This window comes from Pararge aegeria, chromosome 5 (genome assembly GCF_905163445.1).
Source record: "Pararge aegeria chromosome 5, ilParAegt1.1, whole genome shotgun sequence".
Lineage (NCBI taxonomy): Eukaryota > Metazoa > Arthropoda > Insecta > Lepidoptera > Nymphalidae > Pararge > Pararge aegeria.
The window spans coordinates 12,470,710-12,614,888 of NC_053184.1; the positions used below are offsets into that span (position 1 = coordinate 12,470,710).

Below are 144,179 nucleotides of genomic sequence, written 5' to 3' on the forward strand. Positions count from 1 at the left end.
CACTGATTTAATAAATATTGACTGAGCTACCATAGCTCAGGTAACTAGAGGTAATAACATCTCATTAAGTGAAATAAGCATACTTTGCAGCCTGAATCCCTTCCCATGTTGAGGCTAGTTTGATTAAAATCCTTTCCTTCTTGATACCATACTCAGCAAACATTGTAATAAACTTCAGGGCTTTAGCCATGCTAGCATCCTTGTCAAAGGATAACCTGAAAAATAAAAATCTGGACTATTATACATATTATTTATGCTATTGATTATGCAATAAATGAGGAAAGAGGTGCTAAAGAAAGTCTAATGAACTGGCTGAACATTTTGCAATTACAATGAATAATTAGTATTGCCTTAAATCATACCTTGCATCAACTTCAACCGATACCCTTCCAGGAATAATTTTGAGTATTTCACATCCAAACAGCACACTCAGCATGTCTAAAATTTCACCCAACTGTTCTTCTATTGTTCTGGAATAGCAAATACAAAATTTTAAAAAACCAAACCGAATACATAAATAAGATTTAAAAGGACATAAGTCTTTCTTGATATATAATAATGAATAAATCAAGGTAACTGAGACAACTCCATGACTAGCTCAGTAATTGATATATTCAATAAATAGTTGAGCTCCTACCACAGAATAGCGAGATGCTGCAAACCATCCATATTTGGCTGACATTCTGTCGACATTTACAAAGCAAGTTTCATCTACGTTTCTGATATGTACCGCTAAGGGTTGAATGTACACTCAAAGAAAATGAAATGCCTCAATGGTAGCATAATGAAGTCTACACTATTTAGAAAATATTTTGCTATATAAGAGCACTGGAGAGTTTGATAGATGTAACATTTAGAATACAAACCCTCCACATTCCTTTCCATATTTAATAGCTTTATCAAGTAAATGTTGGTACTGTTCCATACCAGCTGCAGATAAAATCAAACTTGGGTTGGTAGTAGCATCTGTTGGCTTGTAGGCTTTCATAGCTGGAAATATTAAAGAATATTAACTAATTAATAAGTACTCAGTACTCTCATTAATAGATATACTGTTACACTAAAGGAAATATGTTAACAAATTACTTTTAAAATGATATCAGGATTAATAACAGGTGGAATGTCTGTGTTAACCAGAGGTACACAACTGTGCCAAGGTTCATGAATAGTAATTATCTACAATAAATTATTAATTGTTAAAGGCAAATTAGTATTGTGTTCAAAACGCTATATTCAATAAAGACTGATGATTAAAAATAATGCAACTTTTTAATGAATCAAAATGTAACTTAACTAACCAAACATGTTCTTCAATCAGAGTAGAGCATGAATGAACTTAGCAAACCATTAAAGTTATATGTTTGACATTACACAGTTTAAGCTATCACATTGCAAAAAACAAAGTTGCTCAAGTTTTTCAAAGTAAATTCCTAAATCACTTGATTGACTTTGAAAAACTTTCAAAATAATATGGCAATATATAAGTTAATGAGTTACATTTGCACGCTTCCGAAACTAAATTAAGCTTAAGTAATTGCATGAATATATAAATACTAACTTTTCACTTCAATATTTCAAGATTAAGATAGAAAATAAATTCTAACCTTCAAAATCACCCGTATCAGCCACTACAATTGAAAATTGTTTCAGTTGATCTAAAGCACTCATTTTAGTACGCTTTGCTTGAGGTTCGCTGCTCATACTGCTAACAAAATCACGTTAACCTGAAAAGTAATGCAATGAAAAAATGATTACAGAAAGTGGTCGGCTTTTGAAGGTGACCTCATATAATCAAATCAACGTAATGCAAGCGTCATTTGTCATTCGTTCTTCGAGATAACCTTTGTTTCCTCCATTAATGGTTGACCACTGGTTATAATAAATGAAAACATAATAAGGAAAATGGATGTTTAAGCGAAGTGCAACATTAATCTTTATAGTTCTAGTATCTAGTTTATAAAATCTTCCTTTACCTGTAAACAACTGAAGTAACAATATTGATTGTAGTTGTAATAAGCACTTTTAAATAAAATATTTCAAAAACAAACACTGCATTACCTACAACGTAACCTTAATTAAAAGCAGTAAATAGGCACAGATTAAACTCAAACAAAATAATTGACTTTGCCATCAAGCTGTCATCTACATCGGACAATGAGTTTGACATATATCTCTTAGCTACTTGACACTGGCAAAGTACATTGTGCTGTTTTGGCACTACGAAAAGTATGGTGGGTAGAGGTAAGGAGGATCATCTGTATATATGAAAAAGTGTCACTGTTTGTGTAAAAACTCAATATACACATTCTGTGTATTACTGAGCATTGGCTCACTGGTGCACATCCAGCAGTTATCTTAAGGAATTTCAAAATGTCAAGTGTGTTCTTCAGAAGAACTGCAATTCATGGTGGGTCCTTAATTTTTGTACACAATAATATAACTTGTAAGGAGCGAAAAGGCATAGTTAGTCTTTCTGTTGAACGCACTGTAGAACTATCTTGTATGGAGCTGGAGCGATTTATAATAGTGTGTGTATATCGTCCCCCCTCAGGTGATTTTAGCCTTTTTGAGGATGTAATGGACGATGTGCTTAAGCGATTGTCTGTATCCACAAAAAAAGCAATAGTATGCGGGGATTTTAATGTTGATATTTTACTTAGTAATGCAACTACGACTAGGTTGCTAAACTTATTTAAATGTTTTAATTTAAATTATGCTTTTAGTGAACCTACTAGAATCACAGCAACCTCAGCATCATGTTTAGATAATATTTTTCTCAACTGTGATATCTTAGGTAAATCGATAATAACCAACTTAAGATCAGATCATTGTGGCCAACAAATTACTGTTTTGAATAATATAAACAAAGATGAACATATCGTCAAGTGTAGGCCGATAACTAAGAGCAAATTGACGCGATTCAAAGGTGAAATATCATCCAAAATTCCTGCCCTTGTCTTTAAGAACGGTCATCCTGACAGCATTTATGGTACGCTCTTTAATATTATAGAAAATGAATTTAACAAAATATTCAATTTCAAACATATAGATTTCAATAAAAAAATAAAGTTTAGCGATTGGGCAACTATTGGCATATACAAAAGTAGAGATAATTTGTATGAGCTCTATAGTGAAAAACAATATAACCATACTTCAGCTTTCCTACAACACGTAAAAATGTACTCTAAAACGTTTAAGAACGTTTGCTTTCATGCTAAGTCGCTATACTTTAAGGATCAAATCATAAAATCGGATAACAAAGTACAAACAACCTGGAAAATTGTTAATAATGAAACTGGGAAAGCTAAATCTCGCAACGTAAACTTTGAATTAATTATTAATGATAATAAAGTTACCGCTGACAGTGAGGTTGCAAGTACCTTTGAAAACTTTTTTCAGTGTTCCTATTTTGTTGACTGATTCACTTAATTCTTCACCTACTGCAGCTCAGAGTTTATTGAGGAACAACGTTAATGAGTGCAACGTTTTATTTAATTTTAAACATATATCTGCATATGATATAATAAAGAATTTTAAGTTGTTGAAACAGAAAAAAACCGGTGATTTATGGGGTATGTCTGTAATGGTAATATCTAACATTATAGACGTTATTGCCCCTTACTTAGCCATACCTTTTAATGAATGTGTTGATAGAGGTACTTTTCCAAATTTAATGAAACATAGTAAACTTATACCTCTATTTAAATCTGGCAATAAAAACGACATTAACAATTACAGACCCATTTCAATCTTACCAGCTCTTAGTAAGGTCTTTGAAAAAATTATATTAAATCAACTTTTGAATCACTTCAATGTAAATAACTTACTACATCCGGAGCAGTACGGTTTTACTAAAGGTCGTAGCACCACGGATGCAGGCGCTAAACTTTTAAAACATGTGTACGATGCCTGGGAACGTTCGCAGAATGCCATTGGTGTTTTTTGTGATCTATCCAAAGCATTCGATTGTGTTGATCATAAAACCTTGCTTCTTAAACTAGCCCATTATGGTATCAAAAACGTTGCACTAAATTTGGTTGCCTCTTATCTCAGTGACAGAACCCAAAGGGTTTGCATAAAAGACATTAAGTCGCAGGGGTCGGCTACGTCAATGGGTGTCCCACAGGGTTCAATCTTGGGTCCCTTTCTATTTTTGGTGTATATAAATGATCTACCACATCATGTCAGTGAAACCTGTGACATTGTACTGTTTGCTGATGATACATCTCTAATTTTTAAAACTGATAGAGGTAGAGACAACTCTGACGATGTAAGCCGTGCTATGTCGCATGTGTCGCACTGGTTTACTGTCAATAATTTACTTTTAAATGCAAAAAAAACTAAGTGTGTGGAATTTATTTTACCAAATGTAAAGAAAGTTAATAAAAATATAATAATAAATGGAGAATCACTAAAAATGGAAGATTCCACAGTTTTTCTGGGCATGACCTTGGATTGTAAGCTTCAGTGGGGTACCCATATAGATACACTAGCAGGTAAACTAAGCTCGGCTGCCTACGCCGTCAGGAAAATTAGACAGATTACTGACGTAGAAACAGCAAGACTTGTTTACTTCGCGTACTTTCATAGTGTGATGTCTTACGGGATCTTATTATGGGGCAAAGCTGCTGATATTGAAACTATATTCATATTGCAGAAAAGAGCTGTACGGTCAATATATAAACTTAAATCACGTGAATCCCTCCGTGAAAAATTTAAAGAAATTGGTATACTTACGGTAGCCTCACAATACATTTATAACAATATAGTATTTGTAAGACAACATATTAGTCTTTATAAACAAAAGTGGATATAAACAGTCGACTTACAAGAAATGGTCATAAATTAGTGACATCTGCATATCGTTTGCGAAAGGTGCAGAAGTCATTTGTGGGATTGAGTATACGCTTTTATAATATGATTCCTAAGGTAATTTTGGACCTACCAATGCATAAGTTTAAAGAATGTGTTAAAACACATTTATTACAGCGAGGTTATTATGCAATTGATGAGTTTCTTAATGACAAGGTTGCTTGGAAGCATCCGGCTCCGCTTTCATCTCTCACAAGATAGAAAAATGAATGTTAAAATATAAAATGTAAATTTTTGATGTTGGAAAAGAGCAACTGCTGAGTTTCTTGCCGGCTTCTTCTCGGTAGAATCTGCCTTCCGAACCGGTGGTAGAGTCACTACACACGGACAGACTTGACGTTTCAAAAGTGCTTGTATTAGGCCTACTTGAAATAAATGAATTTTGAATTTTGAATTTTTGAATTTTTTGAATTTTGTCGTCAAAATGTATTAAATTAGGATGGCGCCACATTTGCATCAAGGTAACTCTTAAAAGAAGCGCCAAACCAAATATTGTTAGAGTAGGCTTGAAAAATAAACAAGGAAGTAAGGTTATATTTACCACAATATTTTGTACAACGTAAGTTGTTGAAATTTATGGAGGGTAGAGGTAAGGAGAGTCATCTTATATGGGAGAAAAGTTGAAAAAGTGTCCAGTGTATGCGCTAAATAACAGTTCAAAAATCCTCCACAATGGCGCTGGTGGATGCACAGGGTATGGTATGAATGTAGCAATCGTAGATGAATTGAAGTATGCCGAGTTAAAAAATTTAATGTCATTATCGACTAAAGTAATTAATTATTGAGAATTTCAACAACTTACGTTGTACAAAATATTGTGGTAAATATAACCTTACTTCCTTGTATCTCCATACTTCCTTGTTTATTTTTCAAGCCTACTCTAACAACATTTATATTTGGCGCTTCTTTTAAGAGTTACCCTGATGCAAATGTGGCGCCATCCTAATTTAATACATTTTGACGACACTTTTTCATATACACAGATGACTCTCCTTACCTCTACCCTCCATATTGAAATTCTCAATAATTAACTACTTTAGTCGATAATGACATTAAATTTTTTAACTCGGCATACTTCAATTCATCTACGATTGCTACATTCATACCATACCCTGTGCATCCACCAGCGCCATTGTGGAGGATTTTTGAACTGTTATTTAGCGCATACAACTGGACACTTTTTCAACTTTTCTCCCATATAAGATGACTCTCCTTACCTCTACCCTCCATAACGAAAAGCCATAAATCAAAAGAAGAAGAAGAAGACATATATCTCTATACTCTTTTTCGGCCCTAAACTGCTACATAGACTTTATGATGTTCTTCCCTCCAAGATCCCTTGTCCTATAAGTGTTCAACATCTATTAATGCTTGTGTTTAGTCCGTAAGTTAAATTATTTTGTAGATAAATTAAACTAAACAATATAAAACTGTAAATACACTGAACTATTACATCATTTTATGCATATATATTTTATTTCCATGAGAAATAATAAAAAAAAATTGTTGTTTCATAATAACAATTACTAAAACGCAATTATGCTCTTGTTTTGCGAATCTAAAATAGGCTCAAAATAAACCAATTATCCTCCGTTATGATTTCTTCAAGCCGTGCAGGTATGACAAAAACCATTAACCCAAAGATGAAGAAGAGTTTAACAATTAATGTTGACAAGGTTGACAGATAACAGAAATAAATAAGTACATAGAAAATAGGTACTGTAGCTGAGATAGAAGAGAAAGAAATTATGTATTTATCTAATGTAAAGAATTAATGAAATATTACGTCCGTGGAAAAAGACACACCTTTAAGAAAGCTGTAAAATTAGATGATTGGTACAGCAGCGTATTTTGTAAAAGTTGCCATAGACCAGAAAAACTAGAGATTATTTATGAAATATAGTCTGTATTTCTAGAAAATTCGGGTCCATACAAGAATTAACACTCTGTGCAGCAGTGTACTGCAGAACCGCCGGCGTTAAGGTGCAATTTTTGCAATTGACTCACAGATTGACTGATTGATTGTCAGACTAGCAACGTGTTTTGTGTGATCCAAAAAAGGCGATATTTTAAAGGCTTATTCTCATAATTTAAACCAGTATGGCCGCGATGTCAGTTATAGGTATTGATTTCGGCAACGAATCTTGTTATGTTGCGGTGGCTAAAGCAGGTGGCATAGAGACAATAACTAACGATTACAGTCTACGGGGTACTCCGTAAGTATAATTTTTGGTCTACCTATGACATTTCCTCCTATCCTCTATGCTTAGAAGCCTTACAAAATGTATATTCTTCGATCTAATTTATTTTAATAACACTGACATACATTCACTTTTAAAGAACTTTTGAGAAAATTTCGATCTTTGTACTTCCAGCCATTTCAATCTTAACCCTACGCTGCTAATTCCAGCTAAGCCCAAATTTTATTCGGTTCTATTCATTCAATTTTTGTTTAGTCACTGTAAGATTATTTAATTCCGCGTATTACGAAATCCTGAAGAAATACAATAATGCGGCTGTTTTTATACAGTCAGTTTCTAGGTCAAATAATTATGTATTAAGTGTCGTACCATTGGAAATATTTTATTCATTTCATTAAAATTTCAGATCATGTGTGGCCTTTTCCCCAAAGAATCGAATATTGGGTGTAGCAGCGAAAAACCAGATGGTTACAAACATGAAGAATACTGTATTTGGTTTCAAGAGATTGTTAGGTAGAAAATTTTTAGATCCTCATGTACAGAAAGAGCTAAAACATTTTCCATTCAAGGTAGAACAAAGGCCTGATGGTGGTATTGGTATTAGAGTAAATTATCTTGGCGAAGACAATGTTTTTACTCCTGAACAGGTATGTATGACAAAACTTTAACTTATTTAAAAAATATGTATATATCCTTATTTTATTTTTATGGCTTTTTACTTAATTAACTGTATAGATCACTTTCATAATATCAAAGTATAATTAGATAACTTTTTATCATTGCATTAATTTTAGTTAAATGTAGCTTTATCTATTATTTACAGATTACAGCAATGCTGTTAACAAAACTGAAGGATAGTGCTACCATAGCATTACAAACTCAAGTTAATGACTGTGTGATATCAGTACCTAGTTATTTCACAAATGCAGAAAGGAATGCTCTTCTTGATGCTGCAGCTATTGCTGGTAAGAATCCTTTTTATAATTGTATGTTTTAGTTTATCTTTTGGTTTATATATGTTGTATATTAATTCTTATTCAAATACAATATTTTAGTTGTTTAATAATTAAAGGTTATGTGTTAACATCGTATTCATTTAGATGAGGTTTTAACAATTGTATGTTATTAAATAAATAATTTTCTTATTTAAAAATGAATTGCTATCATATTTTAGTTCTTAATTTTCTTTTTGAGAACTACATAAAATATGAAACTATTTTTGACAAAATGCATTTAACCTTGCCCTTTCTGCACCATATTGCATCATAAAGCTTGTATAACCTTGACCTTCATTCTATATTGGGTCTCTTCAGACAACAGTATAATGCCTGAGCAATTTACTATCTCCATTAAAAAAGGTCTGTACTTCCATATTCTAAAGTAGAAATTTGTATAGACACACTCCCTCATGCTTGCAATCCAGGCATGATTTTCAAATGCTAGTAAAGGCTCTGGCTTACTTGAAGATTATCCTGGTCTGTCTGAACTTACTCTAACAATGACTATTCTTTTCAAACCTATTTGAGTTGTGTGATTAAAAAATCTACGATTTATAGGACTCAATGTGCTGCGTCTAATGAATGAGACTACTGCAACTGCCTTGGCTTATGGTATTTATAAGCAAGATTTACCAGCTCCTGAAGAAAAGCCGAGAAATGTTGTATTTGTAGATTTTGGTCATAGCTCCCTTCAGGTGTGTTACTCTTAAATTTTTGTCTTATTAATTAGATTAACAGAAATAAAGAAAAATCAATGATAAGCACTGTTTAAGTAGGTATAGATGTATGCAGTGAAAATTCCCACCAATGGTGTATGATGTCAAAATAATAATACTTTTACCTGATGTGCCAGTTTATGCAAGGCTTTGCCTCATTCTCAATAAAAAAGTAACATATTACAAATAACTACAAAATAAAGCCTCTTCTTTCTCCAAAGAAATTTGCTCATTGATAAGTTAACTTTTTTGAAACTATAAATCTTTAATTTCTATATTTTTTAGGTGGCTGCTTGTGCATTTAATAAGGGAAAACTTAAGGTACTGGCTACATCAAGCGATCCATTCTGTGGTGGCAGGGACATAGATATGGCTCTTGCTGAATATTTCTGTCAAGATTTTATGACTAGACTCAAACTGGATGCAAGGAAAAATCAAAGGTACTGTGTAAAAGAGTTTGATTTGTTATCCAATACTTTTTAAGAATGACAGGAATGAAGTGTTTAAAGAATTTCTGTTGATTTAATGTTTTAATATGTTATATTGAAGAAAAAAAAAGCTGATTGCAAATTGCTAAGCATCAAGGATCACATTTATCAATTCCTATAAGAATATGCACATTCATAAACATACAGTTTTCTTATATGTATTCTAATTTAATGTGTGTTCATTGACAATTACAATTTATATTAAACTGCCAAAATTCTAGTGGGCATACAACAAAATTATAATTTTGTTAATAAATGAATGTTTAAATTAATATTTTAATATACCTAGTCTTGACCTTACTATTGTTCCAATAAATTTTTTTTTTTTAATTACATGGAATATTTATTATTGCAGTTAGCTTTTACTTTTAATGACTGAAATTATTATAGAGAGTTGCTCTCTCTATTCCAAGCAAAACAAGATCAGGAATAGATGACTGCTAGTTTTTAGCTCATGAAGTAAGAAAATTAACTTTTCATCCATGGACCAAGCTGGAGCTGAGTTGTAGTTACAGAACATAATGTTAATAAGAGCCTTAACCACCTTCTTAAGAATCTGACCTATCCATCCATTCCATATCTTTCACAAATACATAGCTGAGTCACTCTTTTATAGTTTACACCCCACTAGACAATTACCTTTACCAAACCATTGAAGTTCAATAATCCCCACACCATACACTTCTTTCTAAGACAGAAGCTTCTTTAGAGCTTTGAACATAAACATGATCTTTCATGCATGTTACTTCAAAATTTCTGGAACTTAATTTTACATACCACCTGAGAAGTGGGATTTATTTTACCACCATATTCATTATTATATTATTAGTTAACTGACGATCAGACAAGCTGCAAGTCATCTTTTTAAATACACTATTGGGGATTCTTCTAATTTCCATACATAAAATTTTTTGCTTATGGATTATTTCAGTCTTTCCTTCATTTCTTTGATTACCACTTTAGTAGGCATACTAAGTGAGTGGGCTGTTCTCTTTCTAACTGGTACACATATAAATATCATGGGGATGGAGAGTTATAAAAATTGTATCAATCAATACCAAAGGCAAACTATTAACACATTGGGTTTATCTTTCTCAAAAGATTGGTGGAGGAAACACAAAGAATAATAAGATTTAACAGGTTCCCTATTCAAATTAATGTTTTTTTTCTTGTAACAGTATTTCTGGCCTGACTGTGTATGCATATTGTTATATTAAACATATACTAAATTCTAGAGTATTGGTTTGACTGCAATCATTGAATAAACTTAAATTTTATCTTAAAACTTGTGTTGTCAGTAAAGTTTTAAATTTATTTTGTATTCCAGGGCTTTCCTTCGTTTATTACAAGAAGTTGAGAAACTGAAGAAGCAAATGTCTGCAAACAGCACCCGCCTTCCATTGAACATTGAATGCTTCATGGAAGAACGAGATGTGTCTGGAGAAATGCAGCGAACACAGATGGAGCAACTTAGTGCTGAAACTTTCATTAAAATCGAAAGAGCTTTGAAAGGCATACTACATAATGCAAGTAAGTTCTTATTTTTGAATTATTCATTTGTATATGGCCTACAAATAATTGGGTTTAAATATAACTCCCCTGAAATTAAATTTTAGATGGGTGAGAATATCCAAAATATATATATAAAAAACCAAAATATACATATTATTTTCTAATATTTAAAATAAAGTTATGTTAGAACATAAATATTCATTTATAGGTTAAGTGATTCTAAAGGCGTTCTTGTAATATACCTAACTCAGGTAAAAATATTGGGGATTCCCTGTCTTTCTAATTAACAAAAAAAAATCACTTTTAATGTAGTTTAAACGCAGTAAGTTTTAAACATTATATTGAATCCTGATGATCAGTTTGATGTTTTTTTTTCTTTTTTAAGAACTAAGACCTGAAGAAATCAGTTCAGTAGAGATTGTGGGTGGCTCCACTCGAATTCCTGCTGTTAAAGGCTTAATTGAAAATGTTTTTGGCAAGCAAGCATCTACTACATTGAACCAGGTATTTTGCGTCCATTTGTGCAAACTTTTATAGTTTATTTTCATGAAATCCTTATTGTTTTTATTTATTCAGAATATTGGTAAGGGTACAGAATTGGCACTATAAACATGGTGATAACTGTTGCAGTGGTATAAAACTGTGTCGCAACAATTACCGCCCACCTCCGAAAATATATGTATAGCCAATAAGACAAAAATAGAACATAGAATGCCTATAAAAAAAATTAGAGCCAAGTAAGTAAATTAAACAAAGATAAATAAAAACAATAATTCAATTTAAAATACAAAAAAAACTTGCAGCAACTTATTTAGACTGTGTTCAGCTGATGGTTCACATATTACCACCAATATGATAATAATCACTAGAGCTCACCTTATTATGGTTAACAGCTTGATTTCTGATTCCATTTCAGTATTCAATGTTCAATTTCCATGCATTGTAGGAGATGAGCTTGTGTTCGTCATACAATAAGAAATCAGTAATTTTAACATTTTAAAACAGGCATAATACTCATTTATTATTTTATATGGTATATTGTTTTTCAATAAATAATACTATATATTAATGATTTTATCCTGTAATTTAAATTAATACAATAGAAAACATACTTCAAAGTATTGTTCTTTAAAAAAAAAAATACTGAATTTTGTAAAGAAACCATTAAGTCTTATATATGACAAGAGTACCATATTATCGTTTTTGGCTGTTTGTGTCTTATATACTTATACCATATGATGTAAACAATAGTTACTTTTAATTGTAGTTTATTTTGAAATTACATTTTATGAAAATATTACATGTACACTTTCATAACGGAAATCTCTTTTTTGTTGTTTGTTTTTATTTAATTTACTGCACACGTTTTTTTTTTAATTTTTAAAACATACTACTCTAAAACGAATTGAAAAGATTGCTTACATTCTAAGATAGGTAAGATAATTTAGATAAAATGGAGTGTACATAGATTGTTAATAGTTGAATAGTTATAACCTATTCAACTATTAACTTCATTTAGCAACACTCGGCACCTTATATATACATATAAAGTTGTGTTCAAATAAACTTGTGTCATAAAGGACGAGGCCGTGTCCCGCGGATGCGCACTGCAATGTGCGATGCTGAGCCCAGCGGTGCGCGTGCGCGAGTTTAACGTGACAGACGTACAGCCCTACGCCGTGCGCCTCGCTTGGGATGCCGCTCGCGGTGAAGATGGCGACATGGAAGTAAGATAATACACCTACATCCACTCCTAGGACCAACGCTTGGATACCAATAAAAATTCAAACCAGTTACGGTCATTAACCCTGGTATCGTTAAAATTTCGGTTTCGGTTTACCACTTAAATAGACAAACTGTTCAAGTTCGATTTCGCTCATCATCACATCAACCCATTACCGGCCCACTACAGAGCACGGGTCTCCTCCCACAGTGAGGAGGGGTTAAGGCCGTTGTCCACCACGCTGGCCCAGTGCGGATTGGTGGACTCCACACACCTTTGAGAACGTTATGTTGAACACTCAGACATGCAGGTTTCCTCACGATGTTTTCCTTTACAGTTGAAGCAAGTGATATTTTTAATTACTAAAAACGCACATAACTTAAAAAAGTTAGATGTGCTTGCTGGGATTCGAACTCGGCCCCCCGAAAGTGAAGTCGAGCTCGTAACCAATGTGCTATAACCCTTAGTACAAGATTCGCTATTTAGGAGTTGTTTTTGAGTACGATGATATTGATATACTTGAACATCAGAGTGAAATATGAATCTATATTGTGTTCAAGATCAAATTTGCATACCATAATACACTTTAGCTAATGCTGTTGGCAAACGTTTGTAAAATAAAAATGAGAAGTAAACGATTTACGATCCTAATACGGGAAAATTTATTACATGCTTTATTTCCCACACAACGAAAGAAATAAGGCCCATTTTACTTTGGCGGTAAAGAGTTTAATATTCGAAAACGACTCTCCGATTGCGAACTGTTGTGATACAGGTAGTTTTTTAGGACATCTACTATTAGCTTCTCTTGCGTATGCTTACAATAAGAATCAGACTAATAATAATGTATGACTATGAAACTGTTAAGCTCCACTCACCACCATTATCAACATTACTTTATTATAAATATTTTTCTTATAGGTATTTTCGCCATTCCATGCCGCACCATTCTCCAAAATGCTTACATTCTACAGAAAGGAACCATTTTCAGTTAGAGCTTACTACACTGATCAAGTACCCTACACAGATAACTTTATTGGTAAGTAGTAAACAAGCATAACCTGTTATTATAGGTATAAATAACACGATTCAAATTTTGAAAATTAATATTGTTCACTATAGGGCAGTGGCATATTAGAGAAGTTCAACCGACTGCCGAAGGAGAGTCACAAAAGGTTAAGCTCAAAGTACGTGTGAACATTCACGGCATCATCACAGTCGCTTCCGCGTCTCTCGTTGAAAAGAAACAACAAGATCCGTCACAAAACGAAAGTGTAGAGATGGAAAATTCCAATGAGGCGCAGGGCAATCAGGAGGCTCCGATGGAGACCAATGGAGGCCAAGACCAACAGCAGCAAAACGGGCCCGAGAACCAAGAGGTGAGAGAAGATGACATGAAGGAGCCTCAACAAAAACAGTCTTGGACACAGAGAGTAGGACAGTGGTTCAGCGGGGTATGTGTCGGTAGCGCGTTTGTACGGTTATATGTGATGTTTGTTGCTAACTTAGCGACAGATCGCTTGGCACGACAGTCTGTTTATGTATTCATTTCAATTGCATTCAGGACGAAATTGTACTCGTGCGTTTCAAATTACTTTATTATCGGTTTGTTCTTGTTTCACATTTCTAGTTCCATCAAAAATATAAGATTACTAACATCAGAGAAATACAAAAAGGGAGAAAAATAGAAACTAATTTCTTGTTAGGCTAGATGCGAAATCTCAGAAGAAGTAGAAGCTGTCACTGCCGCATAGTTTGATGTTTCAATAACTAATCTCCCATTCTTATTCATACCCACATTGTACTCTGTATGTTTTATATTTATGTGTGTAGATATAAACCACAGTCTAGGAATTGTTTTCCCAACATAAATTTAAAAACGGGCAAATTTTTCAATTAATAAATGAAAACTGACTGACGTCAATTTTACTCCCCACTTAGGGTTATTAAATTTTGTTAAAAATTTCAATAACTCGATAACTGGTCACGTGAGGGACGGCGAACTAATGACGTTGAACATAATTACTTAAAGAAAGTACTTACATACATAACTGATTTCAAAGGTTAAGCTACACTTCTAATTATCTTCTCTTTTGTACTATTATTAAGTTTTTATGTAACTATATATCTCTCTATATATATATATATATATATAAACTTGTATTCCATAAACTTATTGTATAAATTTTAAAAATTCTTTCTCATTTAGCCAAGATTAATTGCTGGCACTTCACAGCAAAAAATCTTTAAAAATTTTCGCACAAAGGTGTCATAAGGTTGGCCAACCCTGGTGTTTGAACGGTGATATTAAAACATACTGTATTTATTAAACCATACCATGTATGAGTATTGAGTTGTATGAGTCACTGTCATTTGCCTTATTTGGAATTCTATATTATGGTAACAGTTGTTGGTGCCAAGCTTTCTGATTATTAGACACAATACATATCCTATAACTAACACTATTAATGACTAGTTCTTTCATATACACAATCAGTTTGTTACTAATTGATTATGATGAGATATATGCAGCAAACATCACATAGTTTGCGTGTTCCCCACCCTCACCTGAGGCCCCATTTGCACAATACTTTCATAAAGCTACAATATTTTGAAGGTGCATATTAATTTTTTGTCCTCTTGAAGCATTTAAAAGTATTGTCTCTGTGTCCACGCATGTTTTTGTTTACTCTGCATTTATACATTTTTAATTTCCTTTTTCTTCTTGCAGCATCCTGGATTGTGTAAGATTTTATGTATAAGTTTTGTTTACTGCTTGTTGTTTTAGGTGCAAATGGGTCATTACATTATTTGGAAATATTCGTTTTTTATTGTTTTTTAAATGCGACAGAGGTCACATTTTCAATTCTAAAGCATAATAAAGTAAATTAATTAATTTTATTGGATTAGAGTTACACTCTAAAAAAAATATTTCCATTGATGTGATGGTGGGGATAATTCATATCGTAAGTGTTTTGAACCTCTCCCATTAATTTACAGGATGATGACAAAAAGGATAAATCAAAAGACAAATCCAAGAAAGTCCTTGTGAAGACAATTGAACTGCCTATCGAGGCTCAAACCCATGGACTTCCTCAACATGACTTGAACTCCTATTTGGAACAAGAGGTAATTATCAGCTAAGTTATTCAATTTAACCTTAGTTTATATTTTAGCATTTTTATGATGTATAAGACTTGTTTCGTCCTAGACTTGAATAAAGCCCGTTTTCACGAACAAATAACAAGGCAATGCCTAAGTAAGTAACGCTTAATCTAAAGATGATTCCTAGGCATACATTTATTTACCTTGAACCAATCGATTTTCATTAGGCAAGTCACATAACCTAATTTGTCTATGATTCTTGCCACAAGGTGTGGTATTTTGTGTTTTTATTATCATATTTTAATTTTTCGTATGGATTTAAGGTTATTATTAAAAACGACTTTTCATGTGTCAACTTTAGATGGCACCTAACGTCGTTTGTTATCATCTAAGAGGTGGTAAAACGTTTTTCTTCTCTCCCATATCATAGGGCCGATTTTAAGCGTTTCCTAGGTTTAGTGAAAACGGGCACTAGTACACACTATTACAATCGCCATCAGAGATAATTTGATTATCATTTATTTTAGAGCTACTGGGCTTATTTTGATCTGGGAGTTGCATTATTAGAAGTAAGGAAGAAAGTTAAATAAAATATGCTTTAAGGTTTTAAGTCATTAATAACGACTGCGGAAGTTAGTTTAGATTTTATAGTAAGCTTTTTAAATTGGAATTTATGTGTCAATACTGAATGTTTTTTATTTATATATTTTAGGGAAAAATGCAAGCCCAAGATCGTCAAGAAAAGGAGCGTGCTGATGCTAGAAACGCTTTGGAGGAATATGTTTATGAGCTTCGTGGCAAGTTGTCTGAAGGAGAGGTATTACATGACTTTGTTCCTGAAGACCAACGCAACCGGCTTGTCAGCCAACTGGATTCGCTGGAGCAATGGCTGTACGATGAAGGCGAAGACCAAAACAGACAAGTACTATATATAATATTACCTGTATACTTTATACTTACAAACATTTTTATCTTATTTTAACTAATTCATTTTATGACCATTTCGGTAGAAGATTTTTTTTTAAATAATAATTCACACTTTCGCATATTTGTAAAAAATGATAACAATTTGGGTCTAAATTTTTCACCGTGTTCTTTAAAAAACTACTTAACCAAGTTGAATAGGTCCTTGCTGGATGAAAAAAAATCATGAAAATCATGAACCTAACATACATAACATACATTAAATGTAATTGAGAACCTGCTGGTCTTTATTGTAACTCATTTATTAATAATAAAAATTTAAAGATTTTGATTTTTATTATCTTTTACAAATGGTTGAAAGATATTTTAATCACAGATTTTCTACCTACAGGTCTATAGCGAGAAACTTTCGGAGCTGCGAACAGAGGGTGAACCTATCAAGCAGCGACGTCTTGAATTTGAACTGCGCCCTGGTGCATTAGATGACTTTGCTCTCGCTATTCAGTTAACAAACAAAGCTGTGGATTTGTTTAGGTAAGTTTATATAATATGGAAAGCTATCTGCGGCCAGCGACTCGTCCGCTATTGTTTCGATAAAATTTTAAATCCCGGGAAAACGATTTATTTTCCAGCCACCTGTGTTTTATGCAATAATGCAAATTATCTGTTTGCCATATTGCGTCAATATCGGTTAGGTTAGATCTTTAGTAAGATAGAGTTGCATTATTAAAAAAAAAAAAAAAAAAAAAAAAAAAAAAACAAAAAGACGGGTTGTACTCCGGGAGTGCCGGTAGAAGTGAAAACTTGATTATTAATTAACGTTGAGCATGTTTGATATTTTGGAATGGTTAGGGAATAATTTTGCACCAATTGCTTTATCAGTATAAAAGTACTATCATTTATGTGGTAGAATACAATATTCATTTATTGCGCTATCGTACACAAACATGACAATTTATATTACATTAAAAATGTAACACTTTAAAACTATTACAATTATTTTACATTAAAAAGTTTATCTCTCCGAAAAATCAACTTTCATCCATAATTTCAACGACTTTTTCACCATCATCATTACCAGAACTATCATCGCCAATCTCTAAAACTGATACGATAGGTTTATGGTAGCTGAAGTAAGAAACGAACAGTTTTGATTCGAACCTATTTAAATGTCTAATAAAGACCGCATCAATAGTAGTTTTGACAAATCCGTCTTACGCTTTTTCGATCAGGTCACGTGTCCTGACGCGAGTTTAAGATTTTATACCCATTACAGAAAAAGTGCTCAACGCCGCTAAAGAAGTTTTCACTCCAAAAAAATAAAGCAGATTTCAGAGAACACTTTAGCATTTTTAATCTATATCACTGTATCACCATCATCGTTTCTAACCCAGCCCCCATTTCTTAAAACGCATGTAACATTAAAACTTAGCTAAGATCTTGTTGGTGTAGCCTTTTCTAAACATAGCCCTTCATTTCACCTCTTTATAAGTCCCCATGCAAATCTTTCGTTTTATTTGTATCTCAAGAGCCAGTATCGGTCGTACTTTCTCCTGTTTCCCTGTGCTTTTCCCTCAATTAAATTCATCATTTCTTAGTAGGGGGCCATCAATTTCGCACATGAAACATATCGCTGAGATTATTTATTGAATGTATCTCAACTTCATCATGTCTTCAGTAATTCATTGCATTGATAATTATGGTCTTTCTCTAACTATAGATAAAGAGGTCAAATTCCCAGAACAAGAGCTGACTTATTTTATTGTATAGTGAGGTTTTCGACAATATCGAGTATCGTAAATGTATTAGAAAATTAGTGTAAAATACCTCATTTTAGTTTTTTCTACATTCAATATTGTCTAAAGATCGATAATGTTTCATAATTACACCCGTATTGGCCGTGGTATTTATTTCTTCCCATTCCCATTTTTCCCCACTCGTGATACTGGGCAGCCTACTTAAAGGAGGCTAAAATTTAATTTATCATGAACAAGTAGAATACAATGCCACTGTTTGGGAGAAAGTTACAAGACTTCTGCCACAAAATATTTCAACACATTTTTGTATTTTTAGTATACAATGAATTCAATAATTTTTTTCTCATTGTTTTTATTTCATTTTAGTATAACTTTCAACGAAATTACTAAGGCAACAACATTTATATACCATGGCTACTTTCGATGACCGAATCAGATTTTTATAACCGGTATGTTGTAAATCTGACAGGGGCTATAGATTATGAATGTTTTGTTTTTTTTTTTTTTTCAGATCAGGCCATGCAAAATACGCGCACCTGTCGGAAGCTGACATCGGGAAGGTAGGGGAGGCTTGCAAGAATGCGCTGTCTTGGCTGGAGGGCGCGCGGCAGGCGTTGGCGCAGGCGCCACGCCACCAGCCGCCGCCACACACCACCCACCAGATCCGCCAGGAGAGACAGGTCAGCACCGAGGGCTTGGAAACCAGGGAAACGAGGGAACGAGAAAAAGATTCAACCCGCTTTTTCGATTCTTAATCCTCGCATTGGCACCTTTATTTTAAGATTTCGGTTAACTTTATTTAACCGATACCCACAATTTGGAAAACAGGCAAAATTTCCACCTGGTATTGGTCCTTAAGCCTCGCAGTGGCACAATCTTATTAAGATTTCGTTTAAATTTATTTAATCGATACCCACGATTTGGAAAACAGGAAAAATTTCCACCTGGTATTGGTCCTTAAGCCTCGCAGTGGCACCATTTTGTTAAGATTTCGATTTCGTTTATTTAAGCTTCACCCAGAACTGGAAAACAAAGAAAAATTTCAACCCGGTTTCGGTTCTTAAACCTCGAATCGACCTATCGATCGTTTATTAAACCGATTTAATATGGAAATCGGCCGGGTGAGTACGTATCTGCTATACAACGTCACTTTCATAAAATAAATATACAAAAGTGACGTTTCCAATTCAAATTCAAAATTTCTTTATTCATGTAGGCCTATCACAGACACTTATGAAGCGTTCATACATATTTGTTTACATAATTGTAACGGGATGGTGATAACTTCGTTCGCCAACTTAAATCTAAAGCTACGAGGGTTCCAAACGCGCCCTGGTCTAAGAAGAGCCCACAACAAACTTAGCCGGGTAAATTTATTTTTTTGTTATCACCATCTTCCAGTAAATTTATATTAAACTATGAAGCTAGAGCAATTCACACCCAAGCTTTTTTATCGTTTAAATAATCCTTAATATTATAATAGGATTTTTCTGTAAGCTTACGTTTTATATAAACTTTGAACTTATTTAGAGACATCAATCATCACATCAAAGATTTCATTTGGTAATTTGTTATAAAATAATATACAATTGCCCTTGAATGAATTTACAATTTTGTGTAGCCTAGTAAACTGCACAACGAGTTTATTTTTGCTTCTAATATATTGTTACAGAGCATTTTCCTTCATATATGTGGGCCCCATTAAAGCTTAGCATCTAAAATTTTTCCTAAAAAGATTGTCGTATCCACCAAATCCAACTCCTCATTATTAAGTTGTACAACGGTTTTTACTTGTTTAACATTCGGTAGTGTGAATTTAATACTCTTCGTTTTTTTTTCCGTTAAGAGCTAAGTTATTAGCCTCAAACCATTGTACTACTTTAGCGAGACATATTTTTACATCGTCAAGATTTTTTTCACGACGTTTAATTTTAAACATCAATGATGTATCATCAGCACACAATCCCGTGATTGTCCTCAGCTAGGTAAGGAAGGTCATTCATGTAAATGAGGAATAGGAAGGGTCCTAATATAGATCCCTGGGGGACACCAATTTTCACAAATGACCCGCTCGACCGCTTTCCGTTCACGTCAACTTTTTGCATTCTATCATTATGATAGGAAATCATTAAATCTAGAGCTATGCCCCGAATTCCATAGTGGTGTAGTTTCCTGATTAATGTTTCATGTTATACACAATCGAAAGCCTTGGACAAGTCACAGAAGACGCTAAGTGCGTCCCTTAACTTCTCCCAGGCTTCAAATATATTTTTTACTAACTCAACACCAGCATCGGTTGTTGAGCGACCCCGTGTAAAACCAAATTTAAGTAGTTTATTTTAGTAGTTTGATAGTAGTGCTCGCGAGATACGTAATCATCCTGCGTATCTCTACAAGTCACTACAAGTTGGCATTTTACTGCAATCTCACATGTTAATAAGTGATGATGCAGCCTACGCTACATTAAATTGCAGAATTGCTAGGCGGCACTTTGTGGGTAGGTTGGTATCTAGCGACGTCCCAAGAGCCTTACTAACCTAAGGTAACCAAACCACATTGGGATATTGAATACCGGGGTTTGAACTTGGCCCTATGAAAATTACGGATAGGACCTGGGTCTGAATCCCGGGTCAGGCCAATAACTGTTAGGCATTGTTTTTTCTCTTTTTTTCTTTAAAGAATGTTCAGTGGCAGCCCAGGCCCCGGAATTTGAGCCACGCTCAGGAAGATGCTGGTGATAGCCCCCGTGCGTAGGAGAGCACATTAAGCCGTCGCCCCTGTTATTATGTCTAACTTGTGACAATATTCGTTAAAGCCCACCAACCCGCATTGGAGCAGCGTGGTTGGCCTATGCTCTATAAACGCCTTTTATGTGACAGGAGACCTGTGCCCAGCAGTGGGACGTTAATAGGCTGCGAATGATGATGATGACGATAAATATGCTTAAACTCATTTCTTCTTTTTACAGAACTTCGAGAGCACCGTGAACCCAATCCTAAACAAGCCCAAGCCTAAGGAGAAGACTCCTCCGCCCGCTAACCCCACCGCGGGTGATGGTCAGCCGACCACCGACGGCGCCGCCCCGCGCGATGACCACATGGACGTGGAATGATCGCGTCCCCTAAACACGCACGGACGGCCGAGTAACAACCGACAAACACTCGCACACAGTATACGCAAACCATAGCCACTCACATACACGCTCCCATTGCAGCTTATGCCGATCGCACATGTAGTACAACAAACTTGTCTCGTTAATTACATTGACAAATTAATTACAACCAATGATCAGCTGTTCAAAGTGAAATGTAAAAGTTAGTAGAACGAAAATTTTTCCGCTTCTTTTTACTAACTGACCCATGCAACATGTTTATTATCGGTTTTAATATCTTATAAAATCTAGATTCTAATTGCAGCGCCACCTACCGGGTCCAATTTTATTTCCAAACAACATGGTCTAGGTCACAAAATTGTAGAGAAAATATTTCTCAATAATTTTGTGTATAATATATAAAAAAATTACCAAAAAGTTTTCGTTCTACCAAGGGATGACCTGTGATTTTCGGAATGAAATGTTTTATAAGACACAAACTAATAATTTACTTAACGTTAGAATTTAACTTGCCGCCATATGAGAATGTCAATAGGCCGCTAAAATTTCGCATGCTATAACAATAGCTATGACGGGCTATGTAAGTTTGTTGGACTATAGATTGTTAAGATGTTTGGGTATAACACTTAAAAAGTGCGCTCACTGTCTTACTTCGCAGTGAACTATTATTACTATAACATGCGAGTGAGACACTTGCGTAATATATATTAGTGTAATGTTTATTACACCAAATAATTATTTACCAACTATATATTAATATGATATGCATTCATTCGCATAACTGCAATAATTTCACACTGTGCTCAGGTCGCCAGTTAACGCTCTTTTTGACGTGGTATCTACTGTACTGGGAAATATTTTAGTAAAATATGTGCAAACAGCTTTATGCCATCGCAAATATTAAAGAAAAATAATAATTAGAATCTGTTTAGAAACTTAGCACAGGTTTGATTAGCACAGTTTGTTTGATGATATGAAAATATAATTCGAATATTAATGTCTGTTGTTATAAGGTGAGTGTACTGTATGCACACCACACACCTAATAGGTTCTTTAAATTTTAGTCTATATTTATTTTGACGCTACTTGTGGCAATCACATTATGTGTAATGATTTTATTTCTTACGTATCAAATAATTTAAATGATACAATTATTTCTATCTAAAATCTATACGTTCTTTTTAATGATAATAATAGCGCATTTCTAATATAGTTATAATTCTAATAAAAACTGGATAGTATTAGTTCATATATTTTATGTATATACATATTGTAATGTATTTGGTTTACACTTGTGTATTTTCGTAGTATTTCCGCATACTTTTTAATGTGATAAAAAAAAAAAATTATTTCTCTGAATGAGTATTGAGCATTATGAACTCTTTCAGTTAACGTTCTAGTATAATTTAAATTTTTGGTCACTAGAGAATTATAAAAAAATAATTTACAATTATTTAGCAGTATCCGTGATGTGTTTATACAACATCGTTATATGCATTCGATATTACCTGTAACAAATATTTTATCTGTGTACTTAGGCTTATATTAGATAGGGTTAAAACAGAAAAAATGTCTTTTCACATATGGCTTATCACATATTGTCTGGTAGGTTGGTTTCGTCAGGCAAATACATTTAGTGATTGATGGGAAAATAATAATTATTATTAATTCTCTTGAAACACCTGTGTTGCACTTGTGTGACTATTTAACACAGAAATCTCCGATTGTGCTTTTACTGTATCCGAATTTAATTAAGTATATTTATATTATATATCCGGCTCTGATCCAAATACAAGATTTTAGTTATTGGGATACCCAATACTTCTATTTATAATTATTTAAAAATCTCGTAGCAACATTCCTCAAGAGTAAAAATTACTGTAATAACCATAAGTAACTTGTGGTTTGAGTTGGCTGCACTGATAAACATGATTTTGATGAAATGTTCTTATTAACTTCTAAACCGCGTGGCTAACATCAAAACCAGAACAAATTTTTAGCGTGTTTATTTTCTCATTGTCAGTTACAATAATTAGTATTATAAAAACCACAGGTTAGATGCATTTTCAGTAATTTCAAATAGCACTTGTCGACAGCTGTAAAAAATTATGGTAACCGTTGTAACATTCACTGTGCATTCTTAATGTTTAAAGCTTAGTAAAAGGATGATTTAACAATGCTCTTTGTTTTATTTCCATACTTTACAGTATCTGGATTAGTTTGTTGCTAGACGCAAGGCATGTTATGTCGTTTTTTATTCCACTATAAGTCAGCCTTTAACTGCAAAAATGATGATGCAGTAAGATGATAATGGGCTGACTAAAAATACCATATATATTAAACCCACTCCCGTAATTGGTTTCTACGCGACATCGTGCCAAAACGACGTCACGTCCCACAGGACCAGACCATAGAATATTATTATAAGACCACAGCCCGTATCGCTGGGCTAGAAAGGTTGTCAATTTTTAAACGATAGCATCCCTCAGTACATGTTAGCTTTTGCCTAGAAGTTGACGAAACTTCGCCGTAGTGGACAACGAAATAATCCAAGAAATTGCCAGTTATTGACTTAAATTCTGTACCAGTTTTATCCTTGGTAAGATGTGTTTCCAAATGCTCTTACAGCACAGCTTGCATGTGCAAGAATCATTTAACTCTCCAAGCATTGGCGCATAAGTGGAAATAATATCGCAAGTGTAGGAAGTTTACTTCCGTTTATTATCTGTTCCCTTTTGCCGTGATTTGAGCCTTTGGCAGGTGAACAATGGGAAAACACGTTAATTGTATACCGTCAAGGGATACAAATAGGGTCAATCATAACTTATTTATATTATTTCTAACAAAGTGGGGAACAATGATTAAATCAAAACAAATTCAATCAAAAATAACTTTTAATAATCTTGTACAGTGGTAATTTAGGGCACAGCAAATCGAGTTGCTAATATGTAGGTAACATACCTACTACTGCACATAACGTTCATAGTAGCAACCACAGAATTAAGAAATACAGAACCCTCATTCATCCATTACTGCATGCCGTGCATTGTGTCCAAAAACTGAAAACACCCCGCGCACGCGCGAATGTAGTTTTTAACCATTTTTCCATATTATGGTAAACGTTTAGAATATTATTGTCAACCGCTAAAGTATTTAGTGACTAACTGCCTGTTTGAGATCCCCTTGTAAATAGTAGTGGTTTTTGATGCTTCAATATTAGTTGTGTACGCGGTTTCTGTATATTCATAATTCTGTGGTAGCAACCTTAATAACAAGACAAATAGTTTTAGGAGTTTAGTTTTAAGAGAGTTACAAATGTTTTATAAAATTGAGAGCTCAATCTCGTTTCGGCGACTTAACATTTGTAGTGTCTGGTTATTAAGTTTTCTATAGGAGTAGTTATTCAGTCTTAGACTTTTTTTGACATTTAGTTTCCGGTTCAGGCTCTGGCGCTGGCTCCGGCTCTGGCGGCTTCATCTACATAATCTCTTGGATCTTTTCGCAACTTTTGATGATATCTACCTTCGATATAGTTATACAACGCTATGGAGAACAAAAAAGCTGAAAATAAGAATTTTTTGCTGTATCCACTTTGGAATCTCTCCAATCTCTTAAAACCCTAATTGTAACACATCTAGATCTCTCTAAACTTCGCCGGGTCTCAGTTTGTTATTAAACTAAACTTGACTAATTAATATTAATTTTAGTTTAAGTTAGAGAATTTAACCGCCGATTGGCGCAGTGGGCAGCGACCCTGCTTTCTGAGTCGAAGGCCGTGGGTTCGATTCCCACAACTGGAGAATATTTGTGTGATGAACATGAATGTTTTCAGTGTCTGGGTGTTTATCTATATATTATAAGTATTTATGTGTATTATTCATAAAATTATTCATCAGTTATCTTAGTACCCATAACACAAGCTATGCTTACTTTGGGACTAGGTGGCGATGTGTGTATTGTCGTAGTATATTAATTTATTTAGATTTGTTTCTAACAGAATTGTTAATACTTGATAGTAAAAATGGAGGTGTAACTTATGAAACACTATACCTATAGGTTTTTAGGAATGTATGTCATAGATGGAAGCGGGCTAACGTTTTAGGGAGCATGGCAGTATACCTCCAATAGCTTTGTACGCAAAATCGTACCGGAACGTCAATTCGCTTAGCGTCACGTCTTTGTCACTCACCGCTGCGCCAGGGAGGTCAACACGTATGTCGAAATACAACGTGAAATAAACTTTAAAGACAATCCATCGACTACCTTCAAAATCTGAGCTCACACGTAAAGGTAATAAGAGTAAGCGATAACTTACGAGGTGCCCATGTCCAAGCACGTGCCAAAGTCCGGGGGACAAAATTAGGGATACCATATTTTATTGCTCCAGCAAATGGTTTTAATTCATGCGGCGAGAGCGTATAATAAATTATGCCCCGAATAAACGCCAAGTCTCCAAAATGCTTCCCCATCAACGTTTTTGTTACTTTTACTTTGTATATCTAAGAATTAAAGATTATAATTAAAACAAATCTGTATTCTAAGTTCTTACGTTTGAACTAATAATTTTGACAGCGATATATTAAACACCATGCTTATTTCTGACGCCAAACCGCATTGCTGGGTTCCGGTCTGAATTGTGTGGTTGCCAGTGGTGTTATTGTGGGCGCATTAGGATGACCTTCCCTTGTTAGTACTTTGCAGGACGGGTTCCTTTTGATCACTGCGAAGTATTGTTCATAGGCGATGGTTTTTCAATTGGCATAAGTTGAGCTATCTGGGTGATCCGCCAATAATTACTAGAGAAAAACAACAGGTACTTGCACGTTAAAGAAACTTAAAAAACACGCCTTGCCCGCTATCTCCACCGCGGTGCTAAATACGAGACCGGACACGAGCGGTCAATCAACTCTCACACACGGAAACCGCATGACAGTAGGTACTTCGATTCACCCTTATAAATGAATCCGTTAAGATTTCACATAAATATACAGAAAGGACGTATAAAAAGTAAGCTCTCAGATGTTGGTTAAGAGCCAATAAAATTACCTTATTATTACACCTATTAAAATTGTTTAAACCAACTCTAATAGTAAATTGCTGGTCCAAAATGATAATCTCAGGATTTTGTAAAACACTGACAGCAAAATCGTTCGACGGGTTTTTGGCAGATACTTTCATTTTCAGTCAATGACAACCCTAGTAACTGGCTAGTTATTGCCATCATGATATATTTTAAATAAATAAGAAACAGCCTTTATGTTTATATATGTATGTATTAGCCTCTATGTTTCAATATACCAATTATATTATTTTTGGGCATGCTACGGATTCTGATACGGTCAAGCGACTACGTTTGCGAGCATGAATATCTTATAGGAGTATTGCTGATTTTATTATTTTTTTAATATAAAAAAATACCCTTATCTTTGAAGTATGAACAAATATAAAAAGTTTTTTTAAGGTACATTTCACCCTTACGCTGCAATGTTTTGGATCCAAACTTGTGACATTTCACTAGAGATTGCGAAACGTCATGATCACGGTAAATATAATATAAGCTAAGGATAAATACTGTGTCATGACGGACTTAATTGGCTACATATAATAAGGTATTCCTCAAAATAACAAACCCAAGATTCTATTGAATTGTTTATTATATATTTTATATTTTAATTATATGTATTGTATTGTACATCTTTAGTTTTATTATGTTCACCGGGCTTATATACAAGGCCATTTGGTAAGCGGGTAGGTAGGGTAGGACAATTATTATCATTTCAAGTAAATATATTTAAGGTATCATGTAAAAGTAACGTAAAACAAAATAAATATGTTTGTTTTGAATATGTTTGTTGTGAACCTGTGGTGTTTATTTTTTTCCATTTCCATAATAATAACAAGTAGAACTTAAGTATCTTTGAGGCCAGAGTGAATAGACATTTTCCAGGCAACTTTTCTTTCCAGTCTAGACCACATCATTGCTTTTCAGTTTCCATCATGCGATAGCCTAACGGTAATAAAACATCCCTTGCCCCCATTTATAGGAAAACATCGTGAGGAAACCTACGTGCCTGAGATTTTTTAATAATTTTTTTTAAAGGCTTGTGAAGTTTTCCTATCTGCAACTGTCCACGTTAAAACTCTGCTGATTCTGAAAGGAGGTTATTGGCGCTGCGTATTTCTCCAAAAGAATAGGTCCTATTGTGGAACAAAAGCATTCCATTATCATAAATACTATAATATTAATAACACTCGGCCTATCCACCCCCTTTGTAATAAATAGCCTTGTAAAAATCCCATAATTATTAAAACCTTACAATAGAGCTAAGTCGATTGTACATAATCCCTCATATATTATCAAAAATACCCTCTACGCACGTTTCGGAGCGAAACGTGCGTAGAGGGTATATTGCCGAAGATCTGTTTGGTGTGGAGTATAAAGATTGAAGAAATTATAAATTACACCACACAGATTCTCCTGCTTTTCGCGGAGTATAGCAAATTAAGCTTAATTTTGATAATATATCATGGATTTCCGCAAAGTAACGCCTGCTTCTATCCAATATTTAAAAACGGTGAGCTTGACCGTGCAGGCTCGACTTTACATATCCAATACATAATCCCTCAACCAAATTAACGGTGTAAAATGTAGTGTCATCTAAAACAACAGAGAATATTATGAAAAAGATGACACTTAGGATTCGTGTACTATCGAGTTGGCAGCTTTAAAAATAAATCTAATTTATTATACAATTCTATTATTTGGTAAAATATTAATAGGTATTTATCACAGTAATTCCTTGTAGATCGCATTTTTTTCTTCGAAATATCTGTTAAGCCGCATTTCCGCATACCTAAAAAAATATAATAAGTACACAAAGGTTAAATAAACAATTGCCTAAAAGCAGTGTTATTGTAAACGGCTTCTATGTACAAAACACGATGTGAACAAAAACAAACCGCTCGCTAAATGTACTTGAAAATTGACACAATCGACAAAAACACGATATTTTTGCTTCTTTTTGCTATGAAGTTAATGAAAGCACGGTTCTTGCGGTGTATATTGTTAAAACGTATTTGTAAAAAAAAACTTTGTAACAATAAATAACTACCTTCATTTTTCATACTACTTAAAAAAACAAAACATTAGTGAGGTGTGAAAAATATATAGTATTTCTATTTGCATGCGGTTCAATTAACGTAAATTAATGTTTCAAACCATGATATACTTTGATTTGTCAATATAGCAATCGTTTGACCTTTCTCGGCTTAGTAAGTTAGTTTTGCTTATAATAATACTTTTTCATAGGAGAGACAGATTAGGAGTTTATACCCTCCAGAATGTTCCAATTTGGCAGATAAACGATCTCATAATTATTATTGTTATTATAAAATTAATTAATATTATTAAATAACCGACATAATTTCCGACATGAGAACTTATTGACAGATAAATCTGTTATATCCAACAGTTGGTTGTCGAACCCGGTAATGGAACCTAGACCTCAAGATCCGTACATCATCGTATAGGATGCAGTCCCAGTGTCCCCTTTGATCCTGACCTCGTAAACGGGGATGGCGTTAGTAAAAATAAAAATAAAAAATTACGCATCCCGTCGTCCCCGTTGTGTATCGCTTTAACGGAGACCAATTGCGAATAACTAAGCCAACATTAGTCAGTACCAAGCCAGTAGTTGTTTTTGATTAAGAGTTGTTCCTTCCAAGACAGATTTAGGTCGATTCTATTAGTTCTGCTCAATTTCATAGTGTCGGTACAACGGCGGGAGAATTTGGCATTTTACGTTTATTTCTTTGTAAATTTTGCTTTTTATTTGAGTACTTGTTTGTTGAATAAATTGTTTTCCTATTCATTCTTATGGTATTATAATAAATAATACATATCCAATACATAATCCCTCAACCAAATTAACGGTGTAAAATGTAGTGTCATCTAAAACAACAGAGAATATTATGAAAAAGATGACACTTAGGATTCGTGTACTATCGAGTTGGCAGCTTTAAAAATAAATCTAATTTATTATACAATTCTATTATTTGGTAAAATATTAATAGGTATTTATCACAGTAATTCCTTGTAGATCGCATTTTTTTCTTCGAAATATCTGTTAAGCCGCATTTCCGCATACCTAAAAAAATATAATAAGTACACAAAGGTTAAATAAACAATTGCCTAAAAGCAGTGTTATTGTAAACGGCTTCTATGTACAAAACACGATGTGAACAAAAACAAACCGCTCGCTAAATGTACTTGAAAATTGACACAATCGACAAAAACACGATATTTTTGCTTCTTTTTGCTATGAAGTTAATGAAAGCACGGTTCTTGCGGTGTATATTGTTAAAACGTATTTGTAAAAAAAAACTTTGTAACAATAAATAACTACCTTCATTTTTCATACTACTTAAAAAAACAAAACATTAGTGAGGTGTGAAAAATATATAGTATTTCTATTTGCATGCGGTTCAATTAACGTAAATTAATGTTTCAAACCATGATATACTTTGATTTGTCAATATAGCAATCGTTTGACCTTTCTCGGCTTAGTAAGTTAGTTTTGCTTATAATAATACTTTTTCATAGGAGAGACAGATTAGGAGTTTATACCCTCCAGAATGTTCCAATTTGGCAGATAAACGATCTCATAATTATTATTGTTATTATAAAATTAATTAATATTATTAAATAACCGACATAATTTCCGACATGAGAACTTATTGACAGATAAATCTGTTATATCCAACAGTTGGTTGTCGAACCCGGTAATGGAACCTAGACCTCAAGATCCGTACATCATCGTATAGGATGCAGTCCCAGTGTCCCCTTTGATCCTGACCTCGTAAACGGGGATGGCGTTAGTAAAAATAAAAATAAAAATCATCCCGTTCCCGCATCCCGTCGTCCCCGTTGTGTATCGCTTTAACGGAGACCAATTGCGAATAACTAAGCCAACATTAGTCAGTACCAAGCCAGTAGTTGTTTTTGATTAAGAGTTGTTCCTTCCAAGACAGATTTAGGTCGATTCTATTAGTTCTGCTCAATTTCATAGTGTCGGTACAACGGCGGGAGAATTTGGCATTTTACGTTTATTTCTTTGTAAATTTTGCTTTTTATTTGAGTACTTGTTTGTTGAATAAATTGTTTTCCTATTCATTCTTATGGTATTATAATAAATACCAATATAAATAATGAAGAAAAGTTTGAATAAAAAATACGAGTTTATCTACGAAAGTAAAATAGGCACTATTTATCATCACGCGAATTATTGAGATCATTGTGCCCTGCACGTTTTAATAATAAAGAATCTAACTTCATTACACTCTGAATCCAAACTAAAATATCGAGACCTAGCTTAAAATCTGTTCGAAGGAGGTACAACACCGAGTACCAATAAGCATTTTCTGCCAAAGTCAACAATCAGAACCTTTCACTAGGTATCGCACTTCGATATAAAATGCCAAATTCTCCTGCGGAATAAGCCGCCACGTCCTTTGACAAAATGCGGCCCCAACACGGCACGGCACAAAGGCGATCGTTTCCAAACGAATGGACTATAAGGCAAGGCCTAATCGCGGCCAAACCTAATGCTGTGAGCATTTAAAATGGTGTCCAGCTTGCGACCAACCACAAGAAGCGCGCTTTCGAGTAAGAGACTTATGATTGGTCGCACACAGAATGCAACTAGGGACACAGGATGGACTCGTCCATTAGGCCCTCGTTTTCCAATAAAACTTCGGTAAACTCACCTGCCAAAATCAAAGTCAATGTCCGACAGCTCGAATTGGACCAGCGACCAAATGCCCCACTTAAAGTTTGACGCCAAGGACAAGCGTTGTACATCTTTGTAAATATCCTCAATCTGTGTTTGGGACGGCGATGGGTTATCTAAATACTCGGCCAGATATATTCGTATCCAATTAATCTGAAAATCTTTGCTCGGATATCGGCTGTAATCCATGTTATCAATCGATATACCTGAAAAAATTGTTTTGTCTCAAATCTGAAACAAAGTGACCTTGATATCTCCATTGTATCTATACATTTACAAAAAGAACACCTTCAAGACCTTTGTACAGAATCAATGTCACGTCGATCTATAGAAAGAGGGTGGATAATAGGCCCTGTACCTTGTATCAAATAAACACAGTGGGTACGCGCCACGAAGGTCTTAATATGTGGGCCGGAACTGCGGCTAGTTCGAATCGCTTGGTGGAGTTGTCATAAGAAATATTGTAAAGTAATTTTTTCTATTACTTGTCTTAAAATAAAAACAATATTTTCGTTACTCTTGGTATAAAGTGAATTTTTAAATTGTTAAGAATATAATAAAACCACTTGTTTTATTATATTCTTAAACCAAGTAAGAAAAAATGGAGTGTACGTAGCACGGTGTTTGTGGTCGCACTCCTCCGAAACTGCTCGTCGGAATTTATGTTTTTTTTTGTGTATTTAGTTTATTTGGTAAGCATGAGACTAGGCCCTAGAGTATATTTCATACCGATAGTGTCAAAATCCAGAATCTTTTCTTTCTTATTTGTTACGCTAAATCACCCTTCAAGATACTTTATGAGATCTTTCTTTTTTTATTTTACTACAAGTTAGCCCTTGACTGCCATCTTTCCTGGTAGTGAGTGATGATACAGGGGAGGGAGGGGAGTATTGTAGTCATACCCGTAATATGTTTCTACGCGACATCGCACCGGAGCACTAAATCGCTTAACGCTTATCTTTGTAGGTAGGGCGGTAACTAGCCATGGCAAAAGCCTTCGACCAGACCAGACCAGAGAAAATTGTGAAATTATGAATTCCCAAATTGCCCCTGTCGGGAATCGAACCCGGGACCTCCTACTTAAATTCACAGAGCTCACCGTTGCGCCATCATCGTCGTCGTCACCTATTGTTATTTGTTACTATCGCCCCGAACGTAATATTTTAACTCCCCCTTTAACTGGCCCACTGGGTATATAACATATACCCAGTAGCTGTCTTTAATCTAACAATATCTAGGTAGTTTTATTTTACGGGGCTAGCCTAATATAAGTGGGACAATCAAGCATTATCTGGGTAAACGACAGATTCCATGTTGATCTAACTACTTTTTATACCATAGAATTACTGCTAAGCAACGTATATTGTTTTAAAAGTTTTTAAAAGGTACAGAGAATCTCAGTTTTCAAATCCAAGACATTGTTGGACTACATTTGTGGCGTGGTAAGAAACAAGAAACGACCACCAACCAAACACATGTGCACATAAAAATTTAATAACATTATTTCATAAGGTTTACTCGGTAACATGATACGCAAGTAGGTATATTATAGCTCCTAACAGCAACTGATAAGTTTAGAGATAAGAACAAACTCGTAAGAACTATTAAAGTGGTTCAGTTAATTATTCGCATCTTAAAGCGATTATTTTTGGTATTATGTAATATTATATCAAAAAAATTCGCTGTAAGATGCGAGTATAATATAATTTATATTTTTATGTACCTTAATACTTAAAAGCATTTTATTTAGGTATCTATACAAATTAGCAATCTGTTAGCTCTAAAATGAATAGGGTCAATCGATGTATAAACATAGGCATTTCTGTTTAATAACGCTCTTATGAAATCCATACGATTTGCAATATCGGCGATAACCTATTTGCCAGATAGTCAAATAAACAAGCGCGGTTGTTTCGGAGTTTTTTTGCACTTAACAATTTATTCTATGGAATGCGCTCCCAATAGACATAAGGCAGTCTAAGACACATTTTGTATTTTTAAGAAAGCTGTCAAAAACCACTATAGTTTGCATTGAAGACGACTTGTAATAGTATTTACTGTTGTTAATGTATTTATGATATGTTATAGTATATATTAGTTTATTATTATTTTTTATTATTTAATTTATTATGTATTATTTTATTTGTGTAATCTAGTTTAAGTATTAGTATGTAGTTATTAGTATGTATTTTTTTTTAATATGCACAACCTGCAGTATGTTATCCTTTTGTTTTCCTTATCCTAAGGTTGCCTGGAAGAGATCGCTACAAAGCGATAAGGCCGCCTTTTGTATACTTCTTCTGTCTGTGTTTTCTTTTATTCTTTTTTTGTATTTTTATTTGTGTGCAAATAAAGAGTATAAATAAATAAATATTCTTGATGTTAAAATAATTTTAATAAAATGCGTCGGAATAAACATTATTTTGGAATAATCATATTATGCAGTACCAAAGTATAACACGTTTTACGTATCTATACATTTAGCGTATTTCCGACGCCCGAAATATGAAGAAGATTTACACAACAACAAATTAGAAGACATATCAACAACATATAACAAAATATATAAGGTAACTTACCAACAAATTCATTAAAATGATTTGCTATATCGTAGGCTTGATAATTATATGAGGCATATTCATAATCTATAAAAGAAACTGTCCCTTTAGATTCGTCGTGGATCACGTTTCCTAGAAGCAAATCATTGTGAGCAAACACAATTGGGCTCTCAGTTTTTATTAAGTGTGACTTTAGACGTTCAAATTCTATCCTGAGTCTTGTTATTGATCCAAAACTATTTGCAAATCTACAACAGTCGATAAAAGCATTGCGATTTTAAAATAATTATGCACTGGTACCTATAACTTGATTATACAAAATTATAAAAATAATTATGCTTTTATTAATAATAATAATAATTATATTAGTATCACTAGTAAGCCCGTTGCGATTGCGTGACATATATTAATAAAGTAATAATAAATTATAATAAATATACTACGACAATACACACAACGCCATCTAGCCCCAAAGTAAGCGTAGCTTGTGTTATGGGTACTAAGATGACTGATGAATATTTCTATGAATAATATACATAAATACTTATAATATACAGATAAACACCCAGACACTGAAAAACATTCATGTTATTGCATAAATATTTTCCAGTTGTGGGAATCGAACCCACGGCCTTGGACTTAGAAAGCAGGGTCGCTGCCCACTGCGCCAGTCGGCCAGTAAATGAAGTATAGACATGCCTTGGGCCATGCCTGCAATTACGCCCTTCAGACCGGAAAAGTGCTGTTTTCCGGTCTGAATGGCGTAATTGCAGGTACATGAGGCTTTAAAAATACGCCTCACGTTGATGGACACAGGGCGGCAAATTGCAGGACGTGTTCCTTTAATGCCCTGCGAAGTGTTGGTCTATTCACAGGTAGGTAGGTCATCTAATTGGTACATCAATTAATCATAGATTGGTATAGAGCTCAATATTATATACCAGCTTCGCCAATACAGCGGTATGTTGGATACAGCGGTACACAATAAGAAAGTAGAATCTAAAAAAAAATATATTACCTGGCATGTTTACATGCATCTGTGAATTTTTCTGGGATTAAACTCAAGAATTGCTCTATTTTGTCCCATACCATTGGTTCCTTTGGTATCTAGAAATGAAAATTAATGCATCTATTATTTAGAAAGTAACAGCACAAAGCTTTTTTCAATTTCGCGTAAGACTTACCAGACTAAACTAATAAATAAATGGACTAAAACGTATTTTGCTATCTTCATAACAGAAAATAGTTAGAACATAGATAAAGTAAACAAATAATATGACAATCGAGCTGTATCATATTCATACATTTGTATTTTATCTCAAAGTACGTATGAGAAGATTAATGAGATAGGTAATCTAAACATAATCTAATATAGCTAATCGTTTGATATACAATGGAATTAAGTTTGTAATTGGGAATATATGTCCCATATGATAAAATATACTACGGAAATACCAAATGATAGCGCGACTTATTCCACGACTAACGACATCTGTTGATGATGTCGAAACCGAAAGTATTACTACCCATTCAATAATAAATGACATATTTTAAAATGGAAACATCTTGTATTATAAAAACAAAATATTTGATATTTGTATGTAATAGATAAACACGAAAACTACTTAACCGGTTTAATAAATTCTTTGCCTAGAACAACTACTAATATTTTAACTACGTTACAATGTTAATGTGCCTAAAACCGCAAGGATCAGCTAAATATTATATTATCAGTAATAGGCATCATCAAGATTAGTTGAGCGTTTTAGCCAAACATAAATCTCATTTTATTTGAATTTCGAAATTTCTAGAAATAATAATTCTACACGAAAATTAAATGAATCGCCTGATTCGTACGCAATATAAAAACTGTAGGTAACCGTTTGATCCATGCCAAACATGCTTCGGCTGTATTTATATATATCTTTTAGGTTTCGTTTTTCGTGTTTAACTTAAATTTTTTATTCATCATCAATTGACTTCAGCTAGGTTTCAATTTAAACTTTGAAGATTATCTCAAGCCTTTACTGGGCCTTCTTATATAGACGGAAAACAAAGTGACCTTTGTTTTAAAGTACTGTGAAATACATCTTCATCTATTACACAATAAATCAGATGACAGCCACAGCCAATTGAGAAATGATTTCCCCTCTTCAGAAGCAATTTCTATCTATTTGTGACATCATTTTAGAGGGAAATATTGAGTTAGTTGTAGTAGTATTATTTTGTGTAGATACCCAACAACGCAAATCTCGATCGTTAGCATGGCCAGGAAACATTTTCTTCAAGGAGAAAGTAGAAAATTTATATCCACTCCCACAGTTTTATCCACTCTCCGAGCATGTCCGCGCGAGTGGAAATTATATCAAAATAATATTATATTTATAGTCAAAAAAAATCACACGGGTAAGCATCTCTTTTGCCTGTAGGTCGTATACGGAAAAGTTTTTATACCTAGTAAGTCGATATAATCGTGGGATAAAAATTATTATTCTTATTTTATTTATCTTCATGCCACACGTCCATATCAACATTCGCATTTTCGTCCCGTGAAGTTTTCTGCCAGCCATTCCTTTTACCGTCCAACAATCAGATTCATACATAGAACTCTTTATCTATAGTATTCGTCTCTATAGGTTCTATCTATACCGCCAAGCGATACTATGTCGCCTAAAAAGTAATTGGGGTTTAATATAACCCTAATAGGTTAACCTGCTACCACCTTAACTGCATAATGCATCATCACGTGCGTGCGTGCGTGCGTACGTGCGTGCAACTCTTCGCGATTGGCGGCATTCGAAAGGGCTTACATTTCTTACAATTTCGAGATCGATTCCGAGAAATCTCAATTGGTTTTTGTTTTAAACTTGTTTTTTATAATCACTTTAAGCTCTTAAGCTTGGTAAACCCCGTCCCGATCGCCAGCAGTCCCGTCATAATCGGTTGATCCGTTCCAGAGACATCGAAAAAGGCAAAATTCCGAAAAAAGTGTTTTTTTTGTGTATAATTTTGTAAATTTTCGTCTGAATGATTTTTGATCTAAAATTCTTCGTAGGACTCAATAAACAGCGTGGAATGCCGCCAACCACTTGAAAATCAGATGATTCTTGCAAAAGTTACAGCAATTAGAGAATTAAAAAAATAGTGTTATATGAAACTTCTTCTCTATCAGACTTTCGATATAATAAATTCAGGTTTTAGCACTTAAGCTATAAAATTAACGGAAAATTAAAGGAAGGACCTGAAGAGTGAACCACCATACAATTTTCTATAGTTGAATAATGTTATTTTTTTTGTTAATTTGGGCTTATAATCTAAATTTCTTAATTTCAGTTTTCAAATCCGAAAAATATTGCTTTTCTATCAGACTTTTGAGCTCGAAGAACAAAATAAGTATGGAATTAGCGGGAAGTTGCAGATGGCTTTTAGGTCAACCATTTTCCTATTTTTTTTTTCATTTTTGTCGTGGTGGATAAGCTTTACGTTATGTGGGACTCGTTAACCCAAACTAAAAAACGCCACGGCATGTCGCTCTCGTTGGCCTTAGTAGACGTCCGAACGGAACCCGTTGTATACTTCCCAGACATCTACCAACCGCCCAGACCGATTGCCAGGGCTGCACTAAGGAGAAGGGGATCAGGACAGCTCGCAATACTCTGGCTTGTTGTTCCATTTAACAATAATATTACTTCTTTATATTTAGCAAAGCAGCTCTTCGATTTTTTTAACACAATAATTTAATTTTAAATTGATCTATTTAATAAATTTTGTTTTAATTAGAGTCTATCATGTGTTATACTGAAATTCTAGGGTGTCTATTAACTACTGCTGTCTATTAATTAACTAACTCCTAGGAGAGCATTAAAAAATATAAGCCATCCATGCTGCTCCAATGATGGGCTTCAAAGATTTTTTTTTAACTGAGTAGTTCAATTTGAAACATTTCTTTGCCTGACTTGGGAATTTAACGCAGTACCTTGTGATTTAAGGTAGAGCATGCTAACCACTAGATCAACAAGGCAGATAAGAGCTTGTGCAAAGAAATGAAAATATGTTTCAAGAGAATCTATCAACCACTTTTCGACTTTTACATATACATACTGAATACTTAGAATATAAATTATGTGACATAGTTATAAATTACCTCTTCACCCAATTGAATTTTGTGCATCCTGGCCATTTGTTGTGCCACCAGGCGGGATATTTTTGCATCAGTTACAGTGTCTGTGTTGAGAGTGACACCAGGGTAATATTCATAAGATAAACCATTCTTAAATACACCATAGATTTTTGGAGCTAGTCCCGCTTTGTTAAGCACTGTGATGTTTCTAAAATAAGTAATTTACTTAAAATACACAATTGTTTAGTTTTGTTTTAAGCGATTAAGTTTTATAATACTTTAGTAACATGTTAGATTCCTAGGAAAGGCGTTTTTAATCACAAAAAAATCAGTTTAGGATTGGTTTCAAATGAATTAACTTGCTAGATATCTTTGGCATCAAGCAAAAATTCGTAAAAACTGAAGGTTTGACTAAACAATATTATTTCTTTTAATATTAAGTAATTCAAAAATTAAAAAATGAAAAAAGCAATGAAAGCTACAAAAGTTTGTTAATTCAAGAAACCTTATTAAAATATACTTATATTTTATTTATTTTTACTAATTACTTTAGCACTCTTTTTTCTAATCTTAAACATACTTTACACAAACATTGTATTTGTGTCATTGTTTGGAAAATTGAGTACATATTGAAAAAAAATTCTGCAACTTAATAGCTTTAAAAATTAGTTTAAATTATTTAATATAACTGTTTATGTTGTATACAAAACAAATATCATGTATTGAGTAAACAAACCTCATGTATTGTTTTTCATTGAATCATAATTCAGAGCAACAGCAAAATTATAACTAAAAAACTTACCTTACTTCTGCATCCCTGTCAATAAGTAAATCAGTTTTGTTTCCATATATTCTCACAAGCACAATGTTAGTATTGTTTTCAGAATTATTTGCAGAATCCAACTGACATGCCACTAATTTATTAGTAATTCCATCAGTAAACACCTGCAATTATGTTAAATCTTTTTTACTCAAGCACTAAACATAATGAATTCTACAAAACACCATAAAACTCAACCTTAAATTTAATGTTTGCCTGAGGCCAATCTGGTCTTATAGCGGAAAGAATTTCGTAAATCCCTGTATATATATCCAACTCTTTAACTTCGACTGGAATATATTTATGACCAGCAGGATCACAAATTCTAGACATTTTACAGAAATTTTATTACTCTTGACAGAGTTTGTATCGCGCTTGTATCTTCGACACAAATAGTGGCTATACTACGCGGCACATTGTATGCGCAATATTTATATGGAGATTATTTCTATAAACAGTAAATAACTCTCATACAATTTCGTAAATCGTAACATATCTTACATTTTGACATGATGTCAAGGACTTTATTGTCACTTGCAGTATTTTGACAATGACACCATCAAACTAAGAAACTGCCAACTGCCAACAGCAACACTCAAACACAGAGTATATGGAGACGTAGACTGCTGTGGCATTTTAAATTAAGTCGTCGGTTCGGGCAATAAATGTCACTGACAGTAAAAAAATAAATAAATAAATATACTACGACAATTAAAACATCGCCATATAGCCACCAAGTAGGCGTAGCTTGTGTTATAGGTACTAAGATGACTGATGAATATTTTTATGAACAATATACATAAATACTCATAACATACAGATAAACACCCAGGACGCAATGTGTGCGCAATGCAACCCGTTATCGATACCGTAAAGTGATCATTAATTAATTAGTAAAAGTTATATTTTTATGCTAGTTTTATTAATTTCTTCTAAATTAAGAACTTCTTCTGAAGCAAAACGCAAAATGGAGAATTTATTTTCTAACGTGGTTTTGTAAAAAATTAATGGTGACATCAACACTCAAGCTCGGGCTTTAATTCACGTGATCTTGTTTTTAAAAGAATTGAAACTGTCCCCGAGAAAAAATCTCGCCTCAATTTCAATAATCCACGATAGTTTGAAGCACTGATTTATGGAGTTAATAGAGCGACGTTAATGGACCGAATAAAATCTAGAAAATCACAGGCAGCCAAACCGAATTTACCAAAAGCTGCAAAATATTAAGAAGAAAGCGACTGGCATTTATCTAAATAGATCTCCACAACGTTATTGATAAAGTTACTCAAAAAGACTGGGCCAAATGCGTGAAAAATGATGAAGCACAAACTCTGATAATTATCCTAAAGGAAAATAACACAGCTAGGGAAGATACTGATGAGGATTTAGAAAAACTAAGAAAAATCCCTAGAATAGCTAAAAACGAACCTTTTCAGGGCCAATTTACGATCTATGAAGATTCTCTATGATTACATCGAAACAAACATTTTATCTTACAAATTAAAAACTATTTTATTCCCCCGTTGCGTAGAACTGTTCTTGGTGCCAATTCCCCTGTTCCAAGATTATGTAAGACCCTAAACCACATTAGCACTGAAGTTGATATTTACTCTGACTCGTTGTATAAGTTCAGAGATAAGATATTTTTATCATGGACCAATTGACCCTTATTTACTGTACCTTGTTTTATTTTTTAGTGAGTGAGATATGTTGTTATTATATTCTCATTCACGATACCTTTTGTTTTCATGTTATGGTGTTATTGTATATTTTCATATGCTGTGTTTACTTTTAAGAAAACATTACACTTAAATAGAATAGTTACATTTTAAAAACGGTTGTATTAGTGTAAGTGTTTGTAAGTAAACCTAATAAATAAAATAAAAACTTTTAAGATAGCAAAAAATTATTCCTTTACTTAACATAATTTTGCATATGGATCGTAGGTCTATCCCGTAATCGACATGCACCTCTGCAATTCTTACGCACATGACTACACCCCTCTCCCTAATACCTCTAAGTGCAAGCGAAATAGACGGATAATAGCGTCGACTATGTACATTATAGCACACGATATACAGGACTCTAAATATCATGTTATGTAGTATGGGCTAAGGAAATGTTTTTTTATGGGTTCTACTAATCTTTAATCTGTGGGTTAGTGCTAGTGTGTTCTATTCATTGATCTGTGGCTCTGGTTCGAAACTGCATAAAATAAAAAAAGTCAATAGTCTGTGTACTCTGTGTTAGCAAGTACAAGTAGTAGTCCTTGCGGAATAAGTTACGTAATTATTCATTTTCCGCACCTAATTCAATCAATTGTTGAAAATGGGGAAACATTTTGGAGAACTAGCGAAAATAAGAGGATTAATTTCTTATAGATTATCACCCCACGAACAACGGGCCTTTGCGGGAGCTATTTCTAATGGGATACCAAACATTTTCCGTAGATTTCGCGAAAGTGTTTTCAGAGTTGCACCAGGTAATTTACGTTAAATTATTTAATAATATAACTGTAACAATCTGCGAGTAAGATTTATTTTACTGAAAAATCCAATGTTTATTACCAGTACTGCAATTAAGTTCTGTCTAAGTTTGGGAAGGAAATTGGCTGCTATTTTTATCCCCTAAAAATACTCGGATAATGATTACAAGCATATTATAAAGTAATAAGCTATCAAAATTCATTGATTACATATCCCACAATAAATACTAAAATGGTATACATGCAAACAAAACTGGTAGGTATGTTTAAAGTACTAAATGTACAGATTGTTAATTTTAAAATACTGTTTGAACCTCTAGAGAACACAAATTTACAAACTTAAATAACAGGTTAAAAGCACATTATGCTTTTCTGTTTCATTGTTTAACATTTATTACTGCATAACTAGTACATCACCTGGTTGGTCTAGGCTCTAGGAGGTAAAAAAATTATTGCACTTTAGCTGAATTACTTCATACTGTATTATATTTTGTTTCGTTGAATCTAAATGTAAAGATAAATACATTTTTTATTAATATTGCACAGTGCTAGAAATATAAATATTGATTTAATGTCATTATGTAACTCATATATTGTAATATTGGATGATATAAGGCGCACTTTGATTGCATGTTCAGTATCTAACAGGACCCAAGGACAATAAACCCTTCATCATTATCAGTATTGCTATATTGTTATAACAAGACACATGGTTCAGCAGTAATTGGCAGGTTAATGTTCCACAGTTAGACACTAGGCTCCTCCAAAAAAATATTCCTCGTCCTTATCAATCTGCTTGGCTTTCCTCAATCATTGAGGGTTGGAAGGCCAATTATTTTGTTTTCAAATTAAACAATGATATAATTATCATATCATAAGTTGAGATAAAATAAAAAGTACACATAAACTTTAACCTATAAGTAACCCAAATTAGAGCACAAAGAATAATATTTAAATAGCTTATAATTGATACAGCAACATATGATATTTATTTATGTTGGCTATGATATTATCATGTTACTGGCTTGTCAAATTCTATGACAAGTGAATACCTAGTCTGTTCTAGTATGTAAACCAAATAGCATTTAAAAGTTCAATTTATTAATGAGATACTTTTATTTCAGCCTTTATTATTGCATATATGATCTATGAGGGAGTAGAAAGGGAACAACACAGACTTTCTAGAAAGAATCCAGCTGATTTTGCAAATGATGAATAGAAGCATGAATAACCACTCACTATGTAAATGATGTAGAATAAATAAATTATGTTATGAAGAAGTTTTTTTATTAAGTATATCATTGATATTTAGTTTGGGCCACAGATATATGTAAAATTGATGAACTTTTGCAATTTACCAAAGTAAACTACAATAAAAAAAAAATTGAAACAGTTAGCTGCTAAATCCATATTGGTACTTTGGGAATTCATAATTTTACTTCTCTGGGAGGATTTGATTGTGGAGAAAATTAGAAAGAAAATAATGGATTTATTATATATTTAGCTGAAATGGTACTTATATTGTTTGTCCTTGCAACACTAGCTTGCTCCTCCACTCTCCAGTGCTACTCTAGTGTCAATGCTCAAGTCACAGACCAGTAAATAAAAAGCCTAAGTGTTTTTATTAGAATTTATAATAGCGCTTATACATAACCCTTAAAATATTTGTATATTTTTAAAAATGCCGCGTAAACTTATCACACCGTGTGACGTCATCTGTGTATTAAAGCGATCGAATGAACAGATTCTCTTTAAAATCTTCTAATAATGGAAATGGATAAAAAATTTATAAATACTTCTGATGTACTAATAAAATATTAAATAATGTATCACAAAATAAGAAAAAAATTGTTGAATTTGGCACGACGAAATAGCGAAGGAATGTCTGCTACTTCTCAGAATTACTTTTGCGAGGATCATTTAGATTTTAATACTACTATTACGTTAATTCTTTACTCGTTTTATTTAGATACAAATATCTTGGAAACTGAAAAGAACGCTCGGTTTTAAAAACATTTGTTTACACACGGCGCGAGTAATCGTGTTTTGTTGGCAGTGGACCACAGATTAAAAATACGACTTTTTTAAAGTTTTATTTGTCGATTTAAATATGTACGAAATTTATCTGTGTTTGCAACGTCAACATTTTTATTTGATGTTTTGTATCATACTCTTTGTTTTGCTTTTGCATATTGCAGACTTCTTGAATTAAAATTTTAAGTAAAGAAAAAATAACTAGTCTTAATTAATACATAAATTATACACATACTTACTATAAAATCCAATAAAGTGAATCAGAAATGGTTTGCTACTAGTCTGAAAATACTTTACCAACCACCACGATATCTGCACGTAAGTTTAATATATTTATTATACAAATTATAATTTGTTTATTTGGTAAATATTTTTAAAAGAGAGATAATCATGTAAGACTATATGATAAATTTCTTAGATTTTTTTATTATTATAAGTTTATTAAGCTTTTTATTATATTGTCTTTTTATTTTTTTTGTTATTAGTGACTAGTGTTGGTATTTAGATCAAGTTTGTAGTTCCTATGAAGTCAATAGATGACATCAATCTCCAGGATAGTCAGGCCACACGTGAAGAAATTGACAAAGAAGAAATTGTAACTGCAGAGACAAATTTACAGTCAGATATAAACGCTGAGGATATGGATGGTGCTTCAAAGAAATCTCAAACCTATATTCCTAATAAAAGAGTCAAGTATGGTAAGTAAGGCACACTATATCTATGTACAGGTCTGCAATGGGCAAAACCAGGCCAAAATAAAATTAAACACATGAGAAAAAGGCAGCTTGGCCTAATCTTAACATACACATGTAGTAATTGCTTCAGGTTGGCTTTGGTGTATTACTGCACCCAACCTGTATGTGTATATCATAATCTAAAATATTTTTGAATCATAATTCATATATGTTACGCTAATTAATACTTAACTGATTAGCAATATTTTTACAAGATTGATATCAATTAATAAATGTAAAATGAAAATCACTTAATTATTGTCAAAATGATTTTGATAAGATAACATTATAAATAGTTGTTATTTTTGGTTGAGAGCTCCTTATTCATGGGGACATGTTCCATAAATATGCTGCAAATACAGAAACCTGATACAGATTTGCTATGGGTTCAGGATTCAAAGTGCAATATTATTATCCAGAATTAAAAAAAATTGGTTGTCTGTAAAGTCTTCTTACTGACGATAGTTGAATGTGACAACATTGTAAGAAAATACTGATAGAATGGTTGCATTTTTCAAAAGAAAATTTTAATTTTATTTGATTGATAGATATTATCCTTGCTATAAACAATTGTTACCACATTCACTTTTCACTGCACTTCATCCTTGCCGCGTGGACAGCTTCTATACAATAATGACGAGAGGGAATTCATTATTGTATAGAAGCTGTCTCAAGCTCACTCAAGTAGGAGAAAGACAGATGTCGAACGCGGAGGCAGACTGTGCCTCTTTGTCGCGGGTTCCGCGCTCTCGCTTGCACTCCAAGCCTTGAATAGAACGCCTCAGAGCGAGGTAACGCCGCATACGTCATGTTTTTTCGTGCGTGCAGCTGGCTCCATCGAATTATAAGACGATGTCACGTCAATAAAAGATTCATTTCTAAGTTTATGTCATTTTTACATGTTCATATGATATCATAGTTCCTGTATGACAGATTGCACACTATTATAGTATGGTCTCTAACAAGTTTGGCAGTGACCACAGCTAAACAGTAAAAGATTTTTAAAATGACTACTATGGAAAAGTCTTCCTGAAAAAGGTGTGGCCTAATAAACCAATACTCTCCAGAATACTCTGCATTGTTACTAATCTCTTAAAAACTACAATTGATTGAAATTTAATTTTACTTTCAGGGAATATTAAATATGTTAGTCTTGCCATATTAACTATTCAAAATGCTGCGTTAGGTTTAAGTATGCGATATGCACGAACAAGAGATGTAGAAATGTTTGCATCAACTGCAGGTAAATATGTAACACATACAAAAGTTTGATACCCAAGTACTTAAACTTAAAAGATCTCATCAGATCTTTTTAATTTAAGTACAAGTACTTACTGAGTTATACTTAGTCTTTAAATATATTTATTTAAACCAGCCATTATTTTTTCTACGCATACTAGAGAAATAATTTAATACTCAATTTTATATGCATTATCATGTTTTATTTTTTAATATTTAACACTTATTTTCAACTTACAAAAATGTTCTTTATAATTTCAGCTGTAGTTATAGCAGAAGTACTAAAGCTAGTAATATGTGTTGTTCTTGTAATAAATGAATCAGGTAATATACAGAATGGAGTACAAACAATGTATACTACAGTAATATTAAATATTAAGGATACTCTTCGTGTTTGTGTACCATCATTTTTGTATGTAATACAAAACAACTTACTTTATGTCTCAGCCTCTAATTTAGACGCAGCTACATATCAGGTAAATAATAACCAAAATCTTTGTACCTAAAATATTAATATTATTTCAAATCACTAGCACAGAAATTACTTATTTCCAGTATAAATCTAGTTCAAATTTTGTTGTTGAGTACTGTTTGATGGCTGGTACACTCACTTGAATGAGGATAGATAAATATTTAATGCCCAATATCTTTTGAGGCTTGTTTTTTATGCCTATATATTATTTATATTAAATAAAAAAATTAGATGGCCAAGCTGATCAACCAAAACATTCATCCCTGAAAGAAACCTTTCTTCTTTCACCCCTACACCATTAACGGAATAAAGTGAAAACATATTGCTGTCTATTCATACAGTTTAAGATTAGCTTAGCTGCCGTATCTCAAAAACTAAATATAATTACCATTTTACATAGTATAGTTAAATAATTCAACTATTGTTTGCAGGTTACATATCAACTTAAACTACTTACAACTGCATTTTTTGCTGTATTAGTTTTAAAGAGAAGATTAAAAAAATGGCAATGGGGTGCTTTGGGGTTATTGGTAGCAGGTGTTGCATTGGTGCACCTCTCATCAACAGAGAAGGCTAAAAGTGCAACCTCAGATAACTTACACAATCAATCCAAGTTGCTTGGGTTTGGAGCAGCTCTAGCAGCCTGTTTTATATCTGGATTTGCAGGCATTTATTTTGAAAAAGTTCTCAAGGAGTCTGACATATCAGTAAGTTTAAAATGCTGATTTCTATGTAAGTTAAAAAAAATAACAACCAATGTTATTATTGACGTAAACTAATTTCACATAGACACGCAGAATCCACATTAGCTTAAGAGGACACGATAATATTCCCTTTTGCGTGACAGTTGCTTGACCGCCACGCATGTTACCATGCAACATATAAATTTCTTTTTTTATTCCATCAATCTCACTTGCAAAGCTTTACTGCAATCTCACCTGTGATGATGCAGTCTAGGATTGGTAACAGGCTAATCTGGGGGTATGGCAGTTATATTATACCCTTACCGGTACAAATCGGTGTCCATGCGACATCATACCGTAACGCCGGATCGCTTGGTGGCATGTCTTTCTAGGTAGCATGGTAACTAGTCACGTTCAAAGCTTCCAACCAGACAGGACCAGAGAAAATTATAAATTGCTCGTGTGGGCAATCGAAACCGGGACCTCCCACACTGCGACAAGTAGTAGGTACACTGCGCGAGGATTCGAAAGAATTAAACCATTATTAAATTTAAAGATTTCTACTGGTATTAACTTAAATTGAATATATTCCCGTTTGTCTTACAAATAGGTTGGGTTGAAACTGCTCAAAGTTTCATAAAATGTATTTGGCCAATATATTAATGCAGTTCTGAAGATGTTTAAATAAGTTTTATCTATACAATTCAAAGGCGGTTACATTACTACTGTTGCCATTGTATTGATGAGCCTATTTAGATAAAGTTTTTGTTATTTTTTGACAAACTGGTTGTGGTAGTTTGTCGTGTCGTCGTGTGTGTGGATTTTGGCTCGCTTTACAATCCGCCGCCACTGTTCCCTAATGGTCACTTTTAGCGTAGCGTAGCGTAGAGGAGCCTCGTTAGCGGTATTAACTTGTTCCTTTCATATCATTGGTGATCTACCGGTAAAGTTTCCTCCCTGGTAGAATAGTGTTCTTAATTTCATTGTATTTATTGATGGTTTTCTTTACAGGTATGGATGAGAAATGTGCAATTAAGTTTAGCATCAATACCTTTTGGAATTATTACACATGTTATTAGTAGTGGTACAATCACAGACTTGTTCAAAGGTTTTGATGGCTTTGTGTGGTATTTAGTTGTCCTACAGGCCGCCGGTGGTCTTATAGTTGCAGTTGTAGTGAAATATGCTGATAATATTTTAAAAGGATTTGCGACATCTGTAGCCATCATAATATCGTGTATAGCGTCAATATACATATTTGATTTTCATTTAACAGTACAGTTTGCTGCAGGCACTGTATTTGTCATTGGATCAATCTTCCTGTATGGCTATGTGCCGAAGAAACCGGAAACACGAACATCATTAAGTGTATGATTGTTTTGTCACAATTTTTTAAGCTGTTGTAAATAGAACCTGCCAGTATGTACTTATATTATTATAATTAATTATAAAAGTATTTTTAATACTCGAAGAATAATGACTACTTATGTATTATTTTCATGATCTTTAAATGTATTCTATTGCCTATACTATTTACTTTTTTTACAAATATTTTTATACAAATTAAGTGGAACTAAATATATGCACTGTATTTTGGCAAACTGTTAGTTTTATTTTCCTCCAATATTATATTTTTCAATTAACTGCCCTTGCTTTAAATTATTCTGATATTGCTTTAAATGCAACATGTCATAATATTACCACACTGTACCTCTTATCAAATCTATGTATAATTATTTAATATGCTCATATAAACATTAAACATACTGTGTAAACTCATTGTAGCTAACTGCTTTGGTGATGCTTCATATTTTGTAACTAGATTATTTAATTTAAAAACCAATAAATCTTTGATTTTATTCTAGGTCATTTGGTATTGGACACAAGATGAAAAATGATATGTGGTAATTGCCAGTATTCAGGGTTTGGGTCTAGTAAGCTATATTGTAAAAGTGTTATGTGATTAAATAAATTATATCACTGAAATACTACCTTACTGTTTATTAATGTCTATCATTGTCACTATAATTAAAATGAATTAATAATTTTCCTCTTCCTCATTTGATCCAGCCACTTGTCCAATTGCTGTTGGGCATTTAATGGATTTCGTTTAAAATAATCTTCAGGTGGTTTTCCTTCTTCTAAGCGCACAAAGTAGTGGCTGTACTGATATCGAACTTCGCCTAATCTTCCTCTGGCATGTCTTCTTATCCCTTTTATATGCATCCCCTTACCCGAGAATGACTCCGCTAAAATATTAATATTTTTGTCACATGTCATTGTTTCTTTGCTACAGAATTGACACAACTCACTAATTATGCTGATTAATTATACTTTAAATCTTCAGGTATTCAAAATTGTTTGTAGATAAGATTTAAATAGGAACTAATATAAAAAAGTAATTGTACATTTGTAATCATGAAGCTAGTTTTAGATGTAAATTTGAGTTAAAAGACAATGAAAATTGGTCATAAACAAATCAGAACTAGAATTTTAGGCCTAAAATTAGTCCTGGCCTTTTCCTTTTTTTTGTGAGTAAGTATACAACAGAATTTGTAACATTAAAGGTGATGTAAGATAACTTTAAAGTCAAAACAACTGAGGTTTAAAAAGTTACCATTTCATGCAAATCTCATATTTTGTCAAATACTGCATCTGGTAAAATTATTGTAATTTAGTTGAATTTGAGTTACTAACACAGATACATTGTTTGCCTTAATGTTTTCACATTCATGTCAACAATGAATAGTTAACCTGATTTATTGCTAAACACACAGTATTACATTACTAAACACAAAAATATTTACCTATCCAAAGATTGCTCTTGAATTCAACATTATGTTCTTTAACTGCTAGATCTTGTGCTTCCAGGATGGTCTCTTTAACAAAACTGGCCCCCTTCTTATTAACAAAACTGAGTTGTTTTATAGCTTCATCTACTGTCAATCCTCTCACAAAGCATGCTATATACCAAAGTTTTTCATGACTGTATTTAATGTTAGTTTTCTGATGGCATACAAACTGCAATAAGTAAAAAATATTTTACTTTAAATTAAATAAAACATTTTGTACCCCTATATAAAACTTATGAGATAACTTAATTTTCTATTTGAACTATTCTTATGATATTTTCCTAGTCCTATTCAGCATCATTTTCAATAGTTTTCTTTAAAACACTTTATTTCCTGGTTTTATTTTATAATAACTGTAGATAGGAACAGTTTCAATATATGGCATGGCATGGTTTCAATATAAAAATGCAACGGTAACACAGAATTTTATTTAAATTAAATGAAATTAATTGAGGTAAGGCAACAAACAATATCCGCTTTGTGTTCAGGTAAAAGTATAGTGCAACTAATTAAAGTACACTTTAGCCTGCAAATAATAATAAAAAACTTATGTTCATAATTAGAAAAATAATTCATATAATTACAGCAGGTCTGGGTTCTTCCCCTATTTCTTGGGGAGGATATATTTTTTTATTACAGTGTAAAAAACTTTGGGGCAATGTATTCTTGGTCCAGGCGAAATCCTTTCCTGAAGTATGTAGGTTATTTTGTACGTTACATTGATATCTTGTGGCAAACAGCCTACCCATTAAACGATTCATCTCTTTAAAATATTAAATGAACTATGTTAATGAAATGTAATACATTCAATTAATTGCAATTCTCGTTTTCGTATCCAAATATTGTGAGCTCACAAAAAATTAGACATAATATGACTGTTTGACATTTGATGTCAGTAGACAGTAGACACTATATTTTATAGTCACTGGACTTGCAAAAATAAAATCCATATTGAATACTTATTATTACTTTTTTGAATATATCATATTCATTTAAAACCATACTTTTAGGCAGTTCTTCTGAACAATTAATGAAAGTACGCCATACAGTAGGTATATGTATTGCGTTCCTTGCTGTTCTGAGTTGCTCTAATCTGTGACTGTGAGGGGCGCTGTCATTAATCAACATTAGGTAGGTACTTAGTACCTACTGGTCTCGACTCTCGGGTCTGTGGCTGTCATTATGGTTTTGGAATTTAGATATCTTCATGTCCATCAATAAATAATTGAAAAAAAACAAGTTTTTGCGGTTCTGGTTACTATTTATGTTGTGCTACCGACTCTGTTGTCCGAATATTTTTTATTTAACATAATCTTCACATTCTAACGTAACATATTCTTTGTTTTAATCAGTAGTAATAATTACCTTATATCAATGGCTCTACAACAAAACTAGCTCAGTAAATTGTATCTGAAGAATTGGAAATTTCAACTTTTAATTAAAAATGGAAGAAGTCGATTCTATCATTTTACACTTCCTTCGTCAGTTATTTATGTAAGTGTCTTGTGAATATCAATTTAAAAAAAAATCATGTTTTAGGAGTGCATCATTTACTCATTACATAAGTTAACTTAGGTTATCATCATCAACTAATTAAAGGCCACCTACAGGGCATGGTGCTCCTCTAAGAATAAGAAGCGTTTAGGCCATATTCCACCTAAAGGGGAAGTCAAAGCCTTACCCACGAGGCTATCACGTCTACCTAGTTATTGTAAAAAGAAAATAGCTATACTTACTCAGCTTACATATATTACCTAAATATAATGAGTGATGTAACTTTAATTTAGTAGAGTTTTACTTAATATAATTTCTAATACTTCACATTTGTTTTTTTGTAGAAACATTGATGATGATATCAAGAATATTTGTGATCTACCAGTAGAAGGAATAATAGAATCGGCTGCAAAATGTATAGCTGCCATCAATCAAAACATTAAGGTGCCAGGTAAATTACCTACAGGACTATCACAAAGAATTGAAGTTGCTGCACAAATAGCATCAATTTGCAAGGTAATTTTAATTATTTATAGGAAGAAGTACAACATAATTCATGATTCATTTATTGGATAGAAGCGGGTGTTACTTTGCAGAACTCCAATGTATAAGGGGTTCAATTGTAAGGTATTAAGTGCCACACATTTTATCACACTCTTCATGAACTATTCATATACCTGCCATGCAACAGACAAATTCCCCGTCCAAACCATCAAAAGTTGTCTGGAAGAAATTGCTTTAGTAAATTTTTATATTTTTAAGTTTCTTCTGTTTTTGTATTTAATTTATATAAAATTTGTGTGTGCAATAAAGACTTAAAACAAACAAATTATGAGACCACAGCTTGACACATTTATATGAAATAACAAATATATTGCCTTTCTGATAAGCTGGTAAGTGTGCCTGGTTTGATAAGAGAATTGTGAAAGTATTATTGTTTTTTCAGGATTTGGGTTATCAGAATGATGTTGGATACCAAACGTTCCTCTATCATAATGAAACAGAATTAAGGCAGGTGTTTATGTTCCTGATAGAAAAACTCCCAAGTGAAGATAAAAAACCAACAATAAAAGTTTACCCTTCAAACAAAAAGCATAAACTATTCCAAGAAATAAGTAGTAAAATTGCAGAAGACCTAAACACTATTTGGATTCCACCATGCTGTAAACCCAGTGTTCATAGCACTTTAGGAGATTATATATGTAAACGAGGTATGAATGAAGCTAGAAATTTTTGAATAATATCCTAAATATTAAAAAATAATACTTTTACTTTTTAGATAAATCTCTAGACTCCAAATTAGATACTGAGGAAATGGCTAGAAAGCTATCAAAGATCTCTGAAATTAGGAATGCAAAAGTAATATTTAAATCTGCTATGGATACACAAAGTGTTGAGAAAAACAATAGTCAAGATGATGTAAAACAATATGAGTCTGATAAAACTTTGAAAGAATTGAAAGAAACAGCAATATTACTACGGCAAAAGTTAGACACATTGCAAAGTGAAAGAAACGTAATGGATGTGGAATATTCACAGGTAGGAGTTTATATCCATCAATGCTCATGGGTTAATTTAAGTTTTAGCTACTTATTTTTTAATTAGATAAACTTTTTTTTTAGGCATTAAAAAATTGTGACCGAGCTGAATTAGACTTAAAAAATATACAAAATATTCTTTGTAGTGCTGGTATAGCAGAAATTGAATCTGACAGCATAGATAACATTTATGAAAAAGTTCATGAAAACATAGGTATGTTAAACAGAAAAAGTGAAGACCTGACCTCCAAGAATCTATCATTAAAGGTTGAAATTTCTAAGTTTAAGGCAAACAATACTTTAAATGAAGTAAGTTTTTATTTGTTTGAAGTTTTATTGAAAAAAAATTAAATGTACTAACACAGCAAAAACTATATTTCAGTCTGAAAGAAGTAAATGCAGAAAAATATTTATGAATCTAAAGGAAACAGCCAAAGGTATGAAAGAGGAATGTGATAAGAAAGAAGAATTTAGAAATCAATTAAAAAATAAATATGAAAAACTGAGAGGGGGCAACAAAAGGTAATTCTTTTGGGAAGCCTGTAGCTTGCATGGTACATATTCTGTTAAATTAATAAATACTAATTTAGTATAAGCTTTACAGTTCGTACTAAAGTATATTTTAAACTTATGCTTCTAGTAGTTGGAACTTTGCAGTTATATAATTAAATAGAGAAATGTGCGTAAATAATACAAAATAATGTATGTTTTAGGCATATTTATACAAAACGAATATTAGAAATCATAGGCAATGTTGTAAAGCAAAATGCTGAAATTAAGAAAATCTTGGAAGACACCAGACAACTACAAAAGGAAATTAATACTCTTGAAGGACAACTGGATAGATGTTTTTCAATTGCTGATGAGACACTATTCAAAGTAAATATGTTACAGTGTACTTTACAGATTGTCATATTTTTGATGGAATAAAATAAGACAGCATGTTAATATTAGGATTTATATTTTAGTGCCTGGCTTTGTATAAAATTATCAAATAATACAAATAGCTCGAAAATTATCTTGGTTTAGTTTTACAGAAAGATATTAACAACTTCATCACCATGGCTAATTTATTAATAACATATTTTTATATATCATTTCAGGATGCTAAAAGGGATGATCAAGCTAAAAAAGCTTATAAGCTATTAGCGTTGTTACATTCAGAATGTAACACAATAGTGACATTAGTCAATGATACTGGTATTTTATCCAGGGATATAATCGATTTAGAGGATAACATAAAAGCAGAAAAGTCAAAGAGGACTGAAGATATTCTGCAGAAAATACAATTAGATCTTTCAAAACTGCAAAATGAATCTTATTAATTTCTTGAATTACACTGATTTACTAAGAGGATAATATGTAATCACAAAATGGAAGATATTCTTCAGCTACATCATCAAGAAATTCAACACCACTCCGAAAAACTTTTTACTGACATAAATAATATTGATAAAAATTTATGTATTCTTTATACCTAAATATAGCATATTACTTATATTTATCAAAGCTCAAGCGACCAGCTAAAAAAGAGACTGAAGAGACCACCAGGGTAGGGCTTCAACGTAACCTGGGTGTCTACGCCTCCATATTCCAAGCAGAGGTCTTCGCAATAATTGAATGTGCGGAAACCTGTCTGCTAAAGAACTACAAAAACAAAACTATTTATATCCATTCGGATAGTCAGGCAGCACTTTCTGCTCTATCTTCTGAGGTTCTAAACTCAAAGCTGGTAGAAAACTGCAGACAATTACTGAATACTCTGGCGCTAACCAACAGGGTCATTCTGTGCTGGGTTCCTGGCCATAAGGGGATCATCGGTAACGAAATGGCCGATGAACTTGCAAAGTCAGGCGCTTTGGAGAAGCAAATTGGCCCTGAGCCGGTCTGCGGAATACCCAAAAGCCTGGCGCAACTCACCCTACAAACCTATTGTAATTACCAGACACTCATTCGCTGGAGACAACTCCAAGGAATGAACCATTCTCGAGTGCTAATAAGACCATTCAACAAAAGGGCCGCCTCTGAGGCATTAGCACTCAACAGTATAATGAATAAGACAAATAGGTTCCATTTCCACCCAGTTGGCAGCACCTACTCAATGGTTAACAATTGGATTATTCTAATATGCTACTGTGTTAATAGTAGATGCAACCTATGCATCCTAGTGCGAGCGCTTACGGGGCACTGTGGGCTTAATAGACACATGTTCAACCTAAAGCTGCAGGACACAGATCTATGTAGACTCTGTAAGGAGGCTGCGGAGACGCCGCTGCATTTGATCTGTTCCTGCCCCGCGCTGATGCATAAACGCAGCACTCTTTTGGGGAAACACATAATGCAACCAGAGGATGCTAAATTTCTTCCAGCAAGGAAAGTGCTGCTTTTCCTGAAGGCGACCAACGCTTGCTGGGATATCTAGACAGCGGCGTCACAATAGATCGTAGCCGGTCGACGTGACACCAGGGACCAGACGAACCTGAGCCGCAAGCAGAAGAAGAAGACCAGCTAAAAAACCCTAAGCAGTTTCCGTGTCAAACTTTTTGCATCTACTATTAACACAGTAGCATATTAGAATAATCCAATTGTTAACCATTGAGTAGGTGCTGCCAACTGGGTGGAAATGGAACCTATTTGTCTTATTCATTATACTTTTAGCTACTAGATAATACTCAACACGTATTTGCACCATTATCATCACTCATAGTTACTGAACTATGAGTCTAAAATTTGAATCATCATAAGCAACGCATTACCGGACCACTACAGGGCACGGATCTCTTCATAGCATAGAATGAGAAGGATAAAGGCCATAGTCGACCACGCTGGCTTAGTGCAGATTGATACACTTTACACACTTAGTGGACAACATGGAGAACTTTCAGGCATGCCGGTTTCCTCACGATATTTTCCTTGGAATTCTTTCCTTACAGAGGGGATCAAACTCGGTCCCCCTGAAAGGCAGGCCCCAATAGTCCAACCGTTGGCTATCACTGCTTCGAACTCTGAATAACATGCTATAAAGGAAAAATTTATCTGCTTGTGATTGTCTTGATAAGCTGTCGCTCGCGTTTATTACGGTTGTTTACAAAACCCGTGGAAACCATTTGTTTCCCTGGGGTGAGAAGTAGCCTTTGTCACTCCATTCAACTATGCTAAGAATCAAGTCGTTTAATTAACAACAACTCACCAACTTTATTTCTTGCATACCAAGTTAGTGTCAAGAACAAACTAAAACACTTCTATCTAAATATCTTCTAATTTCTTAATCATATAATTTCAATCAATTGTAAAATTCTGCTGCATAAAATATTTTCTAATGGTGCAATATTATAAAAATGGTTCAATAGTTCCTGTACCTATTTAATAAATACATACCTATACATACCTCGTATCACATAATCAAGCAGAGGGTATCTGTCACTCGAGTAGTCTTGTGACTGACAAGATATGGATTGGACGTGCACCTGCACTGGTGACAATGTGTAGTATTGAGCCGGTGAATTGCAAGTACTACTGGCTGTTTTATCATAACCATTCCATTGTTAATTGGTTACAAATAACCAAAACAAATCTTTATAATAATTGTATATTTATAGGAAAGATATTTAAATAAAACTAAAATTATTTAATTTTATAGTATTTATTTTCGCTTAGGTAAAATTTCTGGTGGGATATAATTTTCATCATCTTTTTGCTGTGCTACCTTTTTGACTGATGCTGGGTCTACAAGTTTTTCTTTTTCTTCAATTTGTAAATCAATATCCTCTTCATTTTCAAAGAACCAAAGTTTTTGTTCCTCAACCTGCATTCGTTTTTGCTTTTCAACAATATTTTTCATACGGTTTGCTCTATCCAGGCGCTTTGATTGCTCTTCAAGTTTGTCTTCCCGAATTTGTTCCCAATTTAAAAATAACTGCAAATATATTTAAAACAGGTTAAATTCCAAAACGCGTTAATAAGAATTTAGAGCAAATATTTAGAACATTTCTAATAGTAAAATGAGAACATGAATTTTGCCTTTAATAAAACTATAATCTGAATAAAAGAAAATGAAGAAATGTTAAAAACTGTCACCCTTACAGCAATAATTGAATATTATATAAAATAAGAAACTTCCCCAGTTTTTTTTTTGTCTTCACTCTATCATTATAGATGACTCAATCTTTGTTTTTTCTTCTGTCTCTTCTGTCTCTGAATGCACTTAAATGATTGTCACAAGAAAAAAACACCCACTTAACTCATATTGTTAGGTTAGGTAACAACAAAGGTACAAACAACAGTAAAACACACAATGATCTCTCTTCTTTGGTCATCAGTAGTTGGAAATGCATAATAAAAGTCTATTTTAATAAATATTATACTCACTTGTTTTTGTACAGCAATATCTTTATTTTGTGTTCTATTGATTGCATTTTCTATTGCCATTTTAAGTGAATCTTCTAATATAGTTTCAGTGACGACTGCTTTGCTCAATACACCAATGCATTGAGTTAATATTGTTTTAGTGTCATCTTGTTGAGTTTCAATTTCCTTGTTAATTAATTCTACTACTTCAGGATACAATTTAAAGGTTTTGTTTTCAACTAATTCTTTACACAATGATAGTAACTTGTCATATTTTTTATAAAATAACCAACCTATAATTTGTACATTAAAATTTAGATTATTGTTATTATTTTTGGATATCCAAGCTAAAGTTTTTCCAGACAATGTTTTCAGATCCTTTATGTCAAAGTGATCATCGAAATATGGATTTCGCAAGAATTTTATCCTTATTTTGATTTCTTCTTTCTTTTTGTTTTCTTCTTGCGACATTGGTGCTTCAGCAGGACTCTTGTACTCACAGAGGTATTTGTAACTAGCATATTGACAAAGTGTGTTGGTTATATCATTTGTAAAGTCCTCTTGTAGCATTATAAATGAAGCTACATTTGAAGCATGCTCATAACTTTGAGATGTAATTAATTTATCTAGTAAAATATTAGCTGAATAGAAGTCCAAAAACACACCAAAGTTTAAAGGATCTCTAAGGATTTCTATTAGTTCCTGAATATTACCAAACTCCATATAGTTTCTAATAGTTGCATAATAAGTCGACTCTAATGTATTACCTGTCTCTGCCGAAAGCCGAAGCTTGTGCAAAAGATCTTTAAGTTCATCAAGATAAGCTGGATCTCTTACTGCATTTGCAAATATGTCTACATCAATAGCACTTATAACTCCCTTAGATAGAAAATTTTGATCTAATATATTGTAGAAGTCATTGAGATTTACTTTACTTAGTATTGGTGAAGATATCTGTACATTCCAAGCTTCATCACATTTGTATTCATTAGTTAAAAATGTGCATTTCGGCACTAATATTTGCGCACAATTTCTTCGAACGATGCATCTTCTAAGGCTACGTAACATTTTATTTTATTCAATGGTAAACAAATATAAAAAAACAATAATTCAATTTAATATAAAATTGTAATTCAATTCAATTTTGATTTTATGGCTCGCGTTCTTAACAAATGATCGAAATCCAATGGTTAGAGTAGAGTTGTAGAATAACTATCGATATTTTTAAGTGTCAGGATTGATTTTTGCGATACAACAAAAAAAAATGTCCTATAAAAAGTTAAACATATTTAGAAAAGATACCGTTGGAAAGGTTCATACTCTCAGAAGTATTCAGTCGTAAAAAGTAAATTATTTTTACTGCCTATGACTATACAAACCGATACCTTCTATTTGTCACAATCTTAGATAAAGAAAATATATAATAGAGAAGGAAATATATTCAGATGAATGATTATAAATTCAGTAGGTTGATAGCGATTACGAAAGATATATTGACGAACAATAATGCGTATTTTAGCCAATAGTAAAATAAGACCCTATGTTGTGTTTTGACTACGAGTAAACTAAGGAGAAAAATAAAATCTCACCAAGAACTATGAACATGTCATGATCTATGAAATAGTCATTGACGGATAAAAATATTTCCTGGTGGCTTTCGTCTGTGAGCAAAACGTCAAAACTCAAGTGACATAATAAGGAACGTAGGTAATCTGTGAAAAGCCAGTAACCCAAAGAAGAAGAACTCAACTCAAACGTAAAGCCAGAAGGAAAAAAAAAGAACTCAAACGTGAAGCGCGGGAAACTTCGAATTTGGCGGACGTGGTTTTTAGATTTTAAATTTTAATTATTGGAAAAAGATAAGGAATTTAGTGTTTAAAAATATTTAGTAAATTGTTTCTAGATATTTATTTTATGATTTTGTGTTATTATTAGTGTATATATTAGTTATTGGGATCTGGTAAGTTTTTTTTTCTTTATATGGGGGCGATCCCCCGGATGACCCCGGCGGAAAAAACCATGGTTAAACCATGTTTAACCATGTTTACCTATGCGGAATGCATGTGCCCGATAGGTTCCTAGTGAACCAGCTACCTTCGAGCCAAACTTCCTTCCTAAAATCTTCTAAACGAACCCTCAACGAATCAATGAAGAACTCATGGCAAAAATCCATAGTTATTGAAATAATTATGGATGAAGTGGTTCCAAACGCGTCCTGAAGAAAAGTTTTTTTTGTTATCATAATCTCACATTGTCATTTTAAACTATTAAAGAAGCAACCTGGTTAGATCAATAATTTACATCCAAGCATTTTTTCGTTGACGTAGTTCTCAATACTAAAATAGGAATTTTCTATAAGCTTACGTTTAATACAAACTTTGAACTTTCATCCAAGATCGACTGGTAGGTAGTTTATTGTAAAATTGTATACAATTTTATGTAGTCTAGAAAATTGCACTGCAAGTTTATTTTGCTTCTAATGTTCAAATTATTGCAGTCACATTTTCTCTTAAATTTAGATATATTTTTGTAAACATACATTAAATTTTGAAATATGTATTGGCTAAAAACTGTTATTATCTTAATCTGGTCTATAGGTTAAGTTTGGTATTCGTGTGTGGTCTGTGGATCAACTTTTTCCTACAGACTATGGAGGGTAGAGGTAAGGAGAGTCATCTGTGTATATGAAAAAGTGTCGTCAAAATGTATTAAATTAGGATAGCGCCACATTTGCATCAGGGTAACTCTTAAAAGAAGCGCCAAATATAAATATTGTTAGAGTAGGCTTGAAAAATAAACAAGGAAGTATGGAGATACAAGGAAGTAAGATTATATTTACCACAATATTTTGTACAACGTAAGTTGTTGAAATTCTCAATAATTAACTACTTTAGTCGATAATGACATTAAATTTTTTAACTCTGCATACTACAATTCATCTACGATTGCTACATTCATACCATGTTCTGTGCATCCACCAGCGCCATTGTGGAGGATTTTTGAACTGTTATTTAGCGCAACAACTGGACACTTTTTCAACTTTTCTCCCATATAAGATGACTCTCCTTACCTTTACCCTCCATACTACAGACTAATAATATGAGAGAAACATGTCATGAAATTGAAAATAATCTACTCTAATCTTCAATCACAAAAAATCGAAGATTCTTAATTTCAGTACTTTAAAATTTTCAACATTTTAAAAGAGACTAACTGACAGGCTACAAATAAAAAATTCAATAGTATTTAAATAATACTTATAATTGAATAGAAAAAAAGCTTTACTTGTTTCGAAAATGAAGTATTTCTATTTACTTTTTATGTGCCTTCTCAAAAATTCGGTATTATAATTATTTTAGTCATTTGAGAACAAGTGGTATCAAGGAATTTGGATGTTTGCTTCAATAGATATAATTTCAGGTTTGTCTTGACTATGACGGATGGTTGAATATTAAACTGGAGCACAACATCAACTGTAAAAATGAAAATTTTTGCTCCCGTGGGAATATATCTTTAAAAAGTATAAAGGCTGGATCCGCTGTTATAGATCAAATATCTTTTACTAAATCTCACATAGATGAACTTAAGGTAAAAATCTGTTTACTAAATGTTTATTTTAAATGATTATATTTAGCCCTACACATTGAATTGATCGTTTACAGGTTAATTGCTACTTCAAATTTGAGAACTTTATAATTTTCTTTAGAAATCTTTTAACATTATCGAAGTTATTTAACACAAGCAAAAGTGCATAGTGCTAGTTTGGTGGTTTAAAAGGCTAGATTAGAAGGACTGTGGTCCTTCTAATATAGCATAATTCAGACAGACTTGAATAAATTATGTAAGCCTTGTTGATTTTTGTAGTATAATAATATATTGTCTATACATTTTGATAAAGGAGGCTTGTAAAATATACACAAATTGCATAATATAATTTGTTATGCTTCTTTTTTTATTTTTTATTTTTTATCATTCGTGTAATAAAAGTTGCAAGCAAACAACTTATTACTGTAAAAATTCAAGGCAAATTGTTTATCTTCAGTTGTTCTCATTAGAATCTTCTGTTTCAACTAGTGGTAGAAAAAACAGATTGTAAGTCAATCTGTTTACTCTGTTTCATAAGTGTTAAAAAAATTAGGTCCAATACAAATGAAAATTTTGGAACTGTTTTATCTAAGCCTATAACAACCTGAATACTATACAAAGAGCTATTTTGAATACTTGTATAAAAGTTACAACTTGTTTTGCTTTTATTTTTAGGAACATGCTGATATAGATGGGTTGTATTCAATACGAAGCTTGGTTACATCTGCAGATAGTAAAGAAACAGAGTTTTTATCATCAGTAAAAGCAAAACTATTTTTAGAGAACAGACTATCAGATGTCATTAGTGCATGGATATTGCCTAATGGAGATGTAATTGCACTAACTTTCCAAGTTAACAGTTATTCTTCCCATAACCATAGTTTGCAATATGACCAAGCAGAGTATCCACTTCATTCAAATTTCTATATTCGGCATGTGGATCAGGCTCCTGTGTAAGTAGTTGATCTATATAGATATACAACTTTGTTATTGTAAATGCAAATGTGTTTTCACTCAGCACAGATCAATGTGATTCACTTATGAATATAGTTAAAATATTGTAATGTGCTAAGCTATTGATTATTGTTATGGAAAAATAAAGGGATTTTTATGGAATCTAAATCCACATAGATGCATGCTGTATAGTTAAACTATAATATAAACAAAACTTTGACTTAAAAATTGTTTTTACAATGAATTTGTGTAATAATAATTAATGTGTGTTATGAAAAATTTACAGTCCGGACACAGCTTCCTATATACAGAAATTGGAACGGGAACGAGAAGCAAGAGAAAAGGGTGATTTAAAGGACAATCGATCATTCTTAGCCAAATATGTAAGTCCTAAGATAAGTCTTTATTTAGATGAACACATAATACCCCTAGTAGCATACTTACTTAACATTTGCAAAAAGGCCTGTTGTATTTAACTTCTATGTAACAATTATTGAACAAAATGTATCTTATTTGTGTTCAATTATGGATAAGGGCCTGGGTTTGATTCCCATAAAACCTTAGGTTTTAGCTAAACACAAGCCCAGAGTTATAAAATGATGATGATCAATCCTTGTATACTTACAAGCATGATAGGCCATTAGTATTTGTTATTTTCACTAACATTGTGATATTAATTAAAGCCCCACAAAGTAGCATTAGAACCGCATGAAGGCTTAAGTTCAATCCCTCCTATATTGCCTGTGCTCAGCAGTACTACTAGTATAGTTATGATAATGAATTGAAAACAAACAAGCCAATGCAACTTTGTCTATAGTAATGTTTACTTTCTTGTTTCAGTGGATGTACATAGTGCCCATAGCTATCTTTGTAATGATATCTGGCATTACAAATCCTGAACCTGCCCCTCAAGCTTCGAGATAACTAGGTTAATTTTAGTATTTTTAACTTAACTGAAGTCATATACCTAGTAAAGCTCTTATTTAATCATTAAAACTATATTTCTTAGTTTATGGGTAAATATTTAATGTGTTCTAAAACAAAATAAAAAGTTTGAATAACAATAGTTTTGTTTTATTTTAAAGCTTACAATGATACAAATGCAAAATTTTCAATGATACAAATGTTCTTCCCTATATTAAAGCAAAATAATTGGAAATTCTGAAATAAAAAATTTATTATGCACCAATCTTCTCAATTTCTTCAGCATCTTCAATGTCTAACAACTGAATTTTTTTACCAAAATGTGCTTCAATATCCAAGCAAATTTCCATTGCTTGAGGTGAATCAATCAAATTTATAGCAATACCCGCTTTACCAAACCTTCCAGTACGACCAATTCTATGTAAGTATGTTTCACAATCAGCTTTTTTGTTTAAATCCATTGGCATATCAAAGTTTACAACCAGAGTTACTTGTTCAACATCTATACCTCTGGACAAAACATTAGTTGTTATTAACACCTTTTCGAGACCAGCACGAAATCTGTCAAGTACAGCTATTCTCTGGTCAACTGTTAGTTCACCAGACAGTACAGCTACAGAGTGTCCATCCTTTGACATTTTTTCTGATAGCCAACTGGCTGTTTTCCTTGTGTGACAAAATATAATCGCCTGGCCAATTGTTATAACTCCATAAATATTACATATAGCTCTATATTTATCTTCTGGACTTTTACATTTTACATAATATTGTTTTATGTTATCTAAAGATTCTTCTTCTCTTAGTAGTCTAATAATAATGGGATTAGGTACAATGATTTCTGCAAATTCCATGACGGCACTATGATATGTTGCAGAAAAGAACATCATTTGACATGTTGATGGTAAGCATTTATGGATGCGTATACATTGTTCTTGATGTCCTTGTCGGTCAATCATAACATCAGCTTCATCTAAGACAAATACTTTAATTTTGCTCAAATCAAACATCCCAAACTTTACACCCCAGTCTAGCATTTTGCCTGGAGTTCCAATAAGGATTTGATCAGTGATTTTAGTTCCTTTGGGCACTTCCTCTCCTCGTACAGCAAACTTCAATTTTATTTCAGAGCAGAATTTTGCCATTTTGGCTGCCACTTCACCTGTTTGTATAGCAAGTTCATAGGTAGGGCTGAGGCATAAAACTTGTGGATAATTTTTAGTTGCATCAACTCTACTTAACATAGCTAAAACAAAAGCAGCAGTTTTACCAGTTCCAGATTGAGACTGTGCAATCATATTCTGTGGGGGATCTGCTAATAGGGTGGGCAAAGCAGTTTCCTGAATTTTAGAAGGAGCATTAAACCCCATTGCATATACACCTTTTAGTAAATTTGGTTTTAAGTGGAGAGCTTCAAAAGTTTTTACAGAATATAAAGGAGAATTGGGATCTTTTCTTTGGATTTCAATGTCTAATTTAGATTCAACAAGTCCTTGTCTGATTATTTTCATTAAAAGTGAAGCCTCCGCCGGATTAGCAGCATCTGGACCATCTTCAGTGTCTGATGTCTGATTTGACCCTTTTTGTCCCAATCCCAACCCAGCAACTTTGTTTGAAATCTCCAGTTCTTCGGCTTTTTGGCCCCATTGCTTAGACATTTTGATCTTCTTAACCTGTGACAATTCAAGATGATATTTTGAACTTATACTGCGTGATGAATCGGTGATAGGAAAAAAATAGTATGTATTATAATCACAGAAGTGGTTACTTTAATTTTTTTTAAAGACCATATTTTAGAAATTAATTATCAATCAATTAAATACCTTAACAGTACTGAGTAACCTGTTATATTCTGTTAAAACACGTACGACTTCTTCAACTACTGTTATACTTCATACAAATTAAAAAGTAACAAGATTTTAACAACAATGTGTAAACTGTAAAGTAACACTCAGAACCACAGACATCAGACACATGACACAACACCAAGTGAAGGATTAAAAAAAAACAACACGGTCATGGATTCAAGTCCAAATCTGTACAGATAATAATATTGTATGCGAAAGTTAGCGTCGTGGACACATCTGTGAATATGATTTAAATTATATTATAATATGGATTGGAAATGAAACAGAAAAAACAGTACAACCGTATGCTAGAGCGAGATAGATCACACTATACTAGACGAGGTCACTTAGAAACGCTATGGACCTGAAAGGACTTTGCGTTAACAGCGCAAATCAAATTAAATACTACTTATTTATTAAAATTATTTTATAGTGATATTTGGTATTTTTTGACTCGATTAATTATGTTTGCGTGTGCAGTGCCCGGATTTATCTCAACAAGAAAAGAAATCTTGTATGTCCATTAAAAGGTCATTGTAATTTTGTAGTAAAATCTTCTAAAGAACTACCTCGTCCTTTAGCCGCGTCCGATAATTTGTTGACCGTCCTTGACCAATATCCTTGAACGTAACCTCGTCCAACATCGTTCGAGAGATTTTTTGCACGGATGTTTCGCACTGTGCAGACTCTTCGGTCTGACAGTCAGCCGCGGTTTATAGATACATCCGATAGTTTGTTTCTACCTTTCGTTTTCAATTGCTAATCTATCATCATCATATCAACCGATTACCGGCCCACTACAGGGCACAACAAGGCCTATTACACGGTTTTTCTCTCACAATGAGAAGAGCTTAAGCCGTTGTCCACCACCCTGGCCCAGTGTGAATCGGTGGACTTCTCGCGCCTTTGAGAACATTATGGAGAATTCTCAGGCATGCAGGTTTTCTCACGATATTTTTCTGCATCGTCGCAGCAAGTGATATTTAAATTGCTTAACGCACTTAACTTAGAAAAGTTAGAGGTGCGTAGGTAGAGCTTCGAGCTTTGCCCCCTGAAATTGAAGCACTTAACCTAACCGCTCGGCACCTACTCAATCACTGACTAATCATGAAATCTCAGGAACTATAAAGCCTACATACTCTGAAAAGTAGTTAGTAGTTAGTTAGGTAGTACCTTTTAGGACGTAGGTGTCAGATACGAAACCCTAAGTAAACTAACTACTTGAAAGTCTAATGTTTTTGAAGTTATATACGTTGGTATACTTTCGCTTAAAATAATAAAAATCTATATAATATATTATTTTGGAAGTCCATTTTAAAGAGTGGTAAAATAGGGGATGTAAGTTTTTGCTCAAATTCATTAAGTCCAAAAACATTAACAACCTACATTGGGTAGAACAGGGCTTATTTGTTTGCTTAAAAGTAAAAGTTAGGTGTTCAAATTAGGGTTACAAATATTATATATAAATACAAGATCCGGTGACGCATGCTGTGGTTTTATGGTATTTCGTACAATTATTAGGTAGGTACCTACTGAAGACATAATTCGCAATAAAATAATATTGCAAATATAAAACATGCATTCAAAAAAAATAAACTTATAATTGGTTTAGTAGTTGCGCAATTTATCCCGGACAAGCATCGTAACACATTAAATAATATACTAGCAGTTGCCCGTGACTTCGTCCGTGATTACATTTTGTTTTGCCTCGAAATTAAAGTCCGCAGGACTGCCTGTGACTATTTCCAGCAAAATCTATTCCATGATTTTTTCGTTATCAGACATTACAGTCAGACAGAAACACATGTTCTTTATGTCTCTATAGGTACTGTAATATAATTACATCTTTATAAAAACGAAGTTTAAAAAAATGCTGTTAAAAACTCTAAATATAAAAAAAAGGAAATTATCCTCTGCAGGGTAATTTAAGCGGATGCCCACGACTTCGTCTGTATATAATTCTTGTTATCTGTGAGCTTGAGAAGATATCCCGTGGTACCTATGCCCTTATCCAGAATGAAAGCTACCGGCATATTTCAATTTCCTTAAGATCGGTTCAATAGTTTCTACGGTAGATGGCTATACGGTACGTTAGATGAAAATTTCAAAGTATCTGTTTACCTCTAACTTTCAAAAATATAGGACTTTCGTACAAAATTCTCACCCATGTTTTACTCATTCATACCCATTTTTACCTTTAGTGGTAGATTTGCACAGAATATTTTCTGAACTTATGTCTATGCTTGAAATGTAACATTTAAATTTACTTTTAAATTTTAGGTTTGTAGACTAAACAATAAAAAAATCAGTAAAAACTTTCATTTCAATTTATATAGTGTTTTTATTATTTAAAGCTGGTATCCTTAATGCCGATTTCTACGTACCGAACTTCAAAAACATAGGGAATAACAGGGAATCTTCTAAAGCTCACGAGAAATAAGGAATTCTACGCAGTCGAGTTCGCGGACATCAGCTCAAATTACCTTGAGGTGCATTCTATTAAAAACCCTTATTTTTAACTATGCAGAGATTTTTAACAGTATTTTTAAAACTGCGCGTCTCTAAATCAAATGCATAATATTGTTAATTTGAGAGTGTGTCTTCTGTCTGATTGACGTATACATTATGGAAGTGATTAAAGGTTCTGAGGAAGATAGAACTATTCGATCCCGCCATTTCGTTTAATCTCCTTTTTATTTATTTAGTTAATGATGGACCAAGCAGATAGCCTACGTGATAATAAGTAGAAAACCATCGCCTATTAATAGAGCAACACTTCGCAGGGCATGCAAGGAACTCATTCCACAAAGTGTTGCCCTGTTTCCATCAATTTTCATCTGGATGCCTGGTATTCTTTACTATTTGATATACCAGATCATTTCTACCACGCACTTGTAAATTGTGGAACAATCTCCCATCCGATGTGTTTCTTCAAAAATACAATCTAGAGTTATTCGAGCGGCGGATAAACAAATTCCTTAAAAGCCGGCAACGCATCAGTGGCTCACTGGCGACTCAGCGGCGGTGATCACTTAAAATCAGGTAACCCACTTGCTCGTTTGCCCGCTATTAATATAAAAAATAAAAAAAAAAAAACAATCTGAGGCGTAGATTTGAAGCACTGGATTCATGTACCTGGATTTACACCGGCAACTACGCTCTTCAGACCGAAACACAGCATTGCAACAATGCTTCTTAGTGGCAGAAATAAGCATGGTGGTGGTGGTACATCCGCGGACGAGCTCCGTCACAAAAGCTCTACTACTTACCAATAAGTCATGTCATGATCACGCGGACGAAGTAGCGGGAAAAAGCTAGTATACTATATGAACGGTTTATCAATTAAAGGTTTACTTCATAGGGTCAACCAGTCAAGCATGTAAACATGGAAATGTAATAATTATCATTTATCAGAATAATACATATACGACTAATAAATAGCTTTAAGACACAATTTATATGTATTGAAAACATTTGATAAGATGCGATATTTAACCTGATGTTAGTATCTATTGACTAAACATCACCGCACATTGCCTTATGAAAAGCTGAGTTAAATGATTTTATCTCAAAGATTATTTATTAAAATAATATAGATTTTAGATAAAAATAATAAAATAGTTATTTTCTTTCCTGGTCTTGTAAATTATTTATCATATTATGTTTTATTCCAAGTATTAAAATATAAATGAAATAAAATAAATAAAATTTCTTGACCATCTAAGACTTGATGATTGTTATTTTATACTGAAATTGATTTCGAAATTTTGTCAAGAAGAATTTTTTTAAAAGAATATTTAACTACTACGACGGTTCATTGGCGCAATCGGCCGTCGATAGATAGTACTTGATACTATCCAGTACAAAATAATTATTTACATCGGTTAAAATTTAGCGGAGTCGTGGTGATAAATTGTCAAAAACTTTCATCGCCTCACCCAAAAGAACAGAGCTGGTATTCGGGATAAAAAGTGTTCTATTTCCTTTCTCGTAGTATGAACTCAAATCATGCAAAGCTTCATTTGAATGATACGGACAGACAGAAAGACTGACACGGATGAAAAGTTTTGGGTTCAGTATCGATGCTCTCCAAAAAAATTATTAAAATATCTTCAATGTACAGAATTCAACCCGTTACAGGCTTATTATAAGTTCTAGCTGACCCGCGCAACTTCGTCTGCACCAAATCGGTTATTACCGTTCTTAATATTTTAAATAAACCTAGAACAAATCTGCAGCGCAAACTACCGGGTCTAGTTTTATTTCCAAACTTATTGGACTATAGGGACCCACTCAAACACATAACTTCGTATGAGTAAAAATTTAAAAACAATAACTAAACCATGATCACACTGTCACTTGCCGGTTCCAACTGTGAATCCGAACTATCTACGAACCACACTTAAACACATACTCGTACCTCGTCAGTTTGCAAAAAATCTTTTTAAATCTTAAATCTAATGATTAAGGAGATGTGTATAGAAAGTTAGAATAAAACGTTTCACCAACTCTTAAGTGATAGCTATTAGTGAACGGTTGATGCACGCCTAGGAATCTTCTTAGATTTTGCGTTACTTATTTAGGCATTGCCTTTAAGAATATAGATAGATTTAGTTGTTGACAGATTACTAGTGTTGACAAACACAACAAGATTCACGTTCTGGCGCAAAATTATGTAGCACACGTATGTAACACTTCAGTTTACGTATTGTATCCTCCTGAACTGACTCACTTATAATATAAAAACTTGCACTATTTCCCAAGTGAGTGTATTAAACATACCCACATAGATCAATAAAAACATACATCTACAAAATTTTGTATCTATATTTATTTGAGAACTTAAATGGAGATGGGCGGGTCACATTCAAAGATGTCAAGACATTAGACGGACAAAAATTGTTACCTTGTCCTTGTCCTTACATAAATGTTCTAAATTAGATAGTATAAGTACAATAAGGGCAATATACGAGTATTACTTAGTTAAGAAAACATTATAAATAGAAAATAAGAAATTAGGATTAAGAAAAATTATAGTTAACTCTATTATATTTAGCTAGTAAGATACTTAATTGTAAGAAATGTAAATAAAGCTTCATTATTATCATTATTTATTTGAACGCTCTAATAGATTAACCTAAAATAAACGGTGTATATTTCGTCTTACAACAGTCATGCTGGGTCATGACTGTTGTAAGACGAAATATACAATTAAGCTGTCCAATGCCATACTAACTACTTGTTTAGTGTATAAGAAGTACCTACCTATCTTATATCGAGTTTGCGGTCGTTTCATGCAACCGAAAAAAAAATTCGAATAGGTATCTTCTTAATCTGGTCAGCTGCTTCCAAAACTTTTTAGAGATATATTTATGTTTCAATTATTACATCTAGTAAAGTAAAGTTTAATTATTTTGATATTGTTGAATCTTATTGTAGAACAAATAGATTGAATATTAAGTCAAACGTAGATAGCCTAAAAAATAACTGTGTGTTTCTAATATGTGTATCTATAAATGACTAAAAATGTGTAAGATGCAGTATGCGATAAATTTATGAGAAAACAAGAAGCACCTAGTCTACCTAGATTTATAAACATAATAAGTTGTCTCTTAGATCACTTACATCGTAAACTTATTACCAAGCGGACACAACACCGTTCAATTCCATATCTAAGGTAAGACAACAAGAAAAACCTAATATGGGCTAGATGCGAGCCTGACTAGCGTATATTTAAAAAAAAACGTGGCTATTTATTATATGCAGTGGTATCGAATTATACAACCGCCTTAAAAAATACTTGATTCATTTCGTGTACCTATTTATACCATCTGTTAGTTACGTATCTACCCAACATAAATTTACTTTTAATACATTTTGTGCGCCTATAATCATCAATGTTATTTTTTTTTAGAAATCTAAGGTAAGACAACTAGAAAGAACTACTATAGGCTAGATGCGAGCCGACAAGCGTGTTTAAAAAAAAAAAACGTGGCTATATTATGTATTATGCAGTGGTATCGAATTATATAACAGCCTTAAAAAAATACTTGATACATTTCGTGTACGTATCTATACATTTTGAGAGCCTATAATCATCAATGTATTTTTTTTAGAATTCGAACATATCGTGATGGCTACTAAGAAATTTGCGGGACCTTCTCCTTACGTTATTAATACCACATATCCGGAAGTCGACTTCAGACACACTGAGTAAGATACTCTTTCCGCTTATGCTACACTTGTATTTTAACTTGACTAACATATCGAAAATAAAAGATTTAAAATTAATGTTAATGTAAGATGTGTAGAGACTAACTAGCATGCGCGTGTCCCTTAAAACTCGAAAATGGGTAGATCGATTTGAAGTTTGGTTTGAACTAAAGAAAATTAAAAATAATCCAAAGGAACATCCGAAAAACTCAATTTAAGTAGTAATTTTGTATCAGAATATTTATCGTCTTCGATAAATTAAATAATAAGTAATAAGTTCTTTATAGTTGTTCTACCTTTTTAATCAGGTATATAAACAATGCCACAGCAAAAAAAAGCAGAACTTCAGCTGCACCAGTAGTCGCAGCCATCTTTGGTCTTGGTCGTGCTGGCTCCATCCACTTGAGTAGTATAATTCGCAATCCGCGCATAATTTTAAAATATATTGTCGATGATCGGCCTGAAATATTTACTGAACTGAAATCGTACTGGAAGCTTGAAGACCAAGTCGTTTGCCTTACGTCGAAGAACGCTGACCGTGTCTACAAAGATAAGTCGTAAGTATTGTTGGAAATAACTATGAATACGATTAAAGGCCTCCGCTCACTTATAGAATCAACGACCACAAGTTGAAAACGAGTGGACAAAGCCTCTTCAACCAGTCTACAGCTCGGCATCGACTATCACATCGGTGCACGGTGAACGCGGTGCCGACGAATCAGTATGGCATCGTGAACAAGATGCGACGTCAACGAGCTGTCAACGGTTCATTGACGATTTGCAACAGGTAGCAACCTGTTGCAAATCGTCAATCTTCGTGGTAGGCGAGCTGTAGGTGGTTAGAAGTTTACGTAGTCCACTCGTAGTGGATTATTTTCTTATTGTAATACAACTCACTGTTTGGCGCATGACATAACGCTGACTTTTCATTGCTCTTATTGAGTTGAGTTGTTGTCGAGTCGACGTCGAGTCGTGGTGTACGTAGGCCCTTATACGAACAATTACTATTAATATTACAACAATCCTTTTTATTGTTTTTCTTTTCAATTAATTGTATTGTCTGTTTAGAGTTAACACTGTCTTCATTGCTTCCCCAACTTACACGCACCATGACATTGTCGTGAATGCTATCGCTAACAACAAAGACGTGTTCTGCGAAAAGCCGATTGCTGAGACTATCGAAGAAACTAGAAAATGTTATGAAGCCTCTAAAGCTAAAGGTCGCGTTCTTTTTTCCGCCTTCAACCGGCGGTTCGATCCAGCTTATAGATCACTAAAAGAGAGAGCACGACAGGGAGAAGTAGGCCATATTCAAATTCTTAAAGTGACATCGAGGGATTCACCCCTGCCTACTATCAACTACTTATCGACATCAGGTAAATTATTGCATTTATTAAGGAAATAACTATTTTTCAGTTTTCAGGGTTCCGTAACCCAAAGGGTCAATTAGTCGCCCATATGTTTGTATTTCTGTCAGATTTTTCGCCAGTGCCGGTTGGCTACCGAAGAGAGGACCCGATATGTCCAATTGGGTTCGGGCGTACCCGCGGTATCTGGTTGAGCTCTAGAGTCTAAAACAACTGCCATTCTCTTGGTTTTTTACCCCTGATAAAAAATTAAGCAAATAAGAAAACGTTTAAACAGCGGTTGCACCTCCTTACGTTTACGGCGCAATTCGCAAATATCTGAGGAATGCACTCAAATCTCAGTCTAGCAGTCCACCACCACCTGGAGACTGAGAAGCCGCACTTGCAACTTTAAACCTCGTACGGGGTTTGCAGGTATGTTCGCAATTATGGCTGCTGCCGGTGCCTCGGTAACTTGGAGGTGCCCAACATTTCTGTCTTATGGTGTTATTTCGCAACGCAAGACACCGGACGGGTATTATGTTGTCAATATCCCAAAAACATGCTCAAAGCGAATCGAATCTTCTTTTCTTATACGCATAGCTGGGATTTGCAACCTAATTTTGGGATTTGTTTCCTAATTCTTACAACCTGGATATCTTTAAAACAAGCGAGAATAGACAAGCGCGTCCCATCTTAGGCTTCATCTGCATGTTGCCTGAAATAAACGTTTATGAAGCCTAAGATGGGACGCGCTTGTCTATTCTCGCTTCCATCTTAGGCTTCATAAACGTTTATTTCAGGCAACATGCAGATGAAGCCTAAGATGGGACGCGCTTAGAAACGATTGTTATTATTATTATTTATTTATTATTAACTTATTGTTATTATTTATTATTATTATTCATAATTCTGACATTCATACGCACGTAAGTCTGTTGCAATTATTGTTCTAATATTATCTAAGACCATCACCTTTCTGTTGTGACCATAGTAATCTGTGACCCTATTTGACCTTAAATGTAAACACTGCTGATATTATGGTTTGAAACTACATACTTGTTTATGACAAATGTGTGAAGTTATTTATCTTGAAGCTCTTAGGCAAAAGTTGTGATACAAAATCATCATTATAAATACTGAGTTTATTAATAGTAAGTACTTATTGTGACAGTTGAGATTTTTTTTAGGTCAGATGTCGTCCACAGATGTTTTGTGATAAATTTTTTTAGTAAGTCCTCTATAATGGATACTGATGCCAAAACTGTATTTTTTTCATATTTGTCTGTTTGTCTGTCTGTATCTTGGCCGCCATACATTTTTATGAGAGTTTATACATTTTCTGAGATTTCCAGGGGGAGGGCAGCTGCCCCTCCCCTGCCCCCCCCCCCCCCCCCTGGGTACGCCCATAGGTTTTTTGTCCATTCTTTACGGCCTAACTAAGGAAACGAACAGTTTTTTTTTTTGGCATAGAGTTGGTTGAAAGACTACTTTTTATTCCAGGGAGAGTAACGACTCTCACGGGATTTGTATAAAACCGCAAAATATGCGGACTAAAAACGCGGGAAACAGTTAGTTATTGCCCTAAAAAAAAGTATCTACCCCATCGACTAAGTACCCCGTTCAAATTACTAGCCTAGTAATTCGTTTTGAACTACGTTAAACAGCCTTTCATTTTGTAACTGTAGGTGGTGTCTTTCATGATTGCGTGGTACACGATTTCGATATAGCTTGCTGGATACTCGGCGAACTGCCCGTTCGTGTACATGCAACCGCTTCTGGGCTCATTACTGAAGTTAAGGCTATTGACGATTTCGACAATATTGCTTTCCTTCTTACATATCCATCTGGCACCGTAGCTATTGGTGACAATAGTCGTTTCTGTGCATACGGATACGATCAGAGACTGGAAGTTTTTGGTAACAAAGGTAAGTAATTTTTTAATAATATTTTTTTTAAATATAAATTCAAAAATCGCCTTGTTTGTTAAGTGCTTAGCATGTAAAACTGCGCTCTCGATTTTGGGGTTTTCCTTAAAGAAAACTCAGTACTAGCCCGGAGTTAGGAAATTGTCTGTGTGCATCCCCGTGGCTGGGAGAGCAAGTTAAGCCGTCAGCCCCAGTTATCTTTTCCAACATGTGGTAATATCCTTTCTCTCATATGAGGCCTGTGCCCACCAGCGGGACGCTAATGGTGGCTAAAATGGTAGTTGTGTTCTGTATTTCTGGCAAGCACTATTCAGTGCCAGTCTAGAGTTCAAAAATTCGCGTTGTCGTTCTGCACCTCGGAGAGCATATCAAGTCGGGGTTTCAGTCCTGTATAGTTTGTTATAATAATCGTTAAGCGCGCCAACCCGCATATAAACAGCTTGGAAGCTCAAAGTTCCAATCTCTATCTCCCAAAAGAAAGGAAACCAGCAGTGGGTTGTTAATGGGTTGAGCATGGTGATGATAGAATAGGTAATCAATCAAGATAAATGCTTTTTGGATACTTTGCCTCGTTGCGGTGGTATCGAAGCCATTTTATTTTTTAATTCGGTCTTATTTTACTACACAAGTTAGTTTTGTTTATATATATATTGATTCTTGTATTAAGATTAAACACTAATTTATTAATTGCAGGTATGATTAAGGTGGAAAACGAGAAACCAGCTCACTCACTTGAATCTTATATTGGACAGGACGGTATCAAGTTAAACCCTATCTACTATTCATTTCCATCACGTTATAAGATTGCTTACAGACGGGAACTGGAGCATTTTTTGGATGTTGTACAGTGTACGTATAATCATTTTTTTACTTGGCACATTATTTAAACAAAGATATTTAAAAAAAAATTAACTGATAAAAGCATACTTTTTATTTATTTAAAACTTATTGTTATTCTATTTTTACAACATGCTTAACGCTAAAACTTTACTTTTTTATTAAAACTAATAACTGCGTGAAAAAAATTATAACTGCCTATTTTCTTCATTTAAGATGGAGTACCTATTGAAGTATCCAGTTGGCAAACACTTGCCATAAGCAAAATTGCCACTGCTGCGGAAGAGAGTGCACGCACTGGCAAAACCGTTGAACTTGACTGGAGCAAAGATGGCATCCCGGCTGAATATTCCTAAAGTAATCTAAATCTGCTGAAGAAATATTAGTATATATTTATTTAAATAAAGTATTTACAAGAAATTGTCTTATATTATATATTTTTAAATATTGTCTTCACAAACATACCCTGCCAAACCATTTACTCTTGAAGATTGCAAAGGGTAAAATTTGAAATAATTACAGTTAAGTTATTAAGGTGGATACATTGTAATAGGCATAATAAAACCACTTCCACTAATACTTTTTTTCATTAATGGCAAAAAATAATCATTAGGTTATACTGAATTATCAAAGCCTCGACTCAAAAAAGAAGACAAGAGAGATTCCAGTTATGTGAAGAAAATTAGAAGCGAAAAATATACTTACTAAATAAAAAAAAATATAAACGAAAAAGGGATCAAAGTCATTGTATAAAGGTATGTTATATATTTTATAAAATTGAACCAAGTCTGAAGAAACAATTCCTGCTAAGGAATTTGGGTCCAGATAAAAGATTTTTTACGGGGCTTCATACGGGGCCGAAATTAAACATGAATACTTGCTTTTACCTCTGACGTGGAACATTCCGCTCCAATACATTCACTTTGAACACAAGGGAAACTTCAGGAGGATAATCGGGTTTAGTAGCATATAGCTGCTTTAGCGGCTGGCGTGTTGAGACTCGAGTAGGTACCCAAGTGACAAGGTACGCATATTATCTGTTTCAATGTTCAACCGATAGAGTTGGGGCTTTTTATACCGTGCATCTGAGAGCACGTTATAATGTTAATCCTACTAGTAGTTTTTTTTATTTTTCTACAAGTTAGCTCTTGACTGAAATCTTCAATCTTCAATCTTGACCTGATAATAAATGATGATACTGAGATGGGATTGTATGCCATACCCACAATCGGTTTTGTCCCCTGTATCGTACCGGAACGCTAAATCTCTTGGCTGCACATCTTTGTCGGTAGGGTGGTAAGACCAGATCAGAGAATACTTTTAAATTTAATTCCCAAATTGCCACTTTAATATCCTAACTCCGGGTACTGAGAATATGCATCAAGCAAACCTTACCTTGTATTTATTATACATAGTGAAAGTCAAAGTCAAAGTCAAATATTTCTTTATTCAAATAGGCACATAGATGGCACTTTTGATGCGTACATTACATGTAAAATATGACACAGGAGTGAGTTGATGGTGATAAATAAATTCGTCAACTTAAAACTAAAGCTACGAGGTTTCCAAACGCGCGCGAAGCCCACAACAAACTTAGCCGGTTGTAATTTTTATTTTGTTATCACCATCTCACATTGTCCTTTAAAAACTAATTAAAGAAGCAACCTGGTTAGAGCAATAATTTACACCCAAGCATTTTTATCGTTGACGTAGTCCTTAATACTATAATAGGACTTTTCTATAAGCTTACGTTTAATACAAACTTTGAACTTTTTCAGAGACATCTCCAATATATCAACTGGTAATTTATTGTAAAATTGTATACAATTTCCTTTAAATGAATTACTTATTTTATGTAGTCTACTATATTGCACTGCAAGTTTATTTTTGCTTCTAATGTTCAAATTATTGCAGTCACATTTTCTCTTAAATTTAGATATATTTTTGTAAATATAAAATATCACATACATCAAAAATCTTCGTCCGACCCGGAATTCGAACCCCGAACCACGCTATCTAGTGCAAATGCCACACGTAACTTGCCCTTTAGAGACATAGGATTAAGGTCAGGGTTTTAGGTTCTGTTCTAAGCTTAGACTGATCGATATATGAAACCGTTCCTACCGCAATGTTGATTAATCGATACCGGCCTCAGTAATCACAGCTGAAGCGCCTCCTCCGCATTGTTATTCATTAAGTCATCTCTCTTTACAAAACTTCAATTAATATATTTATGCCCACCTCGAAACATGATTTAATTTTAGGCAAACACGGTGTCTAGTTATCTAGCTCAATTTATCAATCAATAGACGGTAGTGCGGTATCTGTCAACCCCATCCAATACTACGTACCTACTGACCGATAATTGAACATGTGCAGCGTTAATGAAATTTTCATCTCACGACGCGTAGCACTACGTACCAATATATTCGTGTTGGTGAGGGTGGTGTGTCAAGAGCGTAACTTAGGTGGCACTGATGCAACGCTGACCAAACTGAAAGGGTAGGTCGACGTCCCTAGTGCAGTGGTGAGCGCTGTAAAATAAGTTTGAATTGGCAGGTCTCTGGTTCGATCACCGGCAGAGTATTTATATAATTTTTGAATTTCCTCTGGTCTGGTCTGGAGAGAGATAAAGTCGTGCAACCAAGCGATATGGCGTTCCGGTGCGATGCCGCGTAGAAACGGATTACGGTTATGGGTTTAATATAACTGTCATACCCCTAACAGGTCAGAACGCGACCATCTAAGACAGCATCATAACTTACCACCAGGTGAGGTCTAACTTGTCTTGAATTGTACGTGATCTTGGTCCCGGCTATTTCGAGTAACTAAAGATTCAAAGGGCTATACCTTTTTTTTATGTATATATAATTGACGGATCGGATTATGATGGGTGGATAGGCTATTGCCTATCCACCCATCATAATCTTTTTCTTCTATAAGAGGCCTGTGTCTGGCTCAGTGGGAGATAAATTAGATGATGTTGATGAGAATGATATCTACGTTAGAAGAAACTATAAATAGTAGGTACATGAAACAATCAGTAGATCTATAAAGCTGCGAACTCTAGGAACTTGAAGAAAAATTGAGATGTAAGGTCGCGATTGCGGTCATTGTGTTCTCACAATAATACTTCGATGAAAACTTATTTTACGTTTCTTGGAGTCACGTTTTTGCTTCGTTTGTGCGCTTTGATAGGTATCTCATGCGAGATTCGTTTTTGTGAGTTATATAAATATTCTGTAGGTAGATTTATATTTTATGAAGAAGCGTTTTTAATACCATGTTATTAGCAATCAGAACTTTTCCTAATATATAAATAGGTACAAAAACAAAAATATTCTATCATGAAGGTAAAACGTCGATCTAAGTATTGGTGTGAATAATCATCAAGTTATTCAATATCTATTTATTAACTTGTTCATGCGGATAAGTTAACAAAAAATTAGAAAACTGAAAAACCACCCTACCAATGACGCAACTCTTCAATTCATTAGGCGCATGATTTGACAAGACTTTATTCATGAAACACCGGCCAAGTGCAAGAAAGACTCGCTTACCCATGGTTCCGTTCCATGGAAGAATTTTTTGACGATTTCTAAAAAAATCTGTTCTGTTTATTATTAGTCACTGCTGTTTTAATGATTAGTCACTATACGCAGTCTACTTTGTGATACAGTCACCCAATTTTAAAATTTCTGTTCCGCCTTTTCAGCTGCTTTTTTACTCTAAAATACAATACTAATAATATGCAGACATACACTCAGACACTGGAAAACATCAACAAACGTTTTCCACTTAAAGGAATCGACCCCACGGCCTTGGACTCGGAATATAGGGTCGCTGTCCACTGCGCCAATCGGCCACTAAGGCTTTTATTTAACCTATTTTTATTATATACGGAAATGTCCAAAAACTATGCGAACCAAGTTAACGCAGTAACCCTTTTTATAAATGTCGACTACTCAAAAATAAAAGTATTTTTCAATAATTGCAGTTGAATTTATGAATTTCAAGTCTAGTAGTATTAGTACTACTTAGTTACTGAAATATGATGTATGTGTTGTGAAAAGGTTTGTTTTTTCTATTTTGGTATGAAACCCTGAAATCGAATTAAGATCTTTTTTTACTGAACAAGGTAATCTAATTTGTGCTTTAAAAAGTAAACACACAGTAAATAGCTTAAATAGCTTTTTTTTCAGAATAAAACATCTATTGATGTGTTATATATTTTTACAATTGGTATAGCAGACTTATATAAATAGAAGTTGAAAATATCTTATAGTTGCCTGAAAATGTTATTAGTTGGAAGGTCACTAAGCAATTTAGTTGTGCTAAGCGGTTAGTTAACAGAAAAGTTACCTATGCTATTGTGTTGTTATTATTTTCTGTACCTACGAAATTTAGAGTAGGTACCTATCAGCCATAACGTTGCAACAAAATGATTCGTCCATACTCGTGCATTAAGCTCTTGCAAATCCGGATAGCAAAATGTTCAATAGGGTTTTCATTTTGCACGGCCGGCTGCTATTAAAAGGTTAATCGTTCACATAAACATGGTACAATAAAGAACGTTTCACCATTCATGAGGCACACCGAGTCAGACATCTCACGTTATTATAGTCATAAAGTTCGCCCTTTCCTTGCATAATGACATGACGAATTGCGTTCGCGATATTTTTATACGATAAGGTCATTACGCATCAGTTATGATATTAAACGGAAAGGGGAAATGAAAGTTACCCCGTGCAATTTAAACTGGAAAATGAATAAAAGTTTTACTCTGAAAAAAGGGAGGCGTTTCGTTCGGTGCGTACGTTTTTTAAATTTAAAAAGTGGTGGGAAATTTTAAAGCAAATTTGGTCGCAGTGATAATGGAATGCGCGAGTTTCGTGTAATAGAGAACGTGTGGTTGGCGTGCCAGTGTGAAAAAGTACAAAAGTTGTTGTAAACGGTGCCGTAGGATAAATTGTACCTACTGAAAATAAAGACTGAATAGCTTCATATACGTCTATTTTGGATTCCGTACCTTGGATAATGGACATAAGTATAATGGGACAACGGAAAGAATCACTTAATAGTTTGTTGTTATCTACAATCTTGATTTGATTGATTTGGAAATTTGGAAAGTTTGGCACGTGAAGAGAAATTTTAAAATTGTTATAATATGGACATGTGAGTATAGTGTTTTGAAAGTGATTCATTGGAATATTCTGATAATTATTTCCTTTTTATTATTTTATTCCATTTATCATTAAAATGTTGTACTGAGTTGATAGGCAGTGATACCCTTGTGGGTAATGATGTGGCTTATCTGTCTGGGGGACAGAGTTCGACTACGGCCTATGCTCTTTTCATTTTACGAGGAAACACTAGCTCGTAGTCGTAGGCCGATAATGTGTTGATAATAATGATCATCGAGGTGAAAGAGGTTTATGAACAGAAAGTTAAAATTACTTAAGAAAGGTAAAAAGATTTTCCTAAAGAGGAAGCAGCAGATTTAGTAGAAGGAAATCATAATTATGTAAACCAAGTTAGTTTTGCTGTTTAAATGAAGATGGGTATAGTTATGTTAGTGGATATAATTGTTTTTCCTTGTTGATGAGTCGGTCGGTATAAATAATAATTATACATTTCCTACTTAGAAAGCGAAGTTTGTCCTAAAATAAATGGTTTTCTAATTATCCAATGCTCTTTTCCACTTATTATTTTCAAAATAAAAAAAACTCTTACTTAGAGCGTAGTTAGTAGGTAGTCTGGAACTCTAATAATTTTATAAAAATAAACGAGCAAATGTTGTCGTCACTGGAGTGGCAGTTCGTGCCTGGAATAAATTTCTTCAAAGGGATCGTTTTCAATTTCATGGCTCAATCTTCGGGATCTCTGTGAGAATATGTAAAAGGGCATTTGTCGGTGTCAACACAATGTAATGAGTCCCCTTTCGCATTAACTACGTGCTTGCGGACGAAATATTATTTAAACGCCTTGATAATGAATACTATTCTGTTTTCGGTTGGTAGGTACACGTAGGGTACATCATAATATCTACCTGCCACCAACCTATTGGTAGGTATTTTACCACTGAACAGGTAAAAAAAAATACAAATATGTTAAAAAGATATTGCTATATACCTACGTCAGAGGGCATAAAGAGGAAATACTTACGTAATAAAACTGCTGATCCAGTAAACTCACCATCACTCACCTTTCCCGAATATACGGGAAATACAGCACTAGGCGGTTATGTTCAGACGGACTCAAATTAGCCATTTAGACAAGCGCGTTGTAGTAACCCAGAGGATGCTGCTGGCCGTACTCAGTTATATTCCCTCAGCCGCATTGAAAGACACTCGTGGAAGAGGGGAGGTGACATTCTGTATTATGATCTGCCGTCGCCCTGTGAACATCCTGTATAAATGCCACAGAGTATTGTACAAATATAACATCTATGATTTAAATTCAAATTATAGCGTAATTTATTGCTTCATCTGGTGACAGGAGGGTTGGCAAATTTTTTATGCGCAAAGGTTAAGAAGAACTTGCCTGTTTAGCGCGCAAAAGCAGGCATGTTGTTAGTATCTGTTTCCCGTGACTATGCCCTCGTTAATTCCGGTATTTCACAAATCAATCCCGTAAATTTTCCTGGTGTTTTAAAGAGGAATTTACAGGTACTTAATAAATCTTAATTATAAAAATAATTGTTTGGATGAGAATTAATATCATGATAGGAATGTGATAATCTTTCGATTGTAACAGAGTTCTGATTGACTTTTTTTACAAAATGCGGTTATTGTGAATTAACTATAATAGTTAGATATATAGCCTCGCGGTCTTTTGTGACGGCCATGCTGATTAATTCAAACGTGTTGTACATTATTTTTATGTATCATTAATAACTTTCCGATTTTTTCCGACTACTTAACAATCATCGTTATATTTCAACAAGTTTAAAAAGAAAAACATAATGAATTATACACTAAAACTTTTCTCATGAATCACTTTGCCCTTTAGTTAAAGCCGTATGAAAATACGGTCGGTAGTTTTTGAGTTGTTCGCGACCAGACAGACAAACAGACGCGGAGAGGGGACTTTGTTTTATAATGTAAGAAAATTGATATATAATACACATTTTAATCCTCTATAAAAAAATTGATAATATAATACAAATTTTAAGTCAAAACATACACTAATATGCTATACGAACAGTCGTAGAATAAAGGTATGCAGTAAGTAAGATCTTTTGCAGAAATACAGCACAGAAATTGCTTAAAATGTAAGATAATCAATTTTTTACCGTTAAAGATTTTAAAATAGGAAGCCATGTTTTAATAATGATTCTTACCATATTTTAATAAGAAACTCTGTATTTCTTAATAAGGTTGGTACTAAATGTAATCCTATTGGCTTAATATTATTAAACGACCTAGCGGAGACTTATTGTACTAAAATTCTTTATTTATGGAATTTTGCTTCGTTCAAACTGAATTAGTATAGCTAGTAGGCTTCTAGTAAAGTTTCATAAATATTATAGACTATTCAATCGTAAGTAGACGCAATAGTTTTAATTAAATTTAGTAATTCCCGTATCTAAAAGAATTAAGAATATCGCAATATTAACAAACGAAAAAAATTTAAGAATATCATTATATATTTATATATTTGCTATCCTAGTTTTCTCCAGTTTACGTAAAATGCAATAATGAACTTATTGTTATGTATTTCTGCGCTACATTAGGTAGATAAAGTAAATAAGGAATGAAGTTTTTATTTAACAGGATGTCTCAATTTAATTTGAACAACGTAATAGCCGGCGGGTAAACGATGAAAGCGTTATTTTAAAGGAGTTAACTAGCGAAGTAATCATTCACGTTGCATTCGGCCCCGGGCATTAATTAGGATTTCAGGAACCTGCGACAGACTCGCGGCTCGAATACTTTTCCCCGTAAATAATCGGTAGAATATCTAAGTTTCCGTGTATAATTTTTAGCGATACAGTCCGTTCCGGTGAGCGAAAGTGTATGACGTGTTTTCAAATCTAAAACATGCACTGCAATACTGAAAACCTTCAATCTCCCTTATATAGGTGTATACGAGTAAATTGAAAAACGGAAAATCTTTAAAACTGCACTCAAATTGTTAAACTATCAAATTAACCCGGCGGCCATTTTGATTTGCAAAAAAATAATATCATATTCGTTCTTAGCCACCCGTGTTGGTTGGTCGAGAATCAAGAATAATTCTGAAAACGGATTATTGGTTGCAGTTCACGTGGATGCTTAGATATCGATTTTGAAAGCATTAGGTTTAATAACCAAAAACTTCAAGATGGCGGAAAGTTTTCTTTTTTATTCAAGAAGTTAGAATATTTTATGTGTTTAACTGCGTTTTCTTTACGTTACCTGATTAAAAGGCAAAAACAGAAGAAATTCTTCGGTTTGTCATTTACGATACGATTACTTGACTTGATGACTTAATTAAATGTCGTCAGGAGTTCCGGAGCAACAGCAAAGGTCACATCGTTATCGTTTCGATACGTGCCTGGAGAAGGTGAAATCAAGGAAAATCGTGGTAGAAAACGATAGTAATCGTAAAAATACTTACTATATATACTATATAATTGATATATACTACCTAAAATTGATAAAAGTGAGCACGGGAAGAGTTGCGTTTTAGTATTTAAAATTTTATAGTGTGTTTTTGGAGAGAATCATACTTTTCTTTAAGAAGATACACTGCTTTAATTAATATATTAAGTAGACATAGGTTTGCATTGTTTATGCCACTGGTCTTAGTCGTTAATTGGGTGTTGTGGCACGCTTTACAATCCGTCGCCAGGCTTCCCTAACGGTTGTGTATCACCATTTTAAACGTATGTTGGTTTGTTGTCATATTCGTACGTATATAGCATATACGTTTGTGATATGAAATTGTATCGCTATCTTTATAGTTTGTATGTACTTTATGTCATAAAATTAATCATTTTGTTTGAATGTTTGTCTTTTGGCAGAAATCAAGGGAACAATCGAAAATCACAGAGTTAAGAACATACAGAACCCTCATTTAGCCATTATCGCATGCAGTGCATGACGTGAAAACGCCCCGCGCACGTCTCACTTAGCACACGCGGAATGCCGCTAGCTCTTAAATTTAGTAAATTTTCCTCATTTTATGGGAAACGTTTAGCACATAAAAAAAGGTAAAATAATAACTGTCAAGTGCTAAACTGAATGAAGTGTCTAACCGCTTATTCAAGAAACACAACTAAAGTGGATTGGTTTGTGATGCTTCAATGTTAGTCATGTACACGGTTTCTGTATGTTCATGATCCTGTGCCGAAAATCAATGATTTCAAATCCCGTGTTGAATAATTAGGGTGGGTCCCTTTCCTCCTCCTTATGTTCAAAGTATGTGATGAATCTAAAAAAAAAAATCTGTTATTATACTTATTTTATTCTATTCCACGTTCGATTGGCGCAGTGAGCAGCGAGCCTGCTTTCTGGGTCCAAGGCCGTGGGTTCGATTCCCACAACTGGAAAATGTTTGTTTGAAGAACATGAATGTTTTTCAGTGTCTGGGTGTTTATATTTATATCATAAGTATTTATGCATATTATTCATTAAACTATTCATCAGTCATCTTAGTACCCATACCACTACTTATACTTACTTTGGGGCTAGATGGCGATGTGTGTATTTTCCTAGTATATTTATTCATTTATTTATTCAATAATATATTATTGGCAATACCAGCTTGCAACCGAACGCTTGACCACCGACGAAGAAGTGGGTACTAGGTACGGAATTTAAAGACCAGAATCAAAATGCGCCCATCTTCTTTCATTTGACATTGAAGCTGCTGCTATTGTGAATTGTTTTACCGGAGCGTCGTACCGTTGGAGGAGTAATAACGCGTGTTCGGGAAATTCAAACGTGAAACTATTGTATTGCACTCCTGCTGAGTGCGCGTTGCGGTGACTGGGAGCTGGTAACTTCAGGACTTCTGACGTCTATTCAAGCTTATTTCTTTCATATCAATACGTATACCTAATACAGTCACCGGTTTAACAGTAGTTGCGATGTTGAACTAGAATTAAATTTTCTACTTCTGGGTTCAGAGCTACGCATTGTGTAAAAAATTTGATATTCTTGTATTGTTTTTAGAAGAACGCAAGTGACTGATATATTGGCCCAATATTATATAAGTATATTGGCTTTATCAAGCTGTTATGGGCGTAATGAAGGTCATGGGAAACGAATCAAGAATGAAATAAGCTTTGAGGAATGAATGTCACAGTGACTAGAAAGGGCCCTTGTTGATGAAGCCGTGTTCGACACAGTGGCGGGGGTGGGGTGAGATTGCGACCCTTCTGATTACACAATGTTGGCTTTCATCCCTTGTGCAAGTCGCGCTCCGGAAATCTTTTGTGATTCGACTTCGGTTATTGTGGTACGGCATACTAATATGAGGTATCTACTTGTAGGTGAACGCCAACGAAATATTTGACGAGGAAAAACCACAAACCGCGTGTAACATTCAACACAATAATAAACTCGGTTAACCGAAGCATCGATTTCGCTGTTGCATGCATTGCGGCAAATTGTCATACGTTATAATACACTTGTACACTGTTATTAGCGCTTTACTAAAGCTATATTCCATTTTGGGACAGTTAAAAGGGGGTGAACTGAGATGTGAATCGTATTTGTGCCGCATGCCGACTCCACGATCTAGTGGACACAGCAAACACACTCGAGTTATTTCAGTACAAACTACGTTTCCTGTTAATAATAGCTGAAACTTTTGCATTCAAATGAAAACTCATATGCTTACATCCCTACTACTACCTTTATTATTATGACCAATATAATAGCAACCAGTAAATGCCTGTTTTAAGAGAATTGCTTCAATAAAAGGATCATTCCTCGCTGAAGGATTCGTACCAGTATGTCACTGAATCTTTTCGAGTGTGTTTCTCTTCTGATAAGAATACGTAAGGGCATAAAAATAAAAGTTCACATCGAAGGAACAGGGAAAATGTCATGAAATAATATTTGAGATTCTCGTTTTATTTGACTGCAGACCCTCTGCGAATGGAGACAGAGATTTCCCGAGATGGCCCTATCAAACATTTATGGAGTACCTACATAAAAGGACAACGCTTAAGAACAGTTTCAATAAGTGTTCAAAGTCGTACGACCATGACGAAATTCGGACGAGGAAAACTGTCATGCACATAATATATGTAGAAGCTCTTTTTTCTAAATTATATACTATTGTTCATTATTATCGTACTCGTGTTTATTTATCGTACTTATATTTTAATATCACTTACAATATTATATTATTTTGATGTGGTTACATTAAATGTTTAAGAAATAGCAATACGAAGTATTCAATGTGGAGCGTACGTACCAGAAGATCAGCTTTGATCAGCTAAATCGAGCATTTGTTACTTTTTATTATTCATGTGTATTATTCACGAGTAAAAAGCAATAAAAATGCTCGATTCAGGTTTTAATATTTAACGAGCGCGTAATATTCTTTATTCCTCTTTGTCACTTCATTCATAAAATATTTATAGTTTGTATAGAAGATCACAAAGAAATTTCATTTTGGGGCAAATGCGCAAATAGTTCGACATTCGAATTTCCCCAGTGTAAATGTTATTACAGTACGTGAGTGTTGCAGGTGAAACATTCCGCGTTATACGCTCGTGCTTGAATTGACGGCTCTAACGTCTTCATAGGTAGTAACACTAAACATTAACTAAACATAATGTATTTTTCAAGGTTAATTTTCACAGTGTGGCAGACTGCAACCAAATTAAATTAAAGGAATATAAAAATAAACGTTATTAAGTTGTTGGCAAGCTGGAAGCAACGCATATTTTTGTACTAGATATGAGCGCCGTGTTATCAACTAGTTTTGGCGAACTTTGTAATGCCGCGAAGGCTTTTTATGTGAGAGCAGCATAATTACAACAAAATTACATTTACAAATCGAGTTTGTATCTGACAACTGCGTCACCTGTGCCGTGCCCGTGGCTAGCTTCCGGAAAAACATAATTTATTAAATAACTTTGTTAAGACTGATAGACAGTTTTAGAGATTGAAGAAGAAAGTGTATTCGGATTGACATATCTTTTACATTTTTGTTTCTTACATTATTTTTTTTCTTCTATGTTTTGTTTTGGATAAAACATAGTTAATTTCGTAGTTCATCATCATCAGTATAAACCCATTAACGGGCCACTACAGGGCAAGGATCTCCTGTCAGAATGAAAAGGCTTAAGGCCAAAGTCGAGAGATAGTTGAGTTCGCACGCTTTCAGAATATTATGGAGAATTCAGGCATGTAGGCTTCCTCACGATTTTTCGTTTTAAGGTTATGGCATAAATTGTACATAAGTTTGATAAGTTAGAGTGATATGGCGGATCGAACTCAGGCCACTCAAGAGTGAGGCCGAAGTCCTAAACACTATTCTAACACAGCTTGGCCTGCGGAGACATCACATAATTGGTGTGCGGAGGATAGGCGAACGTGGTGTGGTCTGAACGTGGAGTGATGCTTGAGCGCCGCGCGCTCCTTTCGAGCGAAATGAACAAATCGGCTTTTCTTTGTAAAAATATTTTGGATATTGGATAGAAGCAGGCGTTACTTTGCGGAAATCCATGATATATTATCAAAATTAAGCTTAATTTGCTATACTCTGCGAGAAGCAGGAGAATCTGTGTGGTGTAATTTATAATTTATTCAATCCTTATACTCCGCACGTTTCGCTCCGGTTTCGGAGCGAAATGTGCGTAGAGGGTATATTGCCGAACATCTGTTTGGTGTGGAGTATAAGGATTGAAGCAATTATAAATTACACCACACAGATTCTCCTGATTTTCGCGGAGTATAGCAAATTAAGCTTAATTTTGATAGTAAAAATATCTGTCATATTTTCGAACAAATAGGCTTATCTCGTAAATGTGCAAGCATGGCAGTGGGAGAATTATAAATTTTTTAAAACAGAGGCCAACAAGAATCTAGCGGATTGGCTCCACAATCGTCCTGATACACTTCTTCTGTTCAATAAATAAACGTTGTATGTCCACCGAGTTGCCCCATATGACCAACCCATATCTTAATGACGAGACCACGAATGCATGATATGCCATGAGAGCAGTCTCTTCACCTACTGTTTTCGATAGACACCTAAGGAGATATTCATACTGGTTAATTTTTTTACTGACTTTGTCAACATGTTCGTGTTCGAACTTTGAATATATAAGCAAAATATAAAAGCAAATTTATCTGTTGTTTAACATGATGATTATGATGTTGTTTATCCTATGCCTCAGGTATTGATGGAAACGGGACTGTACTTTTCTGGACGTGTTCCTTGCACGCCCTTCAAAGTATTGCTGTGTTTACTGGCGATGGTTTTTACTTGATGGTTTGGTTTTTGGTATATCGACCTTCCTAGTGCAGCGGTGAGCGCTGTGGATTTAAGTTGGAGGTCCCGGGTTAGATTCCCGGCCGGGGCAATTTCGGAATTTATAATTTGTGTCTATTGGGCGTTGTCGTTCGTGGCTAGTTACCACCCTAGCGACAAAGACGTGCCTCCAAGCGATTAAGCCATCCGGTACGTTGTTGCCAAGAAATCTATTAGGGATTTTCATATTTCCTAACAGGTTAGTCCGCTACTATCTTTCAATAGTACCAGCACAGAGATTGCAGTCAAGAACTAACTTGTAGTGGAATAAAAAAAAAACTTACTTGATTGGTCCGACATTTATTATCTACAATAAAAAAAGTAATGTTGATTAACTTTAGAACTGATAGAATATGTGTGTGTATATGTGTTTAATGTGTGTGTGTAGTACAGCAGGCTAGGCCAAGCTTTTTGATTATAATGACACAGTTAAGTATTCAAGAAATGTGTGAAAAACATTTGTAAGGGAGATAACAAGAAAAAGTAATACGTGTGTCGTTTTCTCTTCATTCACGGCCTCGAGCTAAGGATTATCGCGCTTTCCGTGATTATGATTAAGCGCTACCAGGTGAGAAAAAGTCAGAACGAAATTAAAATTATATTCCGCAGGTTCTCATAATGTCTAAAATACTTGGAAGGAACGGCTAGATTGCATGCGTATTCGGTGATACTAAAATATTTAAAAAAAATCTGACGTCTACAGACAGTTAAATTAAATTATATATTTTGTACTTATAAAATAAGCTATTTGCCAGTAAAATTATCCTCAAAATAAGTCCAGCCGTTGGAGAGATAAGCTGGAAGAATAAGACAGGCAGAAAGGTAACAGGCAGACAAAAACAAAATAAAAAATGTGTGCATGTACTAGTGTAGACACGTTAGAAGTAAAACTTCTTTATGACGTTATTTTAACATACCTTAATTTTAACATTATAACGCTCTAGTTTTTTGTTTATGTATATTTGAACGCGCTAATTTCAGACACGGGCCGCTTAAGGAGTAAGGTAATAAGTTCAGTAATTTTCACAGAACTAAGGAACGCGAGTGAAACCACGGGTCACAGCTTTGTACTCTGATTATGCTAGGCACTTATAGTATTATAGCAGCCAGGTGGCAATAATAGAGGTATTTGTCATCCACGTACACAGAAACAATTCCATTTGTCAAAACGATATTTACAATTTTGTACATTAATGGCTTAATTTTGTACCTACAGGAGTTCATACTCAATATTCCACGATTGTATTAAGGACATCATTTTAATAACAGTATTATTAAGGTGAAGTCCTTAACGTTAAAAGCAAGTTAACGGATTTCGACGCTACGCGGATTTTGTTATGATATTTACTATTCATATGCAGATTTTGGTAAAATAATTTATTAGGTATCTACGGTACTTAATTATCAAGAAAATAATTGTATTTTAAACCCATAGTCCTAATCGATTTCTACGCGACATCGTACCGGAACGCTAGATCGCTTAGCGGGACGTCGTTATCGTTAGGGTGGAGACTAGCCTATTATTCTGCTATACGGTGAATAATATAACCAGCAGTGTGCAGTGGGTCACTGCTGCTTTCTTCATCAAAGGCTGTGGGTTTGACTCCCAAAACTGAAAAATGTTTTTTGTAATGAACATGAATGCTTCAATGAATGAATGAACGAACAGTGTCTGGGTGGTTGTCTTTATGTTATACTAGATGTGCCCTGCGGCCTCTACACCTATATTCATATATGAGATTTTGAGACTTTTTCACAAACATTTTTTTTTCTGACGTAATTTTTTTTTAAATGAAGAGTTTACTATATTATTTCTAATACCTCCAAGAATATGTATAAAAAGTTTCACGAATATCAGTTCAGTAGTTTTCGCGCGAAAGCGTAACAAACAAACTTACATTCACATTTATAAGATGGACAACTAATATTATAAATGTGAATGTAAGCTAGCACCCAAAAAACAAGATACGCTTAATTTGGGGTTAGCTGGTGATGTCTGTCTTGTCGTGATAATTTATTTAGTATAACACTAGAAAAGTCGATAGTGCTTAAATATGAAGTGTATTTTGGTCTAACGAAGGCACTACACCTGAATTGTCTGATATTTATAGTAATGGCTTTTGAATGGTAAACAACAGATGGAATATCACCTGAAATAGTGTGGGTCGTTTGGTTCGGCGAAGTTTTTGTTCAGTGGCGGGGCACATAACGAGCACCTGCGATCTCATCTACATAATATGGACAAGTCGTTGAACTTGCGACTGCCGGACAGTTTGTGAGCTTTCCAACTCCCTGAGATTATCTAACATTTTGTTACTCCACACTTATTCAAACTGCACGCGGCTTCGTCCGTGTTTATTACGGTTTTTACAAATCCCGCGGGAACCGTCAGTTTTCCCGGGGATTTCTTGTAGGTAATTTGAAATAAGTTATAATCATGTTGTACATAGTTTTTGTATTTCATCAATAGTTTTTTCAGCGCACACCAAATGATTAATATGTAGGCAATATTTTGATACTGTAGGTTCCATTATTTAAGCTCAACTTTTAAAAACATCATGAAAACTTATAAATAGCCTATGTTACTTTGTGATAATTTAACTTTATCGTGGTAGAAAATGAAAAAAACAGTCGAAAAGTCATTTTTTTTTTATACGAGTATATTGGTATAAAAGTAGATAAAGCATTCTAAGTATAGCCCAAACTCACCAATCAGCGATGTCACTTGTGTTGGCCATAGACGCCAGATCTGTCACAGGATTCCTCGTAACTGTCAAGCTATACAAATCAGGGTACACGCCACTCAAGTGACACACCAAGAAACCTCCATTGGAGCCCCCGTACAACAAAAGTCTCTTGTCATCTTTTTTTTTTAGATACCTATCACAAACATCATCCTCAGCGGATTATAGTGTCCCACCGCTGGGTACAGGCCCCTCTCATCTGAGGAAGGTGCTCCAATGCAGGTTGAAGGACTGTAACGTCTACTATAACATGTAAGTAATAATCTAGTAGTAGTAGAGAATTTTGTGAAAGAACTCGTACTACCGCCATGCTTATTTCTGTCGCCTAGCAGCATTTTTGCAATGCCGGTTTAAGGCTGCCAGTCCACCGGAGCGGAGCGAGGCGGCAGAGCCGAGAAACGGAAAAATATTAACCAATAGGATTGCACTGGATTGCAAAATTTCCGCTGCTCTTAAGTGAACCAGACACAGTACGCAACTGCGCTCCGGGCGGGCAGCCTTAAGGGCGTGGTTGCCGGTGTAATTACAGGCACCTGATGCACTTTGTAGGACTTATTCTTTGCACTGCGAAGTGTTACTTTGTAGGCGATGGTTTTACACTTAACATCAGGTAAGCCATCTGCATGGTCCGTCAATTATTACTATAAAAAAAAAACCAGTGCTATTCGAGGCATGAGGATGGCACATTATAAGCGAAGCCAGCCTGGCTGTATTGGCTTAAAACAACCTGCCAATTCTTCGGTCCGAGAATTGGACCTAGACATGTGAAACACTAGACCAACGAGACGGCAGCTTTAGATAGGCATTAGAAATTTAGATCTGCAATAACTTACCTAACATTTCAAAGGCGATTGGAAGTGATTTCATAAAAAGTTTACGTTTTGAAACAGCTATCTATATATAGAGGAAATTTGAATTTGGGGATCATGTTATGCGGAACTACTGAACATTTAAATAAAACTGTGCTTTGGGGGTTATCAAACTTTAGAGTCGTAAAGCGACACGTAAAATAATCGAAGGGAACGAAGTGGGTAGGTTAACTAGATGTAGTGTTTGTTACAAGAATACGGTTTTATATAAATCATAAAAATTTAAACGATTGGTTTGAAAACCAATGCAAATATTATTTGTGTATGTATTTGTTATTGTTCCTGAATCTCTATGTCAATTTAATTTTACGAATCCTTATTTCTTGTTTCATTGAGAAATTATCATCCACGCCACTGACTGGCGCATTGCTTATGTTGGACTGAGAGAACTAAAACTTTTTTAATGGTTTAGCTGTTGGATTTCCAATTAAAGGAAAATTAAAATAAAATAAAAATCTCTTTACGTGATGGCTGGGTCACTCGTACAATAACGTTGCTTAACCAGCTTAATCTGCCTTTGCAAACCCTGAGAGACCTTTGACCTTCGTCAGTGGCGTGTGGAAACGCAGATGACAACCAGAAATCCCTACGATCCTCCAACGGATGACCATACTTCCTGTTTCCATGGGCTGGAGATCCTCTTCGAAGAGCCAGCCGCGGCCTTTTTCTAGGGCGGAGAAGACCGCTCTCTTAGACCTCTCACGGTCAACAATAGTCTAATTTATACCTAACCGTGGTCGCTATAAAGTTTATTCCGTGCAGTAAATTTTCATAGTCGATTTCATAGTTAAATCTCAAAATGTATCAAAATGGATGGACATGAAAGGGCATTATTTTTACATTACAAAACATTTATTATATAGGTTTCAATTGGTTTCAAGTCGCATAGTTTTGAATTTACAAGCAAAATTGGGTTTTTGAACTAACTCTTCAGTTATGAGAGATAATTTTTTTTTCAATAACCCAATTGTTTCAAAGAATCGTCACTATCAATAAGAAAATAACATATGCATCAATAAACATGAATCAGAAAGTGTTCAAATATTTGGGGGTTGATTGTCCTTGTTTATAGAGTCGTTACTAAAAAGTGTATCCACTGAAACAAATGTTCACGGCTTTTTATGAAAGGGGAAAAAGTGAAGTGTAGAAATAAAACCTTTACTGTGAAGAGTTATTTACACTGGATCTAGTGCACGTTCACATTATTCCAATGGCAATACAGCTCTGGAGCTAATTTTTAGACTAGGATGTTATTCGAATAATAAATATTTATTGTACAACACAAAAAAATAATTATATAACAGCAATTGCTCTATTGCTGTTTTAAAAATTAAGCAGTATATTCGTTGCATATTGAATCGCAATCTCCATCTGAAAAGTCAAACAACAATCAGCTACATAAGCAAAGTGGTGCGATGTTTCCTTATTAATTAAAGATTGCGCTAGCAGATATTTTGCACTATCTTGTATAGGTAGTTAGCATTGTTATCATCATCATCTTCAAATCAACCCATTACACGCTAACTACAGGGCTAGGTCTCCAACAATGAGAAGGGTTTAGACCGTAGTCCACCACGTTCGCACAGTATGGATTGGTGTGCTACACACGCCTTTGAGAACATCATAGAGAACTCTCAGGCATGCAACTTTCCTCGGAATGCTTTACTTCACCGTTGAAGCAAGTTATAATTTAATTGCTTAAAACGCACATAACTTACAAAAGTCAGTGTTATGTGCTGGGATTCGAACTCGGCCCCCAAAAGTAAAGTCCTAACCGATAGGCTATAACCGATAGTTATGCGACTCTGTAATTACGTTTCTGCAGACCATTATTTAAAGAACTCCATGTGCTACCATTGCCAAGCATGTATAATAAGAACATATATATTTTGATCTTTTAATTTTGAAATTTTGATTTTGAAGTCAAATTTTAAGCGTAAAGTCCAAAAATCCATCTGTAATGTTATTGAAATAAAAAAAATATAATATAAATATGCATGCAATTAAAAACTAATTAAAGAGTACCAAAAATTAATTAAATTACTGACATTGGAAGTTTGCACTAAAGCTGAAAATATTATGACAGTAAAATATTTTGTAGTTACTTCATATTTCGTCATTATCGTATATTCATTAATTGTGATAATTGTTTTCTTTTTCTTGGTTATTTTTAATATAAATTGGATATAATTTAAGTAATAACCGCGAGTGTTATGTAGATACCGGATTGGAGTAATGTGAACAAGGCAATATTGTTAGAAGGAAAGCATTGCTCGAAATACTATTGATATATATAATACTTTTGGTCTAAAATCTCAGCTCACCAAAGCACACAGGTCTCTTCTAAGACTGAGAAGGGTCTATCCAGCTGGTGAAGTTCATATTGGTAGACTCACTTGCCTTTAGGAACATAATGGAGAACTCCCAGGCCAGCAGTTTTCGTCACGATGTTTTCGTTTACGGTTACAGCAAGTGACATTTAATTGCAACTCCGTCAAGTTATAGGTGCGTTTCGGAGATAATACTTCCTCAGAGAGGGAGGCCGAAGTTCCAGGACCCTAGTTGTGCGGTTTATCGCTTATTATCGCTTACAACTGATCACATCGCATCACAAATTCTAAATTAAAATTATTACGAACTAGCTGTTGCCCGCGTTCTTCGTCCGCGTTTATGAAAGGTTTTTTTTACAAATTCTGTAGGAACCGTTTGTTTTTCCGGGATAAAAAGTAGCCTTTGCCTTACAATATAAAATTTCTTTATTTCTTTTCTTTTTTATGCGTCTCTTCGAGTCGATTAGTTGTTTAGTTAGAGCGTATATGAAGGACCAAAAAACAAAAAATCACTTTCGCATTTATAATATTAAGTACGGATTTAGTGAAAAATAAACAGGTTTTCTTTCCGGTATAAAATAGGCCGTTGCGGTTGCAATTAGGGCGGGTGTAGACGACAGTAATTACTCGGGCAGTCCTCGCGGTCGCGGTCGCGGTCTATGCACCCTGACATTACGTGACTGCACTAATCACTAAGATTGCCTTGATATCCGGGATAAATAAAAGCACTACAATTAAAGATGTTACAATAGTCAAAGTCAAAGTCAAAGTCAAAAATATCTTTATTCAAGTAGGCCCACAGGTGGCACTTTTGATGCGTACATAAGAATTACACGGTAGTGAGATGATGGCGATAACCACATTCGTAAACTTAAAACTAAAGCTACGAGGGTTCCAAACGCGTCCCGGTCTAAGAAGAAGCCCACAACAAACTTAGCCGGGTGTTTTTTTTTTTTTTTTGTTATCGCCATCTCACAATGTAATTTTAAATTATTAGAAGAGCAACCTGGTTAGAGCAATAATTTACACCCAAGCTTTTTTATCGTTTACGTAGTCCTTTATACTATAATAGGACTTTTCTATAAGCTTACGTTTAATACAAACTTTGAACTTTTTAAGAGACATCTCCAAGATGTCAATTGGTAGTTTATTGTAGAATTGTATGCAATTTCCTTTAAACGAATTATGAATTTTATGTAACCTAGTATATTGCACTGTAAGTTTATTCTTACTTCTAATGTTTAAATTATTGCAGTCACATTTTTTCTTAAATTTAGAAATGTTTTTATGGACGTACATTAAATTTTCAAATATGTACTGACTATACACTGTCATTATTTTTACAATACTATTAAGATTCACTGCATAATATGGTTTTATTACAATTAGGTACTAGCTGCTGTCGTTGTTCTTCATACGAGTGTATTACATTTCTTTTCACAAATGCCGTGGGAACCATTTGTTTTACTGTAATCAAAATTAACCTACTCTTCGTCCTTTTAACTAACTATGCTGCACATCAAGTCGATTGGCTGTTGAGTTCCAAAGATTTAGTCCATTGGCTGTTGAGTTTGGCAAGAAGGAAGGGCAAACGAACAACCGCACTTTCGCATTTATAATATTACTAGCTGTTTTCCGCGTTTTTCATCCGCGTTCATTACAGTTTTTTTACAAATCCCGTGAGAACCGTTTATTTTCCTGGAATAAAAAGTAGCGTATGCTACTCTCCGTACTTTCAACTAACTCTATGCCAAACATCAAGACGACTGGCTGTTAAGTTTTGCGCGTAGGAAGGACAAACGAACAACCGCACTTTCGCATTTAAAATATTACTAGCTGTTATCCGCTATAATTACGGTTTCTTTACAACGCCCGTAAGAACCGTTTGTTTTCCTCGCATAAAAAGTAACCTATGCTGCTCTTGTCGTACAAAATTAACCTATTCTTCGTCGTTTCAACTAACTCTTTGGCAAAAAATCAAGTCGATTTGTTGTTTAATTAGGGAGTATAGGATGGGCCAACAAACAAATAAACACACCTTCGCATTTATAATATTATTTATGATTTAGTGAAAAGTAACCAGTTTTTTATTATGGTGTGAAATGGGCCGTTGCGGTTACAATTAGGGCGGGTGTAGACGACAGTAATTACTCGGGCAGTCCATGATGTCCTGGTCGCGGGCTATACACCCTGACATCGCGTGACTTCACTAATCACTAAGACTGCGTTGGTATCCGTAGTTACAGTTCCTCTTAGATGTACATGTTAGCCCTTGACTGCAATCTCACCTGGTGGTAAGTTATGATGCAGTCTAAGATGGTAGCAGGCTAACCACTAAAAAATAATAAATAGTACTATACTTTTAACGAGTCAATTTAGTTTGAGTTTACCTCAAAACTTGTTTGACCGCCAAGTAGCATTGTTACAATGCTGTGATTACAGGCATATGAGGCTTAACACCTACGCCTCAGCTTGATGGACAAAGGGCGGTAATTTGCAGGATGGGTTCCTTGCATGCCTAGCGCAGTGTTGCCCTGTATATAGGAAAAATCCTATTATAATATTAAGGATTACTTAAAGGATAAAAAAGCTTGGGTGTGAATTGTTCTAGCTTCATAGCTTTATTCAAATTTACTGTGAGATGGTGATAACAAAAAAAAAAATTACCCGGCTAAGTTTATTGTGGGCTCTTCTTAGACCAGGGCGCTTTTGGAACCCTCGTAGCTTTAGGTTTATGTTGGCGAACGAAGTTATCACCATCCCCTTACAATTATGTAAACATATATGTATGAACGCTTCATAAGTGCCTGTGATAGGCCTACATGAATAAAGAAATTTTAAATTTGAATTTATAGGTGACGGTTTTCCAGGTACTATTAGGTGGGCCAAGGTCATGAAAACAAAGTAATAATTACTTTTGAACCGGTGATCTTTGTAGCACCTAAAGAACCCATACAAAATTACTAATTTCGGATTATCGTCTCATTCTTTTTTCAGATTTAAGTTTCGCAGATTTCGCGAACATAACAAAAAAATATTTAAAAAGATAGATATATATTTATGTAGATTGCAACCTGATACTTTAAAATTTGTTTAGAAACCCAACTCCTGATATAATAGATATCGAGATATGGATTGTAATTTTTTTGCAAAATAATAATAATAACGTTTAATTCAGATAAAAATCCATAGCTGAAACAATAACAACTATCTACTAATTTATTTTCTATATTACAAACTAAAATTGGCCAAACTTATAAATAATAAATAATTAGGAATCTCCTAACTAAAGTAAGCACCCTTTTGAGCACTTGGTGTGTGAGTGTGTACCAACCCAGTGCTCCATAAATGGATTTTCCCATTTATTGGTTGGACGAGGTGGACAGATGACATCAGGCGAGTAGCTGGGAGCCGTTGGAGGCAAGCGGCCCAGGACCGTGCATTGTGGAACTCCCTACAAAAGACCTATGTCCAGCAGTGGACGTCAATTGGTTGAGATGATGATGATGATGATTTATTGGTTAATATTTTCAAAATAGCTTGTTTGATAAATTTTAATAAATGATATGTGATATTTAAATTATAAATAATAAAATAAATAAATACAATACGACAATTAAACACAAACAGTAGAAATCCTTAGTTAAAAATTGTTATGCGATTGAGAGAAATTCTGACCTTAATACCCTGTACTTACCTACCACAATGTACACAAAAATTTTTAAAATCGCATTTATTTTACTTTATTGTTAAAAATAAACGCATACTCATGTAAGTATAGCTTTATTTTATCATTAGCAAATCTAAAAGGTATGCTCTCTTTTCCTATGGTTTTATAAGGGTCGTTCTGGCTACAATTAGGGCGGGTGTATATGACTGTAATTAGTCTTGTGGCGGTTAGGTCGAGGTTGTAACATACTCTCTACCGTGTCCTAGCCTTATTCCGATTAGCCAGGGTCTACTAGATTTACCAGGCTTTTTTTTAATCACTACAAGTTGGCCCTGGACTGGCGCAGAACCTGTCCGGCTAGCATCGTGACAAATGGTTTACCTTCTCCCACAGTCTATCCGAGCATTAGGGGACGGGTGAAAATAATATCCAAATAATATACGTGTAATATTAAATCGGGTTAAACTACTGCTTTTTCCTGTTGCTTAGTAGACGGATACGTACATTTTAACCCTTGTCAGTGGAAACAAGCGGGGTATAGACATTTTGTAACATTTTATCCACGGTAAGGTCTATATGTCTGTTCTGTTCTAATACGAAGCTGAATTTGCTCTCCAAGGCGCGGGGACGAAACAATGCCAACCTTACACGTGGATATTAAAATTTTCTTGACGAAAAACTCCCTATAAATGTTGGGCCTGATCCGGGAATCGCGCTATCTGATCAACCGTACCACGAGGTAGTAAGAGGACTTCTAACGGGAGATATAAATTACACACCTTTTTTACCAAATTCATTTATTAATTTTATTTAATCGATTGCAAATATATCACGTTCGTTGTCATAATATCATTATATCTTTATAATTCTTTACTATCACACTTTTGAACTAATTTATATCAATAAAATACAGTACTGTGCTCTGTGCGATAAAAATATTAATATTATTTCGTTGTTGGTATGTTATTAGATATTATTCTTATAGTAAGGCGCACACGGCATGTTTTGTACGCACAGACGACGCGTGTTTCACGTGATAGACTTCAAACGCGTCAAAATAAATACGTCATCACAGCGCATCTATATAAACGTGCTTGTTCATTTGAATCTGTGGACGTATGCAAAAAAGGTCTACTACTTTTTTTATTCCACTACAGGTGCACTACCTTGACAGCAAACTGTCAACATAAAGATGCAGTCTAAATAGTATTCGGCTAACCATTTAGGAGTGCGGCAGTTAAATTAATCCCATTATTATTTGTAACTCAATGTGGTTTAAAGCCGCATCCACACTCTCACGCGGAGGCTTTCAATTTTTCATTTTATTTAGCACGCGGCGTCCTTTGATTCCTGCCTAAACCGGACACCGAACGACGACTACACTCTAGCACTCGTGTCACCTCGTTTTGCCTCTTGGAAAGTGTAGATCGGGGGTAAAAGGAGTTAATGCGCGAAAACTGACCGTCTCCTGCACGCAGAAAATACGCCGTGTAACGGGCTATTGGATAACACGTATAATAAATTACCTTATGTATGCCTTAGACCAATAACAATAAAAAAGCGATGTACCCTAATTTATTTGACGTCGTTGCCACTAATTGAATTTGGCGAGACTGAATTATATTATAAATATTGGTTTATGGTTATCTTATTAAAATAAAATATATATAATTTATTTCTATTTAAGGTACTTTTTACGGGCGGTCTCACTGATACGATTCCGTTAATTTACGTAATTAGTTAGACGTGCCAATATATTAAAAAAAATGGTAATAATAATAATAATTTCATTTATTTGCAAAATATGTGGTAAATAGGTACAAAATAAAATTAATTGGTGATTTGGTGGATTGTCATTGCAATTTTATCAGGTGACTTATTTTTTTTTATGAGAGATTATTATTTTGAATGGACCTCTTTTATTAATAATAAAGTTCCGATATATTGCAGGATTACAAATATTATTTATCGATAATAGGTTGGGAAAAAAGTATTTTCGCATTTTGTATACAAAGAAGATGTGAATCGTAATCAAAATTAAGAACAATTTGAACATTGAAAGTCAAAAATAAGTAAATGGAAATGACTACGATAGGTGCATCATTAAAGCGCTTTCAAGATTTTTCCTACCTTTTGTCCGGCATGTTATTATTTATTTGTCTGAATCAATAAAGTTTTAAGACATTACCTACTGAGTACGACATTGAGTCTGAATTGTGATCAATAAAAATAATAAAAACCTCGGTAACAGGGTTTAAGAAACACTTGCAGTGGCGAAACTCGGTCTAACAAAGTAAAAAACCGTTTCAGCTTTGTATACTCAAAGTCATATAGTATATCGTTACTGGCGTGCAAAACTAATCCGATTGACTGAAAGAAGCCGATGCGGTTAAATCAATCAATTCAAGCAGTCTGTGTCGATAAACAGGAAGGGTGTGGTCTTCACCACTTTAAAGCCATTCAGCAAAAATGAAGAGAGCTTGGCTAAGACCTTTATAGCCCTAACCTTGTTCTATAACATTTCTATGAGTTCCGGTCACTGCAGATTTCTCTAAGTACCTTAAGTTTGACATCAAGAGTGTGACACTTGCAAATTTTTTGTCACTATTTGACTTAAATCTTTAGTGCACACTTTATTTAGTATCTACCTAAAATATACCAATTAGTTTGCAAACATCAAACACCCAGAGGATTCAAGTCTTTTATTATAAATTTTAAGATTTTTGTAACTTTTTCTTTTCATATTAGAAACGCAATATTATAAATGAAACTGATGTAATTTTAGTCAAGTAATTAAATTAGAAAAATATTGAAGTTGAAATATTTATTAAGTTTTAAATAAGGAAATGAGATATTTGAATATGCAATGTTTTTTATCGTTAAAAAGCATGAAAGCGTTCTGGGATATGGTTTCGATCTTTCTAAATTAGTATGTACATTGTAAATAAATGTCATGAAATCATAAAAATATTGTACAGAATCTTAGAAAATGTACTTAAAAAAGTTACAAAACTTTTCCCCCGACCTAATAATTACATCTATTCATGTTCATAAAATTGCCATTATTAAATCTTAGTACAGTCATATTATTTTAAATATCAAAGGACCTGTATCATCGACATAGTTCAGTTTCATGATCTTGCATTGCGCAAATAGAATCTGGAGCTGCCAAAAACAATTTTCCGGATGCGCAAGCACACAGTTGGTAAACTTTTTTGCCCCACGATTTTTTATTTGGAACATCCGTTACGGCTGCTTCCTTGAGATTGTTGATTATAATATTCGAAGCATGAATTTTAATCTGTAATAAGGAATATATACGTTGAATATATATATTAGACTAGAGAAATTAAAAAAGTAATGTCCAAACTTACGGCTCCAACGTCTGATTTAAGCGTAATATTGCTATGCGATGTTATGCTGATTCCACCTGCTCTACTTTCAAAAAATATTGATTGTGGTGCTCTCAAGTCTAAACGTCTTGTTAAAGATTCCAATCTGAAAACATTTGAGTTGTTGTATCAGTAAAAATGTATTGGGTTATTTTTAAAAACAGAACACACACATCAGCTTTGATAGGATAGATTTCTCATTATATCATCAACGCAAGCCATCTTCGACACACTATTGGTGATCAGCATGCGCAAAAATTCCCTATAATTAACGGCTCCTTCCAGCTTTGTCGTCCATTTGCGACACTGGTGATCTCTTGCCTAGCCATTGTTGTCCATCCTTCGTTCAGAAATTATTTTGTGGGAAGTCTCCTATTCCCCCTATTGAGTATATTAAACGGCTGTTACTCTCAAACAATACTATCAGTACAAACAATAACAACGAAATATATTATGATGCGGCAATAAAAGTTAAACTCTTTTTCCCTCCTTTACAATAGAAGACTTTTATTACTTACTGCAAATCCGAACCAGGCGGTGCGCGTACGACTGGTGTTTGGAGAGCACTTTTAACTGTGAGGCCTCCGGCTCCGTCTAAGTTCAGGGTGTCTGCGGACACGCGGACTTCTTCCCGAGACGCATAGAATACTTCACCACCTTTTGCGTCGCGAATCTCAAATACTTGCCCACTACACTCTATAGTGTCTCGCTCTAAAAAACATATTATCAATTCGTTAAATATTTGTGACTAGCCGCAACTTCATTCGCGATGGTTTTAGTTTTAAAAAATCCCTCGGAAAATTATAAAAGTATGATCGCTTTTCTGGAATAAAAAATGCTATCTGTTACGCAGCGCATAGGAAACAAATGTTTTTTTTTAATCCAGCGGGAATGGTTTTCGGGTGCTTTTCCGTGATAAAAAATGCTGAATTTGATCTCCAGGATGAAAGCTGAAGGTGCTATATTTCATCAAAATCGGTGGAGAATTTGAACCGAACATATTTTATAACCAACAAACAGATTTGTAATAGGTACTAATTATTTTCCTCTACTAGCTAGCCCTTGATTTCAATTTGACTGGTGGTAAGTGAGGCTGCAGTTTTAGATGGTAGCGGGCTGACCTGTTAGCGGTATGGCAGTTGTATTAAACCCTCTAATCGGTTGTGCCGCCGAGCAATTTAGTGCTTAGCGGCTAGTCTTTGCATGTAGGGTGGCAGCTAGTCACGTGCCTCTAAAAAGCTAACCACCAAACCAGACCAAAGAAAAACCAGAGGTTATAAAATCCCAAATTTGCCTCCAATTCCTCCAGGGATTGAACCTTTTGCATCCCATATTTAAAAAAATATAGCACCAAGCAGGTCAACAAAGGACAACAAGGTAGGTTTATTTAAGGACTATATAAGAGATTATATATACAATCTTAAAATATAAGAGTGATATAAAAAGTTTATTATTACGGTATATCACGACTCATCAGATGGCATGAAAATAAAAATTAAAGTATTTTGCTTATAATGCGAGCTTAAACTTGAAGGAAACTTAATCATTATAAATAGTTATTAAATTTACATACTTACTTATTACTAGTTTAGCCAAGTTTACTTGACCAGGCTCTGAAACGAGGACAGAGAAATTTCGGTGCGAATGTAAGGTCATAGTTTGAGCTGCTTGCGACGATATTGTCGAAGCAACTAGTTTGTCAACTACCCACACCTGCCCAGCAAGGTGTACGCCATCTTTAACTATTGTAATGGGACCAATTCCTCTCTGAAAACAGACAATTTTATAATATATAAATACTTATTTTCCTCAACAAGTTGAGGAATCAAACGCCAGGGATGTCGTCAAAAATAATTTAATGGTGCGTCTCAGAGAACATTATATACAAATCATCCATTATAAAAATAAAAAAAAACGTATGACTACTGAATGTATCGTCTGAAAAATTCGAACTAAATGTGCTCGAGGAGTTCTTCTCGAAAACACGATTGAACTTAATTTTTAATTTTCTCTACAAATAATTAAAAATAATGGTATTCGCATATCGTCAGCGATAGTGCTACGCTTTTATAACATCACTAACTGTCTGCCTGCGTTCTTTGTTCGCGCGTTTGTTACGGTTTTTTAAAAATTCTGTAGGAACCCCCCCGAAGGGTTATCCTGGGATAAAAAGTACCCTATGTTACTCTCCTTTTTTTCAACTAACTTTGTGCCAATAATTAAGTGGATTGGTGGCTTAGTTCAGAGAGGACAAATAAACAACTTCTTAAAGGTTACTTTGAAGCAATCAACTCAGCTCTTATTACTTGCAAGTAAATGAAAATGTTTATGTTTGAAAACAGGAACTGCATAGCTTCCTGCTTCCAAACCAGCGGTAGTCACCACAAACAAACATACTTGACGTTTCAAAAGTGTTCATAAAGTAGGCCTACGTCAAATAAGTGAATTTTGATCTTTTTGAAAAATGAGAGGAGAAGGAGTGAAAATTCAGATTGTTTTCTGAAATAATAAAACTCTGAAGGACCAAAAATGAATCCATTCTCTGTAATTTTATGTAATTAAGATTTACAACTTACAGTTGTTGCGATAGATATAAAAGTAATATTTTTATGTTTTGTACTACGCGCTGCAATAGCTACGAATGCAGCATCTCGCATACTTAACTAAATACTCTTCATGTAATTTTTGACCCTATTGTTTGCCTAGGATGAGCAACGAATAAGAGCAGCGTTAGTGCTATTTCGGCTCGAGTTACTCGGCGCCTCTGTGAAATGAAACTTACCGCCGTCAACCTCAAAGTACTTATGATCCACAATGTCAAGGCAATGTTCAAAAACACAAGTACCATCAGAAATACTATAATTCCGTATAATAAGTTTCTCTTCCATCCTCTAGTGATCCATATTGGTAGACCGCTGGAGTGCTCTGTGGTTGATGAGTTTGTCACAACTGCAGGAGGATGATCCCCAGTTGGAGTACAGCCCCAACCCCTTATGCCTTCAGTTGCTGTATCCTCCACTTTCATTATTATTTTTTCACTGCTTTTTGTTCTGTAACAAGTAAGGGATACAATTACCAAAAATTCTGAAGATTGTATTTCTAACCGATGAAATTTAAAAAAAAAAAACGAAAACTAAATGAGAACTAAAAGCACTACTAGTTCTGACCTTTTTATACTCAGAGAGATAAGGATGGGCTCTATTAACTTTATTATTTGATCTTATAGATTTTGATTAGATTGATTATCTTAGATCTTCAGCAAGGCTAGTATTGGCAGGAGACAATTATCTCTCCGGAGAAAGCCTAAAAATATATCACCCCCCACAGCTTTATCAACTCTCAGAGCATTGGCGCACAAGTGGAAATAATATTTAATTTATATGTGTTGTTAACAATCGGGGCTAAACTTCTCCTGTTCCATGTTTCCGTGCTTTAGCAGGTCACGTTAATTATATCCCCTGTCAGGGGATCTAATCGGGTAATATAATGTTTGTCTTCTGCCTGTGCTAGCCCTGCAGGCGTAGATGAATTTCTAAATTAAATATAATTTATGTATTCGGGTAAATTGAAAGGTATTTAGTGTTTCTAGAAACAAATTTTCAGTAGGCCAGCCCGGAGTTCAGACATTGGCGATGTGCACTCCCTGAGAACAACCCAGATTCATTCGCATATGATAAAAATGGTGATCATGCTACTTTCAGTAATTACTTAAATTTTTAACGATTATCTTTTTTTTAAATTTACTTCGAAATTACTATTCAGATCAGTTTTTGTTGTTGTGTTGTTTAGTTTATAATTATTACAACAGTATAGATTGGTTTTACTCACGTTGGTGCCTACTTACATTATTGCCACCCGTACTCGCTACCTAAAACTATATATTCACACATATTTCGCTTCACAGGTAGCGTTAAATTCTCATACCTAAGATATGTTAATGCTGCACGCGATAAATTTATCCAGTGTAACGGAGATAGGACAATCTATTGAAAATCTAGGTCTTTTATTCTAGCTTACTCGTATAGTACACCTCAAATTGCAACTTATGTAAAACCGATAGCTCGAGGCCGGTGTCGGAAAACGTGAACGCTTTGTGTCGAGGGATCAAATAACACAAAATGCAACTATTCGCTAAGCTCTTTACAAACGTATGAAAAATCCGAAAATATGTTACATAAAGTTGTATCCTTCTATGCAGCTATAGTAATAGGTACCATGTTTTGTTTTTTCAGCGCTTAAGACCGCCATTATATATTAAGTTAAATTCATCACTGACAGCCTATTATTGTTCAACTACTGCTGTTTTTTTAAATTAAGGACATTAAGAGTAAATTATTTAACTACGTCGGGATTGTTTGAAACACCAAGCTGTATCGGTGTAGATTTGAGGTTGAAATTTCTTATTGAAAATTTTTACCCTCCGGCCCTTATACAAATTGGCCAAACTTCGTAGATAAACTTAAAACAGTAATGTGGGCTGGACGTATAACAGGCACTGAACTGTACGGCCCCAAGTCGGAAAAGCTAGAACCCTGATATATCTGTGTCCTTTTTATAACTTCTCGTGCGGGATTCCAAATGGATACCTCTTACCAAGGGGAAGCGACGAGGTTTTGTCGGATTTCTACAAACTAAACCCCACGAAGTTCAAACTCACCGTTAGTTTGAGCCGTTCAGGGTGGAGTATGCCCATCAATGGTGCTCTGCACATGAGTGGAAATGACCGAGCCGAGCTGGATGGCAGGTTTATTTCTAAACTGAAACGTTCTTAAAACGGGTATCGAAACTAGAACCTCGTGATTGCTGACCACTAGACAAACGAGGTGGTTCGTTTTATTAAACGTAACCAAAATAAAATGTACCTACATTGGAGGCAAAAACGTTAACCGACAAAACCGAATAAAGTGTGCTAATGAACACTACGACAAGCGACTAATGAGTAGGTAGAGACTCAGACCTTATAACTCGGCTTTTCAGAAAAACCGTTCTTGGCTGCATAAATGATGTTTTATTTAGGTTCGAGTTTGAAGTCTTAATTAAAGTCTTTAAATAATAGACATTTAAGAAAATTAGAACATTAGATAACTTTTTTTCTTTATATTTTCTTATTGTTAATAATTAATTGCGTAAATTACTTTATTTTTAACTAGTTGTACCAGGCCACAAGTGACTGTAGCTCAGTAAATTCAACACTGATGAGTCTCCAATTGGAGTGAAATTTTGATTTTGCCGTCTGTTGCTTTTACGTCCAGCAGATGGTGCGTTTTAAATACAAACGTAAGAGCTTTATGACCATTATGAAGGACTTTATAGAGATTTAAGATTTATGAAATTAGCAGTTGATGTCTGGGCAGATTTTTCTCTTCTAGGAGAGACCTCTGATAAAAGAGAAAAATTCACGCGAAATAAACTAACTTAGCAATATTCTAACGCAGCGCCGCTGAGACTTTCTTGGTTAAAAACACACAACACAATAATATAGGACTTCTTGATCGATAGTCAAAGATTCTAACTATATGAGCAACGAGGCAGTTCTTTGCATATTACAAACGAAAAAAATATACCTAGGTACAGGTAGGTATATTTATAATGAAATGCTGTTGCTTAATTTAACGAACAATGAACATCGCACTGAGTCGGCGAGTGAGTCGTAGGTAATTAATACCTGTAAGGCTGTAAAACGATCTTTTTGTAAACGCTTCTTAAATAGTCCTGAGTGCCGTTAATAATACTGTAGTACTCACTGTAGAAAATTTCTCTTTGCCGTTTAAAAGCACGATATTTTGTGGTAATGTCGTGTTTAATTGCAGCTATGGGTGTTGCAAAACTTAAAATAATACGAAAGAAAATTTTGCATTGCATTGCCCGTGAGGTGTGGAAAGTAAAAATGTTTTATGAAATTAGTACTGTCGTAAAGTCACACAATATCGCTTTTACTAAAAAGTAGACATCATTAATCTTATTAACTGTACCCGCCACTTCATAAAATTTCAGTTGAAAATGGGAATACCCATTTTTTTTTAATGCAAGTTGTCTTCATGCGAAATGGGGTCAAGTTCGGTTTAGCTTTCGGCCGTTCAGATAATAAGGGCTATTTAATGTAAAGTTTAATTAAAATAGGTGCAGTGGTTGAGGCGAACCTACGTAAGAAACAAAGGTATAGGCGAGGGGACACCACTTTTGGCTAGACTCCAATGTCTCGATCATCGTCGTAAGTTAGTCAGATTTTCAGTTTTTATTTAGGATATAAGTACTTCGGGGAGTGTGCTATTCGATCTCGTTGCCTTTCCATCATTTTATCCTCTCACCGCAAGACACCGGGCGGGTTTGTGCGCATATGTTGTCGATATCTTTTCTCTTTGTACGAGTTTTTGGGTCTTCGTTTCTTTTACGCACTCCTCCTCCTAACTCTTACAGCCTGGGTATCTTTAAAACAAGAGTGAAAATGCATCTTCCAGGCAAGCGCGTCGCATCTTAAGCCACATCTGCATTTTCTATCAGGTGTGATTGTGTGTCAAGCGCTAGTCTATTACAATTAAACAAAAAAAAATAGGTACACTTTTGCATTTATTTGATAAGTGCCTATTTTTATGAACTAAGCTGTTGAGACCATGTGTTACTTTTTTTCATTGTGATCGCGAGTGCTTTGCACACTTGACCCACGTTCACGTGCATCAATGTTGCAGACTCTAGATGGAGGTGCTTTGTCCGGTATCATAGTAAAATAGCGTAAGTGAATGCTGTACCTAAATACGTGTATATTCATTACCTACTAGATGATGCCACGTGTTTCGTCCGCGTTTTTTACGGTATATTACAAATCCCATGAAAAACGTTTGTTTTTCTGGGATAAAGAGAAGTCTATGTCACTCTCCGTCATTTCAACGAATTCTATGCCAAATTCGAAAGTGGAGACACTTTCTAACTAATTAACCAATAAACTCGAATTTGGATCAGGACAATCAAACTAACAAAAACACTTTTGCATTTATAATATAAGTTAGGATGAACATGAAATTAACGTAAGGGCGTTTCGTAAATATACATTAGTTTCATTTAATACAGATGATTTTAACATCAAAGATATTTTTAAACGATCAATTAGGTACCCCGTTTTTAGATTTTACGGACATATTTCGAGAATATGGAGTCATAAATAATAATGCAATACGTTTGAGTGGACAGCATGGCACTAGTGTCCAATCTATTCTGACCACGATATGCACTTGTGCAAACTGCTCACTGATGCTATTTTCATTCCAGTCCGTTATTTTACCTGACAGGCGTTTTTAAATGAAATAGATTTTCTGTTTATTTGCTATGAGTAGGTCTACGCAGGTATTCGATATGAGAATCTTGTTATTTAGAGTTAAACTTATATATTGCTAGCTTGCGCTCGCGACTTCCCTCGTCTAAGTTATACCTGAGGAAATTTGGTATAAAAAGTAAGTATAGCCGGTGAAGCTTAGGGAAACTGAACTCGCGTCTGATGAAGGGGATCTTACCTTGATCTTATTAATCTTTGAAAAAGCCATAAACGTAATAACGGGTGATAACTTATAACGTTATTTTTTTCTGCTGTTCCCGAATAATACTACTACACTAAAAAACAATTTGTGAATGATGCCAAAAACGATGGACAGTTTCTACATTTACTGTCAAAAAGGTTTTTCTAACTACTTATCAATCAAAAAAAATTAATATATACCTACCTACAAATAATCTACAAACGATCAATATTTTGTTACTCATCCGATACTACTCTGTACTACGTTCGACGAAATATTGAAGTTGGAACCGGCGAATATGCGATTTGATGGCATTCGATGAATACGAATTCCGAATTACAATGTTATCTTATAATGCTATACAATAATCATGAATTATAAGCCGTATTTATTATCTTAAGGACTTGGCATCCCCACCATTCAAGGGGGTTAGGGACATGAGATTTTGTGAGTGAGTATTTTAGACAAAGAATAATAAAATCAAAGTAAGAAATAGCAATGCATTTTACATTTTCTTGACGTTCAGGCTCATCGCTTTGTGCATTGTGGAGTGAAGAATCAATCATCCAAACATACAAATTTTCACGTTTATAAAATAAGCATCATCAATGGATTAATAGTTTATGGAACTCGTGGTGGTTCTTAAAGTTTGGTTTGGTTTAAACTAACTACGACTATACTATACTATACTATACTAGTGACTTTGCCAAAAGTTAGACATAGATTGTCAAACACTTACCAAGCATAAAGGTAGGTGGATAAGTAAGGACCTGGCAACCTAAAAATAAGACTTAGAAGTAAACTACAAACGTTATTTTAGCATTGTTAGGACGAATATTTAAACATGTATGTATGTGCATATTACCTAGATGCATATGTACATTCTGCGATGTCTGTCACTGCCTTTGTAGTTGGCGCTTTTCACGGCAGCACAATGGCCGGCACTTCAAAAGTGAATATATCCATGGGCAAATGTCGTTGATCCCATAAAACCGATAAAACCGTGTATAAACATTTAAGCATTAATTGCTCACGTTATAAAAGTAGTAATTAGTTCTCTTTCTACGTTATTTTTTGTTTTCGCTTTTAGTTTCCTTTTGTTATTGTTTGTTTACATTGAAGATAAGAATTGCTGTCACAGAAAGGTTATTAAATTGCACATTTAAAGGACTTTGACCTAATTATATTTAGAACCGAATTTGGCGCGCTGTGAATTGAGTTATAGCAGCGATAGGCTTTTGTTAACGTTGCAGACGGCTGCACCGGGCGGGTGATGTGACTGAGACTAGATAAATTCATAGGTGCTAGAAGCAACACTCGAAATATCTAGCGCGAAGCGAGGTAAGGCGGGCGTGCTCCAGAATATAATATCAGGCGGTAGAGTGGCCCGTGCGATTCCCGTGCGGGGTGCCCGCAGCCGCAGGTCCTCGTAATAAACGATACAGTGCGAAAATAGAACCGGAACGGATATCGCTTTGCTTTTCACCTAAATAAAATACCGAAGCTCGCTGCATTCCCGCCTTTTACGAGCTACAGTTTTGTTTTATGAATTTCCGCGTCCCGATCGATCTGACGCCGCTGTTTAAAAATAAAGTGACTCCAAGCCGCGTTAATAGTCCAAACGAAAGTAGGTAAATTGGCTGTGTCCTATTTTCATTGAAGTAAAATCGAATAAGCTTTACAATTCGCTGTTTGATTATGACGAAATAAGCCGCAATTCACTTTTTAACTGATTGAGAAATACATTCTTTGCTTCTGACATTTAATTTGATAATATTTAACTTCTATTAATCTCCTATGTTTAAATCACCTTTAAAACGTATCACTGTGGGGATATTTCAATCGAACGTTATGTTGATTAGGAGTAACATAAAGTTATCTTTATTTCCGACACTTATTTTAATTATGTTTAACTTTTTCCAATACACAATGTTTTTTTTTTTAAAGCATAGCACTGATGATAAGCAATGGTCTCATAACGTATGAGATAAAGAAGATATAAATAATTACACTGTACAGATTCGTATAGCTCTTGAGGATTAAATCAATTCATCTCAATGTTCACTATATGTCATGGATTTGCGCAAATAGCACGTGATTCTATCCAACATCACTGTGAGACTTTCTTGTTTATAAGGAGTGACGTCACGTAGTGAACCTCGCGGTTCCAGGTTTAAAATGGGACTGGAAGCATCGTGCGCCAGCGACGCTGGTACCGAATTCGCTTCGTTTTGAAACGCTACATTTTTAATCAGGCGCCTGTCTCGCGCGGGACATAACTCGGATATGCTCCAGATACCTACAGCTGAGTCCCTCTTTATTATGAATTCCAGTTAACAGTATCATTAACCGACACCTTCGCGTAATTTCGTTAAAAATGTATGCGTTGTGGACCGTGCCGCTTCGTATTAGTTAGAACAACCAACTCGATTAGGTTTGTGAAAGTTTCGCGGTTAAAATAGGATAACGTAATACATTATCAAGGTTATAATACTTTCGTTTTACATAGATTGCTTAAAAGGTGACATGAAAACAACGATACAATTAGTGGATAATAAAATGCAACTTACAAGATTTAAGGTTTTGGAGATTTTTAAAATGTAATAAATAGATAATTAAAAAGCAATTTTTCAGTAGGTATGGTTTTTACTATTTAGATTTAAACGTGAGAAAATCCAGTTTAAAAACTTTTGACAACCTTCCTGGTCCTGCAGTGTTGTTATAAGTGGAGGTACCAGGTTCGATAACCGTCAGGGGAATTTTAGAAATTTATGATTTCTGTATGTTTTCTGATCTGATCTAGTGGAAAGCTTCGGCCGTGCCTGGTTATCACCCTAAGGACAAAGACTTGCCGCAAGAAAATAGGCGTTCGAAATCGAAAGTAAATAAAATTAACACATCAAATATTTGCAAATTTTTTTAACAAATCAAGAAAAAAAGATAGTATTCAGTTAAAAAAAACTCAAAAAATCAATTAATCAATAAATGAAATATACTTTATTGCACCCAAGAACAAAACAGAAATAAATTTGTGTTACAAAGGCGGCCTTAAAATATAGATATTTTGAAAAAAATATCCTTAAAGAGGTAATTTATCTTCATTATTTATAATGTTTACTTAACTTCGAAAAAAGGTCTCCGCGCAATCTTGATATAGTTTTTTTTATTAAATATTAATTAAAAAAACTACATTTTATTAAAAAAAATATGGTACCATATTGAAACAATAGTGCACCTTGGAAAAAGGAATTATATCGATTTTTTTAAAAAGTTAAACGATTGTTCACAATTTTTTTCAAAAATTTAAATCCACAATTTTTTTTCCAATTTTTGTTGTTACAAAAATTGACATAAAAGTTTAGATAGCTTTTCTCAAAATATTTGGCTTCGTTAAGACCTTCCTATACTACTTAACAAAATAACGTTATAAAAGTTTATTAAAGTTATAATACTTTAATAAATTTTTATTACGTATAAAGGTTTTTATATAGTAATAAATGATGGACCAAGCTGTGGTAACCTAATGGTTAGTGAAAAACCATAATTTGTAACATAAACAGAGAAACACTTTGAATGCCATGCAAGGAACACATCCTATGAAATGACACCCTTAAGACTGGAACGCAGCTTAGCAGCTTAAATAGGCATGGGGGTAGTAGGGACTTCCCTGGACAAGCTTGGCCACAAAATGCTTTAATAGGTACTACTTCTAAAACTTTAAGTGCGGAAGAGTCAATGATTGCAACTATCTATAACTTCCAAATAATACTGGTTGCCTCTGGAAGTAGGAGGGACATCTTTAGTGCTAAAACACATATCTATATAAGTATATATAAATGTTATGTTGGTTTGTGTACGCTTCAAAAACTCAAAAAGTTCTGCAATGATCGGGCTGAAATTTTAGCATGATATATAATACGCATAAAGTATTGTTTTTATCTATTTTTCTCAACCATTCAATCACAATGTGCCACAGCGAAGCGTGGCGGGGTACAACTAGTCTTGTATATATATATGTATCTTGTAGGTGAACATATGGGAAAATCATTTGCAAATCGTCACTGTACCGGGATTTAAGAAAACCTTCGTTTCTTATAAAGCCACAGAAAAAGAAGTAAATATTAGAAACCGATCTTGACGCAACCATAGCTTTCTTCAGATAGTGACGGACTTAGGTTACTTGTTAGCCTAGGAAAAAAAATGGGTCCCGTGCCAATATAATTTTTTTAGCTGCCTTTACACTAGCAATGTGTAGTGATGGATGTTTTAAGTTCTATTTCTATCGAAATCGTTGTCCTACAGTAATAACTATTAACGGCCCAATTAATACCCATTGTAACCAACGCACAGGGCTCTTCTTTCATAGAAATTCGATTCTTTCATAGAAGGGAGCTTACGCCTAGAACGCTTAACAATTATTACTACATTGTTTATGGATAACATATGGACTAACGTGCTTTCTGGGGCACTGGGTGGACTGCGCTAATTAACTACCTAACTCCAGTTGGCACAGAACATTTATTGGAAGAAAAACTCATGTTTAGGCCCAACATAGGAATGAAACGCAGAATCTCGTGATTTTTAGACGATCATGCTATCAACTAAACTAACGAAGCAAACTTAAAATACCCCATACCAAAACGAACCATTCTGATCCGACCCTGTTGGTATATCACTGTCATTGTTGACCCGGCTGTCAGACGCCTAAATTAGATCTAACCTTTAACTAACTTAGAAAAGTTTCGCGTTATAAATATAATCTTGCCTTACTGGCGACTGATATTTTCTTACCGTTTATATTATACAGAAAGTTTTCCGTTAACGTGGTTGTAGTGTTGCTTACTTTGAATAAGGTTGCATAGATAAAATTCAATCAGTATTGATAAAATATGGATTATTAGCATTTTGGACCATTCATATCCATATTAATGTTATTAATAAAAAGTGTCTGCATTTTAATAATTTTCACAGTTTCATTTGACGGACTAAGCAGATGGCCCACCTGAAAGTAAGTTGATTTGAATTACATCTTATAAACAGAGCAACACTTCCCAGAGAATGCAAGAAACACAAAGTGTTTAATCCTACAAAGTGCCGCTTTGTGTCCATCAGTCTGAACCGTAGGCGTTAAGCTTGTTATTACACCGGCAACCATGCCCTTCAGATCGGTACACAGCTATGCTGCTTGGCGACAGAAATAAGGATCCCGTAAGTACTTCTACACAAAAAACTGTCTGTTGTTTGCAAGCGACGTATAACACTTTTTGACGAAGAAAAGCAAAAAAAATCAAGCGGGATTTCAAAAAAAGCCTTGGTACATATGCTTTTATAGGTAACCGTGACCGTGCGATTGCACCTATGGGTACCTCCTAAAACCTTGCAATCTTGACTTTGCCACAGGACAAAAATTAATCCATGTTTTCTGCTTTTTTACTACTTATTATATTTTATTAATATTAAAAGTATGACTGGTTTATATAATAGCGTTTTGAATCGAACCTTAATCAGCATTGTAACTAGTTTCATATAATTTAGTAGTAGACAGACAGCACAAACAAACTAATATTACCGCAACACAGGATAGCTCTTGCGTCGTCTCTATGAATGAATAATGTGGTTATTTCGGGCGTGTACGTTACAGCGGAATATTTTGCATAGGTATCAATTTATTATTCGTTGACAAGTTTTTTGCTCTCTTTATAAATATTAAAAGCACTGCGATTTATTGGAGATACATTTTAAAGGAGTAATTTTTGAAGTGCACGTATTACTTGGAGAGATATAAAAAAGGTTGGTACGCTTTAAATTTTACCCAAAAAATTTATTACGTAAGTTATAAAATGCTGCTGGCTGTGTGTGCGCAAAGGCGCTAAATCGAACTTATGTCATAAAGGACTAATACTGGATGACATAAGATATATATAACCTTCTTAAGATAACTTATATTTGAAATTAACACATTAGGCTACATTTTATATCGGAAAATTGTAAAATTTTCGCGAGAATAACTATAACCAAATTCTAGTCATAAAAAAGCTTATTATCAAACAAAAGACGGTATGTGCGAGTCAGACACGCGCTCTAAGGTTTCCGTATCATGGAATGGAACGTAAATTTGCTTAATTATTCGACCGTTTTAGTTCGTTTGTTTGCTGTTGCTTATTTCTTAAAATCATCACGTGCCCTCAAAAGCATTAAGAACCTCTTTTAGAATGTGCAAATGAATTCATTTTATGTGATATCCCTCTTGACCTAGTAACTCCACTTTTTTCATTTCCAATAAAGTAGAACAAGCATTGTCTATAACCATAGACATTGCTTGTCAAGAGTTGTTAACATTAGTGGTTACTAAAAATATAGTACACACATACCAAGATGCGTCACGTACCATGATGGATATTTTACCTTTTAGAAATGGAAGCCTAAAAAGTGTCCAAAAATAATGTTTTTTTAGAGCAATCGACAATAGAAACAAATCGAAGGCCAATGCATAAAGTGAACACGTGCCGTACCTACAAAGTGCCGTGCCGTATCCATCAAAATGAAGCGTAGATGTTAAGGCTTATGTGCTTGTAGATATACCAGAAATTACACCTTTGAGATCGGAGCACAGCAATAAGCATGGAAATAGTACTTCCCCGGACCAAATCTGTTGCAAAGAGCTCTACCAGAACAAAAAGTGTTAACAATTCTTACGATGACTCATCTTCTTGAAAAGCAAACCTCGTTACAGATTTGACAAAACAGTATCCGCAGCTCGCTAGTACATGAACAGCAATGAAATCATATTGGAATGTTTCCATTGAGGTTTTTATTGACCTGATAAGTGTGAGCCTCGAGGGACAAGTGGCCACTTTATATAGATAGACATGCCGTTGTGGAGAGATCAATCTCTATTGCGTTTACTGAAGGATAATGGGTAAGCTATTCGGAAGCAATATTGGACAAATGATTTGATTTCGAAATTACTTCCTCTTATAAAGCTAAATACTGCCCTCATTTAACTGCCTAAGGTGATAACTTTAAAAGTTTTAAAACCTTCCTCAATAATTAGGCAAGAAACGATTTTTAAATCCAATTGGTAGTTCCGGACATGAGCACGTTAAACAAACAAAAATACAGCTCTTTAGCTTGTCATTGTTTAAGATTAGCATGGTTATAGAAGATAACGTTGTACTTTACATTTATTTATATTTGTAAACGTTTTACCGGAAACAATATGCTTGCCTATTTAGTTTAAATATTAAAATTTAGTTAATAGTGTTTTTTTCTAGAAATTTAAAGTTACAAGCACGGCTAATGTATAATATGAAATATGGGGTTAAAATACATACACATGCGTTATGAATAAAATTCTTGAAAACAAAGATTAAATTGCAGAGAAGATTTTATATCATGAATTTACTTTTCTCAGTGGAAATAAAAGGGGCTCTTTGATACGACTCGATGTGATTACAGGCAAGTGCTCGGATGTGATTCTCGTTTAATTCAGGCACTGTTGCCACCCGATCCTGTTTTAGGAAACAATCCCCCTGATCCCTGCGTGATGCTGCATAATGTGCCGTGCCCCCAGACTTGCCACTAAACCTATCAATTTAAGAAAAATCTGCTGGAAGGAAAATGTTTCTCTTGTTTTGAAATATGTATTTAGAAAATGCTATGATAACATCTCTGAAGTTTTATTTATTGATATTGGGTAAGCACTTGCAATTCAATTCTGTTACAATTTTACTGAAGAAACGAATAATAATACTGCATAAGATTCACAAAAAAGGTTCCGTACCTACCCATGAAGAATATATGAATTACTTAATTAAGATGAAAATATGGTCCTTATACATGCAAGTAAGGCACAGCATAACTATGTAAAATTGGTTTCCATACTCAACATAAACCTAAGCTTTTTAGTCACTCCTTTCTTATAGGAGATGTAAATTCAGAATACACCTACCCTTAGTCGAAAAAAAAAAATGTCAGGGATATAGATTTATTGAATGAAACTTCTATTCTATGTAGTCTTTTTTAGATTTTCGCTTTAAAAACTTTCGGGAATAATAGGGGAATTTATTTTTAACAATATTTACCTCAATCATAAATGAAAAACGATACGGCTTAATATAAACCTACTTTAGAATCTACAAATCACTTGACATAGTACTCCTACTATGAATTTTTGACCCCATTTCTGGTTATAATCACGGGAATTTAAATAATCGATTTCCAGATTATTCTCATTACTTATGCAAGAAGACCTACATTCGTACCAAATTCTAAGATTCTAGGTTATTGAGAAGTAGATACCCTATAGGTTTGCATGACGAAGGCAACCTTAGTTCTGCGATTCTGTATTAATAATATCTCGCATAATATGCTTTTATTTAAAAATGATAAGTCGCTTACGGTATATCTTTTTACTGTCTTTAAGGCTTCAAGTGTTGTACAGTTTTAAGGAACCACTGACTTAATTATTCGGTATACGCTTCAAATTGGTAGTTGGAGTTGGGGGGTGCTTTAAGTGAAATCCTACCAACAAAACCTACTTAACAATTATCTATGGAACACTATTTGTTTTCATCAAACTAGTGATATAAGAACGATTTTCTAACCACACAAATTAAAAAAAAAACAACGTTTTAATCACAGTATAACGTTCGGTTGTAAAACTAAATATTTGAATAGCAATACCTAACACTTTCCTTAAACAGCGTTTGTAGCTTTAATAGAATGGCTGTGAAACAGAAGGACGATGGAATATGAAATAAGGATTATACTAAGGATCCTTAAACAGGAGTGATTCTGTAAGGAACACCAAATTAATGAACTAAAATCCTTTCGTGATGTTATAATAGGTACGAAGTGAACGAGAACAAAACCGCAGAAATGGTGCGTCTCAAGCTAAAGTTTCCCATCATACCTGCGTCACTTTAAAATTGAAAAACTTTCGCAATGCCTTTCTTATGGAAATACGAGTAGTTCGCGTTTGCGTTTGAGTGAGTTGTCATTGTGGGGATTCAGTGCGGTAATAATAGTTTGGTCGCCACTTAATGGAAAATAACTGAAAAAGCTTTTGGAATTTATTCCCGAGAACTGTCGAATGTAATTGGTGTTGCGTCAAGTAATACGACATTTTGGCAGCGTCATTACAGGATATATTTCGACGAGTAAGCTCGAGAACTAGTCGATCTTGCTTCCACTTCACCATTTCATCATTGGACTTCAAGACACCGCAATACGCGTTTTGGTTTGCGTTTTCTTGTACGCACATGACCAGAAATATGTCCTTAGAACATCCGAGATCTGTGGTTCCTAATTTTAACAATACTCCTGTAACGAGAGTCAACGTTTGAGTGAGAGTTTTTGTCTTTTAGACAAGCACGTCCCAAAGGGTGAGTCTGTGGTCAATCGCTAGCCTACATCGCCTAATCCAAAAGAAATGCGGTGAGCTATTTGTTTTGTATGTTGTGATCAAATCTAAGTAAGGACTAAAGGACCTCGATATATTGAGCGACCCAATCTGGTTCTCTTATTAGTGCGACAGCAGCATAGCTTAGCTTATACTGATGGAACTCTTTATATATGATAAGGGTGACCACCCTCAAGTGGCGTAAGTGGGTAAGAACTCCACATAACTTAATCTTTCGAACTGTACTGTAACGTTGATTCTTTTGAAAGTTAAAAGCTTGATATTCTTATCATCATCAGCAAGCTTAGCTTTTATTAGAGTTATTAGAGTTGAGCCGGTCAAATGCTGGTAAGCGGGCCCTTTCTATTATAATTTTTATCACTGACCTGGACATGCTCTCTGATACATGGGGAGTATCGTAACACCAATTCCCTAAATCTGTGCTGAGAATTCTTGACAGATAAAGCCTGTTACCAATTTATTTTTTGACAGAAATCCAATAGTCAATGAAGCTTATTAGTCTAATTACCTTAAAAAACGGCATAGTAGGTACCAGAATATATTCACAAAGTAGTTAAAGTAGTAAGCGCTTGTTACACTTGAATACGAATGCAATTGTCGAGTTGCGTATTTTTAGGACAGCAAAATGCAAGCGGGCGCGATAGGTGGTGTAAATCCGCATGAAATATTGATACAGTTTCGTGTAAACGTGTAACAAATGCGGTAATTTAAGCCACCTGCCGGCCGCGGTGCCGTGACTCCGCTATGCACCAATTTTTGAGTTCACCTTATGTTGCTGTTATCAATATATCAATTTTTATTACCAGACTCCGGAAGGGTTATGATTTTAGTTTACGTTTGTTTGTATTGTTACGATCTGAGGTCTTGGGATTAAAATTTTAAAACGTTTGAATTTTGTGCGTTCATTAAAACAAAATTCAAAGCAGACACTCAAATTATCTAGTATCCAAATGTGTAGAATTTATCCACGGAACCATTATTCGTTCTATTTTAAGTTAGATTTTCTATTATATTCTTCACTACTTCTCCTTTTGACAATCTAGTCTCCTCTTGGCTAGACTGCCAGATATAGTGAGTGAGTAAAAAAGTCAACTTCCAAATACAGTCACATATTAAATCAATGAATGTCGTTTTACAATTTGTTTTTATTTGATTTCTGTCTGGCAAGTCTTCGAGAATCAATTCTTTTAAGTTAGAACTGGGTTTAATTTTGACACATCGGAGGAACTTTCTGACTTCAGCATCTGGCCTTTTCCTAATTCAGGAAAATTATGCCAAACGGTCAAAGTTTTTTTAGAACTAAAAAATTTAAATATGAAATTTTTATGAAAAAACCTTCGAAAAAATAATTTCATAACGACCTCAAATGAAATGGCTAGAATAGAATACCTATAAAATGAATAAAAGAACAAAATCGAAATTCATATCGATCGATAATCATATCGATCGATATCAATCGAAATATGGCCGCCAACAAAATTGTGAATGAAATATTTTTTATAACACAACACAACCTAATGTTATGGGTATCAAATGAAAGGGCTCGATAATGAAGTAGAAAACCTAACACAATGACAAATTTCAAATATTTTAAGATGGCCAAAAAGAAAAATTAAATTGTTGGGCGTAACTTTACGTGCGTAAATACCTATAATGTAAATAGCATTTAGCATACTCGTATCATTAACTTCTATTCTTTACTTATTTTGTATAATTTTGGACTTTAACAAGTAATGACTACCACCGAAGCGGAAATATCATGATTACAATATTCGAGTGTTTTCAGTGTTTATTCACGTGAGATTATTTACGGTAGCATTTACGGAGGCTACTCCCGCGTGTTGATTTAGGACTACACCAAATGGGTGTTAAATGCTTGTATTCTTTCTTTCTCATTTATGCCAGCTTTCCTGGAGTTCTTACACACGTAATTAGATTTACGCTTATATTTTACATTCAGTTCATTATTTTTGGTAAAATAGCACTTACGTAAGATGTCATAACCGGATTCGATTTCAGTACGCAACGTTGCAATTTGTACTTTTTTTTGCAATTATTACTGCATTCTAGAGGGTCGTTAAGTTCTCAAAAATAATCAAATTTTATATGAGAAAATATTAGTAGAACTTAGTTATTAAATAAATTTATAACAACCAAATTACTCAGTCCTGTCTACATAATGTATAATATTTTTAATTTGATCCCAAAATTCAAATAAAAAACGAAGAAAAACGTACTTACTTTAAATTTTGGTTAGATCCCGTTAATTTTTATTTCTAATGTGAAAATTTTACTGAAATATTGTCAAAGAAAACAAATCTCTTTTTGCTGTTGAGAACTACGTATATTATTTATAAATAGTTTTAGTTCATTGAACTTTATTTAGTAGCACTCAGCCCCTTAAGAACTAAAATTATTTGCGATTTTTATTCAGGGAAAAGTTACTACTTAAGGCAATATAGTAATATTAGTTTTCCTAGGTTTTGCCTCAAGCTTCGCTCGTGTTATTGTTGTTTTTAAGCAATTTAGGTTGGCCTATTTTAAAAATTTACTTTTATCCCTTTGGAATTTTTGAACACAACAACTTTTTTTCTCTATGAAATGGTTTCTTATATCTAACATTTACGCACTCATGTATAAACTTTTTATTGACGATCGATTGAGTAGTTTTGGCACGACAAACAAACTCACATTCGCAATTATAATACTAGTTAAGTTAAGCCTTGCACAGCCTAATATGGTAACGGGCTTATCAGTTAGGATATGGCAGATATATTCAACACATGCCCTTAGTCAGTTTCTACAAACCTACCGGTCACAGTAACGTTATTAGAATTTCATTTGACTCAACACGCGTGGTGCCACGTGGGGTTAAGCACACACACAATTTGTTTTACCATAAAATTATATAATACTATTTTATACCAAAAATCTTTTGCCTTTGGAACTCACTACCAGAACATATTAGACACTGCCGATCGGTGCACCCTTTTAAACACAATGTGAAGGAGCATTATTTATCGTTGTCATAGTATGTTTATCACTGTTTACTTATTATAGATATATATTTATTATATTATTTTTATTTATTTATTAGTATGTAGAATTTTGTTAATATTAAGATGTATTGCATATTCTTGGTAGTTATTAAATAGTATATTGTACCTTTATTCGACCTATACCACAATTAAATCATCTTACGGTAGCTGGAAGAGATCTCTTATAGAGATAAGCTTTCCTTCACAATCACAATTTATGGTACATAAATAATAAATAAATTAACTGAGGGGTCTTTTACTTTATTTTGCCTGTATGTTTACAATATATAGGTACTAATCGTCCTGAATATTTGACGTATTCACCTTCCATTTACCTACATTAATTTTATTTTTGTATAGATGCATTAACATATTTATTACAAGAATTAAGTTATTAATATAATACGTCCAGAAACATTAATTAACAAAGTACGTAGGTATCTCTAGGCAATTCTTGAAAGGATTTTCATATCTACTCAATAACATTACCCCAACCGCCCGGAGTTGGCAGAAAAGAGTCCAGTAGTAATGGTGCAATCATCTAATGAATGCTTCCGGGCAGATAAGCTTCGATTAAATGGTCTCTTTATTGCTAAAGGAAGGCGCGCCCCCTTTATGTTCGTATTGAGATATCAGTTAGATAAACCGATAAAGATCGAGTAAATACGTCATGCACAAATTAAAAACAGTTAAGTGCTACGAATACCTTTAACTTGATATTTTATAGTGTAATCTAAATGTTTCTTTAATTTAATTAGTAGCTAATTATATAAAGAAGTTTTTTGTTTGAATACTTTTATTTTGTATGTTTGTATTATTGTAGGTTATGAATAAATTCCAGAATCACCAAAAGCGATTTTATTAATTCCCATTGTACTAATTATAGAAGCGGTGTTAGCCCAGTTGGTAGGACTTCGAGCTCATTTTCGGTTGAGCGATTTCGAATCCCGAAACGCACCTATAACTTTGCTAAGTTATGTGCGTTTTAAGCAATTCAAATATCACTTGCTTCAACGGTGAAGGAAAACATCGTGAAACCTGCATACTTTAGAGCTATCTATAGTGTTCTCAAAGGTGTGTGAAGTCCACTAATCCATACTGGGCCAGCGTGGTGGACCACGGCCTTAACCCCTTCTCATTGTGGACACCCGTGACCCGTAGTGGTCAGGTAATGGCTTGGTATGATGACGATGAATTATAGAGATACATTCTCGGTAAGTAACAAAGGCTATATAATAAGAAAGAAACATCGTGCGGACTTTGGCTGAGATTTCTCCATAACGTTCAAAGGAAGTCTACCAATCCGCACATGGCCAGCGTGGTGGACAGCCTAAGCCATGCGCATTACGAGAGGACTGTAGTGGGCCGGTAATCTTATGATAATGATGTTGATGTATAACAAGATTTCAAACTGAAATAATGTTATTAGTAAGCCGCTTTATCCGTATTAATATAATACTAGCGGAAACCAGCGCCATCTGTCAGGATTTGTGAATCTAAAACATTCAGGGTGCCACCCAAACGCATACCAAAACATTCATTCAAATCGGTCCAGCCGTTTAGGAGGAGTTCAGTGACATACACACGCACACAAGATATATATATATATAAGATTAATTAAATGCTCCGTATCACGGAATGGTTCATTACGATATCCGATTCCAAAAATTATCGGATAAGTGTTGTTCGTTTAAGGAAAACACTCCGACATGTAAGCATGAAAATCCTTTGTATAAGAATGGTGTAACTAACAAAGGTAAATTATGAAATTATGAATTATCTACCTATTAAATGTGTCAAAATTTCAATAACACTAATTCATTATTTCCGTTATAATTTTTATGATCTTGAGATAACTGTAAAACATAACATATAGGCAGCACGCACTATACATCCTGTAAACAATAATAATATACAAAAGAGGTTTTCAAACTACGATAAATATGAGTTTCCATAAATACAATATTAATAACTGTGTCAAAATATCAATTACACTAATAAATTATTTCCGTTTTAAGACGCTGGCATAGATCTCGAGATAAGTGTAGTACGTATGTAGGTAACACTCCGCAATTTATCGCCTGCATATCCTTTCAGCGGGTAGATAATGACCGCAGTAAAACGTTTAAGCACGGAATAACTGCTGGTGGAAGCCGTTATTACAATATTATGAATGGCTTGCCTCGCGGCGGCGTTTCGCGCTCCTCGCCCTTTTGTAGGTTCTTTGTGCAGCCTACTCTGTAAAACCTTCCAATTACTGAATTACGACTAGAATTTATTCCGCGCAGTAGGTTGCTATGTTTATGTTAAGTGATGTGTTTAGCATTAGGTAACATAGAAATTGCTATTATTTAGAAATTGCATTTTCAAATAAATTGCCCAGTTATTTTGCCAAACTCTTAATACAGTTTGCAGGACAAACAAAATAATCTAAATAAAAAGAAGAAATAGATACTTTATTAAGTTTGCCATTTATTTCAATATTCAGATTGATTGGATTTCTATGATGTATTAATAAAAGAAAAATTTACAATGTTTTCCTGATTCTTTTACTGAGTCTGGCTTTGTTTATTGAACTTTATCGTGTTACATACGAACAAATAAAAGTTAAAGACGCAGCTACGGTACCTCTGTGTGGCGAGGCAAGTGAGCACTAGTGAGTAGGTAAAAAGCATACAAAGAATGTACATACCACAGCGCATATATTACGCTTAGGGGTCGCCGGGCCTCCCTCGCAAGAGGATGCGAACAGGCCTTGCTTCAGGCGGCGCGAGTAATTAGCGACGCTTTCCTTCCGTTTTCGCTAGCTCGCAGTCACTGCATTCCACCCTTACAGCTAGTGCCTACAGCTTCGCCTCCTTTTCCTCGTTATAATATGACATCGTTACGCTTAGGTATAGCAAAATATTATCGCGCTGTTTTCAACGAAACAAAAGATTTTTTTTACAAAAGCACCTCATTACGAAAACGTACTCATTAACCCTACAACATATTTTGTGCAAAGAAATAAAACTTATGGATGTATGCATAATAATGTTCATCTCACCGAAATTCTTCGAATAAATTAGATCTTTTCACAAAAGAGTATTCCAGAATAAAAGACGGTATAATTTAGTAAAGAATGCTTCTTATATGGGAGCAATTCCATTTAATTTAAAAACGCTCCTGGTGTTCATATTCAAATCGTCATCGCACTTTAAATTCCTCATAATCCGTCCAATTCTGAACCGTCGAGCAGCGCACGGGTCGCTGTAATCAAGACGGCTTCAACTGGATTTCATCCCCTACACTGGCTTGGAAGTCTCTAGCTACAGTAAATTTCTCAAAGATAAAAGCAGATTACATTTTTCGCTTTAACGCTTATTATTTTTAAAATTAAGTGTCAATAGAAAATCATTGAATTCTTTTTTGCCGTATAGCTTGGTCTTTTCAATTGCAAGTTAAATTCAGCACAACTCGACATGGTGTGTGAATGTGTTGCGCATTTAAAAAAAACTCATTACAGGCGGGAACTGCAGAGCCGACGAGTGGCGTCTTTGAAGGCCTGCGCCGCTACTGCGGTATTATTCCAGATTATACCGGCTTCCATACAAATGAAATCTCGCTTAAACCACTGCAATTTCGGAACGAGAAAATAAGGCTCAAAAGTTGTTTTACTGCACTCGCACTTTCAGGAAAGTCTTTTCAAATTGAGAGTTGTTAAGCTTAGGCGCCTTTAAGCTGAATATTAAGCATTGATTAAAATATGGAAATAGGTAATATTTAGATTATTTAAACTCAATCCTACAGTACAGGCGTATTAAGAGTATTTTACTTCTCATTAAATTAACTTAGAGAAAGGAAACCCTGTAGTAATTAATAGTTATCTTAATCAAAGCCTGAGAAATGTATACTTATTTATTATTATAACATACTCAACTATATATACAACGTGTAATGGAATTACGAATAACTGCTGAAGGGTATATTTCATAAGGAGTTACCCTGTAAAATATTAAATCAATAGAGGCATATTTATTTATTTCATAGTGTTTATTTATGACAACCCTATTGAAGATAAAAGACCGACACGTGCATACTACCAACGCTACGTGGCGCGAACCTAGTAAAGTGACAGGAGTCACTTGATTTTACTTTTGCATGATGTGTCGGTATCTGATTCCTTTCAGTAAAAACTATTAGTGTTTCCATTTCACAGATAAGTCTCAGAGGTAGTACATAATGTGCCTCTAATGCTTCTGTAGTATTATTTCGGTTTGTATTCACATGTTGTGTATTTCTCTGTAAGTACACATGCGGGCTAATTTTGTTGAACGTAAATCTCTAAACTACACTAATTTGACAGGTCTATATATACCGCTTACTTTTCAAGTGTGTGTAAGAATAAAGTACCGTAATTTGCTTCTTTATTTTTCGTGATTTGTGTCATCATAACATACATAAGAATGTTATGTGTGTTATGATGACACACATAACATTCTTACGTGTATCATCATAACATAAGAATGTTATGATCTTTTCTATTTACTCATACATTTATCGCAAAATGCCTATAATTAAGTGTAACAGGTATGTTTAATACTAGAAACATTAAATTAATACCCCTTAAACTATAACAAGTGGCTATACAAAGCAATTAATTATAGTCGGTAACAGAAAATAAATTTAAGCTAGAAGCATTTTCTCTTTAAATATACAGTTGACAAGGGTTTATACGGCAAACGAGATATAAACTTATAGTCAACCGCTGAGTGTATCCAATAACTAGGGTAAGCAGGCCTTTTACCGCCACCCCACTAATTAGTGTGTTACACCTCGATAGTTTATTACAAATAAAGTCATGACCTCAAACAGTCAATAAGTTTTACATTAAGTGTTTCTTAGTATCGCATCAAGTGATGAGACCGTCATTTTTATCATTTTTTCATTCCACTACAAAACTGCCATTGACTGCAATCTCACTTGGTGGTAAGTGATGATGTAGTCTAAGATGGTAGCGGGCCAACCTGTTAGGGAGAATGGCATTTATATTTAACCCATACCCCTTATCGGTTTCTATGAGACATCGTACGGAAATGCTAAATAACTTTGCGGCATGCCTTTGTAAGTAGAGTTGTAGCTATGCCGAAGCCTCCCAACAGATCAGACCTGAGAAAATTCAGAAATTATCAATTCCCAAATTGCAACTGCCAGGAATCGAAACCGGGACGAAAACGTTCACCGATGTGCCAGGAAGGGTTCAAAAATATAATATTCCGAGCACCTGAGCATATATTATTCGTATTTTTAATAGTAGTAACCCATTTGGGATATTTACTTCATATAAAGTATTTCAGCAGGTACATCAATATATTTGTAAAGGAATAAGTTCTCGAGGAATAAAAAAAAACCTTGCTTATTATTTTTTCTAAATACTATTGATGCGTAAATAATATTTTTTACAGGATTCGTAACACTCGGCACTTATTGGTAATTCGACTGGTGGCATTTAATCCTGCAAAAGCAATTATTGTCACTAGTTAACTCCGCAGAACAGATATAATGTTCATTGTAAAAAGTGGCATTAAATTACCGATAATTAGGTGTTTTACCCTATTACATATTATTTAGTTTGTGAGCTCTCAGACAATGCACTTGCGACTCTTGCCATTAGCACGATTGAGCACTACTCCCCAAAACTCATTAACCAACAGAACTAGTTTATGGGATTTGTAGTCAAATAGTTTATTTAAGTTTCTTATAGTTGCGTCATATCTGTTTCTATGTGATATCTGCCTGTGGTTGTCACCACGTATTTCTATAATAATAAATCTTTATTTCAGACATTTGTCTATATCCTGTTAGTAGTACAATGTAGTTAAACCTATGTTAGTACTTAACAACTAAAAATAACCTTATTCTATAAAAAAAATCCTTATAGTCTAGCCCCCCCCATAGCGCTTGTGCACACCATCCCAGCACCCCCAGAGAGAGCTGTCCAGCCTGCATGCCAGTTAACTGAGGAGGTTGTTGGTGCTACTCACTTTAATAAAATCTTTTTATAGTTTATCTAAATTTCTTTTAGGAAAAAGTTGTGGAACCCAAAGTTGTAGTTGTCGATCGGCAGTTTCCAATTTCCGATTAGTTTTGTGTTTGTGTATTATAGCGAAGGTAGATTTCCCGGAGACTTGCCTACGTTACTTTTTATCCCAGGCAAATTAAGAGTTCCTAAGGGATTCATAATAGTATATGTTTTTGAATACATGTTATCTATGTTTGGCTTAACCGCTAAACCAATCTTAACGTAATACAAAGACAGAATGCATCCTGGAAACCGACAAAGACTGCTTTGAATCTGGAATCGGAGAAATTTCATAAAAAATACTTGCACGGTACGTACGGCTCACAGAGAATTAAGAATATGCAGAACCCTCATTCAACCATTGTTGCATGCAATGCATTGTGTCCTTCATACCCGCAGAATGTTTATTTATCTATTCATAAGACACACCAGCAATTAATTGAACATTCATAAAAAAAAATATGTGTTAGAATTACAAATTCTGTCTAGTGCCATTAAAATAATCAATTATAGGTGTATACAGTATTAGCATGTTGCTACGAGTAGCTCACAAAATGTTCCCATTTTCCCCATTTCATGGAAACGTTTAGAACATTAGAGGTTAAATAATTATTGTCAACTGCTAAGTGGAATTAAGTGACTAATACTACGGTTTAGGTGCGCGGGCGCAGCCGCAGACATAGACCTTGACTGCAATCTCACCTGATGATGCGTCTAAGGATGGTAGTGGGCTGTAAGAGGAATGGTAGTTATATTAAATCCGTACCCCTACGGATTCTTCGCGACACTATACCAGAACGCTTAATCGCTTGGCGGGAACGTCTTTGTCGGCAGGATGATAACTAGCCACGGCCAAAGCCAGACCAGAGCAGACCAGAGAAAATTCAGATATAATAAATTACTTAATCCCCTGCCGAGGCTTGAACCCAAGACCACCATCTTATAAACCACTGTGCCATGGAGGTGTGGTGGTGGGGTGGTATTCAGAATATTTTTATGTATATTAAATAAACATAGATTAGTAGGTACAATTTGCACCAACTGTTACAGCAGATGATAGCGTACCTACATTTAGTGGCAAGCAAGCGAGTCGTATTTCAGTCAAAGTATTCAAAGGCTTTATTACGGCGTACACCTCGCAGAGACGTAAAGGTGAAATATCGATGCGTTGTTAGCGGTGGCTCCAACTCGTATAGATGCAGATGAGCTAACTATTTGTCTTTCCTAATTGCTCGGGCTTGATTAAAGCGTTAAACATTACGCGATTTACGAGTAGGTATAACATCTGTTATCGAGATCGGTATGTCTTGGTATTTTACTATAGATGGCAGCACTGACATAGTGAAAATCGCGAGATGGCGTGTGTTGTAGAATCTGGGGATGGATTTGAATAACACTTATTAATTCTAATAATACTTGATCATATAAGGTTAGAAGAAAGAAAATACTTCTTTCTTCTAATACTTAACAAAAAACCACGTGCGTAACAGGCACCTAAATTTTACACCACCACTACAATGAAAATAAATTGATCTATAAATCAAGCTTGAATACTATTTGCTACAACTATCTTCCAGTCCCGAGACACTAAACTACTAACTTTGATAGGATATGTGGTTGTACCCTAATAATAAACTCAATACTTGTTACTTAGGTTATAACCTTGTCATTAAAAAATTCATCAATTATATAGGTTACTATACCATTGATGAATTTTTTAATGACAAGGTTGCTTGGAAGCATCCGGCTCCGCTTTCAGCTCTCACAAGATAGAAAAATGAATGTTAAAATGCAAAATGTAAATTGTTGATGTTGGAAAAGAGCAACTGCTGAGTTTCTTGCCGGCTTCTTCTCGGTAGAATCTGCCTTCCGAACCGGTGGTAGAATCACTACAAACAGACAGACTTGACGTTTCAAAAGTGCTTATATTAGGCCTACTTAAAATAAATGAATTTTGAATTTTGAATTTTGAATTTTGAATAAATCAAAGTTAATAATGCATATTTATGTAATCTCAGCAATCGCGGTTTATCTGTTACGGTATAGACGCTTAGAACGTCTATTTATGACGGAGACACGGAGTTATTTATGCCGAAACGTACATAAAAAAATCCGAATCTGCTCCTTTTTTAATTCGTTTAAAAAATGTAATGCGTCTATTTTTGTATGGCTCACATACCGTTTATAATTTCGGCAACAAAAAAGACCGTTATCAATATTTTAAGATATTAGTTTCCGGAAAATTTATATAATTTTCATATATATGTAGATCTGAATTATAACGAATTATATAAAGCAATTTAATAACAATGTAACTTTTAGAATAGAATAGAATTTTATTATTCACTGTTTACGCATGGAAAGGCAGTTGATAAGGCCTAGAAAAGCATTCAAAACAGTATAACCACAGCCAGGCGTACAATTATATTATTAAATAAGTATGAAAAATGTACTCGTACCATGCAATATATAATAGCTGTCACGTGTCAATGCCTAACACGTGTTGTAGTTTAAGTTGGTAGTTCATCGATGCGTATGAGTGGCGCTATAGGACGGGAGTTGGTATTGTCGGCGATTAACGATTAATACAACATAATGTGTTTAGAAACTCAGACATCTATTATATATTATTACCAGTAATATAATAGTAACTTTACTTATTGAAGCATGTGTTTGTGTAAAAACAAGTGGTTTCTGCGCATTTCCTTAGATGGCTTAATTCGATCTACGAGGCACAGGAATCTATTGCATTAATTCCCAGACTTCAGTTTAGTACTGGGAATTTCTTGTACAAAACCATTAACGGCTTCCTATCCAACAATTGCAAAATGATCAGAAACTGTATAAGCAAAGTTAGTTTTAGGGCGAATATTCTTCAAATGTTAGAACGGCGATACACAGTGATTAGGGCAGATAAATGACGGACATTACTTGTAATGAATGTTTAGGTGGTCGTAATCGCATCGCGTAAAGTGTCGGCGCCATTACCTCACAGCTGCTGTAGCGATATTGCTTGAAGCACCGCTTGCCGCGTTGGCTTTGATTTATACATTTACAAGTCATTTTATCTGTAGGTTTTATATGAGATGACATTTACGATAATAATATTTTGGCTACTAGAAATATTCAAAAAAGGCCGAAATTAAAAATTATTTTGGTTGTAAAAGCAATTGTCACAGTTACATTTAAATGGATACTTTGTTTTATCTTACCACTGTTGTAACAATTCAGTATTATTTCTGTATAATTATACCAATTATTATGGAAGGTTTAAGCCTGTCATCATATCAACCGGGCCACTGCAGGGCACGGGTCTCCTCCCACAATGAGAAGGGGAAGGCCGTAGTCCACCACGCTGGCCCAGTGCAGATTGGTTGACTCCACACACCTTATGGAGAACTCTCGGGCATGAAGGTTTCTTCACGATGTTTTTCCTTCACCGTTGAAGCAAGTGATATTTGAATTGCGTGCTGGGATTCGAACTCAGCCCTCCGAAAGTGTAGTCGATTATATCACCACTTTAAGCCGTTAACGCTATTTTAATATTAAATGAGTATTTGAGTACAACTAAAAATTAATTTCTATGACGCTATGAAACAGTGAAGAATTCAGTGTTATTGTACATAACTGACGGGCGTCCACTGCTGGACAAAGAGATTTCTACGTTTTTGTCCATTTTGTAATGTTTATTGCAATCAACAAGGAGTTTTGTAACATTCCGTATTCGTTAAAATGGTTATCATTAATAACGATCTTTATAATTAGGGTGTGACAGGCCGATATAGTCGAATGAGGTTATTTTCAGTTAGGTAACGAAGCTCTAAAAACAGCTAAAATAAAGCAAACAATTTTCATTTCTGTATTTTTAGTTAATGGTTATGTTCATATATTCAGGTAGGTACGCACGTATACAAAACGGAAAAGTTCCCATTTAATAGGTTTGTCGATGGAGGAGTCACAATTTCCTGCACTTAACAACATAGGAAGTAATTTTGACGACTCATCAAACGACGGGCGTCGATTGACATCGTTCGTTAATTGTGTGCCTATCAATGCAGCCATAGGTGCAAATTATTTGCAATTCAAATTGCTTGAATCATCATAAGCATATTTAATGCCTAACTGTATCTTCCTCTCATACACAGACAGGGTATATGCTACAGCAGGCATATATTGTTTCTCCTTGTGAGAGAGAAAGATAATTACCATCACTATTCTTTACCTTATCCCGCCACCTCACCTTGGAGTAAGGCGGGATTAGGTAAATAGTTTTCATTATCTAGTATTGGTTATCATCGGGTATTGTGATAATGTTGTGTGTGGTGACGGTAGATCAGAATACTTCTTCTAATCCCGCGGGTATCTTACGCGACTAATGGAATAGAAGGAAGGATAGGCAGCTGTGTTCTCTGTGCTGCTGCCACCATTTACTGCGATCACAAACCCGTCTGCCCAGCGTGTTGGTGGCCAGCAGGGGACTGTTGCAGCTATACATTGTGAAAACTATACTGACATCATCATCATCACCTCAACGAATTGACGTCCAATGCTGGACATAGGTCTTTTGTAGGGAGTTCCACAATACACGGTCCTGGGCCGCATGCCTCCAGCGGCTCCCAGCTACTCGCCTGATGTCATCTGTCCACCTCGTTGGGGGCCGACCTTCGCTGCGTTTACCGGTGCGGGGTCGCCATTCCAGCACCTTAATACCCAGGTCCATCGGTTCTCCGAGCTACTCGTATGTGCCCTGCCTATTGCCTCTTCAGCTTCGCTATACTGTACGTGCTCTGTAATGTAAGTAGCGAAAATACCTCAGAAACTGTGCAAGAAAAGATAAGGCTTATTGGTTTAATTTCACAGTGGCATTTTGTTTTCCGAAATAAAATACAGAAGGCCTCAATGATGCTGTTGTAACGAATCTACGGTACTTGCTAAATAAACAATATTTTTAAAGAAAGTAACGTCGAGAGAAAATCGGACCTCATAATTTTATTTCGTAACCGAATGCTATAAGGTACACTCCGGTGTCCATGAACTATTTAAATTAAACTACGCGAACCGCACCGCTACAGTTACACTCTCACATAGTGTCCATGCGCTTCAACTTCATATCCCTACTCCAGGCATTCATATTTCCGTTAAACGGTATAGTGGATTCAATACGAGGCGGGGGACTCACAATCGAACTTGTTTCTACTCCGAGCTCGGGAAGGAGTCCACCGTTGCGCAGCGTGTGTTGGGCTCCCAACTACCATTATTTCAATAAGAGATATTGGTACAATAAATACTTCTTCCTGTACTAAGAGGAAGGACTGATACATAGTGAATCCATATGCCGTTTAACGGAAATATGAATGCCTGGAGTAGGGATATGAAGTTCAATATGTTATGATATATTGAATGAAGAGGTGAAGGAGACATGATACTTGATCCTATTTTTATGCCATTTAGGGAAATCTGGTCTTGTGAACTCGTTGCTTCTGACACTCTAAAAGTCTTGAGTTATTATGGGACAACAAGTTTGGGTTCTTAGCCTCTGGATGATCGTGTGCCAGTATTATTTAAGAAATTATGAAACCTTTATTAACCTTACGGAGAATCTTTCTTAGGAACCAGTTGGTTTAGTTAAACTGTCCGTTGTGAACTTCCAACACAAATCATGTTTGTTTCGTTACTCTGACCGCGCTTCTCTCTGGGACAAGCAGTCTGGTTTGAAAAATCATATAAAATCTTTTTGCATTCTATAGCCTGATTTTTAAGGGGGGTTTTCGAGGCTGATGGAAATCATGATGCGGTGTATCACGATATGGTTTGGAATAGCTGATGAATTATGGGAAACTTGTGGTCAAAAGTTACAGTCACCGTTAGTAATGTAGTTTCTTGTACTCTAAGCAAGTTGTTAGTGCTAGCTAAATTGAACTAAATAATTAAACCTTTTTAGTTAATTTCTTCAGTTTTTAAATATTTTCTCGTAAGTCAGTTTTAGTGGCCGAGCGAAGTGATTTAGGTTAAATTAGGTACATTTTGCCTGTCCGTTCGTCAATCAGACGCCCTTGTAGGTACAATAAAGTACCCAAGGCCTATGGTACCTACTACCTACTCTAGTATTTGTGTATTTTTTAAACTTTGAAACCAAGAAGCGGTATTAAAGTGGCGAAAAGCACTAATCGTCGTCGTGACGGTTGATACTCGTTGCAGAGATGCAGCCGTCCGTCATCAAAGTTAGGGAATTGTAGCCATCTGCCGCCGCGTCGCATTCAGATTACAAGAACTTCGTTTAATCGTTTTATTAATACGCCGGAGATCGCTTAACTGCTGCAACTCTAGCGTGATCATTCATTCGGAAAAGGGAAACTTTTTTATTTGGGTACTTTTGGAATTATTGTAATGTAGGTAGGTTATTATAAACCGGAATTGATGTAACAATGTTTATAAAAAACAAAACAACAACCTTTCCATTCCACTTATATACATTTCTCAATCTCAATTTCGGAGCACTACTTCATAATTTAACAATTACGCTCTGAAAAATGAATTATAAAAAAACAATCGTTAAAATCGAACTAATGAACAAAAATACGTTCCAAAGATAACGTCATAAGTCATTTGAATTATTAAAACGTACTAAGTTGGGCTTATCTTAAAACAATGCAGTCCAGTCAGCTGTTGTCCATAATAAGTCTTTAAACTAATAAACCACGAATAGCGTGTTCATATTTAAAGTGTAAATATAATTTATCTGTTTATGGTGCTAAGTGCTAGCGCAGCAACTTATGCTAAGTTATTGGCCAACAAGTGCTAAATATTCAAGACGAGTCCATAGCAGGCGGCAGCGGCGCTCCAGGTAGCCCCTGTGTCACCAAGTAATTAGGGACCGTAAATAATAAGTATTAAAAGCTTGCCTTGTTTATTTACAGATACTACGTGTATGACTTGGCTGGCTCTGAATGATTTACTTGTTCTTCTTGCCTTGATAGCACGCTTTATGGGGTTTGCAAAATACGTCTTAAACTTGAAGACATGTTAGTGTACCATTTTTGACGACGCAGAGGCGACTTCCTGGCGCAGAGGTGAGCGGCGTGGTTTTAAGTTGGAGGTCCAGGGATCGATTCCTGGCAGGGGCGATTTGGGAATTTATAATTTATGATTTTTTTCTTGTCTGGCCTGGTAGGATGTTGCTTAGAAACCGATTAGGGAATGTGGCAATTATTTTAAGACCTTAGTCTGCATCATAACTTGCCACCAGGTGAGATTGCAGTCAAGAACTAGAGATTATAGTCGAATAAAATAAAAATAGAGCAGCTGCCTTCCTGACGTTAACCATCATTGAAAATGATTTCGTTAGTGCAATGACCACCATCTATCGGTTCGAAGGGATAAAGATTGTTAAATTGGGTTGCAAAAGACATCTCACTTGTTAAGTTATATAATAATATCAACCTTGCGACTTTTATGCCTTAGTCGCCTTTTATGAAATATAGGATATGGAGCATACGAATTCTTCAAACGGGACTGGAGGGAAACTCTAAGCCTCGATTTCACCGTTAAACTAAACGCGGTCAAGCAAGTTAGACTCTGTTTACGCGTTAAACAGGGTTCAAGGCTGAAGTTTAATCATTTAACGTACAGCCAAACGCATTTATTAAAAATGGCTTCTAAAGCGAACAGTAATTTCAGCCTTTAATAAGTTACTAATATACAAAGAATATTAATGCGTCATGTCATAAATACACAAGTTATTGCATTAGTCATTATGCTGGATTTGCACAAATAACAGTTTAAATATAAATAACATTTAACGTTAGTGTACCACTCTGTAAAAAAACCGTGATTAGGGAGTCAAATTGCCACGTTTGTCCTGCACTATCGCTTTTGATTGGATTAGGTTAGAAGAGTTGTATGCTAACCTAAAGCCGAAGTCAAACGTAAAATTTTACATGACCACTTTCCAAACGTAGCTTTCGTGAGGCGATTGCATGCGATTACGAACACCCTGAGTATCCCTGATCGCTTATACGCAATCGTTTTATGTAAATATGAGTTGAACTCTTTCTATTCTATATATCCACTTTTTCTGGGTTTGAATTAAGATTGGAATGTCAGACTATTCAAAATTTCTTTACCAACTACCTTGTATTGGATTAAGCAAAACAACTTTTTCCTTTTTATCTAAATAAAGTGTTATTTGAAAATGCTTGTAGATTAGGTGCTCGGTAGCACATTTCGAACCTTATATCTTTCGTTTTCTTGTCCTCGCTTTTACCGTTGAGCCATTGAAGCTTTAATTATTCACAAAACAGATTTCATCAGCTTAGTTAACCAGTTCCTGCCCAACTAAGAGAGCCATTATAACTAAAACAACAGCTACAGAGAAGTTAGACAAAGCCGCACAGTGAATTTAACTCAACTTATTAAATGATACTTGCGGGAATCTGAATTTCATTTGGATAAGTTATACACATTTATGCTCGCTTTGACCACACAGTAATACAGTATTAGATGCACTGGTACGATCATGGTTAAACCGATTTACTACGGCTTTCAGTTTTTAATTAATGTAAGTGAAAAGATTTATTTTGTGTTCTACCATGCTGGGAACAGGCTTTCTTTCTCATAGGTTAGAGATTTTTGAGCATACACCCACCCCGCTGTTCTAATGCGGGTGGTTGGAATTAATGTTTTTATCACATATTTAGAAATGGGAATAACGGCTTAAAGTGCTCTCCGAGGAAAAGAGGTACCGATTTCCGAACTCCGGGCTAATAATGAAAATGCCCAAACTAAAAAACCATATAGTACCTAACAGTTCCCAAAACGACCCGTGAATGGAACCCTCGATATAGTGATTTGTAGTTGTTCATACTAATCACTAGACGTCGTTGGTCTTTTGATTAGTATGAAAAACTACAGTTTTTACTATTTTGTGTTTTAATAAATTTAAATTTCTCAACGTATATGGTAGCGATAGACTTGTCTCCTGCTTAAGGAGTCGGGTCACTGAATATTATTACGTCGAGCTTCAATTCTCGTTTTACAAATTGGCCGTAGATATATTATGTGTGTACTGAACTGCTTCGGTGAGCATGTAACCGTATCGGACGACAATAATCGTTATCCTAGGTGGATGATTATTCTAATAATTGTTAGAAGACAATTATACCTAAGCGATCGTTTGTTCGATAAAACTCTACTAGTTGGTGAGTTTAGTGTGTTGTGTGATGTGTTGCGATCTCATTAACGTAGCACATAACACTGTTTAACTTTATTTATTGCATGCATTTAACAGGGGTCCGAGTCTGCTATTGAAATTGTGTCTCAGAGGTCGATCAAAGACAAAAATACTAAATGAAAATTGTTTTTTATATCTATTATTAAAATAGTCGTTCATGCAACAAAAAGCCAAAAATTGCAGCATGTTTTAAAAACGCTTTATTTTAAATAATTAATCGTGAAAATTTGTGGTAAGTAATCCAGCGCAAAGAAGCACAACTTAAGTAGGCGCGTATAAATAGGTACGTATAGGCACATCTGCATTACAACAGCGTGGTGGAGCTTTAGACCGTCTCTCCAATAAGAGAGGCCTGAAACCAGCAGTGGGATATGAATAGGCTGACGGTGCGTATGCTATACCACTATACAATTCAGTAAGCAAATAGAGTCACAAGAAACTACTTTGAAGGCTTACAAATAAGTTACAAATGATCGATATCTATCTCGAACTCCTTATTAAGATCCTATATTGTAGCTTTTGACAACCACGATGATGGATAGCCCAGCTAAATTGTCCTTTTATATTATAAAGTACGTTAGGAATAATACGTTTTGCTTGCACGATTTCTTCAGATTTCTTCGACCTATCAGATTTCTTCGTGATATAATTTTTTTTGTCTGTAAAGGTAGCCGTTTTCTCGGAGAGGGTGTAAATATCTATGGGGGTATTTCATCAAAGCTACAAATGTAATTATAAGCAAGACCCCTTTATAAACAGGCATAGATAATCCTTTTGACCAAACGCAAATTCTAAACAAAAAAGAATATAACTATAATAATATAAAATAAAACATATACACAATAGTATATAATTAATACTAGGAAAAAGTGATTATTCTCACTTTCACTTTAATCACTATACCTCTGTCTGTTAAAATGTAAAATAAAGTTAAATCACGAAGCGATATTCCCGAATTATTATCAGTTTTGTTTGTCAATATACACTTAGTTTTATTGTATACTGGGAATTAGTATGATTCGAAGTTCATTAAGACTACTTTTATGAGATTTTAGAGGAAAATTAAAACACTGATCTACTATTTTTTACTTTTGGTATATGGTTATTCTGAAAACCTTCCACAGACCGTCTAGACTCTAGAATGTATTAAATCCCATGAGGTAGCTAGAACGAGAAACCGCTTTTCAAACGTTCTTATTTAATTTAACTTCTCCCTCTCTCTATTGCTCACATATTCTCCGGCAGGTCTTTAACGACCTACTTAATATTCATTTTTGATTATTAATATTGAAATAATGCTTCAAAATTATTCGGCAGAATTTTCACTAAACTTAATATATTGTGAGCGCACGCATAATAATTTATGCGTCGTTGCACGAAGACCACATCACCCCCATAACAATCCCTTTAATATGAATACTTAATGAAACAAAAATTGCAAATGTCACACCGTCTCTACCATTCTCATGAATACTAAAGACGCAATTCGTAGATCGTTCCCATTTGCGAAATCGAGTCGCTCTTCGCTCGTAACGCTTATGATTCTCATATGTCATAAGACTATGAAGCCATATTATCGCACGTACGCGATTTAGTTTATACGACGCCTACAAATCGTGAAATATGATTTAAAAGAATGATACGTGTCGTCAGAAAACAATTGGGCGGACGTGTCCCGGGTAACGTCGCGGAGGCGATCGCTACACATCGCAGCCGCCCAATGCATACTAAGTAAAATCGCCTGTTTCAATTTCACCCCCTTCATCCACTACATGTATCATACAAAGTACGTTTCCAAAGGGTCGTATTTTATTGAATATTAAGATTAAGGTATTCCGAATTTTTATATTTATATTTATTATATAGTTGGTATGGGATCCGCTTTAGTAGCATAATGACTGATAATGATCCAGAAACATTTAGAGCAATAAATACCGCTTAAGTGATTTTGTTGACTAATAATCGGGAATATTAAATTTATATAAGTGAATTAGTTAATGGAGCATAAAATGAATTTACACAGTAGTGCGATCAAATAAGTCTCACAGTTTTTTAGACAATGAGTTTTCCGGTCCACCTATAAAATAATCCAGAACCTAGGACATTGACGCTTCGGGCGACGATGTTTAAAATGAAATTCATAAAATCATGAGCGCTTATTTTATCTATCTTACGTTAATCGGTACCAAAATATCAAGCGATTACGATACGAAATTGGTACTAAATGATTTCAGTTATTTTTTTCATTAGGGCCTAAAACCTTAAAACTACAAACAACGGCAAACAATAAACTGCACTCGAGCGAGCGGAATTACACTTTTGAACACGCATTTTCATTCGCAATAAATTAAGTCAAACTAATAAGCATAAATCGAACTATTCAATTAAAGTGGTTTAAAACCATGGCGGCGTTGGTACTTAATATTCAAACGTATGCAAATTGGAGATGTGCGACACAATAAATGGAACATACCATCACAATTTGACAGTTGGCATTAGCGTCAAATATACAATTTTAATGTAGAAAAAAAACTTTTATAAAAAATTATTATAATGCAACAAATATAGGTTAACAATATAATAGTAACAGTATAAAATAATTGCTTTTACATGATAGGATAGTAGAAAGTAGAAAAAAAAACTTTTATAAAAAATTATTATAATGCAACAAATATAGGTTAACTATATAATAGTAACAGTATAAAATAATTGCTTTTACATGATAGGATAGTAGAAAGTAGATACGGGGTTTCAACTAATACTAGAATGTTATTTATCAATACCTTAGCGATCCACTACAGTGCTCAGAATGAGAAGGATTTGGACCGAAGTTCACCACGCTGGCCAAGTGCGGATTAATGGACTTCCCACGCTTTTGAAACGTTTAAGTTAACTGTCAGGCAAAGGAACTGGTATTTAATTGCTTTAGCAATCATAATAAAATATTTACTAAAGATTACAAATATTGGATAGAAGCAGGCGTTACTTTGCCGAAATCCATGATATATTGTTAAAATTAAGCTTAATTTACTATACTCCGCGAAAAGCAGGAGAATCTGTGTGGTGTGATTTATAATTTCTTCCATCCTTATACTCCACACCAAATAGATCTTCAGCAATGTCTCTACGCACATTTCGCTCCGAGTCCGGAGAGATTTTAAACTAAGACTTTCGAGGGTGATCAACATTACTAAAACTATTCAAACACATCACAATTATACATCGGGTATTATCGTGGCATGTACCCGTATAAATATTTTTGAATGAATGTGAATAATATTAAATGTAGTATTAACAGTTAAATTATTGCAGTTGGGTAGACCCCCCATTTCACTCTGTTAGGGGTGGAATTTCAAAATATCCTTTCTCAGTGAATACCTACTTCTTACACTTTATAAAGAATACATCCACCAAAATTCACGAGTCTTGGACCAGCGGTTTATGCTGTGCGTTGATTTTTCAGTCGGCAGTCGGTTTTCAGAACTGTGAGTTTTATCCCCTTTCGGTAGTTTTTCCAAAACTGTGAAACACATATTTCTTTATTTAATTTAAAGAGCCAAAGTACCATGATCATAGATTTTACTTAATATATATTTCACAATATTTTTTGTTACTGTGCGTATAAAAGAAACCTACTGTAAAAACTTCAAGTTTCTAACCCCAGCCTTTTGGGTTGTGCCTTAATATCTTAGTCAGTCGAGAATTTGTATTTCATATACTCGTATATACTCGTAGATAGATATTCTAAGGATGTATGAGGTCGGAGGAGATTAGATGGATAAGGTGGCGGGAAAAAAATATAAAAGGAGACAAGGCAATTTTTCATTAAACAGTTATTCATTATAAAGTCAACATTTCATGAAGAAGTTCTGCATGATCTGCTTTTCGCGATGTAATAAGTATAGCAAATGAAGCGTTATTTTTCAGTATGCAGGAGGAGTTTTCAATTTTTTGCCATTTTCCTTCTTTATGCCTACCTGTCACAAAAACCCTGTGCACTGTGCCTGTGACGGCCATAGTCCCAGAAAGACTAATAATGATTATTTATGATGGATTAAGTGTTAGTTGTCATAATGATACAACCTACTAACAGTGGTGTATACAACAATACTACAAAATAAGGATAGTCATGCATCGTCGGTGGTGCTACGGAAGTCTCAGTCATCTCCCACAAGATCGAAAAATGACCGTTAATGGTAAATGGTAAATATTTGTTTTAGCAAAGAGCGACCGCTGATTTACTTGCCAGAACTGGCGGTAGAGTCAAAGTCAAAGTCAAAGTCAAAAATATCTTTATTCAAGTAGGCCCATAGGTGGCACTTTTGCTGCGTACATAAGAATTACACGGTAGTGAGATGATGGCGATAACCACATTCGTAAACTTAAAACTAAAGCTACGAGGGTTCCAAACGCGTCCTGGTCTAAGAAGAAGCCCACAACAAACTTAGCCGGGTGTTTTTTTTTTGTTATCACCATCTCACAATGGCATTTTAAATCATTAGAAGAGCAACCTGGTTAGAGCAATAATTTACACCCAAGCTTTTTTATCGTTTACGTAGTCCTTTATACTATAATAGGACTTTTCTATGAGCTTACGTTTAATACAAACTTTGAACTTTTTAAGAGACATCTCCAAGATGACAATTGGTAGTTTATTGTAGAATTGTATGCAATTTCCTTTAAACGAATTATGAATTTTATGTAACCTAGTATATTGCACTGTAAGTTTATTCTTACTTCTAATGTTTAAATTATTGCAGTCACATTTTTTCTTAAATTTAGAAATGTTTTTATGAACGTACATTAATTTTTCAAATATGTCACTTGCTAGAAAAACTTGCGTTTCTAAAGTGCTTATATTAATTGTACTTTTTGCAGAGACATCAAATTAAAATAGCACACGAGGACAATGAAGCAGGCAGATCTATAGAATAAATCCTAATATGAATCTAACCGGATATATAGACAATAGGGAGGATATCGGGAATGGTGTACCTATTTGGGTAAAACAGTGTAAATTGTTAGAGCGTGTTCGGCTGCGATAGAGCGGATCTTGCAAATCGGGTGCAGGAGAACCGTCCGGCCCGTTCTGACGGCTCTAAGCCGGTTGTTATGTGGGCCGGGCCGACGTGACACTACCGTTGCACTCAGCTGCTATATCTACATTCCATTTTGTCCTATACAAACACGGAATATATAATTGTTCTGTAGTTATTCTAAAAACGGCGACATACAACGCAAGAAGGTAACTCTTAGTGTGGCCTCTCGCATTTATTAATAGTTTAAAAGATAAATTATATCGTTGTAATTTTTTTTACACACTATGGTAAATCTTAGCATAAACATTGACAAAATCATGCCCAAATGATAAGCCTATCAGATGTTTTAAAATCACGCAAATATTGGCAGCAAATAATACAACAGGTGAAAATTATCGAATATTTAATTCGTTATCATAAACAGCAACAAATGATCGAGAGATGTGTGGCCTAGTAGCAACATTCAGTATTAGTCGATTTAACTGGGTAAAAGAGGTTTAATTTACGCCAATAAATGGATGGGTATCCTGCTTTGGAGGATTTAATTCGTAAAATCAAAGTCGAAATCAACATAATCGTATGCAAAAGGTTGGCCAAAAAATATCTACCAATATTTCATTAATAGCAACTTTGTAAAAAAGTCTCCGCTCTCAAAGCTGTAGACGAGTATGTATACTAAGGATTTATGACATACTATCCAATTAGGTAGGTAATATTTGGAGAAAGAGGTGAGAAACCGAATCTAGCTCGCTTGAGTAGCATTCGGGAAGCTTTGTGACTTTTATTGGTCTCATTATAAAGTCAATATCAGTGGGCGATGACGACAACAAGTGTCTTCAACCAGATTTTTCGCGCAGATTTTGATGTAGGACCCATCTACGGTGTTCCCCTAAAACTAAAATTTTAGGTTTTGGTGACAGTCAATAAATCCTTAGAAGAGATGCGTTAGGGTGTCTTCTGGTGGTTTGAGATGTTCATAGCGACGGTTATTACTTAACATAAGGTTTATTAAAAGCTGCTCGTTTGCTCACTGTTTGTCTCAGTTAACCCAATGAAATAAGAACGACGGGGTACCTTAAGTTTGACGTGTCTGTGTGTGAGTTGTGTGTGTGTGTGTGTCTGTTGCCTGTGGCGACGTATTTCCCGAACGCATGCACCGATTTTGATTTGATTTTTCCACCGCCACAAAATGTCGGATTACACGCTTTTTCACAACTCTCTCAATATGGTTATTAAATGAAAGGCCTTGGCTAGTAGAATAACGTGTACACATTGAAAGTAGGGTGTTTAAAATTTATATGTTTTTAGAGTTGAAGTTGTTTAATTTAGGAAAGTAAATAAATTAAATACAAAAAATAACGGGCTTATAAACTCAAAACCATGATAATAGCAGCTAAAATATTCGGGCGTGTTCAAAGAGTGCGAGTTAACATTGGTCCTGTGCCAAACAATGCATGCCCGGTAATGTAATTGTTTGGTGTGAAGTCTAATGCACTACTAACGACGAGTTTTTTTTGCAATATTCGTGAAAATATCATCCATGTTTTTAACCCCTTATGCAAAAACGACGGGGTTTTTGACTTGTCTGTGTGTGTGTGACCTGTGCGTGCGTGTGTGTGTGTTTTGTGTGTAGGTGTGTGTGTTTGTGTGTCTGTCTTGAGAACCGTATTTCTGATCAGATGAACCGATTATGATTTTGTTTTTTGGTTTGAAAGGTGCATTCTCCGCCTAAATAATTAAATGGCACATTATATTTTTTTTCACAACCTTCTCAATATGGGTATCATGTGTAAGAGCTTGACTAGTAGATTACTAAATATTGAAAGTCAGAGGTTTTTTAAATTTTAAATTTATTTACTAGCGGACCCTCGCGACTTCGTCTGCGTATGAGTCAATCGGGAAGCTTGAATAGATCTGATGCTGAAATCATAATCATCGTGGCTAGCTATGTACTTACTATTATTTTACGTGGTATACTGAGTTAGTAAGTTGTCATTATTTTAATTGATATACATCCATTCATACATCCATCCTCACAAACTTTCGCATTTATAATATTAAGTAGTATGGTACACATGTATTCAAACGTTGTCCCATATGCCTCGCTACTTGCTGTTGTCTGTGAAGAGTTATGTCCTTTATCTCCGACAATATTAATCAGATCCTCATTAAAATTAGACACTACATGTTTTATAGTATACACTTTCAAATTTTTTTTTTTTTATTAAAATCGGTTCTAATTTAACGGAGCTATGAAGTAAAATTGATTAAAATTTTCATCCCGTTTCCCGGAGAAAACTTATTGTTTATCGGGATAAAAGGTATCCTATATGCTGACCCGGAATATCAGCTACCACTATACAGAATTTAATTTAAATCCGTTTAGCAGTTTTTGCATGTTGCCCGGACAGACAGACAGACAGACAGACAAAAATAAATAAAAATCTGTTTTGGACTCAGTATCGATTATAAAGCATTCCCCGGTCAAAATTTTCAAAATATATTAAATGTACAGAAATCTTCCAGTTACAGTTTTATTATAAGAATAGATTATTATAGCAAATGCTACATTCCATTACTAAAGAAAAAATACAAAATGAATTTCGCTTTTATACAATGCTTGCTACCAATTTTTTTTGGTCGTTACAATGTTTCTGTAGACGCAAACAATTGGATGGAAACAGCAAACACTGCTGCGAAGGACCCACCTTATCCATAACTCATAAAAATGAACGACCGATTCGAATAGCGACTAGCTGAACAAACACGCAGCGACAAACAAGTCCTTCATATAAATTGTGCTGTGGCATCGTATTGCTTTGGTCGTACACAGACGAACGATTTGCAACGTTTTATCACTTATGCATTGAATACTAAACCAAAATCCTTTCCGGAACTAATATTCGCAACAAAAGCCCACTATCTACCTGAAGTCCTTCCTGGCGATGTGGTCTAAGTGAGTAATCCCGGGTTCGATCCCAGCATGGACAATTTGCGAATTTTAAATGTCTGTCAGGCTTAAGAGCCTACCACCAAATCAGACCAAGATTTGGTGGGAGGCCGCGGCTAGTTACCACCCTACTGACAAAGACGCGTCGCCAACCAGCTTAGCGTTTTGATGTCGCGTAGCAACCGATTAAGTATTGACTGACGGCCGAGTGGCGCAGTGGGCAGCGACCCTGCTTTCTGGGTC

At 34.5% G+C, this 144,179-nt stretch overlaps 13 protein-coding genes across 21 annotated transcripts in view; 6 read left to right on the forward strand and 7 right to left on the reverse strand.

Moving 5' to 3' along the window:
- The window catches only part of LOC120623858 (probable transaldolase), a 5,392-nt gene extending 3,297 nt beyond the window's left edge, over positions 1-2,095 (reverse strand). The window contains exons 1-5 of the mRNA XM_039890128.1: positions 1,974-2,095; positions 1,605-1,724; positions 867-990; positions 363-470; positions 84-215 (exon numbers count right to left, since the gene is read on the reverse strand). Of these exons, the coding sequence (XP_039746062.1) occupies positions 84-215; positions 363-470; positions 867-990; positions 1,605-1,701 (461 nt within the window). The 5' untranslated portion in view covers positions 1,702-1,724; positions 1,974-2,095. The remainder of the gene's footprint in view (positions 1-83; positions 216-362; positions 471-866; positions 991-1,604; positions 1,725-1,973) is intronic.
- Positions 2,096-6,818: 4,723 nt separating this feature from the next.
- Positions 6,819-21,871, forward strand: LOC120623653 (97 kDa heat shock protein). 2 transcript variants are annotated; one of them, XM_039889805.1, is made up of 15 exons: positions 6,819-7,088; positions 7,480-7,720; positions 7,897-8,038; positions 8,630-8,766; positions 9,073-9,227; positions 10,603-10,805; positions 11,173-11,291; positions 12,368-12,514; positions 13,432-13,549; positions 13,633-13,964; positions 15,526-15,639; positions 16,328-16,537; positions 16,931-17,073; positions 18,808-18,976; positions 21,265-21,871. In XM_039889805.1, the coding sequence occupies exons 1-15, from the start codon at positions 6,973-6,975 to the stop codon at positions 21,406-21,408; spliced, it is 2,490 nt and encodes an 829-aa protein (XP_039745739.1). In that variant the 5' UTR covers positions 6,819-6,972; the 3' UTR covers positions 21,409-21,871. The 2 variants fall into 2 exon arrangements, with proteins under 2 accessions (XP_039745739.1, XP_039745740.1); XM_039889806.1 differs by having other exon boundaries at positions 6,820-7,088; positions 13,633-13,889; positions 15,511-15,639.
- Positions 21,872-24,847: 2,976 nt separating this feature from the next.
- On the reverse strand, positions 24,848-26,746 carry LOC120623944 (cytochrome b-c1 complex subunit 8-like). Its single transcript, XM_039890236.1, has 3 exons — positions 26,455-26,746; positions 25,724-25,907; positions 24,848-24,969 (listed from the first exon to the last, which is right to left on the reverse strand). Exons 1-3 carry the CDS (start codon positions 26,584-26,586, stop codon positions 24,848-24,850), a joined length of 438 nt encoding a protein of 145 aa, XP_039746170.1. The 5' UTR covers positions 26,587-26,746.
- Positions 26,747-29,312: 2,566 nt separating this feature from the next.
- LOC120624031 (ethanolamine kinase) lies at positions 29,313-39,208 on the reverse strand. Its single transcript, XM_039890340.1, has 7 exons — positions 38,893-39,208; positions 38,677-38,819; positions 37,899-38,082; positions 34,773-34,861; positions 33,776-34,002; positions 31,174-31,402; positions 29,313-29,555 (listed from the first exon to the last, which is right to left on the reverse strand). Exons 1-7 carry the CDS (start codon positions 39,025-39,027, stop codon positions 29,489-29,491), a joined length of 1,074 nt encoding a protein of 357 aa, XP_039746274.1. The 5' UTR covers positions 39,028-39,208; the 3' UTR covers positions 29,313-29,488.
- A 1,705-nt stretch (positions 39,209-40,913) lies between these two features.
- LOC120623829 (cytochrome b-c1 complex subunit 8-like) lies at positions 40,914-42,452 on the forward strand. The gene is made up of 2 exons (XM_039890092.1): positions 40,914-41,176; positions 42,304-42,452. The coding sequence occupies exons 1-2, from the start codon at positions 41,023-41,025 to the stop codon at positions 42,396-42,398; spliced, it is 249 nt and encodes an 82-aa protein (XP_039746026.1). The 5' UTR covers positions 40,914-41,022; the 3' UTR covers positions 42,399-42,452.
- A 996-nt stretch (positions 42,453-43,448) lies between these two features.
- Positions 43,449-47,942, forward strand: LOC120623757 (UDP-N-acetylglucosamine transporter). Of its 2 annotated transcripts, none has more exons than XM_039889965.1 (6): positions 43,449-43,531; positions 43,699-43,911; positions 45,080-45,190; positions 45,448-45,662; positions 46,090-46,365; positions 47,353-47,942. In XM_039889965.1, exons 2-6 carry the CDS (start codon positions 43,737-43,739, stop codon positions 47,713-47,715), a joined length of 1,140 nt encoding a protein of 379 aa, XP_039745899.1. In that variant the 5' UTR covers positions 43,449-43,531; positions 43,699-43,736; the 3' UTR covers positions 47,716-47,942. The 2 variants fall into 2 exon arrangements, with proteins under 2 accessions (XP_039745899.1, XP_039745900.1); XM_039889966.1 differs by having other exon boundaries at positions 43,767-43,911.
- Positions 47,943-48,322: 380 nt separating this feature from the next.
- On the reverse strand, positions 48,323-50,070 carry LOC120623758 (39S ribosomal protein L22, mitochondrial). Its single transcript, XM_039889967.1, has 3 exons — positions 49,778-50,070; positions 49,149-49,362; positions 48,323-48,590 (listed from the first exon to the last, which is right to left on the reverse strand). The coding sequence occupies exons 1-3, from the start codon at positions 49,952-49,954 to the stop codon at positions 48,370-48,372; spliced, it is 612 nt and encodes a 203-aa protein (XP_039745901.1). The 5' UTR covers positions 49,955-50,070; the 3' UTR covers positions 48,323-48,369.
- Positions 50,071-50,393: 323 nt separating this feature from the next.
- Positions 50,394-53,682, forward strand: LOC120624068 (coiled-coil domain-containing protein 22). Its single transcript, XM_039890398.1, has 8 exons — positions 50,394-50,687; positions 51,032-51,203; positions 51,634-51,898; positions 51,967-52,226; positions 52,310-52,534; positions 52,608-52,747; positions 52,939-53,104; positions 53,329-53,682. Exons 1-8 carry the CDS (start codon positions 50,638-50,640, stop codon positions 53,548-53,550), a joined length of 1,500 nt encoding a protein of 499 aa, XP_039746332.1. The 5' UTR covers positions 50,394-50,637; the 3' UTR covers positions 53,551-53,682.
- A 2,170-nt stretch (positions 53,683-55,852) lies between these two features.
- On the reverse strand, positions 55,853-57,948 carry LOC120623684. The gene is made up of 2 exons (XM_039889856.1): positions 56,594-57,948; positions 55,853-56,141 (listed from the first exon to the last, which is right to left on the reverse strand). Exons 1-2 carry the CDS (start codon positions 57,638-57,640, stop codon positions 55,869-55,871), a joined length of 1,320 nt encoding a protein of 439 aa, XP_039745790.1. The 5' UTR covers positions 57,641-57,948; the 3' UTR covers positions 55,853-55,868.
- A 1,749-nt stretch (positions 57,949-59,697) lies between these two features.
- On the forward strand, positions 59,698-62,175 carry LOC120623685 (ER membrane protein complex subunit 10). Its single transcript, XM_039889857.1, has 5 exons — positions 59,698-59,913; positions 59,993-60,160; positions 60,833-61,110; positions 61,398-61,494; positions 61,952-62,175. Exons 1-5 carry the CDS (start codon positions 59,869-59,871, stop codon positions 62,033-62,035), a joined length of 672 nt encoding a protein of 223 aa, XP_039745791.1. The 5' UTR covers positions 59,698-59,868; the 3' UTR covers positions 62,036-62,175.
- LOC120623683 (DEAD-box helicase Dbp80) lies at positions 62,170-64,016 on the reverse strand. Its single transcript, XM_039889855.1, has 2 exons — positions 63,856-64,016; positions 62,170-63,705 (listed from the first exon to the last, which is right to left on the reverse strand). Exon 2 carries the CDS (start codon positions 63,688-63,690, stop codon positions 62,290-62,292), a length of 1,401 nt encoding a protein of 466 aa, XP_039745789.1. The 5' UTR covers positions 63,691-63,705; positions 63,856-64,016; the 3' UTR covers positions 62,170-62,289.
- A 5,473-nt stretch (positions 64,017-69,489) lies between these two features.
- On the forward strand, positions 69,490-74,605 carry LOC120624067 (inositol 2-dehydrogenase-like). 2 transcript variants are annotated; one of them, XM_039890397.1, is made up of 8 exons: positions 69,500-69,556; positions 69,794-69,802; positions 69,996-70,092; positions 70,401-70,649; positions 71,161-71,468; positions 73,127-73,366; positions 74,060-74,215; positions 74,420-74,605. In XM_039890397.1, the coding sequence occupies exons 3-8, from the start codon at positions 70,013-70,015 to the stop codon at positions 74,557-74,559; spliced, it is 1,173 nt and encodes a 390-aa protein (XP_039746331.1). In that variant the 5' UTR covers positions 69,500-69,556; positions 69,794-69,802; positions 69,996-70,012; the 3' UTR covers positions 74,560-74,605. The 2 variants fall into 2 exon arrangements, with proteins under 2 accessions (XP_039746330.1, XP_039746331.1); XM_039890396.1 differs by lacking the exon at positions 69,794-69,802 and having other exon boundaries at positions 69,490-69,556.
- A 25,552-nt stretch (positions 74,606-100,157) lies between these two features.
- LOC120623787 (delta-sarcoglycan-like) lies at positions 100,158-110,354 on the reverse strand. Of its 6 annotated transcripts, XM_039890024.1 has the most exons (7): positions 110,006-110,026; positions 109,061-109,327; positions 103,470-103,737; positions 102,265-102,454; positions 101,206-101,398; positions 100,670-100,793; positions 100,158-100,596 (listed from the first exon to the last, which is right to left on the reverse strand). In XM_039890024.1, exons 3-7 carry the CDS (start codon positions 103,710-103,712, stop codon positions 100,408-100,410), a joined length of 939 nt encoding a protein of 312 aa, XP_039745958.1. In that variant the 5' UTR covers positions 103,713-103,737; positions 109,061-109,327; positions 110,006-110,026; the 3' UTR covers positions 100,158-100,407. The 6 variants fall into 6 exon arrangements, with proteins under 6 accessions (XP_039745958.1, XP_039745959.1, XP_039745960.1 ...); XM_039890025.1 differs by lacking the exons at positions 109,061-109,327; positions 110,006-110,026 and adding an exon at positions 110,213-110,354; XM_039890026.1 differs by lacking the exons at positions 109,061-109,327; positions 110,006-110,026 and adding an exon at positions 110,206-110,354.
- Positions 110,355-144,179: the final 33,825 nt, after the last annotated feature.

Bases quoted from the DNA above. Each gene is read 5' to 3' on its own strand.
- LOC120623653 (XM_039889805.1), top strand. From the start codon at position 6,973: ATGGCCGCGATGTCAGTTATAGGTATTGATTTCGGCAACGAATCTTGT. The intron at 11,292-12,367 runs GTATTTTGCGTC...TGTGTCATAAAG, and splicing joins CATCTACTACATTGAACCAG to GACGAGGCCGTGTCCCGCGG. The intron at 18,977-21,264 runs GTCAGCACCGAG...TTCTTTTTACAG, and splicing joins AGATCCGCCAGGAGAGACAG to AACTTCGAGAGCACCGTGAA.
- LOC120623757 (XM_039889965.1), top strand. From the start codon at position 43,737: ATGAAGTCAATAGATGACATCAATCTCCAGGATAGTCAGGCCACACGT. The intron at 45,191-45,447 runs GTAAATATGTAA...TTATAATTTCAG, and splicing joins AATGTTTGCATCAACTGCAG to CTGTAGTTATAGCAGAAGTA. The intron at 46,366-47,352 runs GTAAGTTTAAAA...TTTTCTTTACAG, and splicing joins TCAAGGAGTCTGACATATCA to GTATGGATGAGAAATGTGCA.
- LOC120623944 (XM_039890236.1), bottom strand. From the start codon at position 26,586: ATGAAAGTATCTGCCAAAAACCCGTCGAACGATTTTGCTGTCAGTGTT. The intron at 25,908-26,454 runs GTAATTTTATTG...TTTAATTCTTAG, and splicing joins TTAATAGGTGTAATAATAAG to ATATACAAAGTAAAAGTAAC. The intron at 24,970-25,723 runs GTAAGTTATCGC...TCTTATTTTCAG, and splicing joins TGCTTGGACATGGGCACCTC to CTTTTTTGTTCTCCATAGCG.
- LOC120623685 (XM_039889857.1), top strand. From the start codon at position 59,869: ATGAAGTATTTCTATTTACTTTTTATGTGCCTTCTCAAAAATTCG. The intron at 61,111-61,397 runs GTAAGTAGTTGA...AAAAATTTACAG, and splicing joins CATGTGGATCAGGCTCCTGT to TCCGGACACAGCTTCCTATA. The intron at 61,495-61,951 runs GTAAGTCCTAAG...TTCTTGTTTCAG, and splicing joins GATCATTCTTAGCCAAATAT to TGGATGTACATAGTGCCCAT.
- LOC120623787 (XM_039890025.1), bottom strand. From the start codon at position 103,712: ATGAAAGTGGAGGATACAGCAACTGAAGGCATAAGGGGTTGGGGCTGT. The intron at 102,455-103,469 runs GTAAGTTTCATT...GTCTGTTTTCAG, and splicing joins GTACTTTGAGGTTGACGGCG to AGAGGAATTGGTCCCATTAC. The intron at 100,597-100,669 runs GTAAGTTTGGAC...TCCTTATTACAG, and splicing joins TTAAATCAGACGTTGGAGCC to ATTAAAATTCATGCTTCGAA.
- LOC120624068 (XM_039890398.1), top strand. From the start codon at position 50,638: ATGGAAGAAGTCGATTCTATCATTTTACACTTCCTTCGTCAGTTATTT. The intron at 51,899-51,966 runs GTATGAATGAAG...TTTACTTTTTAG, and splicing joins AGATTATATATGTAAACGAG to ATAAATCTCTAGACTCCAAA. The intron at 53,105-53,328 runs GTAAATATGTTA...ATATCATTTCAG, and splicing joins CTGATGAGACACTATTCAAA to GATGCTAAAAGGGATGATCA.
- LOC120623758 (XM_039889967.1), bottom strand. From the start codon at position 49,954: ATGAATCGTTTAATGGGTAGGCTGTTTGCCACAAGATATCAATGTAAC. The intron at 49,363-49,777 runs GTAATTATATGA...TACTTATTGCAG, and splicing joins GGGAAGAACCCAGACCTGCT to TTTGTATGCCATCAGAAAAC. The intron at 48,591-49,148 runs GTAAATATTTTT...TTAATATTTTAG, and splicing joins CAAGAGCAATCTTTGGATAG to CGGAGTCATTCTCGGGTAAG.
- LOC120624067 (XM_039890396.1), top strand. From the start codon at position 70,013: ATGGCTACTAAGAAATTTGCGGGACCTTCTCCTTACGTTATTAATACC. The intron at 71,469-73,126 runs GTAAATTATTGC...TTGTAACTGTAG, and splicing joins CAACTACTTATCGACATCAG to GTGGTGTCTTTCATGATTGC. The intron at 73,367-74,059 runs GTAAGTAATTTT...TATTAATTGCAG, and splicing joins GGAAGTTTTTGGTAACAAAG to GTATGATTAAGGTGGAAAAC.
- LOC120624031 (XM_039890340.1), bottom strand. From the start codon at position 39,027: ATGTCTAGAATTTGTGATCCTGCTGGTCATAAATATATTCCAGTCGAA. The intron at 34,003-34,772 runs GTAATATATTTT...CGACTGTTGTAG, and splicing joins GATGCATGTAAACATGCCAG to ATTTGCAAATAGTTTTGGAT. The intron at 29,556-31,173 runs GTGAGTTTACCG...ATATTTTTTTAG, and splicing joins ATTGACTTTGATTTTGGCAG to GTATGCGGAAATGCGGCTTA.
- LOC120623684 (XM_039889856.1), bottom strand. From the start codon at position 57,640: ATGTTACGTAGCCTTAGAAGATGCATCGTTCGAAGAAATTGTGCGCAA. The intron at 56,142-56,593 runs GTGAGTATAATA...ATATATTTGCAG, and splicing joins ATATTGCTGTACAAAAACAA to TTATTTTTAAATTGGGAACA.
- LOC120623829 (XM_039890092.1), top strand. From the start codon at position 41,023: ATGGGGAAACATTTTGGAGAACTAGCGAAAATAAGAGGATTAATTTCT. The intron at 41,177-42,303 runs GTAATTTACGTT...CTTTTATTTCAG, and splicing joins TGTTTTCAGAGTTGCACCAG to CCTTTATTATTGCATATATG.
- LOC120623683 (XM_039889855.1), bottom strand. From the start codon at position 63,690: ATGTCTAAGCAATGGGGCCAAAAAGCCGAAGAACTGGAGATTTCAAAC.